Source organism: Hemiscyllium ocellatum, chromosome 13 (assembly GCF_020745735.1).
Source record: "Hemiscyllium ocellatum isolate sHemOce1 chromosome 13, sHemOce1.pat.X.cur, whole genome shotgun sequence".
NCBI lineage: Eukaryota > Metazoa > Chordata > Chondrichthyes > Orectolobiformes > Hemiscylliidae > Hemiscyllium > Hemiscyllium ocellatum.
Window position 1 is genome coordinate 66,300,838 of NC_083413.1, and position 144,179 is coordinate 66,445,016.

General features: G+C 41.5%; 3 protein-coding genes across 8 annotated transcripts; all 3 read left to right on the forward strand.

Moving 5' to 3' along the window:
* Positions 1 to 5,726: 5,726 nt before the first annotated feature.
* On the forward strand, positions 5,727 to 13,425 carry LOC132821351 (hepatic and glial cell adhesion molecule-like). The gene is made up of 5 exons (XM_060833935.1): positions 5,727 to 5,745; positions 5,834 to 6,184; positions 6,737 to 7,003; positions 9,396 to 9,503; positions 13,334 to 13,425. Exons 1-5 carry the CDS (start codon positions 5,727 to 5,729, stop codon positions 13,423 to 13,425), a joined length of 837 nt encoding a protein of 278 aa, XP_060689918.1.
* A 59,553-nt stretch (positions 13,426 to 72,978) lies between these two features.
* On the forward strand, positions 72,979 to 85,460 carry LOC132821597 (hepatic and glial cell adhesion molecule-like). Its single transcript, XM_060834270.1, has 7 exons — positions 72,979 to 73,130; positions 77,167 to 77,269; positions 78,430 to 78,792; positions 79,047 to 79,406; positions 80,405 to 80,686; positions 81,450 to 81,545; positions 84,062 to 85,460. Exons 2-6 carry the CDS (start codon positions 77,182 to 77,184, stop codon positions 81,539 to 81,541), a joined length of 1,185 nt encoding a protein of 394 aa, XP_060690253.1. The 5' UTR covers positions 72,979 to 73,130; positions 77,167 to 77,181; the 3' UTR covers positions 81,542 to 81,545; positions 84,062 to 85,460.
* Positions 85,461 to 101,241: 15,781 nt separating this feature from the next.
* LOC132821923 (SLAM family member 5-like) lies at positions 101,242 to 119,625 on the forward strand. Of its 6 annotated transcripts, none has more exons than XM_060834896.1 (7): positions 101,242 to 101,526; positions 103,687 to 104,326; positions 105,233 to 105,322; positions 106,026 to 106,382; positions 109,872 to 110,153; positions 112,829 to 112,924; positions 116,916 to 119,625. In XM_060834896.1, exons 2-7 carry the CDS (start codon positions 104,308 to 104,310, stop codon positions 116,951 to 116,953), a joined length of 882 nt encoding a protein of 293 aa, XP_060690879.1. In that variant the 5' UTR covers positions 101,242 to 101,526; positions 103,687 to 104,307; the 3' UTR covers positions 116,954 to 119,625. The 6 variants fall into 6 exon arrangements, 5 of the variants coding, with proteins under 5 accessions (XP_060690879.1, XP_060690881.1, XP_060690877.1 ...); XM_060834898.1 differs by having other exon boundaries at positions 103,687 to 104,305; XM_060834897.1 differs by lacking the exon at positions 101,242 to 101,526 and adding an exon at positions 102,921 to 103,089.
* Positions 119,626 to 144,179: the final 24,554 nt, after the last annotated feature.

Sequence of the window (144,179 nt, forward strand, 5' to 3'; positions counted from 1 at the left end):
GTGCCACATAATCAAAGCTGAAGCTCATTGAATAAAGTTAAAAATCACACAACACCAGGTTATAGTCGAACAGGTTTATTTGGAAGCATTAGCTTTCAGATCACTGCTGGATGGAGGAGCAATGTTCCAAAAGCTAGTGCTTTCAAATAAACCTGTTGGACTATAACCTGGTGTTGTGTGATTTTTTTATTTACTTTGTACACCCCAGTTCAACACTGGTAAATCATTGAATTAAAAAATTGTTGGCAGAAAGCAGAAAGCATTGGTAAGCTTTCTCATAGGTTTTGTGGAAGGCATACAATTGAATTCCCTAGGGGTCTGTATTAGTATTGCTGCCTTTCTTAATACATGTCAATGATCCATACTTATACATGCAGAACAAAGTTTGCAAGTTAGCCAAAACTTGGAGGTGTAGTGAATTGTGAGGAGAACTGTGATAGAGGACAGACTGGTGGAATAGGTGGCCATGTGGCAGATAAAATTTAATGCAGAGAAACAGAAAGGGACACACTTTGGTAGGAAAAGCAAGGAGGGGCAGTATTAACAAAATAGCACAATTATTTCGTGGGCTCAGACCTGGAGGTATATATGCACAATTGTTTGAAGATGACCGTGCTGGTTGAGAAAAATATGAAAAGGCATAAGGGTTTCTGGGCTTTATATATAGGGCATGAAGGACAAAAGTGAGGAAGTGCTGATGAATTTTTATAATGTACTAATTTAGCCTCAACTTGAGTACTGTGTCCAATTCTGACATTGCATGTTAAGAATGTTTTTGAAGGTTTAAGAGAAGGTACAGAAAAGATTTATGCGAATGGGTCAGGAAAGAGAGACTTCAGTTAAATGGCTAGATTGGAGACTATGGAGTGGTTCTGTTTAAAGAAGAGAATGTTAAGAAGATCACTGATCGACATTCAAAATTATGAGAGATCTAGACAAGTTGATAGAAATTGTACACATTCGCAAAAGAGTGAAAACCAGAGGGCACATAGGAAAGTGATTAGCAAAAGAACAGGCAGCATAGGAACTTTATTTTTCTTTTAGTCTGCCAGGAATGCACTGAGAGTGTGATAGATGCAGATTCAATGGTACCTTTCAAAAGAGAAGTGAGAAAACACCAGAGGAAATTGGTTTGCAAGTTTATGTGGTGGATGGCACATATCTTAAAGGGCTGAATGGTCTTTTTCTGTGCTGGAAATCTTTCATGATTCTAGAAAGTGGAACTGAGGATTATTGGTTCAGCCACGATCTCATTAAATGGTGATCAGACTCGATGGGCTGAATGGCCTTCTTTGCTCCTATATCTGTGGCTGTTTTCACCGATGAATTTAAAGATTTCAATATGAAATGGATACATCAAGTGTCAAATCTCACTGTCAGTTAGCAAGAGATGAACAAAGATCGTACAAGATAACAACAAAAAGATGAGCTCAGTTCTACCCAGTCGTTCATTCAATTTAAGGTGAAGAGCCTCCTGCTGTATCATTAACCAAGGGTCCACACACAGGCAAACATGCCTTCATGGGTTTCCATGGTGCCCCTTTACTGCTAAACTAATACTGAAATCACTTGCAGATAATGTTGTGCGTGAGCAGCCAGATTCTAGATTAGAGTGGTGCTGGAAAAGTACAGCAGTTCAGGCTTTTCCAGCACCATTCTAATCTAGAATCTGATTTCCAGCATCTACAGTCTTTGTTTTTTTTTACCTTGTGAGCAGCCAGAGTCCAGCGTACGTACACCAATCAGCCGGCCCTTACTGTGAGCTATACTTCCAGTTTCTGCCCCGGAGTCAGGGCAGTGCGGACAGATGGAGAGGAGGCGCTTGAACAGAGTAACAGCAAGTCAAGGAGCAGTGTGTGTAAGTGAGTGAATCTCCGAGAGAGAGAGAGAGACCCGGGGACTGAGTAAATAATCAAGGATTGCAGACAGAATACGGGGGGGGTGACTGTAAAATTAATATAATTGAATAGAGACTGCATTTTAAAACAATAGCTGGTGAAAATGGCCTGGACCCAGGAGTTACGACAAGTCAGTAGTCGTTCTGAGGTTAATAAGAAATGGAATCATAATTAAAACAGTGAGTGGTACTGTTCCGTTCTCGTTCAGATTAAAACAAAACACTTTCACAGATTTTTTGTTTAAAAAGATCTTTCTTCTGTTTGGAATAAAATCAAGTTTACCAACAAGTTTTTGTCCTGGAATAAAAATGTTTTACAGGATTCTAGTAACCAAGTCGATCCAGTTTGTCAGTTCAGTGTTTTGTGAGATATTTTTCGCTCTCCATTGTATATCACGGAGGTGGGTTATAGACTGATCTATTAGCGCACTGTCAGATGAGCGGGTTTATTCAACCACCAACGCGTGTGTGAAGCCGAACTGGGACAATCTTCAAACCTAGATGAAATATTAAAGAATTGAACAGAATTAGAAACCGAACATTGATCGGACACACTCTCTCTCTCCTCCTCCTTCCACACAGGACAAATTAACCTGTTGGGCTAGAAATTGGTGTCGTGTGATTCTTGACCGTGTCCCAATAGCGGCACCTCTACATTATCCCTCTATCCCTCCACACAGGCTGCCTGAGCTGCTGAGTTTTGCCAGCATTTTCTGTCCGTGTTTGAGGAATTGAATTGTTCAGTACCGGCGCCGGGTTGTTGTAGCACAACACACTGCCTGGGTTTGCACCGTCATCCCAGCTGCTCTTTCCTCCGACGCTGCCTTCCCGTGTATTTTGGAAAGAGGAATGTTATCACAGCAGTCGGGACGTTAACGCTGCGCTCCTGCGCAAAACAAAAACTGGGGAAGCGGCGTTCACTTTTGGGATTGGAGATTGGGAATTAGCGGCAAGGCTGTGTGAATTGTGGCTCCAGCAAAGCTGCGTGGGCACCGTTCCCTGCATTAAAGGCGCTATATAAATGCAAATTGATGTGTAGTTGTATTGAAACTTGGAATGCTCTGTCGTGGAGTTAAAAAAAATAAAAAGTACTTTCATTAAGGGACAATAGCTGTTTTGTTGCAAACAGGTGAGTCTTTAACTTCAATTTGAGAGTTACTTCTGGAAAGAATTTACAAAGTTTAATCCGAAAAGGGAATAGAACTTTTCGTTTTAAATCGAGTCTTTTATTTAGTTTTTATATAAATTTTAACTCCAACAAGTTCGCTTTATGGCTCACATTATAGTTTTGTTAATAAATAATCTATAGATAATAATATCAGAAACAAAAAGCCGGAAATTGCTGGAAAAGCTCAGCAGGTCTAGCAGCATCGGGACAAATCAGAGTTAACGTTTCACTCTTCCCCAGAATTGATAATGATATCACACCATCAAAGCGAAGCATTAGTACAATAAATTATTTCAATATTCGATGTGCAGTTTCTTCGATTTCGCCGAATGGTTTTTAAACTGAATCCTATGCTCATTTACTTTTTTTTTACTCCCGTTGAATTTACTTCAATGGGTGAAGATTAGCAGCAGTAAAATCCGTACAAACACCTTTCTCATGTTTAAACCCTCTCACTCAGGGCTGAGTGGTTAGCACTGCTGCCTCACCGCGCCAGGGATCCAGATTTGATTTCTGCCTCAGGCAACTGGCTGTGTGGAGTTTGCACATTCTCCCCGCGTCTGTGTGGGTTTCCTCCGGGTGCTCCAGTTTCCTCCCACAGTCCAAAAATGTGCAGGGGTTAGGTGAATTGTGGCCATGCTAAATTCTTCAGGTATGTGCCGGTTAGGTACATTAGTCAGGGGAATGGGTCTGGGTGGATTACTCTTCGGAGTGTCGGTGTGGACTTGTTGGGCCAAATGGCCTGTCTCCACACTGCAGGGATGCAGTGACTACAGATACAGTCTAAGTGAAGATATTTCATAATGTTGCAGCAACCTTGTGCGATAAATCCTTCATTCTGACGCTGGTGAACTCAATCCAAGGGCAATAATATTGGTGTCTCGGTGAGCTTTGTGATTGGCAAAGGCGCTCGTTTCCCGTAAACATAACTTTAAAGAACAAGTAAAACAAATTCAATACCGATGCAATAAAAATCAGCTCAACCTCCTTGTCTTTCTCAATCTCGTGCCCCATCCTGGGAGATACTTGGGATAGATTTTCATTACAAATAAATCAATGCTATAAACGCCTTCACTAAAGAGCTAGATCGCTAGGAGTTACAATATCTTTCAAATACTGTGCGTACGTACTTTCCTGGGGTCATGAGAATGAAGTGTAACTGGTTGGGGTTAAGTTACAGAGTATTGACATCCCGAATCTTTTCCAGTTCCTGTGACTTATGATTGAAATGTGCAATTTATTCAGATCGCCTGTTCTTTCATAACCTTTTTGCCAATTTATCATCGGATAATATCTGCTAGCTCATTTTACTTTTTTTTCGCATTCCCTTAATCATTTTGTGCGTGACAAGGTCAAATTAAGTCAAAAATGGAATCGAACTTGTCTGACATTTGCCAGGACAGACACAAGCATAAAGACTCAATCAGAGGGGTTTAATAATCTTAATTACGCATTTGGCTTACACGCATTTGAAAGCATTTGCATTTTCCCAGAGTTAAACTCTGAAAGGTTATGACGCTGAGTTTCATTGAACATTTGAAATGATCATTTTATGAGTACATTGCGTGAGGAAGTTAGTAAGGGTAAATGGATTTAAAAAAAAGAACCTGTTGCATTTGTTGGCGCTGCACAAAACCTGCACATCGCCCAATTCATCTGTAGTTCTCTGCGGTCTCAACCACATTCTTCTCAACTACAGGCAATGCCTTTTTAATGGGTCAGTAGGAGGTATGATGTTGACAGCATGAAACAGATGAACTGAATTCATTCTCTCCTGTGGTTTAATGCTTTACTGTTGCAAATTCATTTCCCAAGCCGAGCGCTGGTGAGACGCAAGGCTGAGAAATTGTCATGATAACATGTATTCCCTTCTTGGGGGAAAAAAAAAGGCGTATGATTCCTGAATAATCCCATCGCGTTTCTTCATGGTATTAATCATCATACATGAAGAATCTTGTAAAGTTTTCCACGCATTTTCCTAGATTTGTTGTAGTCATCAATCACTCGCTGTTGAGTCTGATTGTCGACCGAGGAAATTCCATGGCAATGGTCATGGGTTCTCGGTGTCCCTGTGTGACTGATGAGTCTGCTCCCACAGCCGCGTCTCCTTTTGGCAGATGTTAGCAAGAGATGAAATAAGATATAAGGTAATGGTTGTGACATGATACAACTTTGTCACACTTTTTCTTGCCTATCTTAATTTTGTAAATAACATACTGACGATTGGTATTCTAAGCTATCTGCTCCTGCTCCTTGGAAGACTCCTCTTCATTGTCTATCCTCTTTAACTGCAGTGTTCTTTCTCATTTTCCTCCGATCTGTACATCTCTGCTTCTTTCCAATTGTCACATCCTCCTGAAGTTGTTAGTCTTAAAGTCCATGCTTGGTAAAAATTGATTACTCCTTCTCAAATTCTCAGACTCTTACTTCTCTTAATCTTAGTGGTATCGCACAATGACTTGTACTCATCACTGATGGTTTTAATTTAAAAACAAAATATCTTAACAGACTTCAATTGAGTGAAAGTTAGATTCAAATTGAAATTTTGTGCAATTAATCAATAAATTTATTTTGTACTCCTTCAGATGAAATTCTTTCATGATAAACCATGGAAAACAAATGGTGTACTGCACCATAAATAAATGTCTCTTCAATATGAAAATGCTCACACTGCTTTCAGGTAAATGGTTTATATAATTATTAAATTAACGGCCGTTCAGTAAGATAGGCATTCATCAATTTAATGTAGTTTTATTTTTCTATTCCAGTGTTTAATTTGCTTATACTGTATGGAACAGAGAGCTCAGCCATATCCACAATCATCATTAATGCAACTGTGGGTGACCAGGTTCTGTTTCCTTTGCCTATCCATTGTGGATCTCAGTATGAAGTAGAATTTCTATTAAAATTACCAATTAATGCTAAACTTGCTTCATGGAGTAATGGTACATCTCACAAACATGCATTGTATGAAAAAAGACTGCAAATACACCAAAATGGCTCTCTGGCACTGCAGAAAGTACAGATTAATGACACAGGACTGTATGAAATACATATCAATTACTGTGATACACCAATGATGGAAACAACTATAACAAAGTTTGATTTGCAAGTGTTTGGTAAGTTACTTGATTATATAACTTTAAAATAAATGTTTTAAACTCAATGTGAATCTGTGACAATTACTGGAAAGTGTAATAGCATGTTCACTGAATGAGAAGGTTCTCAGCCTTGATTCAGGATCTCAGCTGAGATTAGGAATACAGTAGAGAGACAGTGAAAGACAGAATTTTCACTCAGCGGGCCTTTTTCTCATCATTCCAGATATTTTACTTTTATAGGACATTCACCAGCATGTGGAAATAGATTACTTGGATTAACATTTTGCAAGTCAGGGCCTGTTGTACATTTCTGGCCTTTGTAATAACCCATTAAACTGTTGAGATTTATGGAATTAATGAGAGGTGTAATACAGACTGTATTGACAACATTGGCTATTGTTTGTGTGGGTGATTGACCAAATATTTCCAGTAATCCATTTGTACATATTTCTGATTTGTATACTTTGTTCAAACATAGCCAATCATTTATTTTCCACAATATGTAAATGGCAAAATTCATCCAATGCTATCATCTTGCCATTCACATCTTAATTGTTGTCTCTATTTTAGAGCCAGTTTCCAAGCCTTTAATAACAATAAATTGTTCAACTGAAAATGCCAGCCTGGGCTGCTCTGTCTCCAAGGGAACAAATGTCGCATTATACTGGGAAATACAACCCAAGTCTGGACCCAGCAATAGAATCGATGGTGAAGCTGAACTGGTGATAAGTCATGGTCATGAGCAGGACAAATACACGTGTGTAGTACAAAATCCAATCAGCAATGCAACCAGCGACCAACAGACATTAGAGATGTGTAATGACCAAAGTTCTAAAGGTAAGAGATTGTAAAATCTATTCTTAACACAGTACTTGACTATTCTCCAATCCAGCTTCTCCCTTTCCAACCTCTGCAGAATGCAATCCCATTCAAACTCTGCAACTGGCATTGTAATTTTCAGCATGTTCCATTCATCCATCATCCCTGTGCTCACAGAACATTGTTCAACATCACCTCAAATTTGAATTATTTTCCTTGCTTTTAAGATGCCCCAAGGTCTCACCTACTTATGAAACCTTAAATCACATCATACCAGGTTATAGTCCATTAGGTTTATTTGAAATCACTTCAGAGTTTTGAACTTGACCGAACACGACGTAACTAATAGTTCAGTGATGCAGTTACTTGACTCTAACAACTTTCAACTCAGATTATTTTAAAATGAGTTCTAGAAAATGTTACGTTAGTTAAGGAAAAATACATGTCATTCTTGGCTTAGTTATACCTTTCATACCTCTAAATTAAATTGTTGTGCTTTCAAACTTCATTCAATTGGAGTGAAAGCATTCAATAAGATATTTAATCTGCTCAGTTGGGTACGAAAGATCAGGAATTGATGAAGGTCAGGAATTGAGTTTTCCCAGAGTTCCAACGAGCATTAGTCCTTCATCCTTTGTTACAGAAATAGATTTTTTGGTTGCCTCTCTTTTTGCTGTTTGTAGTTGTTATTCAGTGCAAAGTGGTTGTTTTCCAACACTGCAATGGTAGCAATCCTTCAGAAGTAATTCATTGAGAGTCATTTTGGGGATTCACAAGCTTTGGCTCTCTTGCGGTGCAGTGGTAGTGTTCCTACCTGTGTACCCGTTCAAATCCCACCTTCTCCAGAGTATATAATAACATCTCAAAACAGGTTGATTAGAAAAAATGAGTTACATTTAAAAAATCATGAACTTCTCTATGTGATGAATAAATGCAAGTTATTTTCTCTTTCCTTACACTGTTTGTTCAACCTTAGGACATTATACCTTCGATATTTTCAAGTTATCATTCGTGAAAACTCTTTGTCCTGTCAATAAGGATGTGGTTATTGATTAGCCAGAATCCATAGGCACTAATTTTTCCTTAACAATATTTTTGAAGTCACGTCTTCATTGGTTGTTGACAAAATAAAATCAAGTTATGAAACACATTTGGTGATGAAACTTTAAATGTTTATTATTAATTATTCATGTGTTTTCAAAAATATCCTACAATTTTCTGCTTTGGAAAGTATCCACAGAAAGGTATTAAAAAAGGCATAGATCTCATAGATTCATAGTGTTGTACAGCATGGAAACAGACCTTTAGGTCCATGCTGATCAGATATCCGAACCTAATCTAGTCCCATTCGCCAGCACTTGGCCCATATCCCTCTAAACCCTTCCTATTTATAAAACCATCCAAATGCCTTTTAAGTGTTGCAATTGTACCAGTCCCCACCACTTCCTCTGGCAGCTCATTCCATACGCACATCACCCTCTGCGTGAATAAATTGCCCCTTAAGTCCTTTGATATCTTTCCCCTCTCACCCTAAACTTATGTCTTCTAGTTCTGGACTCCCCAAACCAAAGAAAAAACCTTGAATAGTTACCTTATCCAATGCCCTCATGATTTTATAAACCTTGTAAAGGTCAGCCCTCAGCCTCTCTCTATAGCTCAAGGTCCGCTTGTAAAAAATGTGAATGAAAAATTGCAAAGTAAACCAAATAGAACTCTGTCATTGTTTTGCAGCAAGCATCATAAGGGGCTGTAGGGGTATCAATATAATCAAGTGCAAACACTATCGAGGGATTCCACTGGAAGCAAAGTATCATTTGAAGGATGTGCAGCGACATTTCAATGATTTGAAAATATAAATAAAAAAGGAAGAAAAGTAGTAATATTCTGTGTATTCTTTTTTAAAGCTCAATGTTGTTGTCTCATTTCCAAAGGTTTATTGATTCAAAGAACATCCCCCAGCAATTAGCCTTTGTTTGAGCCAGCTGGGTTTATATTTGAATCCGTTTTGCATCCAGAACCTGAGCAACAGCGTTATGAAAAGATAAACCCAATTCAAGCAATGTCACTGTAAAATGTAATCATCATCATTATGCTCCAACTGAAATGGATATTAGCTTTCTTTTAAAACAAACAATAACATATAGTTGTAGAGTTAATCTCTTGTTTTATTTTCCCTGGACTTGGAATCTATATATGGAAACAACGGAAGTAAATTACTGATGTAACAAGTGCACAATATTAGTTTCTGAAATATTCACTTTACTGGCCTCTATCTATTGCTACTTATACTTAGTGTATGAATAACCTATACTTAATTTACACTAATTTTATCACTTCATAGATTAGTTAAACTGCCAATTTAAGTCATTAAATGCGAGACAAACTTTAATGCATTTCTGATTTATTTCAGGTTTGGTACTTTTCACCTATATAAGTACTGCAACTATATTGCTTTTTGGTTTGGCTATAATTATATTTATCTACATAGCAAAACTAACAACCCGTGATAAAGGAAACAGTAAGTACAAACTAGTATTTGACAAAACTATAAGGATTCAGCAGAAGTTCAGGGATATTTATTTGTCATTCCATGCAATGAAGTAATAACTGGATAGATGGAAAACTCCAGAGAAATTTGAGAGATATACAGTTAGGCAAATTAATTATTTCATATTAATATTGGTGTTGAAGTACATTCTAAATCATTGAAATAATACATTTCAAAAATCCAGAAATCAGAGTTATTTATTTGTATTTTTAATGATAATTATTAAGTCATGATAACCTAAACTTTGTATTCAGTTGTGGGTAAAGTGGTGGAAAAGATTATAAGAGTTAGGATTTATAATCATCTAGAAGGGAATAGGTTGATTGATAGTCAACACAGTTTTGTGAAGGGTAGGTCATGCCTCACAAACCTTATTGAGTTCTTTGAGAAGGTGACCAAACAGGTGGACTAGGATAAACTGGTTGATGTGGCGTATATTGATTTCAGAAAAGCATTTAATAAAGTTGCCCATGGAGGCATGGGTTTGAAGGTGATTTAGAGATTTGGATCAGAAATTGGCGAGCTGAAAGAATTCTGAGGGTGGTGGTTGGTGGGAAATGTTCATCCTGGAGTTCAGTTACTACTGGTGTACCCCAAGGATCTGTTTTGGGGCCACTGCTGTTTGTCATCTTTATAAATGACTTGAATGAGGGTGTAGAAGGATGGGTTAGTAAATTTGCGGATGATACTAAGGTTGGTTGATTTGTGGATAATGCCAAAGGATGCTGCAGGTTACAGAGGGACATAGATAAGCTGCAGAGCTGGGCTGAGAGGTAAAGTGGAGTTTAATGAGGAAAAGTGTGAGGTGATTCACTTTGGAAGGAGCAACAGGAATAAAGTTTACTGAGCTAATGATAAGATTCTTGGTAGTGTAGATGTGCAGAGAGATTTCGGTGTCCATATACATAGATCCTTGAAAGTTGCCACCCAGGTTGACAGGGTTGTTAAGAAAGCACACATTGTGTTAGCTTTTATTGGTAGAGGCATTGAATTTCAGAGCCATGAGGTCATGTTGCAGCTGTACAAAACTCTGGTGCAGCCGCACTTGGAGTATTGTATACAGTTGTGGTCACTGCATTATAGAAAGGATGCGGAATCTTTGGAAAGGGTCCAGAGGTGATTTACTAGGATGTTGCCTGGTATGGAGGGAAGGTCTTATGAGGAAAGGCTGAGGGACTTGAGGCTGTTTTCGTTAGAGAGAAGAAGGTTAAGAGGTGACTTATTTGCGACATTTAAGACAATCAGAGAGTTCGATAGGGTGAACAGTGAGAGCCTTTTTCCTTGGATAGTAATGGCTAGCACGAGGGGACATAGCTTTAAATTGAAGGGTGATAGATATAGGACAGAGGTCAGAGGTAGTGTCTTTCTTCAGGGAGTAGTAGGGACATGGAACACACAGCCTGCAACAGCAATAGACTCGCCAACTTTACAAGCATTTAATTGGTCATTGGATAGGCATATGGACAAGAATGGAATAGTGTAGGTTGCATGGGCTTCAGATTGGTTCCACAGGTCGGTGCAACATTGGGGGCCGAAGGGCCTGGACTGTGCTGTAATGTTCTATGTTCTATTCTTGCAGATTAAGAACATGAAGTGCATGACCGGCAGTATTAAAATTAATATTGTTCAAATGCTCATACACTTAAATATTTATAAATGCTGTTTAAAAGGTTCCCAAATTGTGGGCCTGGACTATCCACTTCTCACATTGAATAGGTTTTTGCCATTTTGATCCAGGAATATAGAGCCAGAATTTATAGTCTACTGTGGTGTGTTTGCCTTTAGCCAATTCATGTCATGTTCCAGCATAATGTGGCTGTGGGACAGCAGACGTTTTGTAGAGGTTGGAGAACATAGCTCCCATCAAAATTTAGACCACAGGATAATGCATGGGAGACATTCAGGCCTTCAAGCTTGCCATACTGTTCAGTTTGATCAAGGATGATCTGTACTTCATTTCAAGTTATTTCCTTAGATGCTCTGTAGGAAGGAATCCTGGCCTAACTAAATTTCACTGTAGACCCACAGAAATACAGATGACTCAGAGCTGCTAAGCTGCTCTGTTGTATCAAACTGCTTCAAAGTTTAAAAAAAATCAATGAGACGGGATGGACCACTGGTCATTGATCTAGGCACTGGAGAAGAAATAGGGAATGAACCTTGTTGATTCCACAAAGTACTCCTTTGTAAGATCAGGTGGCTCCAAATTTGGAGCACTGCCCCACAGAATGGTGAAGCAACAGCCTGAAATCATCTTAACCACAGAACCATACAAACTCACAAACAATGTCCCAATCATCGCCATCACTATCCTTAGATATATCCTATTCCACTGCAGGACAAACCCACCAGAGGTGTTAAGCACAGTTATACAGTCAGGAGAGAGTTGCCCAGAGAGTACTCATAGTGACAGCAGACCTCAGGAACTCTCATAGCTTCAAGTCAAAAATGGGATAAGGAGACATCATGCTGATTAGTACCTATCCTGCGCCCCTCCCACACCACCTCAGCACACCTCAATGTTGAACACCAATTTTAGAAACACAGAGAGTGGCAAAGGCAATGAATATACTTCAATTGGGCAAGGTCAACATCCATCACCCAGTGTGGGTCATCAGAACCACTACTGACCAAGGTGATCGAGTCCTATAGGACAGAATAGCTTTACAGCAGATGTTGAAGGAACCAACAAGAGGGAGAAACCTACCTGACTTGATCATCACCATTCTACCTTTCACAATTGCATCTGCCTGTGGCAGGATTGGCAGTAAAACCATCACACAACCCTAGTGAAATGAAGTCCCTTTTTTACATTGGATACCTTCCTTCATGTTGTGTGGCATTATTAATATGTTAAATGGGGCAGACCTTGATACTGGAAGTTCTCCTCCTAGGCATGCTATCTTGGAACTATATTGCTGATCTTTGCTGTTGCTGGGTCAACATACTGGAACATCCTTCCTAATGGCACTGCGGGGGTTCCTGCACTGCAAGGACTGCAGCAGTTCAATGAGGTAGTTCATCACCACCTTCTCCCGTGCAATTTGGGATGGGCAACAAACGTTGGCCTAGCTTGTGACTTCCAGATTCCATGATCAAATAGCATAAAATGGTGAAATAAAATCGATACCGCTACATAATAAAAAAAAGCTTTAGTTATCCCTTTAACTAGCACATTTCAGATTTCTTCTATTATTTGCATGAATAAATGTTCTGGGTTTCCCTGATAAGTGGTCTAACTCAAATTTTAATAATGATAGTCTCTCATTTTTGATATTGTAACAAGGGAAAAGCATTTCTCTTTATCTGGCTTAATTCTTTTTAGCTTGTAATTCTTTGAGTATAGAAAATAAATTTACAGAGAATACCCAGATTGCATTGCACATAAAGCACAGGAACCCATGATCAGGGTAATCCGCATACCTGCATACTAGTATTAATGCTCCACATGAGGCCTCCCTGCATCTAACCTTGTTGTCATAATGTTATACTCCTTCTCCCCTCATTTCTTTATCTAGCTCTGGTAAAACTTAACTTAAACACTTCTATGCTATTCTCTTCAAATACTATTTGTGGAATCAAGTTTCACATTGTAACTATGCTACTGTTAAAATTTTATGCAATTCTTCTCCCCCACTAACCAAATAGAGAGGAATGTATTAGAGAACTGTAATGCCTGATCTTTTGTACATTGAATGGCCAGAGTTGTAAGCCTGCATTTTATCAGCTTGTATAATTATGTGTTTCTGACTAGTTTTCAAAAACTAATGAGCTGATGTGAATTTTATGTACTTTCTCAGACACAGCAATTGAAAAATGGAATGAAGAAACATGCTACCTGAGTGATGGAGCTATTGAAGCCACATATATTACTAGGATTCGTTCAAGCTAAATGCTGTTCATTATCTGCTCAGTGCTACTGAATATAGTAATTAAAAAGGAAGAAATTGAGTTTAACTGAGCTCCAGAATAAGGGTCATTGTTGTGGGGATTTTGTACATTGTCAGAGAATGTAATAGTATTTTTTATTTGTCACACACACTGACAAAATTGCAGCTTCTACAATAACCTGACCTACTATCTATACAGATATAACATCAACTACTTCTGCTTATTGGACCCTGGCAATTTATTCTACTGTTCGCTGTCGATAACACTGATGCAAATTGCAACACATTGTTCCTCCAGCAGTGATCAGCTTGTTCATTTTGGTGATTGTTGCTGCATTTGTCAGATGAGACCCTTGTTTGGCTTTGCTACATTGCATCCCGGGATATTAAAGATGGAAATCCTTTCAGCTCTGTTGAGATACTTAACTTTTCAGAGACATATATCTCGACTGCGAATCTTGTTTTACGGTGAACTTAAAATAAACTAGCTTTGTATCAGTGATAATATCTACGAATAAATGATTCACAATGTCAAAAATCCCAGTCACCAGGTTATAATCCAACAGTTAAATTAAAACCTGGTGGTGTGTGATTTTTGATCTTGTTCAATCGAGTCCAACACAGGCACCTTCACATCCTGATTCACAATGCCGTTAGAGGACAAATTGTAAATCTGTGAGATAATATTGACTGCTGAAAACAGGAACAATGATATATTGTAGATTTACAACATGCATGTAATACCATTTAGTAATAAAACAAGTCATCCCTTAGTTTGTTGGCGTGATCAGCCAGTGTGACCAGCTGGTTATTGCCCCACTCCTGTTGTTCTCTAGTTCCAGCAGGAGGATGTGCCTATATGATATTCTAGTGAGTTTTGAGAAGATTTATAGCTCAGGTTGAGGTTCTAGATGTAGATTTAGCCACTGAGCTGGAAGGTTCATTTCCAGACATTTCATCACCCTGCTAGGTAACATCTTCAGTGGGCCTCAGGTGAAGCACTGTACATGATTCCTGCTTTCTATTTAGATGTTTGGGTTTCTTTGGGTTGGTGATGTCATTTCCTGTGGTGACGTCATTTCCTGTTCGTTTTCTCCAGGGGGTGGTTGATGTGTTTGTTGATAGAGTTCCAGTTGGAAAGCCATGCTTCTAGGAATTCTCGTGTGTGTCCCTGTTTGGCTTGTCCTCAGAAGGATGTGTTGGCACAGTCGAAGTGGTGTCCTTCCTTTTCTGTATGTAAGGATACTAGTGAGAGTGTCACACACATCCACAAACGAAGCTGCATCAGAGCATTATTTCAATGAGCCAACATACACTTAGCACAGAGGAACTATGCAGAGCAGGGGAAAATCACTTATACTGCGTATTCAAAAAGAATGGGTACCCAATGAACACAGTCCGCTGATTTCTCAGCAACAAACCCAAACAAGCAGACAAAACACATCCAGAAACCCTAATCACTCTCCCCTACATCAAAGACATCTTGAAAATGACTGCCAGACTACTCATACCCCTTGGCATCATGGTAGACCACAAACCTACCAACACACCAAAACAGTAGCTAATGAATGTAAAAGACCCTATACAGACAACAAGCAAAATTAATGTCATTTACAAAATACTGTGCAAGGACTGTAAAAAACACTACATTGGATGAACAGGCAGAAAACTAGCCACCAGGATACATGAACATCAACTAACCACAAAACGAAATAATGATCTGATGCAGCTTCGTTTGTGGATGTGTGTGACACTCTCACTAGTATCCCTACATACAGATAAGGAAGGACACCTTTTCGACTGGGACCACACACCCATCCTAGGACAAGCCAAACAGAGACACACACAAGAATTCCTAGAAGCATGGCATTCCAACTGGAACTCTATCAACAAAAACATCGATTTAGACCCCAGCTACCACCCGTTGAGAAAACAAACAGGAAATTACATCACCACAGGCAATGACATCACCAACCCAAAGAATCCCAAACATATAAATAGAAAGCAGGAATCATCATCAGTGCTTCGCCCAGAAGTCCACTGAAGATGTTACCGAGCAGGGTGACAAAACGTCTGGAAATAAACCTTCCAGCTCAGCGAGCAAACCTACGTCCACTATATTTTTTTTAAATTTGATAACATTTGATCTTTTTTCCTTGGAGCATAGGAGACTAAGGCATGACATAATAGACATCAACAAAATCATGAGAGACATATATATAGTAGATAGCCAACAGCTCTTCACCATGTTATGGGAGTCTAAACTAATCGGCATAGGTTTAAGGTGAGAAGATAGGATTACAGAAAGGTCCAGAAGGATGATTTGTTTTCACACTGTGGCCAGTATCTGGAATGGGCTGCCAGAGGTAGTGACGGAAGCAAATACAATTTTAACATTTAAGAAACATTTCAACAGATACACAGATGGGATTGGTGTAGAGGGATATGGATCAAATGCAAGCAAGTGGGGGTCATTTAATTGTGAAAACTGGGTGGAATGGGTAAGTTAAGCTGAAGGGCCTGTTTCCGTGCTGTAGGCCTCTATGATTCTATGACACTAATTGGCTAGGATTAGCAACTCAAAGCCAAATCACTTCACTTTCTGAATGAATATTCAGTTCAGGTATCAGGGCGAACCATTGATTGTACAGCTATACCCAGAAAAGAAAATATCAATTGGAGAAAGTTTTGCAGGAAAAATTTAGAAGTAACCACCAAACCACACAACCTGCTGTAAATGACGAATAGAAGGATACGGTATATAGATTGACTTGCACCACTTAATGTGCATTAGTTTATTCCAACTTTCAAAGGTGAGGTTGGTAAATATGAAAAATGCAACACTCATGAGAGTGTGCCCACCCCTACTATTTTAGATATTGTGCTGGCAGCATTGGTACACAAGCTGGAACAGAGAGGAGGAGAACTCTTACCTTCAGAAGATGAGGTGAACCAGTGGTTATGGTAGATCTAAAGCTTCAAGATATTAATGGGAAAGGAACATGAAGTGGAGAGCAAACATTTCTACTCACTGGGAACCTTAGGACAAGGAGACATTGTGAAAAAAGTCATGATTTGGAGATTCCCGTGTTGGACTGGGATGTACAAAGTTAAAAATCACACAACACCAGGTTATAGAACATTGAACATAGAACATAGAACAATACAGCACAGAACAGGCCCTTCGGCCCACGATGCTGTGCCGAACACCTATCCTCGATTAAGCATCCATCCATGTACCTATCCAATTGCCGCTTAAAGGTCGCCAATGATTCTGACTCTACCACTCCCACGGGCAGCGCATTCCATGCCCCCACCACTCTCTGGGTAAAGAACCCACCCCTGACATCTCCCCTATACCTTCCACCCTTCACCTTAAATTTATGTCCCCTTGTAATACTCTGTTGTACCCAGGGAAAAAGTTTCTGACTGTCAACTCTATCTATTCCTCTGATCATCTTATAAACCTCTATCAAGTCACCCCTCATCCTTCGCCATTCCAACGAGAAAAGACCGAGAACTCTCAACCTATCCTCGTACGACCTATTCTCCATTCCAGGCAACATCCTGGTAAATCTTCTCTGCACCCTCTCCAAAGCTTCCACATCTTTCCTAAAGTGAGGCGATCAGAACTGCACACAGTACACCAAATGTGGCCTAACCAAAGTCCTGTACAGCTGCAACATCACCTCACGACTCTTGAATTCAATCCCTCTGCTAATGAACGCTAATACACCATAGGCCTTCTTACAAGCTCTATCCACCTGAGTGACAACTTTCAAAGATCTATCTACATAGACCCCAAGATCCCTCTGTTCCTCCACCTGACTGAGAACCCTACCGTTAACCCTGTATTCCGCATTCTTATTTGTTCTTCCAAAATGGACAACCTCACACTTGGCAGGGTTGAACTCCATCTGCCACTCCTCAGCCCAGCTCTGCATCATATCTAAGTCCCTTTGCAAACGACAACAGCCCTCCTCACTGTCCACAACTCCACCAATTTTCGTATCATCTGCAAATTTACTGACCCACCCTTCGACTCCCTCATCCAAGTCATTAATAAAAATTACAAACAGCAGAGGACCCAGAACTGATCCCTGCGGAACTCCACTTGTAACTGGGCTCCAGGCTGAATATTTACCATCTACCACCACTCTCTGACTTCGACCGGTTAGCCAGTTTTCAATCCAATTGGCCAAGTTTCCCTCTATCCCATGCCTCCTGACTTTCCGCATAAGCCTACCATGGGGAACCTTATCAAGTGCCTTACTAAAATCCATGTACACTACATCCATTGCTCTACCCTCATCCACATGCTTGGTCACCTCCTCAAAGAATTCAATAAGACTTGTAAGGCAAGACCTACCCTTCACAAATCCATGCTGGCTGTCCCTAATCAAGCAGTGTCTTTCCAGATAATCATAAATCCTATCCCTCAGTACCCTTTCCATTACTTTGCCTACCACAGAAGTAAGACTAACTGGCCTGTAATTCCCGGGGTTATCACTATTCCCTTTTTTGAACAGGGGCACAACATTCGCTACTCAACAGTCCCCAGGTGCCACCCCCGTTGACAGTGAAGACGAGAAAATCATTGCCAACGGTACTGCAATTTCCTCTCTTGCTTCCCACATAATCCTAGGATATATCCCGTCAGGCCCAGGGAACTTGTCTATCCTCAAGTTGTTCAAAATGTCCAACACATCTTCCTTCCTAACAAGTATCTCTTCCAGCTTACCAGTCCGTTTCACACTCTCCTCTTCAACAATACGGTCCCTCTCATTCGTAAATACTGAAGAAAAGTACTTGTTCAAGACCTCTCCTAACTCTTCCGACTCAATACACAATCTCCCACTACTGTCCTTGATCGGACCTACCCTCGTTCTCGTCATTCTCATGTTTCTCACATACGCATAAAATGCCTTGGAGTTATCCTTGATCCTGTCCGCCAAGGATTTTTCATGCCCTCTCTTAGCTCTCCTAATCCCTTTCTTCAGGTCCCTTCTGGCTATCCTGTATCCCTCCACTGCTCTGTCTGAACCCTGTTTCCTCAACCTTATGTAAGTCTCCTTCTTCCTCTTTACTAGACATTCAACCTCCCTCGTCAACCAAGGCTCCCTCACACGACCATTTCTTTCCTGCCTGATAGGTACATACATATCAAGGACACGTCGTATCTGCTCCTTGAAAAAGTTCCACATTTCCACCACATCCTTCCCTGACAGCCTATGCTCCCAACTTATGCTCCTCAAATCCTGTCTTACAGCATCGTAATTTCCCTTCCCCCAACTGTAAAATCTACCCTGTTGTGCGCACCTATCTCTCTCCATAACCAAGGTGAAAGTCACAGAATTGTGGTCACCATCACCAAAATGTTCACCCACTAACAAGCCCATCACTTGTCCAGGTTCATTACCGAGTACCAAATCCAATATGGCCTCCCCTCTGGTTGGACAATCTACATACTGAGTTAGAAAAGCTTCCTGGACACACTGCACAAACACCGCCCCATCCAATCTACTTGATCTAAAGAGCTTCCAATCAATATTTGGGAAGTTGAAGTCGCCCATGACCACGACCCTGTGGCTTCTGCACCTTTCCAAAATCTGTTTCCCAATCTGTTTCTCCACATCTCTGCTGCTATTGGGGGGCCTATAGTTATAGTCCAACAGGTTTATTTGGAAGCACTAGCTTTCGGAGCAACGCTCCTTCATCAGGTGATAGTGGAGGGCTCGATCGTAACACAGAATTTATAGCAAAAATTTGCAGTGTGGTGTAACTGAAATTATACATTGAAAAATTGATTGTCTTTAAGCCTTTCATCTGTTAGAATACAGTGATAGTTTCACTTCTTTCATGTGTAAATGACAAAACCTTTTTTTAAAAAAGTTGCATTCTCGGGTTAGCTGTTAACAATGATGATAGCTAGACAATATGTTGAAGGTGTTAGCCCCCTGTGTTCTCTGTCGATGCCATGATGTTTAGATTGATTCTAATCTAAAAAGTGAGATAACGGAGTTTTACATAAATTCATGCAGTTTTTGAGCTCAGAGTTCTACATGAATCATGCAGTTTTTGATCAAAGTGCAATGTAACCCTGCAAGTACAAATTCATCCCACAAAATATATGTGTGCATGTGGGTCTTTGTCTGTCTGTGTGTGTCTGTCTGGGCTGGAGGTTGTGAGTTTAAGAAAGTGTGTGCGTGTATGTATGTAGTGAGTGCAGAGTGTTTTAAGCCTGTGAGGGAGTGCATGTGTGAGTGTGGGAGTGTGTGTGTCTGTAAGGGTGTGTATGGGTGTCTGTGTGCAAGTCTGTGTGTGTGTGTGTCCGTGTGTATGTGAGAGTGTGTGTGTGTGTGTGTGTGCGTGTGTGCGTGTGTGTGCGTGTGTGCGTGTGTGTGTGTGTCTGTGTGTATGTGAGGGTGTGTGTGTGTAGGAGTATCTGTGTGTGTGTGTATAGTGCAATGGTGGTCACCTGTAATATGAGGTGTCGGTTGAGGCCGTCCCTGTGGGTACCGAACTTAGCTATCAGCCTCTGCTCGGCCACTTTCCTCTGCTGCCTGTCCCGAAGTCCACCTTGGAAGATGGTCACCCAAAGGTCCGAGGCTGAATGTCCTGGACCACTGAAGTGTTCCCCAGCTGGGAGGGAACCCTCCTGTCTGTTGATTGTTGTGCGGTGCCCATTCATCTGTTCTCGTAGCCTTTGCTCGGTTTCCTCAATGTACCATGCCTCCGGGCATCCTTGCCTGCAACGTATAAGATAGACAACGTTGGCTGAGTTACATGAGTACCTGCCATGTACAAGGTGGGAGGTGTCCCCACACATAATGGTGATATCTATGTCCACAATCTGACACATCTTGCAGCGTCTACCGTGACAGGGTTGTATGGAGTTGTCCTGAGAGCCGGGCAGTTTACTACAAACAATGATCTGTTTGAGGTTTGGCGGTTGTTTAAAGGCATGTAGTGGAGATGTGGGGAAGGTCTTGGTGAGGTGCTCATCCCCATTGATAATGTGTTGCAGGTCACGAAGAACATGACGTAATATTTCAGCTCCTGGGAAGTACTGAATAACGAAGGGTACCCTGTCAGTTGCAGCACGTGTCTGTTTCCTGAGGAGGTCATTACGGTTCCTTGCTGTGGCACGTCTTAACTGGCAGTCGATGAGTTGAGCATCGTACCCCGTTCTTGTGATGGCATCCTTGAGTACTTCCAGGTGTCCGTCATGTTCCTCCTCATCTGAGCAGATCCGGTGTATGCATAGGGCTTGTCTGGATGAAGAACTGGTTGTCAAAGGTGAAGAAGTTATGATCGAGGATAAAGCAGATGAGTTGTAGGATGGTGTTTGGAGACGGGCAGTTGTTGGTGTTGAGTACTGAGGCTGTTGTCGCGATGCCATCCTTGTGGGGGATGCGGGTGTAGAGAGCAGAAACATCCAGTGTGATGAGGAATGTTCCCGGTTCGACTGGTCCGTGGGTGCTGAGTTTCTGTAAGAAATCCGTAGTGTCGCGACAGAAGCTAGAGATCCCCTGTACAATAGATTTCAAGATGCCTTCCACATAGCCAGACCAGTTCTTCATCCAGATACACGGAACAGCCATGGGGACCAGATTTGCACCCCAATATGCAAACATGTTTATGTACAGCTTCAAACAAGACTTCTCCTCTGTGCAGGATCTCCAACCAACATTGTACACCAGGTACATTGACGACATTTTCTTCCTCTGGACCCATGATGAGGAGTCACTGATAAAACTATACAGTGACATCAACAAGTTTCATCCCACCATCAAACTCACCCGTGGACTACTCTCGACTATCTGTCTCATTCTTGGACACATGCGTCTCCATCAACGATGGACACCTCAGCACCACACTCTACCGCAACCCCACAGACAACCTCACAATGCTACACTTCTCCAGCTTCCACCCAAAACATATTAAAACAGCCACCCCCTATGGACAAGCCCTACACATAGAACAGATCTACTCAGATGAGGAGGAACGTGACAGACACCTGGAAGTACTCAAGGATGCCCTCACAACAACGGGGTATGATGTTCAGCTCATCGACCGCCAGATTATTGCCTGTTGTCTGCCTCAACAACAGCACGGCATATCTCATTAATACACAGCTTCCTATCTTACCACCCATCAGAAACAAATCGGATGCTGAGAATTGACCTGCCTTTCTGACTGGGTACCTTATGACTCCAGCTTGCTATTTGCTCCTCCAGAACTTAGTCTCTGACATCTGGCATCAATGCCTTTGGGGGCATTCTCAGCATGAGCCACACGAACCATGTGTGTTCCATTGACACCTGTTGGCCTAGCGTGGTACTTCTGTGATTCACTTACCTGAAGATTATGCACTTTGGAACTACACTCTTGAAATGTTGCTACAAGAACACTTTGCACAAAGCGGCAGGCACCCACATTATGGACTGGACTAGGGAGCATCTCAGGACTGCTCACTTGCTCTTTTAGTGCACATTTATTAAGCGCCTACCCAGATGTTTGCAGTATTCCTCCCTTTAGCATGTTGGAACCTCAGCCAGAGCGTAAAGGGTCACAGTACTGCTGTAGTAACGTGCTGTTTAGCACTGATATAGAGCCAGGCTGCTTGCCAGAAGCAATCAGTCCAGTGGGAGTGGACAACCTGCTGTAAGGCACAGTACAGAAAACACACTGTACAAGGTTTCAACTAAATGTGTCTGAAAGTACATGGAAGTAGTCCTCCACTGAGTCGAGGGGTGCAGTCGCTCAGAGGATCCTGGTACAGTCAGCAGTCCGGAGAATGGGCCCCAGTGAGTTGTGTAGAGCAGGCTGGGGATATCATAGAATCCCTACAAGGTGGAAACAGGCCATTTAGCCCAATAAGTCCACACCCACCCTCCAAAGAGTAACCCACCTACACCCATTCCTCTATCCTATTATTCTACATTTACTCCTGACTAATGTACCTAACCTACACATCCCTGAACACTATGGGCAATTTAGCATGGCCAATTCACCTACCCTGCACATCTTTGGATGGTGGGAGGAAACCGGAACAAACCCATGCAGACATGGGGAGAACGTGCAAACTCCACACAGACTGAGGCTGGATTCAAACCTGGTCCCTGGCACTGTGCGGCAGCAGTGCTAACCACTGAGCCACATGTGTCGCCATGACCAGACATTAACTGGTACTGTGTGTCAAGGTTGATCAGGGAGCTGGGGAACAGCTTGTCCTGGAAATCCATACATTGAGCATTAGGGGTGGGTTTGTTAAAAGAGGTTGGTGGGAGAACGGGATGCTCTGTAGCAAAAGAAGATGGAGCCATTCAACGTGGTGAAGAGAGGCAGAGTAATGGGTTGAGGAAGCGACAAGGATGGTGAGGGGAAGGACACAAAATAAAGGGGGAAGCCAGTTAAGAATGGAAGGGCATGAAAGACCATACAAGAGAGGATTCCGTTGTGGGGGGATGGGTTTGGAGTACAACGTCATGATGGCCACCATCAAACTGAAATGTTGAGGCCCAGGGAGTGAGGAGGAAAGTTGGAGGCAGAATTCAATTTGATGGGCACCCATGTTGCCGTACCAGTTGATATGGCTGTCTAGGTAGAGCAAGGTGAAAGGGTTTTAGGGATATCTGGTGACCAGATCAAGCTTATTGTTTGTTGTTTGCCAACCATAGTGTTGTGTCCCATGCCATCACTTTCCTCTTGCTAGTAATAACCTCCAACTAGAAAATACCCTCACCCAGGCTGAGCACAGTCAGTGTCAGTTTGATGAGCAAAAACATGAGTTTCACTTTTTCTTCAACGGGAGGCGTTGACAGGGCAGTTACACCAATAATGCTCTTATAGAATACTGCTTCCAGTCATTTGCAATCGTATCCTCATGTGTGTGTGAAATGCATGCAGTGTCTAATTATTTGGGGGGGGGGGGGGGCAAACACTGGTCACGAGCAATGTCTGAAATGTCATGTCTCTTTGCAAACTGAACACAAATAGCTCAGTGAAACAGAAATGATTCCAATTGGCTGTATAAGAGGCAGTTACTGGCCACAACCAACACAGTACATGCATGACTTCCAAAGGTCTCTTTCCAGCTGCACTGTAAGTTTTATGATAACTTTCATCATTGCTGTGAGGTTGGAATGGAAAGAGTTCAAAGCACATAGAATATTTTCAAATTACTGCCATGTATTTGACACTCAGCCAGTGAAACACATTTCCAAATAGATGCCTCTCCCAAACTGTCATGATAACACAATGCGCGGCCTTCCTTGTTAGGGTGCTGCACATCTCATTGTTTGGACGAGTTTATGCAGTCAACATCTGCAGGGTGTGCCAATAATGACTCTTTTCACATCTAGGAACCTATTCTGTTCGTTAAGTTAGCAACACAGGTTCATTGCCAGTCAGAATGAGAGATCTATATGTCCCAGGACACTGTGCGTGAACTGGACGAGATGTTGGATCTGGAGCTGTGACCTGCAGGAGTGAACTGCCACCCTCTCCTGATGGCTGAGAAGGTGTACAGATGTGTTGAATTTCTAAACAACTGGGTCCTTCCAGGGAGCAATGGGGGAGGTCTGTGGGATCTTTCAGTCTTGTACTGACAGTTGTATCAGGTACAGTGACCGATGGCTAATAGTGTAAGATCACACTGGTTCATCTTGCTTCACTGTAATGAGGTCAGTGCTGCAACTGGGGCAGGATTCAGGAGCATAGCTAACATCCCCAAGGTGCTATCACAATCGACTACATACATGTCGTGCTGAGAGGGCCACATTACGATGTCACAGAGTTCATAACTAAAAAGAGCTTCCGTTCCAGTGAAATGCAAGTGAGAGTGGTCATCAGTTCCACTCCTTGGAAATTTATGCCAAGGGACTCCAACATCTTGGAACACTCTCATTAGCTTGCTGCATTCGAGGGTCCTGATTCCTTATATGGCTGTGTATTGGGGAATGACAGCAGTTTTCTGAGGAGGATGAGGAAGCTCTTCTTGTCCACGACAGAGCTCAGCTGCACTGGGTGCTACAGGATAGATATGACCTGTTTGAAGCCCACTTCCAGTAGAGGAGAGCTGGGTGCAGCAGGTAATGCTGGATTGTAAAATAATTGTCAGTCACCATTATGTTGCCATCCAGGTTTGGTGATTATAAATAAAGGATTACCTTTGGAATTTTCAGAATGCCTCCCTATACATCATGGTCCCACCAGAAAATGATAAGAGGTTGGGCTGCAGTAAAGTAGCTGTGACTTAGAGAAGGTGGTAATATGGAGGCATGTGGCTAAGGTCAGATAAGCAGTATAACTTGGTAGTCAAACAGTAACTGGGGGAAAGCAAGCAGGGTATGTTTGTATGAGGAAGCGTCAGCTACGTCCATCTGCAGTGTGGGTTTGGGACTGCTGTGCCTTACGTTGTCAGTGTCGAGCAAGTCTGGTGTACCCACTCTAGGCCCTACACTTCAGCCAGGGTTTAAAGGTATCATTGGTGCCAGGGATACCGAACTATTCTGGATTATCCAGGCAGAGCGAATTCTTCTGGCCGCGGAGAGGAATTGCATAGAGCAAGAATTGGATGAGAGGGGCCTCATAAGGCGAGAAAGGTCATTCATGAGGTGAGTTTGAGAAGGTAGCTTGAGAAAACTTGCCAGGCCCCGTAGAGAAAAACCCACTCTGAAATTTTATGAAAGTGGCACTTAGCCAAAACAAACATGAGACTCAGCCAAGTACGTTTGTGTTCTGAATTTTGTTGAACAAATGTGAATGCTGGAAAATTTGGCTCCATCAGGCCATTGGTGTAGGCATTATGGAGGCTCAGTGACCTGCAAACCTCTGTAGGTCTGCTTATACTGTCAAACCATGCTGGAAAAGGGGCTAGCACAGAAAGAATCCAGCGTGAGGCAGGTCTCAAAATTTGAGATGGCTTACTGTGTTCTCTAATAGTTACAGGCTCTCATGAGGGCCCAGTCTTTGTCACCAGTGATTTGCTAAGACCTCAGGAAAAGGAGCCGGAAGAGGAAGAGGATAAGGAGAAGAAAGGAAAAGGCACCAGGGATCTCCTCAATTAAGACAGGCTGCGCAGGAATGGCTAATCAGATGGTAGTTCCTATAAATTTGAATTCCTCCATTTCTACTTCTCTGTACTTCATGGTCTGTCTATCACTCTGCTACTGATCAATACTGCTTCTTCTTGATCAAACCCCTGCAACAAAATACACTACAAAAAAGTTTCATCATAACTTCTAACATTATATTCAAAACTGAACTATTTGCTGTCCTTCATTTCTTTAGTACATATCCTGTTGGTGAAAATGTGTTGCTGGTTAAAGCACAGCAGGTTAGGCAGCATCCAAGGAATAGGAAATTCGACGTTTCGGGCATAAGCCATTCCTGATGAAGGGCTTATGCCCGAAACGTCGAATTTCCTATTCCTTGGATGCTGCCTAACCTGCTGCGCTTTAACCAGCAACACATATTCAGCTGTGATCTCCAGCATCTGCAGACCTCATTTTTTACCTATATCCTGTTGGTGCCTTTTTCTGGTGTTCATATAAAGTGTTTATCCCAAAGGCTGCAGTATAGTGGTGGAGAACTGCTGACTTTCACTGGAGAGACTGTGGATGGCCTGTTGGATGACTGCAAGCGACAGTGAGCCCTGAGGGTCTGGTTTGAGACTCTAACACTTTGGTTGGCTGGCTGGTTAACATTCACACAGAAGACCAATTCTGTTAGCCCAGTGGAGAAAAGGAGTTAAATGCAGTACTGAACCACAGCAGATCCTTCAAGCCAGTGTCTTCGCAAACCTAGTAATTTGCTCAAGTACAGATTGCTAGACTGCTGTATAAGCCCACATTTATCATTGAGCACTGGCCTTTATACCCATGATGAATGCATGAAATCAAGTGTGAACTTTAGGATCTCATGCTGAGTTTGCAATGCAATGGTGTTGAAGATTTTGGAAGGGTCTTTCCAGAAGCAGAGACCTTGTCCACGAGGCACTGCATGATGGCTGGATTTACAAGGCACTGTCAGAGAGGTTTTCACCACCCCCACGCTGGATGAGCTCTAAGGTCTGTACAAAATCTCTGCCAAATTGAAGTCCGAAGCCTCCATGATCTTTAGCAGGAAGAGTAGCTTCAGTGGCTGTTTCTGAGCTGGTGGTTGCAAGTATCAGATCATTATCAATGTTTTTCTTCAGGTTAAGAGCTCCAACATCACATCCTCTAAAATATGCATTCTATGCCTCATACTAGGATAAGGGTCTGAAAGGATTTATGAAGAGACTTAAGGCAGGAACATTCCATCATCTTGAATGTTCTTGGACTCGATGCTCATAACAATCTCAGTCATTAGCAGCTTAGTAATTCAAAGCACTTTCTTCCAGAGAGCAGCAGCCCTAATTGTCTTTTGCTATTTCTTTGATGCCGTCACTCATTAAAAGTGAGACACTGCTTTGCAAGACAGGGCAATAGATGTCAGTTATGGGCTACAATGTGTTGGGTAATGTGCTATCGAGCTGGGTAGCTGGAAACTATGAGCTGTGAGTGTGAGACTTGCAGAGTTAGTAAGTGTGTGAAAATGTGGTGAAGCATCTGAATGTTGGCATGACTCTTGTTTGCTGATTGTATGATGGAGGTGTAAAACATTGAGCAGGGTGTGAGGTTGGTGCTATGGTGTGCAGGATATGTCACAGAGAAGCATTCATTGACATTGATCACTTATGGAAGGTCACTAAACATTTTTTGCTACACTACAGGTGGGACTTTGGGACCAGATTCCTTGAATTGACTTCTATGGCTACCTCCCCCTCTTCTCAATACACAGATTCAGCCCCTGGACCACTCTAGAAATGTGACTCCTCCTCTTTCCACTTCAGTGAATAGGATATTCAACCACCATGTTGGACAACCAGGGAACCCTTCTTCTTGCCTGATACTTGTCTCCCCATCTTATTTCTCCCTGAAAGACTTTCTGCAGCTAAAATATGTTCCCATTCATGAAAGGGCTTGAGCTATAGAAAGAAGTGGATAGGCTGGGGCTGTTTTCCCTGGAGCATCAGTGGCTAATGTTTATAAAACCATGAGGGGCATGAATAGGGTAAATAGACAAGGTATTTTCTCTGGGGTGGGAGAGTCTAGAACTTAGAGGTCAAAGGTTTAGAGTGAGAAGGGAAAGATTTAAAAGGGATCCAAGGGTCAACTTTTTCTCACAGGGAATGGTGCATGTATGAAATGAGCTGACAGAGGAAGTGGTGGAGGCTGGTACAATTACAACATTTAAAACACATCTGGATGGGTATATGAATAGGAAGGGTTTAGAGGGAAATGGGCCAAGTGCTGGCAAATGTGACTAGATTAGTTTAGGATATCTGGTTGGCATGGACAAGTTGGACTGAAGGGTCTGTTTCCATGCTGTACATCACTATGACTATGATTCTAAGTTCAGGTGGACTTTATGAAAGGCAGGATATTTGTAATGAATTACTGGCCACACATTCACCAGAATCCCTATGGAGAGTGCAGCCATCACATAAGCAGTGACCACCTCAGCCAAGCATATTGTGTATTGTGCATACTTAAAAAGGGTCTAAGGTCACCACTAACAGGCCTGAAAGATGCCCATTAGATCGCCTAGAAGGGTAAAGAGTCAAATTGCTCAACAATTTGAGCAACAGTTGAAGCTAGCCATTTCATACTGTTACAATGCAATCGCAGCATGTATGTTGTTTTTCACTAAGAGGATGCTGCTGTTAAGCTGAAATGATGTCATGCCAACTGTCATGACAATAGGTCCTTATCCCAGATTACTTATGGATGTATTGAACTTTTAAGATGAAATGCTACTAAAACATTAACTGCAGATGTAAAATCAGTGAGTGCTTGGCAAAGCCCTTGGGGGAACAATGGAATGTCACACCACAAAAATGCCAAGGGAACTTCAAACAGCAACCCTTCAAATGCAGTTCAAAACAAACTAGACTCTGAACTTGTATAGCTACAGAAATAATGAATAGAAACGATAAGTAGGAAAAAAAGAACACCTCACAGCAAAAAGCCATTTCCTGTGGATTATGTACCAAACTGCAACCATTTTTGGGCTTTACCCTTGCAAGATATATAGAGAGAAAAGGATTAAAAACTCAAATGTAGCTCCTCTCTTGGTGGTTTTATATTTTGATGTGGACTCGTGCTGTGAAAGCCATAACTTGAGGGTAGCGATTTGATGCTCCTACAATTCAGGACGAGAAAGATTTTCTCTCACATTGATTGCTGGAACCAGACCAGTCAAGTCATGAAATCATTGTTGAAAAGCAACATGAGACAAAAGCCTACCTCTTAACTTGGAATGCCAAGAATCTCAAAATCATCTGGTTTACTATGGATGTTAACATTTAGTAGTTAATAATTTTATCCTTCTTTTAACTCTTGCAGGTTCCGGGGTTGAGATATTTCAGTAAGAACAGAGAAGATAGTAAAAGAAGGGGTGGTGTGACATTGTTAGTCAAGGACAGTATTACGGAGGCAGAAAGGATATTTGATGAGGACTCGTCTAGTGAGATAATATGGGCAGAGGTTATAAACAGGAAAGGAGAGGTCACCTGTTTGGAGTTTTCTATAGGCCTCCGAATAGTTCCAGAAATGTAGAAGAAAGAATTGCACAGATGATTCATGATGTGAGCGAAAGTAATGGGGTAGTTTTTATGGAGGATTTTAACTTTGCAAATATTGACTGGAAATGCTATAGTCTGAGTACTTTAGATGGGATCAGTTTTGGTACTGGGTAATGAACAAGGCCAGGTGTTAGATTTGGAGGTAGGTGATCACTTTGATGATAGTGGCCACAATTTGGTTACGTTTACGTTAGCGATAGAAAGGGATAGTATATACTGCAGGGCAAGAGTTATAGCTGGGGGAAAGGAAATTATGATGCAATTAGGCAATATTTAGAATGCACAGGATGGGGAAGGAAAATTCAGGGGATGGGCACAATAGAAATGTGGAGCCTGTTCAAGGAACAGCTAATGTATGTCCTTGATAAGTACGTACCCGTCAGGCAGGGAGGAAATGGTCGAGTGAAGGAACCGTGGTTTACTAAAGAAGTTGAATCATTTGTCAAGAGGAAGCAGGAGGCTTATTATGTAAAGATGAGATACAAAGGCTCAGTTAGGGCACTTGAGAGTTACAAGCTAGCCAGGAAGGACCTAAAGAGAGACCTAAGAAAATCCAAAAGGGGACATGAGAAGTCATTGACAGATAAGATCAAGAAGAACCCTAAAGCTTTCTATCGGTATGTCAGAAAGAAAAGAATGATTAGAGTAAGGTTAGGGTCAGTCAAGAACAGTAGTGAGAAGTTGTGTGTGGAGTCAGAGGAGATCGGACAGGTGCTAAATGGATATTTTTTGTCAGTATTCACACAGGAAAAAGGCAATGTTATCGAGGAGAATACTGAGATACAGACTATTAGACTAGATGGGATTGAGATTCATAAGGAGGAGGTGTCAGCAGTTCAGGAAAGTGTGAAAATAGATGGGTTCCCCTGAGCCAGATCGGATTCATCCTAGGATTCTCTGGGAAGCTAGGGAGGAGATTGCAGAGCCTTTGGCTTTGATCGTTATGTTGTCATTGTCTACAGGATTAATGCCAGAAGATGACAGGATAGCAAATGTTGTTCCCTTGTTAGTAAATTTGCGTATGACACTAAAGTCAGTAGAGTTGTGGATGCTGCGGAAGGATGTTACAGGTTGCACAGGGACATAAATAAGCTGCAGAGCTGGGCTGAGAGGTGGCAAATGGAGTTTAATGTGGAAAAGTGTGAGGTGATTCACTTTGGAAGGAATAACAGAGTACTGGGCTAATGGTAAGATTCTTGGCAGTGTGGATGAGTAGAGAGATCTCGGTGTCCATGTTCATGTTGTCACCCAGGTTGGTATGGTTGTTAATAAGCCGGACGGTGTGTTAGCTTTTATTGGTAGAGGAATTGAGCTTTGGAGGCGTGAGGTCATGTTGCAGCTGTACAAACATCTGGTACGGCCACACTTGGAGTATTGTGTACTGTTCTGGTCACCGCATATGGGAAAGATGTGGAAGCACTGAAAAGGGTGCAGAGGAGATTTTCCAGGATGTTCCCTGGTTTGGAGGGAAGGTCTTTAAGGCCAAATTTGAGGGCATTTAAATGGTCATTGGATAAACATATGAATGATAATGGAATATTGTAAGTTGGATGGGCTTCAGATTGGTTTCACAGGTCGGCGTAACATTAAGGGCCAAAGGGCCTGTACTGTGCAGTAATGTTCCATGTTCTATGTTCAATTTGGCCACTTTAAAAAAATAAATATCTTGGGAAAAGACAACCATAAGGACAAGCTTTTTTTTTCAATGAACCTTGTCACAACCAGTCTAGAGAGGTGTTAAATTAAAAACAGGAATCAACTCCTCCTTCCTCGTGTAGGAGCATAACCATTTGGGAATATCATATCTGGTATCATAATGAATTAAAGGGTCCTTGTCCACAGACCAATTTTAGTATGACCATAGAAAAGAGCAATGTGATATATTTACTCCAGTGTTACTGTGATGCCAGACACTTAAGCTGTATGTTCCATAGACTGATGAATCACTTCAAACAACATATATTCACCTGTCCATAATCGGCACAATACTGACCAGTCTGTGTTTGCAAAACTCAGAACATAGTATCTAACATTAGATTGTGGGATTAGGCCACTCTGGTTGAGCAGTCCTGAGGATGCCAAGAATCCCACTGGCAACTAATTGATTATCATCTGTATTTTATTTGCATTATTAGTTTATGAACTTTGTTGCACCCTTTCAATGCTCAGTGTATCTTTCTATAGGTAAGGAGACCAAATATACACACAGTTCTCCAGGCGTGGTCCCTAACCAAGGTTCTGTATAATTGCACAAGCCATCTTTACTCCTATGCTAATACTCTATGAATAAAAAAAGTTAATATTTCCCTTCTAAACTGCTTGCTGTGCCTGCAAGCTAACTTTCAGGTTTTTTTGTGTGAATGAAGAGTTGTCATTTCCCAGCCTCTCACCATTTATTAAATACTCTGTAATGCTCTTTCTTCCTACCAAAATCAATAACCTCGCATTTTCTTACTTGTATTCAATTTGCTAATTTTTTGTTCACTCACATAACTTCTCCAAATGTCTTTTGTGTTCTCCTCACAATGCACACTTCCTCCTAGTTTTGCGTGATTCTGTATGTATGGCCCAAAGGAACATGTAGGTCCTCAAACCTGGTATTCTATTCAGTTTAGATGATTTATACATGAAGATTGATATTTGCCTTTCCTCCATACTGTGACAATATTGTCCAAAATAACACTGTCAATCTCAGTTGTGTTAATGTGATTTCATTCAACATTCACAACATGTTGTGGGATTAGGATTCTAGAAAACCAATGTTATTCAAGTAACCTAGTTCTAATTCTAAGAACACATTTTATTGATCTGGATTATCCCGATAAGGAAAATCATTTCCCTGTTCTGTTCTATTAAATCCTTTAATCGGTTAAGTATCTCAATTTGAGCACTTCTCAATTTTCTAAAGTTGAGCGAAAACTTTCATTGGTGTAACTTTACTTTTTAGATTAGATTCCCTACAGTGTGGAAACAGGCCCTTCAGCCCAAACCGCCCCTCCAAAGGGTAACCCACCAAGACCCATTTCCCTTTGACCAACACAACTAAACAATGGGCAATCCAGCATGACCAACTCACCTGCACATCTTTGGACTGTGGGAGGAAACTCACACAGACAGAGGAGAATGTGCAAAATCCACACAGACAGTCACCTGAGACTTTAATCGAACCTGGGACCATAAGGCAGCAGTGCTAACCGCTGAGCCACCACGCCACCCTTAATACTAAGCATTTTTATATAGATATTGAACTAGTTAACCTGTGTTAACTGCTTTCAATAAGTTCATTATTATCCTTCTTGATGTGTAGTTTTTGAAAATTGAGCTCATCACACCAAAGAATTACCAACATTTACGGCACAGATAAAGGTTAGAGTGGTGCTGGAAAAGCACAGCAGGTCAGGCAGCATCCAAGGAGCAGGAAAATCGACGTTTCTTTCCTGATGAAGGACTTTGGACCAAAACATTGATTTTCCTGCTCCTTGGATGCTGCCTGACCTGCTGTGCTTTTCCAGCACCACTCTAGTCTTGACTCTAATCTCTCGCATCTGCAGTACCCACCTCCGCCCAGCACAGATAAAGGCTATTGTAACTGCAATTTCTCTGGATTTTCTTCAAAACTTGGAAAGTGTATAAATATTTGTTTTTTTTTGTAGACTATAATATTCTTCCTCTTTAAAAAAAACTTTTCCCGAACTCTGTAATTTCTTTGTTTTGTCTCGCTTAACTGGGTGTACCAGAGGTAGTGAACCTGAGAGGGAGCAGCTTCAATCACGACAATCCAAACTGGGAATGAGGCTTAAGGACTACAGGAATTGCCTGGGAGTCGAAGAGGCAGCAGACTGCCAAGGGAGCAGATCAGAGTAAGAGCAAATTGTGGCTGAGACCTGAGCCTGTATCACATACCTGGGAGTCAAAGAGGCACATTATTCAGCTGCCTGGACAAGGCCCATGCTGAGTTTCAGAGTTTTGAAGATGAGTCATAATGGACTGGAAACCTTAACTCTCTCCACAGATGCTGCCAAAACCACTGGGCTTTACAAAAATGGCATGCTCTGCGTGAGGAGGAACTTATGTATGATTTGGGATATTATTTCTAAATGCTTACAGCTCCTGTTTCATGCACCAATTGCCCATCTCAAAGGGAGAGATGAATGCAACCACCTGGATCTTTCTAATTAATCTACATGTGTCAGTGTGAATAATATATCCCCCCCGGTCTCCTAAGCAATCTAGCTAATAAGCTATTCTTTAAATGTTTATTTTGTCCTATAACATTTGGAAATGTTGCACCTTTCAGGATTATATTTTTTTGGAAGGTTTAATGTTCTGCATGAGGGCTGGGTTCGGTGAAATTGACATGACTAGCACAATAAATGCTAACTTTTATAGCTTCAGGCATTTCTGAAAGAAGTCGTTTCTCCACCCCACCTCTGACCCAACCTCATATTTTCCCTTCTTTCTTTACCTCAAATTTCTCCCCCCCCCCCAACCCTTAAAGTTTCTCAGAAATGTTTCCACACTGACCAGTGCATACATATACAATGTGAACAAATGGTAAATAATGAGCCGCTGCTGAATAGAGGCTGAGGGGAGCAGTCCCTACAGAGACTGGGGGAATCTAGGTCTGTTAGTGACTGAGGGAGTCAACCCCCAAAAAACCAAGAAGTCCAGTTCTTACAGAAACTGAAGAGATCCGGTCCTTGAATGAATTTCTATCCTATCTCCAAAGAGGCTGATCAATTTGATGCAGGGGCAGGGACATTAGATGCCCACAGAGGCTTAAAGATGAAATTCCACGGTCAGATTGTACAGAAGTTAGCAATTACAAAACACTTCCTGTTTTCTCACTCCACCTAAACCCTGAGTGACAATGTCAGCACCTTATTGAAATCCCCTCTTGGTCTTCTTGCCTCTGCACACAGGGGCTTTGCAATTGACTTGGCATGATGCTCATGTAGGAGAAAATAAGGACTACAGATGCTGGAGATCAAAGTCGAGACTGTGGTGCTGGAAAAGCACAGCCGGTCAGGCAGCATCGAGGAGCAGGATAATCAACACTTCGGGCATTAGCCCTTCACCAGGAATGAGGAGCTACTGAAATTGTAGGGCTGCTGCTCGGCTCAATCTGAGACAAAATCTGGCACCAGGTCTAGGTAAGCACTCACATTTTGGCCCTTCCCTCCTTCACTGCAACTTTATATCTGCAGGTCCATCCAGCCCACATTCTAACTGGTCAACAGCACCCTCTGCTGCTCAATGATCAGCAACTGCACCTGCCTTGTGCTTAGAGCTTAACATTTCTCTGATGCATGAATGAATTCATTTCACCTTGAACTTGGATATAGCTGCACCAAACCATGTGGATACAATCAGAATGAAACTTAAAAATAATTGGGGAAACCAAGTATTGGATAAAGCTGGCATATAAATATTTTTCTGAATTTAACTAGAAACACTGTAGTATAGTATAGTACAAACTATAGTACATTGGACATGTATAATTTCTCGATTTTCACCTCATTTATGATTGTAATTGCAGTTTGAGCGTGCATATGTTCTGATGACAAAGTAATGTCCAGAATTGTGTCCACACAGAAGGATGTCAAAATATTTAAGCCTCAGTCCCACACTCCCAGCGGGATCTACAGGGCTTGATAGATCCAGATGAGCTTTGACAAGAGAGATAAAAGCACTACCTTAGTGGAAAACGAAGCAATGGTCACACCAGTTTGAAACAGTTTGGAGCCATAAATAGTAGATGCATGGGAGAAATAAGAAGAAAGCTTTGTCAAAGAATAAAAAAATCAGAAGGCTTACCCTAGTGAAAGGTACACTGAGAATCAGCAGTGATGTCAGTATTGGTTGAACAGTGACTGCTCTATTTGTAACCACTTGAAAATGTCAAAGATCTACAGAAAGGAGAGTTGTGAGCTGTGGGGGAAAAAAAAACAATTCCAAGAGTATTGAACTGCAAAGGTTTGCACGCCAAGTATTTGAAGTACCAGGTCAGTATATTCCTGTATGCAGCAGGGTCCTTTGCTAATAATGTCCTCATGCAAAAGAGGTAGGATAAGGTCTCTACAGACAGTGAAACTGCTCTGTAAGCATTTAAAGCATACTTCAGTTCAAAATGAAATCTTGTAACTGAGCAATTGTGATTCAATCAAACATTTCTGAGATGTGGGGAATCCCTCAAATTGTTCCTTACTGACCCTTTACAGCCATTCCTTTGATGATGATATGATAGATTTAAAGATGAACCAAAAAAACACATAGAAGGAAAGATTGCCAAGCATTGAGCACATGAAGTTGACAATGCATTTAAAGCAATTCAATAAATCTAAGTATGAAATTAAAGAAAGAATGCAAGTCTCTGGAAAGCAGACAATACAGGAAACTGGGAGTAATAAAAACAATGAAAATACAGAATTCCTAACAGAAGTAAGTGACCAAGAGCAAACATTTTGGAAATTAAAGGCTCAAACTTCATACAGGAGACAGTGTTACAATACTGATTGAGCTGAAGAGCTTTGTTCGATGGGGCAGGAGCAGGCTCCCTGCTGAAAGGTTTATGCCTGATACATCGATTCTCCTGCTCCTTGGAGGCTGCATAACCTGCTGTGCTTTTCCAGCACCACACTCTAGAATACTGAGTGGATATTTGGAATAGCTCAAAGCAGTGGATGTTCAGTTATCAAGGAGCAATCTACAAGGAGCAGGTGGTACAGATCTCCAACTGAAGAAACAGTGAGAATAACAAACATCTCCATGTCTTATAGAGTCAAAAGATATCTTTAATGAGCAGACATTAGTTTACAACTAGGTCTTCTAGAAAACTTAGAAATGACTCAGTGCCATGGTGTAAGCGTATATATCATACCGAACAGCTCCTAAGAAACAAACAAGAAACCAGAAAAGCATAAATGGAAAATGAGGAATGTTATCCATATTAGAAAATGCTATAAAATACCTTGGTCAGAATAGTGTTCCAACTATCAGGTCTTTGGCAGTACCACAATTATAGTGCAAACAGGTGATGATAGTCAGCAACCTTTGAGTATTTAACAATCAACTTGTAAAACCCAAAGCAATATGAGAGGAGATTCTGTATAGGATCCATTGTGGTCACTTTCGAATAACCAAGTACAGAACCTGTTCCTTTAGGTTCTCATGGCACAGTAGTATTGTCTCTACCTCTTAGCCTGGAGACCTGGTTTAAGTCCCACCTGTTCCGAAGGTGTGTCATAACATCCTCTGAACAAGTTGATTAGAAACTGCCTAAAGAGGAGGATTGATAGCAGCACCCTATACCAACTATTAGACAGCAGTGCTAAATGTAGGGCTCTCACGGCACAGTGGTGGTGTCCCTACGTCTGATCCAAGAGTCCCAGATTGAAGTCCCACCTGCTCTAGAGCTGTGTCATAACACGTCTCAACAGGTTGATTAGAAATTACCTGGAACTTGTTCCATCCATCCACCATCTCAAGGCACTTTCTGAAGTATGGTGGAGTACACCCCACTTGTCTGGATGAGTGCAGACCCAACAACACACAAGAAACTTGACACCAACCTGCTTGATTGGCACCACATCCACAACTGATGCTTAGTAGTCCATACTGCTGCTAAGGGGTGCGGGGGGTTGGTGGTAGAGTATCATGGTATTACAGGGATAGTTTCTCCAAGTCATTCTACCTTGTCTGTTCAGGATTTTTTAGTCGCTTGCCATTTCTGTGGGTGCAGTGTGCAAAATGGAGAGATGATGGCACCTCCATACAATTTTTTGCATATTGGTTATCCTGTCTCTGAATCTGTACTGCACATAATCTGGATAATAACAAAGGTTCCTGTTGGTACTCAAGTGTAAATTCATTCTTAGTTGTTCACTCAGCTAAATATCAGCTCACTCTATGTCTGATGTATTGTTCAGCCTCTGCCTGATTATATAGCTCGGGTGGACAATTTGCGGATTCTGGTACCTGTCTGAACTCTTGATCACCAACTGGACTTGCATGCCTGAACTACAGTGCTGATACAGCCATAGAGTCACAGAGATGTGCAGCATGGAAACAGGCACTTCGGTCCAACCTGTCCATGCTGACTAGATACCCTAAACTGATCGTGTCCCATTCACCAACATTTGGCCGATATCCCTCTAAATCCTTCTTCTTCATATACCCATCCAGATACATTTTAAATGTTGTAATTGTACCAGTCTCCCCCACCGCCTCTGGCAGCTCATTCCATACATGCACCAGCCTCTGTATGAAAAGTTGCCCCTTAGGTCTCCTTTAAATCTTTCCCGTCTCCCCCTAAACCTCTAGTTTTGGACTCCCCCACCCTATGAAAAAGACGTTGGCCATTCACCCTATCCATGCCCTTCAGGATTTATAAACTTCTAAAAGGTCACCCCCTCAGCCTCCAACGTTCCGGGAAAACAGCCTCACCTTATAGCTCAAACCCTTCTATACTGGCAACATCCTTGTAAATCTTTTCTGAACTCTTTCAAGTTTCACAACAGCATTCCTTTTGCAGGGAAACCAGAATTGCAGATTATACCCAAAATGTCAACTTCTCCACCTCCTGATGCTGCCAGGCATCTTTCAGTCTCCTTCCTGTATATTTTGAATAATTTGGCAAGGCAATATGTGAAGCAGTTGTCAAACTGACTGTATTTAGATACACCATGCAGTTGGTGTAGGAAATATACGTAACACAGTTGAGCTTTCTCTTGTTTGTGCTAATGACTTGCTGGCCCATCCCTTACCCTTGATCCTATCCCCCTCTCTGATCCCGTTTACTGTTTCCTGTCCTGACAGGCAGCAATTGAAAGGTGGGTGGCAGATGCCCTAGAATGGCCAGAGGTGCATCTTAAAACTTTTTATTTTGATCTTCATGTAGGCAAGGCTAGTTGTGGGAACTGGACCAAAACCTTTACCTAAGTCATGAGTTTGAGGTGTGTCTTCCACCTCCAAATGTTTCCAACACCAAATGATCAGACCTTTCCTAACAGTGTGAGTGACTAACTGAAGAGAGAATATGGCTTGTAAATGATCCTCATTTGCAAGCTCCTCCCTCTATCACTGCTGTGGATCTGTGAAACCATCAGCTGTGAAATGGGTAGGATCAGATATGAGAAATAGTTAAAGAGATAGATAGCTATAGGAGTTTAACAAAGTTTGGCAAATGATTATCAGTCATCATTAGCTGAGGGTGCATTTCCAAGACAACAATTTAAGCAATTAAATTAACTTTCCAACTCCCTCGTCCAGTGTAACTGTTGTTTTCCCTTTACCTTGGCATTCCTTGCAAATTGACCTGACGAGAATAAGGCAAAATACTTTGATAAAATATGACTTTGCTTTTCAGTAAACAGGTATTTGAAAAGATGATTGTCTTTGAAGTTGCTCAGACTGCATGGGATACTGAGGGATATAAGGAAGGAAACTACAAAGTCACTCCCCATAATCATACAATCCTCCTTAGATAGGGGTTGGTGCTGCAGAACTTGACTCTCAAAGTCTGTTCAATTGACTAATTTTACAATATAAATTCATTTTGTCTAGGAGAAAGGTATCTACAAGGTAAGTTTTCCATTTTTAAAATTAATCTTATTCTGACCAAAGAAGAGAGTCAGTGGATGAAGAAAGGGAACCAGCAGATTTCTCCTGACCTGTGATGTTGGAGGTTCCATTGTGACCCATAATAAATTGGGGACCCCCACCTGGGGACTGATCATAACATGAACAAGGTAGCCATTATCCTAACTCTCTCAGAAGGTGACAGAAGCAATGAAAACCAATTGGAACCTTCACTGCATTTGGTCAGAAATGATTTATTGCTTCCTAATGATTTTATTAACAAATCTGACTCCATATCCGTGTAGAGCTTGACCATCATTATGCAAACAATAATTCTGTTCACTTTGGCCTGGAACATTTGAAATGTTTATCTCTGAAATAACATTGCTCAATGGGGATTGTCTCGTCAGTCACACACTGCTGTTGTGGGCCCTCAGAAAGTGCAAACAGCAGGTTCAGAAGTGCTCATTAAATGTAAGGCATATTGGATGGGTTGGTTAGTTCCAATGATTATAGGATGGTGTTTAACATCAAGTGTGAGGTTCAGTCCGTGCCCCAGTTGAGATAGTTCTGTATTAGTCTCTTCTATTTGCCCCATTCTGATATGGCAAAGAGATGAGTTTACAGCCATGGTTACCAGCCCTTGAACACCACCTGGCACTGTAGGTTTGGCAGGTTATTGACGCTGCTATATAAGTGTGGGTGTTCTATTCATTGTCCTTAGCGAGATAATGCCTGTATCAATAGCCTGATGAGCATTTTCCTTTTTGCTATTGTTTCCCCCACGTCCCCAACCCCCTCTTCCTTATTTTGGACGAACCAGCCTTCATGAAGAAAAGGAGAAGAGAACATGGGGCAGAATATCTACAATGGAATTCTCAGGGCCATTAAATGTTCAGGTCTTTCAATGTGTCTCAGGTAATTCATGTTAATGATGGCAACCAAACCAGCAAAATATGTCCCAGATTGTGTTCCAGTAATGACCGAAATCAGTGTGTGGCAAAAATGGCCTCTTTTATTCAGCAACCTGAAGTAGCACAAGTTTGAGGTGGCAATAGAATCCCAAAATACAGTTCTTACAAGACCTCCTTTATACATGGTACTAACACATATTAAAATTCCATTACTATGGTGTTATATTGTTTTATCTACAGTATACAAAGGTTTGAGGGGTTTCTATCATTGTGCTAAGTGCTGCTGCTACTCCTGAAAGGATTAAGAGTCTCTGTCCCGTCTGCTTGCATAATTAAGAGGTGTGTTAGTCTATTTGTCTTTTGAGTTAGTAAAAATATTAGGCCTATATGCTCCAAATAAGTTAGAATTAAGTACCTGTACTTAATAAAGAAATAAAGGATATTAACCTGTTGACCACAGCTGGGTTGTGAGATTTGTTCACTATTTGCTGATGAGAGTTTCATTCATTCATGCAATTTCACTTCAGCGCTGTTTTGACAGTTAGTTCTTAAAGAGGCGATGGGACCAGTCAAAGGTATTTAACAAGTACATACTAACTGGGGAAAGTTATAAAAAAATCACACAACACCAGGTTATAGTCCAACAGGTTTAATTGGAAGCACACTAGCTTTTGGAGCGACGATCCTTCATCAGGTGGTTGTCTAATTGGGGAAACTGTTTGATGTTCTACAAACCCTATTCATGCCCAAGAGACAGTTGGTAAGGGCTGATTAATAAAGCCTGACCTGCTGTGCTTTTCCAGCACCACACTCTCAATTCAGATCTCCAGCATCTGCAGTCCTCACTTTCTCCTAGCTGATTAATATTGTAATTTTTCGTGGAGACTTGATGGGGGTGATATTGTTTACCATAATGACACCTATTCAAAGGTAGCTTTTGATGTAGAAATAGGCCTGATAAGGATTAATGGTGAAAGGGGTGTTTTAATTTTAGTCTGCACTGTAATAGTAAGATATATTACAAAACATGGTTTTGTAAATGAACGAATGAAACAGAGTTATAGGAAACAATGGGTTAGTAAAGAGTTATGAATGAGTGAACAGGAATCCAGTACTAATGAATATAGCGAGCTGTTGACTGAGTTTGTAAAGATAACCTAAAATACAATACTTCACAGAGCCCCCTTTCGATTTTACTAAGACTTTTCAAAGAGAGTCACATAGCTCTTGTCCTCGCTCAAATAGACCACTTGTGTCTCTTAGATATTGGAGGGTCTTGCAAGGACATGGGTCACAGTTGGGGATAGTATATACTTTTAACAGTTTGTTTGCAACTGTACTTTACAAAAAGAAAACATGCTCTGTTAGAATAACAATAATTGTGGTGATCAGTCAGTCTCTGGTCCCACTGTTCCGCTTAACAACAGATACAATTACTGTAGTAAACCACAGTTCCCTTATCTAATCACTTCCTCCCTGCCTGACAGGGACATATCTATCAAAGACATGCAATAACTGTTCCTTAAACCAGCTCCACATTTTGATTGTCCCCATCCTCTGCATTTTGCTACCCTATTTTATGCCTCCTAAGTCTTGTTGAACCACATTATAAGTGCCCTTTCCCCACCTATCACTTTTTCCCTGTGGCATGTACCTATCCCTTTCCATCACTAAACTAAATTAAATGTAACCAAATTATGGCCATTCTCTCCAAAATGCTAACCTACCACTAAATCAAACACCTGGCCTGGTTTATTACCAAGCACCAGATCCAATGTGGTCTCCCCTCTTGTCAGCCCTTCGACACACTGTGTCAGGAAACCTTCCTATACACATTGGACAAAAACTGATCTATCCAACGTATTAGAGTTATAGTATTTCCAGTCAATGTTGGGGAAGTTAAAGTCCCCCATAATGACCACCCTGTTCCTTTCACTCCTACCCAGAATTGTTTTGCCAATCCTCTCCACCACATCCCTGGAACACTGCGGAGGCCTATAAAAAACTTCCAGCAGTGTGACCTCTCCTCTCCCGTTTCCAACCTCAGCCCATACCATCACAGTAGACAAGCCCTCGTCAAAAGTTCTTTCAGCCACCATTATACCATCCTAGACTAACAAAGCCACACCTCCCCCTCTTTAACCACCTTCCCTGATCTTAATGAAAGATCTAAACCCTGGAACCTGCAACATCTATTCCTGACCCTGCTCTCTCCATGTCTCCGAAATGGCCACAACATTGAAGTCCCAGGTATCTATCCCTGCTGCAAGCCCACCTACCTTATTTTGGATACTTCTGGCATTGAAGTGCACACACTTCAAAGTTGTTTGCTGCCTGCCGGCACACTCCTGTGACCATAAAATCCTGTCCATGCCCTCCCTACTCTCATCCTCCTGTGCACTGCAACTACACCTCAGGTTCCCATCCCCCTGCTGAGCTAGTTTAAACGCTCCCAAATTGCACTAGCAAATTTCCCACCCATATTTCCCTCTGGCTCAAGTGAAGACTGTCCTGTTTGTAGAGGTCCCACCTTCCCTAGAATGAGCCCCAATTATCCAAGTACCTGAAACCCTGCCTTCTGCACCATCTTTGCAGCCACATGTTCAGCTGATATCTCTCCCTGCTCCTCGCCTCGCTATCACGTGGAACGGGTAACAAACCAGAGATGATAACTCTGTTTGTTCTAGCTCTCAGCTTCCACCATAACTCCCTGAAATCCTACCTTACATCCCTATCCCTCTTTCTACCTAAGTCATTGGTACTTATGTGGGACTGGTCACCATCTCCCTTCAAGAATCCAAAGACACGATCTAAGACATCACGGACCTGGGAAGCAAAACACTAACTGTAAATCTCTTTCATTCCCAACAAACATTCTATATGTCCCTCTAACTATTGAGTCCCTAACGACCAACACTCTCCCCCTTTCACCCCATTCCGTTCTGTACAACAGGGACAGCCTCTGTGCCAGAGACCTGCACCCCAATGCATGCCCCTGGTAAGTCATTCCCCCCCTCTCCCCCACCCTCCACAACAGTATCCAAAACAGTTCACTCATTTTTCAGGGGAATGACCACAGGGGATCCCTGCACTGACTATTTTCTCTCCCTTTGAACAGTTACACAGCTTTCTTCATGCCTAGGAGTAACTACTTCCCTGTAACTCTCATCTATCACAGACTCTGCCTCCCAAATGATCCGAAGTTCATCCAGCTCCCACTCCAGTTCTCTCACGCAGTGTTGGAGGAACAAGAATAGGATGTACTTCCTGTAGATGTTTTTGGATGGGACACTAATGGCGTCCCTCACCTCAAATATCATGCAGGAGGAACATTCCTCTCCCTGCACTGTCATCCCTGCTAGTCCCCTTATCAGAAAGCAAACAACAAGAGAAGCTTATGTGATGTGTTCCTGGTGTTTAAGGTTAGAGGAGGTGGGTGGGTGGGAGGCGCTGCAAGGGTAGGTTCTCGGGTTTAGAAAACACTCACTTAAATAGCTGACGGGAAAATAAAATGTCCTTCCTTTCCCAGAAACCTCTGTTCCCCGATGTCAGATAGAAGATTTAGGTCAGTGACTCACCTTTCCCGGCAGGCCCCTGCTCCAAGCACTTGCTCTTCCTGCTGCTGAAAACAGAAAAGGAGGACTCCAACACTCAAGGTAAGGTTTAAAGATTTAAGTTAGTGAATCACACTTCCAGGTAGGCCCTGACAGGCATTGAGATGCTTCAGATGAGGCAATGGAGAGTTACAGATTAGCTAGGAAAGATTCAAAGATAGAGTTAAGAAGAGCATGGAGGGGGCATGAGCAGTCTTTAGTAGGTAGGATAAAAGAGAATCCTAATGCTTTCTATAGGTATGTGAGGAATAAAAGGTTGACTAGCGTAGGAATAGGGCCAGTCAAAGACAGAAGTGGGAAGTTGTGTGCATACCCTGTGGGGATCGGAGAGGGGCTAAATGAATATTTCTTACCTGTTTTCACTCAGGAAAAGGAGAACATTGTAGAGGAGAAGATTGAGATACAGGCTATCAGATTGGAAAGGATTGAAGTTAGTAAGGTGGAGGTGTTATCAATTCTAGAAGGTGTGAAAGTAGATCAGTCCCCTGAGCCAGATGGGATTTATCCGAGGATTCTCAGGGAAACTAAGGAGGAGATGGTGGAGACTTTGGCCTTGATCTTTGAGTCATCATTGTCTACAGGTTTAGTACCAGTAGGTTGGAGGATTACAGTAGAGATAATCTAAGTAATTATAGACCAATAAGCCTTACATCTGTTGTAGGAAAGATTTTAAAAACAGATTCTAAGAGATAGGATTTATAATCATCTGGCAAACAAGAATTTAATTTGAAATAGTCAACATGATTTTGTCAAGGGCAGGTCGTGTCTCACACACTTCACTGAGCTTTTTGAGAAGGTGACCAAGCATGTGGATGAGGGCAGACTACGTTACCTGATCTGAGGTCTACATGTGGGCTATTCAAAAAATTGGTCAACTCATGAAAGGTTCAGGATCATGTTCAGGGCCTAGATCACGACTCTAAGAAGGAATCTTCTTATCCTCGAAGAACTGTCAGTGACTAGTCAATTTGGACAGTGTCGCCAACGATCCTGTCGACTATGCCAAGCTGCGGGATCATGTCCAAATAAGGAACAGAATCAGGGAGTGGTGATAATTGCCTCCTTTATTCAGCAACTGCAGTAGCACAGGCTTGATGCGGCAATAGAATCCCAAAATACGGCTCTTACAACAGCCCCTTGACACACAGTTCTTACAAATATTAAAATTCCATTACTATCCCATTTCCTACTCCAAATGAAATGATAAACTTTGAGGAAACTCACCTGAATGTTTTCCTGAAGTTTTGTCTTTCTACTAGTGGTTTTCTGTCAGCTCCTCGTGAAATGTGCATCAAGTCTGTGAGTGGCAATGACTGAGCAGGAACTCAGAGACCTTTGCAGCTAATTTCAATCATCCATTGACAAAAGTGTCAAGGCTGTTACTGATGCCATTTGTGCCAGATCACATTATTTTAGCTTGTTTCCCTGGGACAAGGTCAGTGCTGCAGCTCATCGAGTTGATTTTGGCAGCACAGGTGGCTTTGCCCAGGTTTAGGTGCACACACATTGCATGGAGAGAGCCATATCATAACACAGCTAAGTTTATCAAACAAAAAAGGGACCAGTGTGAAAATCATTTATGATTAGGAAGTCTGCGCCAGTCACCACGGAGTTGCCATGAGAACACTCATGTTCCAGCTACATTTGAGGGGCCAGATGCCTTGCATGGACAGTTACTAATGGACAGGGGATTTCCTCTGTGACCATGTCGATGACTCTGTTATGCTACTCCCTGACTGAGGCTGAGAATCAATACATTGCAGCCCATTCTTGGTCCAGAGCCATGGTGAAGCCATGATAGGTATCCTGAAGATCAGTTTCTGATACTTGGATATTTCTGAGTTGGGGGGGTGGGTGTTGCTTACAGTACATTCCTGATAGAATATGCCAAGTAATCCTTGCATACTATGCACACGAGAACAGACAGAGAATGGATGAGACGGAGGTTCATGAGCTGGGACAGTGGGAGCAGTTAGAGTCCAAGGAGTTAGATGAGGACATTGAAAAGGGGGAGGGACATCAGCTTTGGCAAATAGAGTGCAGCAGCATCAAGCATTACAAGCCAGACTGGATTTCATTATCATCAGGTTCTAGTAGATGAGAGCTGGGTGCAGTGATCATTCATCAACTATAAAATTGTGGTGTTCAATAGGCACACAATTCCTTTCTGTTCCAATAGGCAAATGCAGATTCCTTTTTTCCCTCTGTTAGCTTTGGCTAATAATAGTGACTGCTTTGTAGTGGTTGAAAGCTTTCCTATATGTGATTGTCCCACATTAAAAAACAGTAAGATGCTGGGCTACACTTGGCATTGGGGAAAGAGTAGCAGTGATTTAGAAAGGGTTATAAGATGGGATACAGCCAGCTAAGGTTAGGTAAGCTGTGTGCCTTGGCGATTAGTGTGATGTATGTGGGAAGGTGCTGTGCTAGGTGTAATGATGTGTCAATCGTGCTATATGTGTGCTCTGAGAAGTTTTGGTTGCTATCCCACCATGTGAGCAATGGTTGGCAACTCCACACTGCCAATCATTGATCATGAGCATGGCTGGCTTTCAAAGATGGCACCAGCCTCAAGCTTCCCAGGATATGATGGGAATGGCGAGTACCAGCCTATGACAAGTGAGAGAATATAATGAGTGGGATGCCATAATAAGGTGAGTTTGGGACAAAAGTTTAGGAAAACCCACTACGCCTCACACAGGCCTTGAAACTCACCAAAAGTTACATTGAGTTGATTTCTGGACCATAATCCAAGTTTGATTAGGTGATACTGAATTAATGCTCCCATTAAAAAATTATTTCCTTTGAGCTAATTGGCCTTTAGTAACATCAATGCTCAATGCCACTCCCTATGGAACAACTGTAGATTCATTCTGCTTCTTTGTTAAATTAATGGGAACTTGATCAAGGGTGATGTGGATTGACACCCTCCAACCGCAAGGGATGAACTCAGATTTCTCCAGTTTCCTCATTTCCCCTCCCCCCCACCTTGTCTCAGTCGATTCCCTCGAACTCAGCACCGCCCTCCTAACCTGCAATTTTCTTCCTGACCTCTCCGCCCCCACCCCACTCCAGCCTATCACCCTCACCTTGACCTCCTTCCACCTATCACATCTCCATCGCCCCTCCCCCAAGTCCCTCATCCCTACCTTTTATCTTAGCTGCTGGACACACTTTCCTCATTCCTGATGAAGGGCTTATGCCAGAAACGTCGAATTTCCTGTTCCTTGGATGCTGCCTGACCTGCTGCGCTTTAACCAGCAACACATTTTCAGCTCTGATGTGGATTGACCACTGAAACATGAAGGTTTTGTTTCACAGACAGAATTCAATTGTTCTTTGTGAAATAACAATCACTACGCTTCATGGTTCTGTAGTTTGCGCCAAATGTTGGTAGAATAAGCTGGAATCCTGCTGAACCTGTCTGTATGAAATAGGATATATCAAGGATTCACAATAGCATATTAATGAAACTACTGCTTTTAAGTTTGTGGCAAATGATTAGTTGATTCAAAATGAACATATTTCACTATTGTTATTATGTGCAGCTTTTGATTCATTTCTTTAATTAATAAAGGAATAGATTTTTAAACATCAGTACAGTTTACATCATGAACCCTTTAAGGTTTCAATGAAAAGATTACATTAAAAATTATCAAATTTAGCAGACAATCAAGTATTAAACTAGGGGTGGCACGGTGGCTCAGTGGTTAGCACTGCTGCCTCACAGCACCAGGGTCCCAGCTTTGATTCCAGCCTCGGGCAATTGTGTGTGTGGACTTTGCACATTCTCCCTGTGTCTGTGTGGGTTTCCGTCGGGTGCTCTGGTTTCCTCCCAAAGACGTATAGGTCAGGTGAATTCGCCATGGTACGTTGCCCATAGTGTGAGGTGCATTAGTCAGAAGGGGATTGACCCTGGGTGGGTTACTCTTCGGAGAGTCAGTGTGGACCGGTTGGGCCAAATGGCCTGTTTTCACACCGTAGGGAATCTAATCTAATCTAAACGCTTACCAAATACTTGGATCCTGAAAGTACTTTGATCACGGTTTTTCAGTTCTGTTCCAAAGTAGTCAATGTGTATTTCATACTCACCAGTGTCATTAACTTCTAAGTTACAAAGGATCACGAAACCTGCGTGGATTTTAACTCTGTACCTGTACAGTGGGTGCACAATGTGCAATTTCTCTGGTGAAAATTTAAAAACTTGGTGGAAATCTCAAACTGAACATTACACCGTACTGATCACTGCCTTGGTACTGCAGAGGCAACAGGACCTTTTCTCCTGCAGTGGCATTGGTGACTGTATTAGGTACGGTGAGCAATGATTCACACAGAGCAAATAAATGAACCACTGTAAAGCATAAACATAGATTGTGCAAATCAGTTTTTGCTGTTAATCAAAGAATGATAAAATGCATTATCAAATCCTGGCAAGAGAGGGTGGAGGAACAGGTTTTTTTAAGCTTGATTTTATTTAAAGATAGAATACCAAGATAGGAGATGGGTATAAACTAACTCCCTGGATGGAAGATGCAATAATTTAGTGACGAAACCATGGGGATGTTAAATGAGAGCTGAAGGGTTAATGGATTCTAAATGTAGTTCCTGTACTGGTGAGCTCCAACATGGGAGCAGCTTTGACTCCAGCTGCAATGCTATGGATATTTGTTAAAAACCACACAACACCAAGTTATAGCTCAACAGGTTTATTTGGAAGCACTAGCACTAGGCAGCTACCTGATGAAGGAGGCGCCGCTCCGAAAGCTAGTCCTTCCAAATAAACCTGTTGGACTATAACCTGGTGTTGTGTGATTTTTAACTTGGTCCATCACAGTCCAACACCGGCTCCTCCACATCGTGGATATTTGTGGAATAAGTGGAGAGGAAGTGAGCAGGATGGGTGTGTTCTTATTTTTCCATTCAGCAGCCACATTTTTTTGGTTCATTTAAATGTGTAAGTTCCTGTTGACCAATTACCAGAGTAAACCTCCCTCGATATATGCATAGTAAATTGTAGGATGGATTATCACCATTAAAATTATATCGACATGTGTTACCTGTGGAAGTTTGAAGTTGTGAAGGTTCAACAAATTTGAAGATTTCATTTTCCATTTCTTGTCCCTTTCTTTATCCACAACCAACTAACCCAACCACCCCGTGGCTCAACACTTCAATTCCCCTTCCCACTCCACCAAGGACATGCAGGTCCTTGGATTCCTCCATCGCCAGACCATAGCAACACGATGGTTGGAGGAAGAGCACCTCATCTTCCACCTAAGAACCCTCCAACCACAAGGGATGAACCTAGATTTCTCCAGTTTCGTCATTTCCACTCCCCCCACCTTGTCTCAGTCAAATCCCTCGAACTCAGCACCGCCTACCTAACCTGCAATCTTCTTCCTGACCTCTCCAGCCCCACCCCACTCCGGCCTATCACCCTCACCTTGACCTCCTTCCACCTATTGCATCTCCAACGCCCCTCCCCCAAGTCCCTCCTCCCTACCTTTTATCTTAGCCTGCTGGACACACTTTCCTCATTCCTGAAGAAGGGCTTATGCCCGAAACGTCGATTCTCCTGTTCCTTGGATGCTGCCTGACCTGCTGCGCTTTTTCAGTAACATATTTTCAGCTCTGATCTCCAGCATCTGCAGTCTTCACTTTCTCCTCTTTTCTTCATCTAGGAAAGCTGATCCTATAAAAAGAGAAAATATGATAATAGTGCCTCATTCTGCTCCACCAGCAATGACTATTCAATTGTAACACCAATTCCCCATCCTCCAGTCTCAAATCTCTCAATCCGCCTTTGTGTTCAAATATCTAACGATCTCATAATTGAATATACTCAATAGCTGAGCAAAGAACCGTCAGAGTTTGAAAATTTTAAACATTCGCAACAATTGACAAAATCTCTCATTATCTCAGCCTCAATGGCGAATTCCCCATGTTGAGACTATTATGCTTCTCATCCATAATAAGATTATTATCCCTAACCTCTATGCCTAGACCATTCTCCCTCACCCCTGTGCTGAGACCATTCCCCTCACCCCTATGCCTATGCTATTCCCCTCACCCCTGTGCTGGGACCATTCCCCCTCATTCCTGATAAAGGTCCTTTGCCCAAAACATCGATCTCAGTTATCTGTAAAAACAATAGAGTGGTTATGGTAGGGGATTTTAACTTTCCAAACATAGACTGAGACTGCCACATTGTTAAAGGTTTAGATAGAGAGGAAGTTGTTAAGAGTGTGCAATAAAATTTTCTGATTCAGTACCTACTAGTGAAAGTGCAAAACTTGACCTACTCTTAGGAAATAAGGCAGGGAAGGTGACCAAGGTATCAATGGGTGAGCACTTTGGGGCCAGCGACATTAATTCTATTCGTTTTAAAATAGCGATGGAAAATGATAGACCAGGTCTAAAGGTTGTAGTTCTAAATTGGAGAAAGGCCAATTTTGATGGTAGTCGGCAAGGACTGTCAAAAGCTGATTGGGGGGCAGATGTTCGCAGGTAAAGAGACAGCTGGAAAATGGGAAGCCGTCAGAAATGAGATAATGAGAATCCAAAGAAAGAATATTCCTGTCAGAGTGAAAAGGAAGGCTGCTAGGTATAGGGAATGCTGGATGACTAAAGAAATTGACGGTTTGGTTAAGAAAAAGAAGGAAGTATATGCAAGGTAGAGACAGGATAGATCGAGTGAATCCTTAAAAGATATAAAGGCAGTAGGAGCATACCTAAGAGGGAAATCAGGAGGGCTAAAAGGGGACATGAGATGGTTTTGGCAAATAGAGTTAAGGAGAATCCACTGTTTAAGAAGGGTGCTAAGGACAAGCCAGGAACTATAGACCAGTGAGCCTGACCTCGGTGGTGGGCAAGTTGTTGAAGGGAATCCTGAGGGACAGTATGTACACGTAATTGGAAAGGCAAGGATTGATTAAGGATGGTTAACATGGCTTTGTGTGTGGGAAATCATGTCTCACAAATTTGATTGAGTTCTTTGAAGAAGTAACAGAGAAGATTGATGAGGGGAGAGCAGTAGATGTGATCTCTGTGGACTTCAGTAAGGCGTTCAACAAGGTTCCCCATGGGAGACTGGTTAGCAAGGTTAGATCTCATGGAATACAGGGAGAACTAGCCATTTGGATACAGGACTGGCTCAAAGGTAGAAGACAGAGGGTGGTGGTGGAGGGTTGTTTTTCAGACTGGAAGCCTGTGACCAGTGTAGTGCCACAAGGATCGGTACTGGATTCACTTCTTTTTGTCATTTACATAAATGATTTGGATGTGAGCATAAGAGGTATAGTTAGTAAGTTTGCAGATGACACCAAAATTGGAGGTGTAGTGGACAGCAAAGAGGGTTACCTCAGACTACAATGGGATCTTGTTCAGATGGGCCATTGGGCTGAGAAGTGTCAGATGGAGTTTAATTCAGGTAAATGTGAGGTGCTGCATTTTGGAAAAGCAAATCTTAGCAGGATTATACAAGTAATGGTAAGGTTCTCGGGAGTGTTGCTGAACAAAGAGACCTCGGAGTGCAGGTTCATAGCTCCTTGAAAGTGGAGTCACAGGTAGATAGGATAGTGAAGAAGGCATTTGGTATGCTTTCCTTTTTGATCAGAGAATTGAGTATAAGAGTTGGGAAGTCATGTTGCAGTTGTACAGGACATTGGTTAGGCCACTTTGAGAATATTGCATACAATTCTGGTCTCCTTCCTATCGGAAAGATGTTGTGAAACTTGAAAGGGTTCAGAAAAGATTTACAAGGATGTTGCCAGGGTTGGAGGATTTGAGCTACAGGGAGGGGCTGTTTTCCCTGGAGCATCAGAGGCTGAGGGGTGACCTTATATGGGTTTACAAAATCATGAAGGGCATAACTAGGAAAAATAGACAAAGTCTTTTCCCCGGGGTCGGGGAGTCCAGAACTAGAGGGCATAGGTTTAGGGTGAGAGGGGCAAGATACAAATGGGACCTAAGGGGCAACGTTTTCACACAGAGAATGGTCTGTGTATGGAATGAGCTGCCAGAGGATGTGGTGAAGGTTTGTACAATTGCGACATTTAAAAGGCATTTGGATGGATCTGTGAATAGGAAGGGTTTGGGGGGATATGGGTCAGGTGCTGGCAGGTGGGACTAGATTGGGTTGGGATATCTGGTCGGCATGGACAAGTTGGACCGAAGGGTCCGTTTCCGTGCTGTACATCTCTGTGACTCTGTGGTCACTCCAAAAGCCACTTTGAGCTAGATTTAATTACTCGCAAATGCCAAACCACCTTCAAGACAGGACAACATACCATTTTATTTCTTCTTTGTTCACAACACAATGCGCTAACTTCATGTGAGTTCCAGAACTTGCGAGCAGTTTAAGAGATGTCATGGGCGAATGCAATTGCTTTACTGCCACGTGTAATATTCATCTTTGAAGATGGTGTAGTTTCTTCCACGTGACATGTTGCCACATAGAAAACTGAATAGATCACCACATTTGTGTTGAACGGGCATTTGAAATCACTTCAAACTTTGGTGTGTGAATCATTGACAAAGAAAAACAGGAAATATTGCTGATTTTTATCCCTTCACCAGAAAGGCTACATCTTGGAACCATGGATCAGTCACTAACACTCACTTTACAATCACAAGGTTCTGGTCTCAATGGCTGGAGGACAATAATCAAGGTTTACACATTCACACACAGTCATATCGCAATCACTCACACTCTCAGAGTCTCATACACAATGTTACATAAATGGTCACTCTCACTCTGTCGTGTGCTTTCTCTCTCTCTCACACACACAGACAAAAGCAAGGGGTATGTGGTTGATCACTCGAGAAAATGGGTTTTGGCTCACATTCGTTATGTGGACACAAATCATAAATTATTGGCAAATAAATTGGTTATTTGTTTGATTATATCCAGTTTATTGAATAATGCTCCACACACTACAAACAAATAGTACACTAAGACACAAGTCCAGATTGCGCACAAACGCACGCACACACACGCAAACACACACACACTCAAATGATTAACACACAGCCAATAAAGTACACTTGCAATCTCTCAAGCAGACAATCACTTGCATTCTCTAGTATACACACACACACAGACTGAAACTCATGCACAATACACTCCCTCACTCTCAAACACTCTCTGAGTCATGATCTTCCTGACAAGATGTTAAACTGACATTCCATCTGCCCATTCAGGCGAATGTAATCTCTTATGACACCATTTCAAAGAGGAGCAGGGTGGATTGGTGCATTTGTCAGTATTTACACTCAACAGACATTATTTTTTAAAAATCTATTTAGTAATCACAATGCCATTTGCTCAATACAAGTTATCTGCTTCATTTCCTACATTACAAAGTTGTCTATGCTTCAAGAAGTACCTAACGGGTTGTAAATTGCTTTGAGATGCCCAAGGCTCATGAAAAAAATGAATTGAATTGATTTTCTTGTCATATGTACTGAGGCACAGTGAAAAGCTTTGTCTTGCAAATAATACAGGCAGATCACTTTGTTTAGTAGCATAGATAGTAAATAGTAGGTAAACTGCAGCAAAAACAAAAACACATGTACAGGCGAATATTAAAAGTTTGTGAGTCCATTCAGTATTCTAACAACAGTAGGGTAGAAACTGTTATGAAACTGGCTGGTGCGGGTGTTCAGGCTTCTGTACCTTCTCCCCAATGGTAGAGGTTGTAGAAAAACATTGCCAGGGTGGGAGGGATCTTTGAGAATGCTGGCGGCCTTTCCTTAACAAGGGGCCTGATAGATGGATTCTATAGATGGGAGGTTGGCCTTTGTGATTGTCCGGGCTGAGTTCACCACTCTCTGTAACTGTCTCTGATCTTGAATGGTACAGTTGCCATACCAAGCAGTGATACATCCTGACAGAATGCTCTCGATGGCACACCTATAAAAGTTGGCAAGGGTATTTGCCATCATGCCATATTTCCTCAGCTGCTTGAGGAAGAAGAGATGTTGTTGGGCCTTTGTAACCAGTGTGTCCAGATGAAGAGTCCAGGAAAGCTTGTTGTGGATGACCACTCCCAGGAGCTTGACACTCTCCACTTGTTCCACCTCTGTGCTTTAATGTGTAGGGGGGCATGAGTAACATCAATTATTTCTTGCTCCACAATCAGTTAATGTCTGTACGATACTGCCCACAGAGTAGAAGTAGCTGAGCCTCTCTTCCCTTCTCCGTCTCTCCCCGTTTCTCTTTCCCCCATTTCCTCCTCCAAATGAAATAATAAACATTGTGGAAACTCACCTGAATGGTTTCCTGACATTTGTCTTTCTACTAGTGGTTTTCTGGCAGCTCCTTTGTGAAATGTGTAACAAGTCTGTGAGTGGCAATGACTGAGCAATAACTCTAACTCAGACTCACACTCATTTCTGTCTGTTCACACCCACCAGCTCATGTCCAGGGACTGCTCCCAAGGTCCACATGCTGACCAACTCTCCCATTTGCAGTATATCCAATTGTAAACTGGTCTGCAACTTAACAATCTGCAGCTCCCTTTTCAACTTATTTTCAGTAAATAATCGTCTCAAGTATTCAGTTAGGGTGTAACTTGACATTGTTTCCAAATTTATTCTGAGCTGAGCTTCCTGTCAATACCTGTCTGGAATTGGTCAACTCACTGTAAAAGACTGAAAAATGAACAATTATTTGATAGGACTTGTCCTTTCCAATGTTAAATATGGAATCAGAATTCTTTTTTACAGAAATGGATTGTTTAGCGTTTGCTTCATTATATCTGGAATGAGTGTAGTACCAGAATTAATACCTTAAGGTTCATGGGCTGCATTTTTCCAAAAATTGGTTAGATGTCATTTTTGTTGAATTTCATGGAAGGTTTCTCTCTGCAAGGCCTAATGGGTTTGCTCACACTATTGTCCCAAACTCACTTCATTACCTATCCACCATCCCCCTTTACCATCCAGCTTGTTGCATTTTTTTAATCACCATAGCACTGTAAACGGAAGTATTCCCAACTGCCAGAATATTTTGGATCTTTGGTATCAACACCATACAGCCATGCACCTGGTCAAGGCCTGGCAGTCTAGAGTTACTAATCAATGTGCAAGTAGTGAGTGAGCAACCAATGCTTCTTTGGGTGCATGGGTGTCACAGCTGATCATTCATTGCACATAGGAGTGCACGTTCTCACATCTATTTAAAGGTTCAAGCCCTGCAGCTTAGCTGTCCCTTAGTCACATCTCATCTTACAATGCTGTTGAAGTCAGTGCTGCTGTTTCCCCAAAGCCCACTATAGCACAGCTCCTTCTCATTGTACAATGTGGGACCATCACATACAGGAAAGCTTTCAAACAGTGCCAAAGATTCATTTTTATTCAGCCTCAAAAGTGAACTGAAAACACATTTCCACTGCATTTGCCTCCTGGAGAAGAAACTAATAAATTTATAATCAAAGAGTGATCATTGAACCAAGCCTTCATTTTCTGCAACTAGTTCTCAGTTAAGGTTTATCTGGATTGTTACAACTGAAGCTGCAGAGCTTTATCATACAGAAAGCGATATTTTTCTTCTTCAATATCCTCATCTTCTTCCTCTGAAGACTGCTGCCACTTTACCAGTTCTTCAGCGTCCATCATATCTTCTCTTTGTCTGTCCCAGTTATGCGAGGCACAACATGCAAGGATTATGTGGTGGACTCAGTCCAGAGAGTAATGTAAGGTACTCCACCCAGACCAATCCAAGCATTGAACTTCATCTATATGCTACTGAACATCTGCTCCACAATGACCCTGGTTGAAGAATAGGCTGCGTTGTATCTACACTCTAACTCAGGCAGCGAAGTTGCGCAATGGAGTCATCGACCGTGCTTGAAGAGGGTTGAGCTTTTCTCTCAGTAACTATCTGTGTAAGGCATCAGGCTCTTGTAAAGAATCTGGTATATAAGAATTCTCAAGGATATTGACATCATGGCAGCTCTCACTTTATTTGGTGCAGACTTCTAAGATGTATTACTGATGATCACAGATGACTTGTACATTGGTGGACTGAAACCTCTTTCTCTTGGTGAACACTGTTGGTTATGATACAGCTGTTTCTAAGCAATGTGTATGCAACCTTTAGGACCCTGTACCTGGGAAAGCTAGCAGTATTGGCAAAGCCTATAGCCCTGGTTGCAGCACTGGCCTTGTCATAGGGAAATGTATTAAAACAGTGAGATCTGACCCTGATTACATTGGTAACAGTATGATATATTTGTGGGTTAAGAATTGAGAAATCCCACACAGGTTTCCTTGGAAACAACCAGTTTCATCAATATTTAGCATAGCTGTCACTTTGCCAGCCACCAGAAATAGTATAGCCAACTTGAGAGGGCACAGGTCCTGTTCCACAGGTTGGCACAGTTCTGGGATGATATCCCACAACATCTGCAGTCTGTGCTTCACAGATCCAGAGGAAACAGAATTTAGGATGATACACTCTGGGTCCCTTCCATATCCTGAGGGAATCTTCAACTCCTTCTATTGGAGGTTGTTCAGCACCAGCTGGAGCCTGTTGCTGTTCCTGTGCTTCTTGGTACATCTGTTCCTCCTCCATTTCTGTGCACCTTTATTGGGTTACAGCAACAGCAATGATAAACCGTGCCGTAGATTGAAACATAGCAAGCTGCCTGCAAGGAGACTGTACGTGGAACTTTAGAAACAGAGCAGCTCCTTTGTAACATGAGCTATCAGGATTTACATCACTCACTAATAACTGTTAAACATTTTCCTCCATAGAGTGGGACATGGAGTATTCCAAAAAGCGAGCCATAGAATGTCTCTGTTTGGAAAGTTGACGTAGTGATCTTATTCTGATGGAAACAGAAGCAGTTATATCATAGAGACAGTTTGAGATTGTGCATGCTGTGTCAGTCGTGACACCTTGACCTCCCAGCCAACAGCACCCAACAATGTGTGTAAGAACATCCTGCTAAATAGTTATAGTTCAAGTGAAGGGGAATCAGTTCTCTGTCTTGTGCAACGTTATAGAGGTTTATAAAATCCTGAGGGGTATGGATACAATGAATAGCCAAGGTCTTTTTCCTAGAGTGGGGGAGTCCAAAACTGAGAGGGTAAAGATTTCAAAGGACCTAAGGGATAACTTTTTCACATAAAGGGTGGTGCATGTATGGAATGACCTGCCAGAGAAAGCGATAAAGGCGAATACAATTACAACATTTAAAAGGCATCTGGATAAGTACATGAATAAAAGGGTTTGGAAGGATATGGGCCAAATGCTGGCAAATGGAACTCGGTCAGACTGGGATGTGCGGCTGGCGTTGATGATTTGGACCAAAGGGATTGTTTCTGTGTTGTATGACTCTATGATCACTGTGGCCTGAGATCACTCATGCTGAAACATTCATGTCCTGATCACAAAGAAAGAATCATTGTCTGTTGTTGTGCTACTGTCCCATCAGATGAGGAGGAACTTCTTCAAGCAAAGAGTTGTAAATCTACAGAATTCCCTGCCGGTGAAGTAGATGAGATTCCCTACAGTGTGGAAACAGGCCATTCAAACAGCCAACAACTCTACACCGACCCTCCAAACAGCAAGCCATCCCCCTCTGACTAATGCATCTAACACTATGGGCAATTTAGCATGGCCAATCCAGATGACCTACACATCCTTGGATTGTGGGAGGAAAAAAGAGCACCCAGAGGAAACCCACACAGACAAGGGGAAGAAAGTACAAACTCCACACAGACGGTTGCCTGAGGCTGGAATTGAGTAAAAAATGAGGTCTGCAGATGCTGGAGATCACAGCTGCAAATGTGTTGCTGGTCAAAGCACAGCAGGTTAGGCAGCATCTCAGGAATAGAGAATTCGACGTTTCGAGCATAAGCCCTTCATCAGGAATAAGAGAGAGAGAGCCAAGCCGGCTGAGATAAAAGGTAGGGAGGAGGGACTAGGGGGAGGGGCGATGGAGGTGGGATAGGTGGAAGGAGGTCAAGGTGAGGGTGATAGGCCGGAGTGGGGTGGGGGCGGAGAGGTCAGGAAGAGGATTGCAAGTTAGGAGGGCGGTGCTGAGTTGAGGGAACCGACTGAGACAAGGTGGGGGGAGGGGAAATGAGGAAGCTGGAGAAATCTGAATTCATACCTTGTGGTTGGAGGGTTCCCAGGCGGAAGATGAGGCGCTCCTCCTCCAGCCGTCGTGTAGTTGTGTTCTGCCGGTGGAGGAGTCCAAGGACCTGCATGTCCTCGGTGGAGTGGGAGGGGGAGTTAAAGTGTTGAGCCACGGGGTGATTGGGTTGGTTGGTTCGGGCGGCCCAGAGGTGTTCTCTGAAGCGTTCCGCAAGTAAGCGGCCTGTCTCACCAATATAGAGGTGGCCTCCTCTATATTGGTGAGACAGGCCGCTTACTTGCGGAACGCTTCAGAGAACACCTCTGGGCCGCCCGAACCAACCAACCCAATCACCCCGTGGCTCAACACTTTAACTCCCCCTCCCACTCCACCGAGGACATGCAGGTCCTTGGACTCCTCCACCGGCAGAACACAACTACACGACGGCTGGAGGAGGAGCGCCTCATCTTCCGCCTGGGAACCCTCCAACCACAAGGTATGAATTCAGATTTCTCCAGCTTCCTCATTTCCCCTCCCCCCACCTTGTCTCAGTCGGTTCCCTCAACTCAGCACCGCCCTCCTAACTTGCAATCCTCTTCCTGACCTCTCCGCCCCCACCCCACTCCGGCCTATCACCCTCACCTTGACCTCCTTCCACCTATCCCACCTCCATCGCCCCTCCCCCTAGTCCCTCCTCCCTACCTTTTATCTCAGCCGGCTTGGCTCTCTCTCTCTTATTCCTGATGAAGGGCTTATGCTCGAAACGTCGAATTCTCTATTCCTGAGATGCTGCCTAACCTGCTGTGCTTTGACCAGCAACACATTTGCAGCTGAGGCTGGAATTGAACCAGGGTTACCCAGCACTGTGAGACTGCAGTGCTAACCAGTGAGCCATATGTGGCTGAAGCTACCTCCTTAAATATTTTAAAGGCAAGGTTAGACAGATTTTTGAACAGTTAAGGAATTAAGGGTGATGGTGAATGAGTGGGTAACTATAGCTGAGTCCACAAAAAAATTCAGCCATGATCTTATTGAATAGCAGAGCAGGCTTGATGGGCCAGATGGCCTACTCCTGTGCTTCTTTCTTACATTCTTATAGCCCGAGAGATGTCGGGGGAGCCTGTGCATAGCTCTTCCTCTGGCTGGGTACACTCTGTGCCGAAGGACTTGGACAGGTTAGGTCAATGGGCAAAGAAGTGGCTGATGGAATACAATGTGGGAAAGTGTGAAGTTATATACTTTGATTGGAAGAAAAGAGATGTAAACTATTTTCTAAATTGGGAAAGGCTTTGGAAATCTGAAGCACTAAGGGACTCAGGACTCCTAGTTCAGATTTCTTTTAAGGTTGACAGTTAGGAATGCAAATACAATTAAAAGGGCTAAAATACAAGAGCAGGGTTATACTGCTGAGGCAGTATAAAGTTCTGGTCAGATCCCATCTGGAATATTGTGAGCAGTTTTGACCGCTGTATCAAAGGAAAGATGTGCTGGCTTTGGAGGGGGTCTGGAGGTCCCAAGGATGAAGTGCTTTTTATATGAGGAGTGATTGAAGATTCTGGCTCTGTACTCAATGGAGCTTTGTAGGATGAGAGGAGATCTCACTAAAACTTACAGAATACTGAGAGGCCAGGATAGAGGGGATGTAGGGAAGATATTTTGTCGAGCAGAAGAGACTAGAACCAAAGGTGTACAATCTCAGAATGAAAAAATGACCCGTTAGAACTGAGATGAGGAGGACTTTTTCAGCCAGAGAGTACTGAATCTGTGGAACTCATTGTTGCAGCCGGCTGTGGAGGCCAAGTCACTGAGAGAATTTAAGGCAGAGATTGATAGGTTCTTGATTAGTGAGGGGTTCAAAGGTTATGAGGAGGCAGGGGAATGGGGTTGAGAAACATACCATCCATGATAAAATGGCTAAATTCTTCTCCTATATCTTATGGCATTATGATTATTCCTGATTTGATTTAAGTTTCAATTCCACCATGGTGTGATTCAAACCTAGGTTGGTGGATTAATAGTCTAGCAATAACACAACCAGGCCATAACCTTCCCATTTGGATACAACAATTTATGATAAAAACCAGGACTGATGTTGAAGATGCTGATTGGTGATTGCCAGGACGGGTGCAGCTACCATGTTTGCTACCACCAAGTGAAGCATATTGAGTGGAGGAACTTATCTTATTACAATGAAGTTTAATGTAATCAGGTACAAGTTATAAATATTGTTACTGTGATTGAGGGCACCTACAGTATAGATTTTCACTCTGTTAGATCCGAGCTGTTCTGCCTTATCACCACCCCCTCCCCATGCCAGCATGGCATCAGAAAATTGGGTGGAGCCTAATGTAGTTTCTAACATTAACTCTTTCAGAAAGTATTATCTTATGTAATAACTCTCCATTTTTCTCCCCAATAGGAGTGAACAATGTAGTATACCTGGATTTCCAGAAGGTATTTGATTATGTGCCATATGGCAATATACTCATGACTTTTTTGTACTTTTCATCTTCAGCTTTCAGAAGGCCTAGATTTGTCACAGGAAATGTCTACTGAAAATGAAAGGAATGATGTAGCATCCAAAAATCGGGAGATAAATGCATCTACTGTTTCTAACAATATTTATGCTGCTAAGTACTGTGAAATAAGCTGGATCAACATTGTATAAAGTATTTTTGTGACTTTTGGTAATAAGATTACTTAGATTACTTACAGTGTGGAAACAGGCCCTTCGGCCCAACAAGTCCACATCGACCCGCCGAAGCGCAACCCACCCATACCCCTACATATACCCCTTACTTAACACTATGGGCAATTTAGCATGGCCAATTCACCTGAATTATGAATTATGAGCACTGGAAAATGGGCATTACTGGAACTGAAACTGATAACTTGGAACTGAAAAGGCATTGGTTCAAGGAGACTATGATCTATTTTCTATTTACTGTACAAAAAAAGTGACTTTGGAAAGTACTGTGATTATATTATTGTCAATAAGGAATTTTGCATATTTTCACTTCTTTTATTATGCAATTGCTTGCTTAACAGTTTTCTAAAGTCTGTGTCTGCTACTATTTGGAATACTTGATCTACACTTAAATTCTCTTTTGAAAGAAATTTATTGAGTGAATCATATTAGAGACAAATCAGAATTTTGTCACGAATGAACTCTTGTTATATATTTTCATGGCTACCAAGTTCAGATAAGAAAGGGATCAAATGACATTATTGCAAAATAACTTGCAGAGCAATATTTAATGGCATACAGTTGTGAGCTGCTAGCTGTGGATAAACTGGTAAGGACACAAATAATATATGGAACTGTTTGTTCTAGGAGCCAAATTATCTGCAAGGTAGCAAAGGAATACTAATGTTAATGTTCACAGCTATACAAAGAGGTTGTGGTTTTATTGAATCTCTGAGCCTTGAAAGAAATCATTAAAACACAAGAGACATCTGACAATGGAGGACAATTGATACAAGTCAAACATTAACCGTTATGTTAAAAACAAATTATAACCAATAGTGCAATCAGATTTGAGAATATGATCTTATATTACAAATAGACAGTTGTACCTATGTAGTGACAGGTTTATTGTACTCTTATTCTATGCATGATGTAAACCTAATCAATAGCAATGATTTATACAACTGTACACTTTATTGTATATGCTAATTTCTTGTGAGCAAATCCAAGAGCATAACTGTTTCTATAATTCTTTGTTTGGTATCTCCAGTGTGCCATTTTTAGATATTCTGGAGTTTCTTGCTATAACTCGTAATAAAGGCCAACACGACCAGCTATCCTCAGTAGCCACACGCAGATGACAAGCAACATGAATTCGACTGGAACAACACTACTATTATAGGACAAGTCAAACAGAGAATAGCCAGGGAATTCCTAGAGGCATGGCACTCATGCACAGATTCAATCAATAAGCACATCGACCTGGACCCAATATACCGACCACTGCAACGGACAACTGGAACTGACAACCGGAAGCGGCAGATTCAAACCACTACAAATGCCAGAGGAAAGATCACAGAAGCGCTTCACAGGAGGCTCCCAAGCACTGAGGATGTCACCTAGACAGGGGACGAAACGTCTGCAACACAAATTACCAGTTTGGCGAACAGAACCACAACAGGCCAATCTCTGTCTGGTCACTCTGTGTGAGTAAGGGTCAGGGAGAGTAGGGCAACTATGAGACCCTGGAAATGCCCACAACAAAATGGCGCATTCAACATAAGTTTCAGTTTTCTTTTACCAATATGACTTCATCAGAGATGAGTTAAAGACATTCCCTTTCCGTGAAGGATTTCCCAATGATCTGTGGCTATAGACTTCCTCAAACTGGTTTTACTCCATAAAATTCAATAACATTTTGACTGTCTTAATGTTGTCTAACATGACATTGTTGGTGCCGATGCTTTTGCATCCACGGTATTTTCAGGTCAAATTCAAGAGCAGATGGTCAGAGACTTAAATTTTTTAATTTTAAGTTTTTTAAAAATATATTTTAATGGATAACATCAATAGAACTACTTCATTGTTCAACAAAAAGGTGCAATTGCCATTCAAAACATTTAGAACAAAGAACAAAGAAAATTACAGTTCAGGAGCAGGCCCTTTGGCCCTCCAAGCCTGCCACCGATCCAGATCCTCTATCTAAACTGTTGCCTATTTTCTAAGGATCTGAATTCCTCTGCTCCCTGCCCATTCATTTATCTGTTTAGATACATCTTAAATGATGCTATTGTGCCTGCTTCTACCACCTCCGCTGGCAACACGTTCCAGGCACCCACCACCCTCTGCGTAAAGAACTTTGCACACATATCTCCCTTAAACATTTCCCCTCTCATCTTGAACTTGTGACGCCTACTAATTGAGTCCCTCATGCTGAGAAAAAGCTTTTTGCTATCCACCCTGTCGATACCTCTTATGATTTTGTAGACCTTAATCAGGTCTCCCCCAACCTTCATTGTTTTAATGAAAATAATACCAATCTACCCAACCTCTCCTCATAGCTAGCACCCTCCATAGCAGGCAACATCCTGGTGAATCTCCTTGGCACCCTCTCCAAAGCATCCACATCCTTTTGGGAACGTGGTGACCAGAACTGTACACAGTATTCCAAATGGGGCCGAACCAAAGTCCTATACAATTGTAAATTACCTGCCAAGTTTTCTATTCAATTCCCCATCTGATGAAGGAAAGCATGTCATATGCCATCTTGACCACTCTATCAATCTGCATTGCCACCTTCAGAGTACAATGGATCTGAACACCCAGATCTCTCTGTGCATCAATTTTCCCCAGGGCTTTTCCATTTACCGTCTAGTTTGCTCATGAATTGGATCTTCCAAAATGTATCACCCCGCATTTGCTTGGATTGAACTCAATGTGCCATTTCTCTGCCCAACTCTCCAATTTATCTATTTTCTGCTGCATTCTCTGACAGTCCCCTTCACTATCTGCTCCTCCACCAATCTCAACGTCAACTGCAAACTTGTTTATGAGACCACCTATACCTTCCTCCAGGTCATTTATGTATATCACAAACTACAGTGGATCCAACACAGATCCTGTGGAACACCACTGCTCACAAATCTCCTTTTGAGAAACTCCCTTTCACTCCTACTCTCTGTCTCCTGCTGCAAGACGGTTCTCTATCCACCTAGCATGTACACCCTGGACCCCCATGTGACTTCACTTTCTCCATCAGCCTACCATGGGGAACCTTATCAAATACCTTACTAATCAGAAATAATTTCCCTAAATTCATTGTTAGGCTCCTATATTTAGAATTGCAATAACAACTTTTACTTCCCCATTTCTTGTTTTCTTTTTTCCAATCACTTTTCTTTAAACCTGTACCTAAAGAATGAATTGAACAAACTGTTGTAATTGTTTTTTGGGGGAAAAGACCTTTTTCTTTGCTTCTTCCCTTGGGTCAAGACTCAGACTTCAAAGTAACGCATTATTACACATTTAATACTATATACTGCTCTACCTGGCAATCATGGATACACCAGGACTTGATTTATAATTGGAATGTACCAATGATCCCTTGTACGCTCATATACAAATCTTCTAATCAGTCTTCCAGTCTGCATTCCTGCAATCTAGTAGTCTTCTTCTAGGGAATGCAGTCTTCCAGAGTGTAGAGTGTTCTAATTCTACCTAACCCTGTCTGTGTCTCAAAATAGTACAATGATTAATTTCAACTGAGCATACTCATCTCTGCTTTTTATCGAGTACGCATACACATGTACAATACACAAGTCAGTTTTTTTAAAATACTGAATAAAAATCGACATTTTAAAAGATCATTTTTCCATTTAATAACACTTTTTTTGTGTGTTTTTAATGTTTTTACCACTTACTTAAAATTTAATTCTGCAATTTTGTACTCAATGCCAAGTCTCATGACATCATGGTAGTGTTACAACAAAGTCCTTACTCAACACTCTTAAATACTCATATGTTGCAGTTCCACAACCAGCATAAAAAAATGCCAATTAATGTCTCACAATTCAATATTTTTGTCAGAAAAGCAATAGTCAGCATAAGATAAAGGTAGGTATCCAATCTATATACAATTCATTTACAGTGGTTAAATTATGAGGCAAAAATGATATACTGGAATACATAAATGAGTAGAAATCATATGCAAAATGTTCATTTAAATTTTTCAAACATTGAGCTTTCTCTACGTAAAATAAATTCAGTTCCAGCAAAAAATTCTTAAATGCAAGTTTTCAAAGTTTTTTTGAGTGGAAAACCCAAACCTCTTTAAATCCATTGTTAGTGAAAGTTTCTACAGATTATGCATTTCAACCAACTCCAAAAACTTAAAGTATAATCCATTAAGCTTAAAAGTCTTTGAATTATGTGGTTTTAATTTCATTAATGACTCGGCATCAATTGATTGCTTTCCAAGTGCCATTAAGGCAATGGCGTGCAAAATGAAATTTTGTGCGAAACCTTAACTCTTTTTCACATTGACGTGGCAGGTGGGTAGACAAGTGCCAAATGGAATTCAACGCAAAGGTGTGTGAGGTTTTGCAACTGGAGAGGTCATAAGAAAACAAAGGAATATACAATTATGGGGATAATGAGGAGTAGAGCAAGTGAGGGACCTTGGGCTGAATGTTCACAAACTCCTAAAGGTAACTGGATAGATTGATTAGGTGATTGGGGAGACATATTAAGGAGAATTCTTTCCTTGTTAGCCAAGGCATAAAAATATAAGAATCTGAAGGATATACTGAAAAGGCATTAGTCACTAGTTAGGGCAAAGTTTGAGCACTGTGCATAGTTCAGATCATAGGAAGATATCACTGCAGTCTTTGACAAAAGAATAGATTTTAAGTAGTGCCTTAAAAATGAAAGCAAGGTAGAGATGTTTAGTGAGGGATTTCCAGAGCTTCAGGCTTTCACTGCTGAAGCAATTGAAGAAGAAGATACCTTGTCAATGAGGAACATGCCTCAATGTCTCATTCACCCACCACTCTTGTGGGAAGAAATACACTGGCCCTTGGGAAAGAGAGTGCTCTTGGCATGAAATGAGATCCATTTATACTCTAACAGTTTGAGAAAGAGATAGACATTTAATATATTTAAGTTCTCTGACTATATAGAAAGGAAAACAGCATTGTAAACATATGTGTACACTGATGGGTTAATGATGGTGATAATGAGATTGTAAGATGCATCATGATGTAACAGTACATTAACAGTCACATTGCATGAGACTAAGAGGAAAGTTGAAATAGTTTGTATCAGAGACAGAAGTAATTACGATGGGATTTAGAATATAGAACAGTTTCAATAAAGGAGTTTTAAAAAGGCATACCGATGTTGTCACTTCAAGGGAAATGGAAATCTTCTCAATCCAGTGATTGGTAGAAAAGAGACCTGAACAAACTACAGTGTCTCTGATGATGGCTCCAATTTAAAACATTTTGCTGCTGTTTATACAACACCATGGGGAGAAATTGGAAGAAGACTTCCAAAGCAAAAAAAAACTTCCATTGGTGAAGTGCCCACTGAGAATCAGTAGTGCTGTTGGTATAGTTCCATCCCGAGATGTTCAACAACATTGACAGTTCACAGAGTGGGCCAGAGGTGGGAGCTTTGAAAAAGGTCATTCCAGAGGTGTTGGGACTGAGTGGGGAAAAACTGAATTGTTAAGTTTTCATTCTTGTTTGCAAATTGCTTCATGGCCATGCCACTCTCTCTATCTCTGTAATCATTTCCAGAATACAAGCCATTGAGATACTTCTGCCACAGAAATTCTGCTCCATGATTCAATATTATCTGGGTTGCTCATCCAATTCAATACCCCATACCTACTTTCTCCCCATGCCCTCCGAGCCCTTTAGCCGTATGTGTTGTACTTATCAGCTTCTTGAAAACCTTCAATGTTTTGGTCTGAAACAGTTTCTTGGCAGAGAATTCCATCAGCTCACCACTTTGTTGATGAAGAAATTTCTCCTCAGCTGTCCTAAATGGCCTACCTGCTATCCTTAGACTGTGACCCCTGGTTCTGGACTCCATAGGTATTGTGGCTATCCTTCCTCTGTTTACCCTGTGTACTCCTGTTAAAATTGTATTTGTTCCTATGAAATCCCCCTCAATTTTCTAAATTCCAGTGAATATAGTCCTAACTGATCCTATCTCTCATATTCCATGAGTCCTGACATCCCAAGCATCAGTCGAGTTAACCTCTTTCTATGAAAGCTAACATGTTGCTTGCCTTCTTCAGTGCCCACCCTATCTGCCTGCTTACAGTCAGTGACAAATGTAAGAGGACACCCAGGTCTCATTGCACCTCCCCGTTTCCTAATCTCCAGCGATTCAGGTAATGGTCTGCCTTCCTGTTTTTGCAACCAAAGTGCACAACCTTTCAATTTTCTCCAATTATTCTTCATCTGTCGTGCATTTGCCCACACACTCAACTTGTCCAAATCACACTCAAACATTTCTGCAACCTTCGCGTAATTCACCCTCCCATCCAACTTTGAGTCTGAAATCTTGGAGCTACTCTATTTAGTTTCCTCATCTAAATCATTCACAGATACTGTGAATAGCAGGGTCCAAGCACTGATCCCTGCAGTATCCTCCCAGTTTTAGTGACTTGAAATTTCAAATTTAAACTGGAACTGTGATAGTTTCTTCTGGAGCTTAAATAACCACAATGGGGATCTGTAAACACAGAGTCTCCAATGGTGGTTGTTGTGACCTCTGGTCCGCATCATTCTCTTGATCGCACCATGCACAGGTCCTTGCATCCCAATAGGGAGGAGACGCTGGAAGAACAGGTTTGGATCCTTCAGGAACAAATCGATAATCTGGAAAATAAAAATAGAAGAAAACAACTTATGGATCGTGAGCCTCCCGGAATGTGAAGAAGGCGAAGATCTCGCTGACTTCCTGTGGGGATGGCTCCCAAAGTTTTTGCTGCTAGAGCTGGAGTCGGGTTTGGTAGGTGTTGCTGAAAAAGCGCAGCAGGTCAGGCAGCATCCAAGGGGCAGGAGAATCGACATTTCGGGCATGAGCCCTTCTTCAGGAATGAAGGCTCATGCCTGAAACGTCGATTCTCCTGCTCCTTGGATGCTGCCTGACCTGCTGCGCTTTTCCAGCAACACATTTTCAGCTCTGATCTCCAGTATCTGCAGTCCTCACTTTCTCCTCTGGTAGATGTTGAGCAGGCCAACACAGCATGCAGGTCCAGGCTGGAACAGCGCCCCCGTGTGGTCAGAGTGCAGCCCCTGTATTATAAAGAAAAACAGTTAATAGTGGAAGCAGCAAGAAGATTGGGAAATCATTCACAAGTCTTAATGTATAAAGGTTCAAAGAAGATGTTGTTTCAAGATTTCTCAGGAGCCCTGGTCAAGAGGAGAAGAACATTTGATGATGTTTAAAAAAATAAGGAACTTAATCATCCAATACTCCATGAGCGACCCAGCCATTTCACACCTCACCCATGGAGGAACGGTATATAACTTTGACTCTGCTGAAAAGGCCTAGGACTTTGTGAAATCTCTGAAATGAAGGACCTGAGTTGGGACGGGAGGGGACAGGCCATTATTGTGAACATTGATTTGGGGGGGAAGGTTTCAAATTACTCCCCCTTTCTATTTCCCTTTTCCCCTCTCTCTCTTCCCCTTTTTTTTGATTGTTGGTTGTACATGTGTGGTTTTTTTTAGATTAAATTCCCTACAGTGTGGAAACAGGCCCTTCGGCCCAACGAGTCCACACCATCCCTCCGAAGTGCAACCCACCCAAACCCATTCCCCCACATTTACCCCTGACTAATGCACCGAACACTACAGGCAATTTAGCATGGCCAATTCACCCAACATGCACATCTTTGGACTGTGAGAGGAAACTGGAGCACCGGGAGGAAGCCCACACAGACACGGGGAGAATATGCAAACTCCACACAGACAGTCACCCGAGGCGGGAATTGAACACTCGTCCTTGTCACTGTGAGGCAGCAGTGCTAACCACTAAGCCACCATGCCGCCCTACGTTGTAAATTTGTTAAAATGAAACTATTTTATATATCGGCCGGCTGGGTAATATGTCGATTTTTTTTAATGCTGTTGCTTTGATTTTGCATTTGGGGTGACTATATTTGTGACTAAGACATGTAGGGGGTGGGGGGGGGGGGGGGGGGGGTAATGGGAATCCACTGTTTCAGAATGTAAACAATAAGTCTGTTATTTGTGAATTGCCTGGGGCTAGGCCACAGCCTCAGCTAGAGGGAGTTAAGATGGTAGTCAGGATTGGGAAGGGTGCCCTCTACAGGCAGGGGGGGAAGATCCTGAGCGAATGGGGGATTATTCGCGTATTTGTTTCAAATAAATGTAGTGTTTATTTTCTTAGATATAGTTGCTTCTGTACGAATAGTTCTTAGATTTTATAGTTAGTACCTTTGTAACTCGTCATGCCTCAGATAAGTTCCTTCCTCCTGGGAAACCACGGGCTGTCCTAGATGATGGGCTAGTGATTTGTTCAGGTGGTGCACCTGGAATATAAAAGGGAGTCATTCTCCTGTTACAAGAAAGAAGGTCTTGTCGAGCCTCAGGAAAGAAAGGTTGGATATTGCTCTGCTGCAAGAGAAGCAACTCACGGACTAGGAACATTTGAAACTACAGCAGGGGGGATATGACAAGGTGTTTTTCTCATCCTTTATTTCTAAGAGTAGAGGGGTAGCTATACTGATAAGAAGTAACCTCCCCTTCCAAGTAATGGAGCAGATTAAGGATGATCATGGAAGGTTAATGATTTTGAAAGCCCTAATACATGGAGACGAATACGGTTTCTGAATGTGTATTGTCCCCCAGCGCACCTGCTTAAATTTCTAATCGATGCAGTGGTTAAATTAATGAATCTTGGGGTTTATTGTATGATTATTGGAGGAGATTTCAATCCCCATATAGATCCAAAGATCCAGAGGGCCTGGCAGGTATGCCCGCACAGTTTCAACAGTTGGTGAGTGTGTGTGATGAGTTGAGATTAGTGGATGTGTGGAGGTACCTCCACACTAACAGAAGAGATTTCACGTTCTATTCCAACCCACACAAATGTCATACGCGAATTGATTTGTTTTTTTATGCCATCTGACGATCTGGACAGAATATTTGCATGTAAAATAGGGAATATATAGCTGTTTTGGATCATGCGCCAGTATACTTAGATATTAAAGTCAAGAAAGCAAATGCATGTCACTGGGGCGTGGATTCATTTTTGTTAGGAGATAGTAAATTTATTGAATATATAACAAGGGAATTCAGGACCTTTTGTGATATTAGCTCAGGAACAGCTAATAATCCGGCAATACTTTGGGAGACCACTAAGGCATATTTACAAGGTCTGATTATTTCATATTCAGCCTACTAGAAAAGGGCAGAGGGAGGAGCAACAGGAGTTACCAGAGGCCCGACTGAAGGTAGCTGAGAAAACATATTATAATAAACCGTCATTGGTTAAACTTCAGCGAGTCACAGCTCTCCAGGCTGCCCTCGACTCAGTACACACGCAAGTGGCTAAAAACGAGGTCTCATTTGCCAAACAAAGACTGTTTGAATTCAGCGATAAGCCTGGTAAATATCTGGCTTATTTAGCTCAGAGGAAAAAAGCCTCCCAATCTATTACCTCTGTTAGGGAGAAGATTGGTATGATTACCCGTGATTCAAAAAAGATCAATGCTAGGTTTAGGGAATACTTTTGAAGAGCTATATCGGAGGGGAGTGAACACAGTACAATGGGAACTTTTCTTCTTTGAAAATATGACCTCCCCAATGTGAGTAAAGAGCAGGCTTCCCTTTTGAATGCAGCTCTAACAGTACAGGAAGTGCAGGAAGCAATAAGACATTTCCACGGTGGCAAAGCACTGGGACCAGTCGGATTCCCAATTGAAGTTTATAAGGAATTCATAAATATATTAGTGGACCCACTTCTGGGGATGTACAAATAATCTTATACACAGGATTGTCTGCCGTCTACTCTTAGGGGAGCTAATATCACCCTTATTTTAAAGAACGGGATGGAGCCAGAAGAATGTACTTCATATAGACCAATCTCACTACTGAATGTAGATTTCAAAATTTTATTGAAGATGTTGTCTCTGAGGTTGTAGAAGATTCTGCCCCATATTACAAAAGAAGGCCAAACAGGTATAATTAAGGGCTGCAGTTCCTCTAACAAAATTAGGAGAGTACTTGAATACAGTGCAGGTATGACAGCAAAGATTGATTCCAGGATTGGTGGTCTCCTTAGATGCAGAAAAAGCCTTTGATCGGATAGAATGCCCATATCAATTTGAGGTTCTAAAGTGTTTTAGTTTTGGGGGGATACTCTGCCAGATGGGTAGCAGTACTGTAAAAGGATCCTAAGGTGGTGATTAAGTCAAATAATTTTAATATTAGAAGAGGTAGTCGACAGGGATGCCCTTTATCACCCCTGCTATTTACCTTGGTGATTGAACCATTAGCCAAAACTATTAGAAGAGAATTTGAAATACAGTAGTAGAGTCAAAGGTGGGAAAAGGGGAACATAATATTACCTTATATGCTGATGACTTCCTTTTATTCTTGGACGATCCGGAGAAGTCTATTCCCCCCTCCGATCCAAACAATTAATTAATATGGTAGTTTTTCGGGTTATCGGATCAATTTCACAAAATTGGAAGCCATGCCGGTAGGGGGCTTGTAGGGAGTTTAGTGGAGATGCCTAACTTGAAGGATAAAATGCAATTCCCATTTAGGTGGTCACCAAAAGATCCATATGATTAGATTCCCTACAGTATGGAAACAGGCCCTTCAGCCCAACAAGTCCACACCAACCCTTCGAAGAGTAACCCACCCAGACCCATTCTCCTACCCTATTTTTACCCCTGACTAATGCACCTAACACTATGGACAATTTAGCATGGTAAATCCACCTAACCTCCACATCTTAACCTGGACTGTGGGAGGAAACCAGAGCACCCGGAGGAAACCCATGCAGACACAGGGAGAATGTGCAAACTCCACTCTGGCAGTCACCCGAGGCTGGAATCAAACCCAGGTGCTTGGTGCTGTGAGGGAGCAGTGCTAACCACTGAGCCACCCCGCTGCCCCATTCTGTATTTGGGAATTTTTATTACCCCTTCCTTCCACTTGCTATATAAGGCTAACTTTGTACAAATACTAGAGAGGATAAAACAGGACTTGCAGCAATGGGAGGGATCACTGTTACCATGGCTCGGCTGAATAGCTCTGATCAAAATGAATGTCCTTCCTCGACTGCTAGATCCCATGAGAATGCTCCTATTACTGTTATCTAGACAAGTACTATGGAGAATTAATGGTTGGCTCGGGTCCTTTATTTGGTGCCATGGGCATCCTCTAATTAAATTACCTAAATTACAGTATTCACAAACTGAGGGAGGGGTGGATCTTCCAGATTTGAAGAAATATCAAATAAGTGCTTTGTTAACATGTGTTGGTGACTGGGTACGGTGGAGTTTAGAATTGATATGGCTTTATATTGAAGCTTCACAGTTGAAATGTCCTCTAATTAATTTATTATTTATGGACAAGATGAAATCTATGACCCAGCATGCAATAGTCCAATTATCTTGAATACAGTGAACGCTTAGAGGATAATGAGGCAAGACAAGGGCAATTGGTTTAAGACTTCACCATTTACCCCATTGGTAAGAGCCCAAGGATTTAAACTGGGGCAATGGACTCTAGCTTTAAAACATGGGAGAACAAAGGAATTCTATGTTCGGGAGATTTGTTCGAGGGAGAGGACCTGACGTCATTCAGTCAGTTATGTCAGAAATATGGATTATTCAATAAGGACCTTTCCCAATAATTCCAGATAAGGGACTATATACAGAGGAAGACCACACTCCTGGCCCAATGTTATAAGTCAGATGTGGAGGAAAGAGTACTCCGGTGTACAGATAATCTTTCACTTAGTACTTTATATCATTTACAGAAAGGCTGTGCTCTGTGGGATAGGGAAGGACTCTGTAAGTCATGGAACCAAAAGTTAGGATAGGACATTTCACTGGAGAAAAGAGAAGATTTTAAAGAGCTTTCCAATAAAAATATTTATAAAAAAAGAAAAAGGACTTCTCTCAGCTGATTGAACACTGTAAAGTGACATTTTTGGGATGGGTGGGATTGTATTTTACAACGTTTCAAAATATTTAACAATGTGTTATGTGTAAATTCTTTAGTTTATTCATTTTATCTTCAATTCATTTGCATTATAAACTTATGTTTAATGGTAAAAGTGAATCTGCAGCATTGCATACTTAGATTTTGGAGAAAGATCACCTTATTAAAACTGCATAAATAAATATGATCCATCAAGGCAGAGTTTAGCCTGGGATCTGACTTGTTCTATAATGACATCAGCTGGGATTGTAAGATTACTGAGTGAGTCCGAGATGCAGAGGGCAGGGATGGTTAGCCGTTGTAGGGGATGAGGGAGGTGTGGAAAGAATGTTGCATGTGATACTGAGGGTTGTAGACCATGAGACTTGGTGAGTTACATTTGCTGTGGCAGAGTAGGATTATCTGTTGGCCCTGTAGGTGTGATGGAGAGAGGAGGTAATGTCACATACCACTGAGGAATGGAGGAGATCATTATCTTCTTTGCAGCACTGCTGACCATCCCTTTTGACATGAGTGTCAGCACGGACAGGTGCAGTGTATCTGTCCAGACTGGCTGGGTCTGGTGGTGTGCTCCCCATCCCCTGTAGTCAGGAGGACTGACCTCCTCTCCATCACCCTGGCCAGCAGAACCTCGAGATCCTGACCCGGGAAGCAGGGAGGCAGTTTGGCTTTAATCTGCACCAGTTGTTCGCAATGTTGCCCCTGGCTCACAGAATCTGTGTTGTCCATCATAAGCTTGGTATTGCAGCATTGTGGGCTGGAGGGTGATGGCAGGAACAGGAACATCCGTTTTATTTCACCAGGTAATGAGCCTAACATCTTGTCTGCATAACTAATGAGTTAGTTCGGTCAATTTCACCCAACAGCAAGTCCCGGAATGACGTGTAACCATAATCGAAACTTGAAATATTATTGCACCTTATGTTTTACCACGTGGGTTCAACTATGTTTTTTGAAAAAAGGCGGTAAATCCATGAATATTTTTGGCAACAGTTTCAGTAGGAGAGAGCTAATTCCTTGAAAGAACAGTTGATGGATTTGCAGAAACACGGGCGGAATTGAGAGAGTTCAGGCTGTCACAGACTTTCCGCAAAGGGGCTGAATCAGAACAATTATTAGAAAAATACAGAATTTCAGGAAAGAGTTCAGGTAACTTTCCACAATCCAGTTTACTTTTACTGGCGGGGGCGGGAAAGGAGAGATGGGTTTATGCGAGTTCGTCAGCGAGGAATGCAAAGGGGGGAATGGACCACTTTCACTGTCCCTCTCACTCAGTCTCTGTGGACGCGTGTGCCTGTGCTGTATATCTAAGCGCCTTTCTCTGTTTCTGTCCATGAGTCACTGTGTGTGATGTGTCTGTTTCTCAGTGGGTCAGTCTCCCCACCTCCTGCCGATTGTCTGAGTTCCGCTGTTTTATTTTACTGGGCAAATCACCTCCACATTATTTTACTGGGACTCAGCAGCCATTCACTGAATGAATGAATTAGTAATTAAAAGACTAAGTGCAGGAAGTACAGAATCTACCAGTGGGCAGAAGTGAACGAGCAAACCGAACGTTTGAACATTTATCCTTTATTTCCGAAGAAAGTGAAGATGCTGGCTGCTTTAAATCGTAAATGGGATATATCACAATATATTAACACGAAAGGTTGAATTTTAATTAAATTGGTATCAACAATCTATTAATATTTCAATGAAACAAGCAAGAGATGCGAGGTTTCAGTAGAATCTGTATTCTACCATCAATATCTTTAAAAAGACTATTCATTATTAAATACTTCAACAAAGTAGTCTCACTGAGTTTGAATCTAATTCAAACCCGGAATTCACGAACATTGGCACTGTGCCCAGGCCAACGGTTTTTTAAGCTAATTTCCGGTCTAAATTGCAGAGGTTTCCCGCCACTGTTCGAGTGGGTGGATGCAAAATTTCCGATCTGATATAAATGTTCTCCTTTTCTCAAATATTGTTTCGTCAAATGCTGTGTTCCATAGACGTTCACATTTGGGGATGAGGACCAGAGTGCGGTGGCTGGAGTGTACCTTCTGCCTCATCACTTTCAGATTTCCTGTCCCTTGGTCTCATCGGGCTTCTCACAATCCCCATCCCTCTCTCACTTTTCACTGGCGTGTCTGGACAATTTCCAAACCTTGAAATGTGGTCACAAATGGGTCGCGGAAGAATTGAGAAATACTGGTATGGATTCATAGATTCTTCATCAACATACTGCTGATTATTTAAAGTGTGATCAAAATTGTATTTCAAAAAATAAATATTTCATTGACTTTTAATGAATAATATTGTGGTTTTTGTATTACAAACGGGCTATTTAAAACTAATAAAGTCGAGAGTATGATATAAACTACACTAACCAAGTCATTGCACCCACCCAATACAGTCTGTATTATATGTGGAGGAATGCGAAGGGTTAAGGGCAAGATTTGTGTTCAGTTATAAAATCACCTGCCAAATTTGAAAATAATAGATTGTGATGACCCCACATTACATAGCAGGGAGGAAAGTTAAATGGAGAAGAAATGCAAGCCATTGTGTAGTACAAGAAACCTATTATTGGTGAATAAAAATATCCCTAGAAAATTTTAAAATATTCAGCACAATAGTTGTTTCCTTGAATGTTACATGTTGCTTCACATTTGTACAATCAACTGGAAAGTGAGGTTCAAATTGCTGTCATACAGACGGGACATTTATTGCTGTGTCTACTGGATACAAATCAAGTTTGGCTTCACAAACATCACTCTAGAATTAACACATTTGACAACACCTAATCACTAAGCTCCACACGGTGAAGATCAATGATGACACTAGCAAGACCACAGACCAGCTCAACTACTGAACTGGATACAGGAATGATCAAAACCGTAAGGCAACTGGAGACAATTTGGGTAAACTGTTGAATAATTTGGCAGAGCAATATGTGAAGCAATTGTTAAACTGATAATATTTGGGTACACCATGCAGTTTGTGTAGGAAATGTCTACAACGCAGTTGAGCTTTCTCTTGTTTGTGTTAATGACTTGCTGGCCAATCCCTCACCCTGTCCCTTAACCCTGATCCTATCCCCTTCCCCATTCCAGTCTCCTGTCCTGGCATGCAGCCAGGAAAGGGTGGGTTGCAGATGGCCCTGGAAAGGGTTGAGGATGGCCATGGAAAGGCCAGGGATGGCACTGAAAGCTTTTTATTTTTGATCTTCGTCTAAGCAAGATGAGCTGTGGGAACTGGACTAAAGCCCGTTCCTTAACTTGTGAGAACTTCCAAATATTTCCACTGACATGAAATGAACAGACCTTTCCTAACAATGTGAGTGACTAAGGGAAGAGAGAATCTGAGATTAGCAAATTCCTCCTCTATCACTGCTGTGGATCTGGGTGTCCAGTTCCAAAGCAACCATCAGCAGGAATATGAGGAGTATTAGGAGTTTAACTCAATAGCTATAGGAGTTTAAGAAAGCTTGGCATTTGATTGTCAGTCATCATTAGCTGTGGGTGCATTCTCCAATACAACAATTCAAACAATTAAGTCAACTTTTCAACTGAAACAGCATTCTCCCCTCACACAGTGGATCTGTTATTTTCCCTTTGTCTTGGTATTTGTTGCAAATTGACCTGATGAGTACAAGAAAAAAAGCTTTGACAAAATGTGACATTGTTTTTCAGCAAACAGATATTTGAAAAGCTGGTTGAAGCCACTTGGCCGGAATGGGATACTGAGAGATATAAGGAAAGAAACTAGAAAGTCAATCCACATAATCTTATAATCCTCCTTAGAAACGGGTTAATGCTGCAGAACTTGACGCTCAAAGTCTGTTAAATTGACTCATTTTACAATATAAATTAATTTTGTCTAGAAGAAAGGCATCTACAAGATAAGGTTTCCATTTTTAAAATTAACCTTATTGTGGCAAAGACTTTTCCCTGGGGTCGGGGAGTCCAGAACTAGAGGGTATAGGTTTAGGGTGAGAGGGGAAAGATATAAAAGAGACCTAAGGGGCAACTTTTTCATGCAGAGGATGGTACGTGTATGGAATGAGCTGCCAGAGGAAGTGGTGGAGGCTGGTACAATTGCAACATTTAAGAGGCATTTGGATGGGTATCTGAATAGGAAGGGTTTGGAGGGATATGGGCTGGGTGCTGGCAGCTGGGATTAGATTGGGTTGGGATATCTGGACGGGTTGGACAGAAGGGTCTGTTTCCATGCTGTATGTCTCTGACTCTATGACAAAACAAGAGAGTCGGTGAATGAAGAAGGGGAACCAACAGATCCCTCCTTCCCTGTGATTTTGGAGGTTCTATGTGACCCATTATAATTTGGGGACCCCTAACTGGGGACTGATCATAAAATGAACAAGGTGGCAATTATGCTCAACTCTCTCAGAAGGATCAGGTGACAGGAATGATAAAAATCAATGGGAACCTTTACTGCATTTGGTCAGAAATATTTATTGCTTCCTAATGATTTTATTAACAAATCTGACTCAATATCCGTGTAGAGCTTGACCATCATTATGCAAACAATAATTCTGTTCACTTTGGCCAGGAACATTTGAAATGTTTATCTCTGAAATAACATTGCTCAATGGGGATTGTCTCGTCAGTCGCACATTGCTGTTGTGGGCGCTCAGAAAGTGCAAACAGCAGGTTCAGAAGTGCTCATTAAATGTAAGGCATATTGGATGGGTTGGTTAGTTCCAATGATTTTAGGATGCCATTTAATTGATCTTAGGTAAAACCAATGACTGCAGATGGTGGAAAACAGAGTCTAGATTAGAGTAGTGCTGGAAAAGCACAGCAGGTCAGACAGCATCCGAGGAGCAGGAAAATCGATGTTTTCGGCAAAAGCCTTTCATCAGGAAGCCCTTCATTCCTGATGAAGGGCTTTTGCCCGAAACGTCAATTTTCCTGCTCCTCGGATGCTGCCTGACCTGCTGTGCTTTTCCAGCACCAATTTAATAGCTATTAGTCTCTTCTATTTGCCCCATTCTGATATGAGCTTAGAGCCATGGTTAACAGCCCTTGAACACTACCTTACATTGTACATTGGGAAATTATGGAAGCTGCTATATAAATGTGGGTCTTCTTTTCATTGTGCTTAGCTAGCTGATGCCTTTAACAATAATCTGATGAGCATCTTCCTTTTTGCTCATTTTTCCCCTCTCCATATTTAGGATCAACCAGTCTTCATGAAGAAAAGGAGTAAAGGACATCGTGGAGTATCCACAATGAAATTCTCAGCGTTATTAAATGTTCAGGTCTTCCAACTTGTTTCAGGTAATTCATATTAATGATGGCAACCAAACCAAAAAAAAAGTGACAACTTTTCTCCTCCCATGTCCATGTAACATTGACCTCTAAAGAGTGTAACCTCTCTGACAAAGGAACATAATACATTACTGAAGTCTGAAAATTGGATGTACTGAATGCAGAGACATAGGTTGGAATCTTTTTTTTGGTTAAGTGTGAATTATGACAAGTTTAATGGAGGGATTCTAGCCGCAAGCCCTTCAAGATTTCTCAATGTATCTACTCACATGCGTTTCATTAACTACGTGTCCTACTTCTGATTCATGCTCCATTTAATACTTCCCACTTCCAGAACAATTTGTCAGTCAGCAGATATTGCTGAGAAACCAGCATCCTCAAGGGCCAACAGGCATGGCAAGGTAAGGTGTGGATGGTGTAAGTATGCAGGTAATTAAGCACTAGGACAGCAAGTGAGCATCCTGAAACACAGCCTGGACCAATCGCTGATCTGGATCCCTGTCCATGCCTGCCACGGCTCCTAACTGCAACCCCAGTGTCTAGCTGCTGGTGTGCTTTGTAATACAAGTCTGGGCTTTCTAAACAGCCTGCAAGAAGGTGGAAGAGGTATCATGGTGGTCATGAGGAGTTGGATGAACATTGATGAGGGGTGCACACAGTTAGTGGATCATGCCCTGAGATGCTCTTTGATCCTAAGAAACATGGAGGTCTTTTAGAGCAAGTAACTAGCTGAAGTCACCAGGTACCAGCTCTGATTTCTGTGTGGGATTTTTTCAAGTCAGGCTTCTTTGGGGTGTTTGATGAAATAGGAAGCTGTATATTAATGAGGGGTTTAAGCTTTTAACAAGCTATGATCCCTCCCACTGCCGAGGGAGAAAGTCACCACACCCCTTGTCAAAAGTAAAAAGCCATTCCTGACTTCTCTTCCAAGTCTGCCACAATGCTCACTGAGACTCCTATGTGATTCCCCTCAAAGGTGAGAAACCTTCCCCACTCACAATCATGTTGCTATGAGCGCAGGGAGAATTTCAGAGAATGACCTATGAATCATTTGGTGTAGTGACAGATTACAGTCTGCCTCAAAGGAGTAGTACCATTTTAATTTCCTCTTAGTATTTTATCATCTCACATTATTTTAAGTTAATGTATCCAATCGTTGTGTTTTCCAGTGTTCCATCTGTGTGTGGTGTGGGGAGGAGAACTATTCGCCAGACCTTTTACTATCACTAATGCTCCAGCAGGAGAACGGGTGCTGTTCCCGATTCAGTCCCAAGGCAGAGAAGATCAGTGTAATGTCACATTCATATCAAAATTTCCACGGACCTTTGAGATTTTAGAATGGAAGTCAAATAATCCAGAGAAGTTACACATTGTGTACCCACTGTATCGACACAGAATTGGAATCGACAGAAAGTCTGTCATTTTGTACAATGTACAGGTTAATGACACTGGGGAATATGAAATGCATATTGATGGCTGTGGAACGAAGTTGAAAAGACATGACAGAAGTGGTTCCGAGATGAAAGTTTTGGGTAAGTGTCAATATTGCTGTTAGAGTGAAACTGCTCAATTCCTATGAGCATAGGGAGAAATTCAGCCTTCAGTAACTTTCCAGTTCTCACCAAATGCCCAGGGCTTAGTGGACAGATGGCTAATTCTGACATCCTAACCTCACATTTTGAACTGTAAAATAGACAATCTCCACGCACCTTTCCCTTCAAACTCACTTATGACAACAACCGATGAGTTAAAATTAATGTGTCCAATCCATGTTTATGTTTTCCAGTATTTCACTTGTTTGTGGTGTGTCGAGATGCACTCCTAGCCAGACCTGATACCACCACAAACGCTAAAGCAGGGGAACAGGTCCAATTCCCGGCGCACCACCAGAGCAATGATTCATACGATGTAACGTTTGGATTGAAATTTCCACGGGCCTTTAAGATCTTAACATGGAAATCCAATCATCCAGAGAAACTGTACATTGTGCACCCACTGTACCGGCACAGAGTTGGATTTCAGAGAGATTATGTGGTGCTGAATGGTGTACAAGTGAATGACACAGGGGAATATGAAATACATATTGACTACTATGGAACAGAACTGAGAAACCGTGGTCACAGTATTTTCATGATGCATGTAATTGGTAAGTGTTTAACACTGGAACCTCTGTTAACTTTGTTGATTGTAGCAACAATGTATCAGTACAAAATCTGTTGCTTTCAGTAAAGCGTACAAGGACTCATTTCCTAAATAGTTTTAATCATTTTTAAATAGTATCTGTGTTAAGTAATGTATCAAACTTTCATTGAATATGCTATTGTGCCAACTGATCATTTGCACATTTGTAAAAGAATTAGTGCCACCAAGTGAAGCTGAATACCATGTGGAAATGATGACTATTTTTCAACTAACAGTTTACTCTAATTAATAATTACTCTAGTGATCATAATGAGGCATTATTGAGCCAAAACAGGTAGTCAATCTCGACAATACATGTAACCACATGAGTCAGCTGCAAATAAAACTAGTGCAACTGAAGGCATTATTCTATACCTTTAGGCGTAGGTAAAGCAAGTTTGTTATGGAAAATAATGCAAAGCCACTTCAACTACCCCCTAATCAAACATAGGCTAGGTAACCACAATATCATTTTGTGTCACTGCTTTCGGACAACTTAAATTGGGTTATTGTTTGTACATCTTGGGACATTCAAAACTTCACACAAGTTGCATTGCTCATTTGTTGATGTACAACATTGCTGTTGTAGAATATACCATCAGAACATGGCTAATGAAAGGAAAATAGAAAAGCAATTTGGATTGCTATTCTTCTTTTTCAGGAACACAAAAATGCCTGATGCATATGACAATCCTAAAAGAATGCTACCAAAAGCACCAGTGTTTTCTTGCATAATCCTTAAATTGAGTGCATTTGTGAAGCAGAAATCAATGCACAGGTTAATATCAGAATTTGTGTCACACTTGAAATTCAGGCTTTAACATTAAGCTGTGTAAACCGAACAAAAAATGGAAAGGATTGCATTTGTGTTCTGTTAATTATGAATATCAGAAATGTCTTTCAGAACAACATATAAAATGAACTGCTCTGAAGTGCATTGACTACATCATCTGTGTTTTTCAGAACCGGTTTCCCAGCCTATGACAGCAATTAATGGTAACTGTGTGAATTCACCAAATATCAGTTTGAGCTGCTCTGTCTCCAAAGGATCAAATATCACGATTCACTGGGAGAAGGTGTCCATGTCTGGAGTTCTCAATGAGACATATGATGGGAGTGTGCTTGCAATAGACTGTGCGCATGAAGAGGAGCAACATGAATATAGATGTATTGTTAAAAATCCAGTCAGTAATGCAACCAGCAACGGAGTGACTATTGGCCCATATCACAGGACCAATGCAAAAGGTGAAAAAGGGGAGGTGGTGTAGTGATAAAGTCACAGGACTAGTGAGAACTTCAGGCTCATGTTCTGGGGTCATGCCTTTGAATCCACCGTGGCATAATTTGAATTCTGTTTTAAAAGAAAACTGAAATAAAAATCTAACTTGCTGGTGATCATGCACTTACAATTGATTGTCACCAAACCGAACCAGTTTTGCTGTTGTTTAGCGAAGGAAATCTGCTGCCCTACCAGTGACTCCACAGTAATGTGTTTGAGTCTTAACTGCCCTCCAAGAGACAAGGGATGGGACTGTAATTGCTGCCCTAGCCAGCAATGTCCATTTACTATCAATGAATTTTTAAAAATCTGCACTCTTACAGGAACCTTTGCTATTTACAGTTTTCCTTCATAGGAATGCAACTGAGTGTATGTCGTGATGATGGCTCAATTAATGTGTTTTTCTAAACCCAAGGCTAATACAGCTTCTAAATCTGTCAATTCCTGCAAATGGGATGGATCTTTATTATAACACTATGAGTAGATATGTGGAGAGGTTAGAAGTTTTGTTTGGATATGGCAAACCTCATTGGAAGCTCCAGCAGAAGCTGAATCAAGACTTGCTTTTCAAAGACTGATGGATGGATGTTGGATAAGTAAATATTTATTAGTGATTGCAGAAAGGATAGGAGAATGGAATAAGTGGGTCATCTTCTCTGAAAGCTAGGATGAGTCTGATCAGTTAGATGGTCCTCTCCAGTCTCATAAACTGTGACATATCTGTTTTAGATCAAAGAACATGTCTGATGGTCCTAGTCCCTCTGGCGATAGTCATTGTGGTTTCTGCCAGTGTGCACCTCTGGAATAATCACCGCTCATAAAATGGTAAGTATCTCAGTTCAAATTAGTAGAAACTGCAGAAAATTGGTGAAGTACTATCCAAAGATGTTCTGCTCCATTGTGAGCCTGGTTTCTAGCAAAACAATGCGATTTATTGTCAAAAATATTTATTAATTAAAGGAGTGATTATTAACTGATTTTTTAAAAAAAATACCAAAAGGTTAAACTATTAGTATTTTTGTTTTCTTCCAGCAGTGGTCTGGAATTGAATTCCTAATCACCCAGAGCTTTAGGAGACAACATTGAATTCCTACAACCTTTGAAAAAGAATCTTAGCATTGATTCACAAAATAAAATGGTTGAGTTTTTTTATAAACGAGAACCATATCCCCAGTGAGCACTTCCACAACATGCTGTCTGATGAACATAGTAAAACAATTTTTATGCCCGAAACGTCAACTCTCCTGCTCCTCAGATGCTGCCTAACCTGCTGTGGCTTTTCCAGTGCTGTACATTTTGACTCTATTTACAGTGAGTTGTGTTCTGTAATTACAGAGCAGTGTCTAATGATTTGAAAGATGTAAAATTTCACATGACAAAAAAAAAGCTTTGAATGAGAAAAGGAAACAACTCATTCAATTTATAAAAACCAAAGAAATTAACAAGCAAATCTCAATGAAATACAAACTTTGATTTGGTAGTAATGATCTAATACAAATAATGTTTTCAAAATATTAATTTTTGTCCATTTATTACACAATGACAATCAGCAACAAGAGCGTTCAACTTTTTAAAGCATCCTATATATTCTCGATTAAATATAAATTAAAAATTTATTTTAATAATTTAAAAGTTAATTTAATATAAATTAAAGGTTAATTTTCAGTGATTTATCATTACTAAATAACAATTTCATACAAATAAATCAAAGAACTGCCAATTCTGGAAAACTGAAACAAACATAAAACAAATTTCTGCAGAAACCCAGCTGATCTGGCATCACCTATCGTGAGAAATTAGAGAAAACAAAGTTAATGTTTCCACTCTCTGGTCTCCTTCCTATCGGAAAGATGTTGTGAAACTTGAAAGGGTTCAGAAAAGATTTACAAGGATGTTGCCAAGGTTGGAGGACTTGAGCTATAGGGAGAGGCTGAACAGGCTGGGGCAGTATTCCCTGGAGCACAGAGGCTGAGGGGTGACCTTATAAATGTTTACAAAATTATGAGGGGCATGGATAGGATAAATAGACAAAGTCTTTTCCCTGGGGTCGGGGAGTCCAGAACTAGAGGACATAGGTTTATGGTGAGAGGGGCAAGATATAAAAGAAACCTAAGGGGCAATGTTTTCACACAGAGGGTGGTACGTGTATGGAATGAGCTGTCAGAGGAAGTGGTGGAGGCTGGTGCAGTTGCAACATTTAAGAGGCATTTGGATGGGTAAATGAATAGGAAGAGTTTGGAGGGATATGGGCCGGGTGCTGGTAGGTGGGACTAGATTGGGTCGGGATAACTGGTCGGCATGGACGGGTTGGACCAAAGGGTCTGTTTCCGTGCTGTACATCTCTATGACTATGACTCCATTTACCTGAAGAAACGTTTACTCTTCTCTGTCTACAGATGCTGCCAGACCTGCTGGGTTTCTCCAGCAATCTCTGCTTTTGTTTGTTTCACAATTCCATCATTAGTCAAATTCAATTCTTCAGGGTCTTGGGAAAGTTGAAAGAGTTGTGAAGCAACTGCTCAATGAGTAGTTCAGCACTGCTGACAGTGGGCATAAAAAAAGCAGTATTTGCTTGGTGCAATTGAGCAAGATTGGAGTTCAAGAAGGAGAAATCCAGGAGCTGCACTGGCTTGGTGAAGCTCACTGTCAGTGAAAAGCTGGAGCCTGCAAGAAAGTGTAGTTTCAGAGGCGAGCAGAGCATTGAGCCAGATAGGAAGGTGATCACTGAGAATTGGTGCAGTCCTTGACAGGGAGTTTCAGAGCCAGATCAGCAAATAATGAATTCCTCATGAATTTTAATGAGATTCAATGGAGGATGGAGGTGAATGGCATAGTTTGAGGGAGGGGGAGTAGTTTGACGATGATAGTGATTGGGTACAGTTACTGCAAAATCCATGCATTCTATCCTGGTTGGCTTTGCTATTTGATGTGCTCAGTGCGTTAGGAATGGGGAACAGCAGTGCCTGTGTTTGCGAAGTGTACCAATAAAGGTTTCTTCATACTTAAGGATACAATGTGTAAATCTAGAGTCAATACCATCCACTGCAGGTTAAAATTTGTAACCCTTAATATTGCTGCATAGGGTTATTTGTGTCAGAGTAAGTATTCAATTCTATTTAATTTTTGCTAAATTGTGCAATCCATGTGAATGTTCACTACAGGATTACTGCTTGAGTAATCTGTTCAGTGCTTGTAGCCTGAACAAAGTAGCTACTAAATACCAGTAAGTATGCACAAAAAAGTGGGCTCTCTATATAAGAACTGCACAACCAGAATTACTGATTCAATTGTAACATTTAAATTAAAATGAGTTGTTTTGATTTTTTTATTTGATCTTTCAGAAAGCCCAGATTTCAACTGGAAATATCCATTGGAAATTACAAAAGGTTGATTGTGTGTCTCATCATTTGCAGGATACCTCTATCAAAATAATGCGGGGCATTTGCGGGATACTATCTACCTAATAGTCTTGCTTAAACATGGTGTGCATTACTTCCACACATTGAATAAATCACCTGGGATTTTGATTGTTAAGGATGCATTTTCTGTTTTTGTAAAAATGAATGTAAAGCAAGAATTTAAAATCTTGCAAGAATGAAACATTTTTTCTGAACTTTTCCTTAAAGTGTACAATAATTGTTGTCAATGAGGAATGTTGCAAATTAATGTGTCTACATAAATTCCTAGGTTGAAGACCATCTTTAAAACCACTGCCATTTTTATATTTGAATATTGTTGAACACTGAAATATGTGTATTGGGTGCATCCTTTTTTTACTTGTACAAACTAAGATATTTTACTTTTTTATGATCCATAATTTAACAAAGTGAATTTGTTTTCAATTCAAAAGAATGAATGTTGGTCATTTAGTTTGATTTCTTAAGTAATTTATGGTCATTTGATACCACCTTTCCAAATGAAGACATTAGTTTTTCCTGTGACTGTGACTGAATAGACTGGTGGAATACTAATTAAATCAGACTACTACATCCTCAGATTTAAATCTGTGCAGAATCAGACTGGCGGTAATGGAGTGACTAACTGTTCAGAAAGGAGACCTAAATTCTACTGAAGCCATGATGGAATAGACCAGGGGTGGGGAACCTGCGGCCTTGAGGCCTCATGTGTGTGGCCTTTTGAATGAACCCAAATTTTGCAGAAAAAAATCTTTTATTTTTTTATCGATTTTTTTTTTCATCCTTTATTATTTTATGTTAATCTTAAAATGAATGTTTTTAAAATACCAGAGAGTAAAAGAAAATTCATTGAAATAATTCCCACTTATTGCTGCGAATCTACATTCTCCTACTTAACCAAAATCAAGAAGCCCTTAAGGTCACAGATGATGGATACCCATTTAGAGGATCAGCTAAAACTGCAGACCTCCATGCTGCAACCAAATATTCAAATGCTTTCCTACAAAAAGCAGGCACAAAGTAATTAAAAGGTTAGTTAACTTTAGAATTAATTTTTTTTTCTTTGTTTTAGTTAGTACATAGTAGTTAGAATTTTCCAAAATAATGTGAATTTTGAAGAATATATAATTGAAGTTTCTTGGATGTAGCCTTATTAGATTACAACTAACATAATGCGACCTTCCAACACGAGAAGGTTCCCCACCTCTGTAACAGACAATTTAATACTTTCATGCACTACCTGCAAATTTTAAATCAAAATCTTTTGTAATGTAATTTTACATTTTTATAAATTAATAGTTTTGTGAAAATATGTCTTGGAATTCTGGATTTTATTAATTTTGTTAGTCATTAACACTCTCAGACTATAAAGTGGTGGACAACTGTTCTATCTTAGTGTGAGAGAAGAAGAGTATCAGGGAGGGAGAGTATCAGGGAGGAAGAAGAGACAGAATACAAGGGAAATATGAAGAGAGTAATGTGACGGGGAGAACGTGAGTATGTGAGGGAGGGGGAGAGAGTATAATGAGTGAAAATGTATGGAATTACATTCTTAATTACATTTCAATTTTTCTCATGGTCAGCAAATGTCAGAAAGGTTTAAGAAAAGGCGAGTTTAAGAATGCATAAACAATTCCAATCAATATATCAATTATTTAAATGTCTAATTAATGCAAATGGCCATTTGTGAGTGAATCCTGAGACTGAGCCCTAAATACTTCTCCCTTAGTTCAGCTTTGGTTTCCTCCCTTTCCCTGATGACCAGGACTTTGTGCCTCTTCTTTGTCTCTCTAGCTCTGGTTCTTAAGAGAAAGGCAAAACAATTCTGGGTTAATATCTGAAACGTTGACTTCTCCACCTCCTGATGCTGCCTGGCTTGCTACGTTCTTCCAGCTTACTGCTTGTCTACTAGGTTACTCTGCTGCTCAGCACTCTTAAGTGCCCATTTGTATTAATTACTCATTTACATGATTGATTGGAATTGTTTATGCATTCTCAAACTCCCCTTTTCAGTTATCTCAAACCTTTCTGAAATTTGCTCAAGAGCAAGAGAAGGATTGGAATGTGGCCTTTCATGCAAAAAAAAAGTTTGATAATTCTTAATTTAGAACTAGTGCCAAACCAGATAGGGAACCCAGACTTTAAACATATCACCCACAACTCATTCTCAGATTTGAATTTCAAATAATGTGAGTGATTTCTCCTTTCAATTGGTTTGAAGCTGGAGTGAAAGAGCTGATGTTTAAAAAGTTTTTAATTTCTTTTGGATGAAGATGGAAAAGTAGGTGAGTATGTGAGTGTGGGGAGCAGTTCCTGGCCACCAGTTTTGGGGGGTGGGTTAGAACAGATAGTGGTGAATGGGAGTGAATTCACTGAGGCACTGCTCAGTCATTACCTTTCACACTCAGACTTTCCACAAAACGCCTGTCACAGAACAACTATTAGAAGGACAGGATTTCAGGAAATGTTTCAATGTCAATAGTTTGCAGAGACTTACTGACTATGTAGATCAGAACAGAAATGCATTCTTTCAAAAGAGGGGACAAAAGTTAACTGATTTGTCAATATTTACTTTGGTAGTGGTCGATATGAGATCTAACGATAACACCTCTGCCCTCCACTGCATCATCACTCTGTTTCTGGATTTTGTTCCTGTTCATGATCAGTTAAAAAGCAGAAATAAAAATGAATTGCTGGAGAAACTCAGCAGGTCTGGCAGCATCTGTGAAGAGAGAAAAATAATTAATGTTTTAAATCCAATAGAACTCTTCTTCAGAACTGTAGGTAAGGTGCTGCTAATAAAAATGGTCACAGCAGTGTGGTTGGTATGATCAGTAAGTTTCAAATGACGTGAAAATTGACATTGTGCTAAATATTGAGCAGGAAAGTCATAGAAAATTGAGAGGTGATGTATTTTTAAGAGGACAAACTAGGCAAAGGAGTACATAATGAATGGAGTCACCCATGGAAGTACAGAGGGTGAGAGGGACCTTGTTTATGAATCGTGAAGGCAGCAGAACAAATAGTTGGGAAGGACCCAGGATATTTGCCTTTTTAGTCAGGGTATTGAATATAAGAGCTGGGAGGTTATGGTGGGGCTATATAGTAAAGTAGTCAGACCACAGCTGGCTGTACTGCATGTAGTTCTGATTGCCACACTATCAAAAGCAAGTGATTGTACTGCAGAAGATATAGCAGAGATTCACCAGGAGGTTACCTTGCAGAAGTGATTGAATTTTGAAGCGAGGCTAAATAGGTTGTGGTTGTTTTCCTTTGAACAGAGAAGGCTGAAGGCAATTTTAGTGAGTACTGAGGTGCATAGCTAGGGAGAAATACTTCCCCTTAATATAGAGGCCAATTACTAGGCAGAGCAGTTTAAAGAAAAGTGGCAGGAGTATGAGTGGGGATTAGACAAAAGCATTTTTCTCACAGAGAGGATGCTCAATATCTGGAACTTGCTACTTGAAAGGGTGGTAGAAGTGGGAACCTTCAAGACATTTTAAGAATTACTTATAGACTTATACAGCATAGAAACATACCCTTTAGTCCAATTAGTCCATGCCAATCATAATCCCAAATTAACCTAGTCCCATCTGCCTATCCTTGGCCCATTTGCCTCCAAATATTTCTTATTCAGCACAGTGGCTCAGTGGTTAGCACTGCTGCCTCACAGTACCAGGGATCTGGGTTCGCTTCCAGCCTCTAGTGACTATCTGTATGGAGTTTGTACATTCTCCCTGTGTCTGCATGGGTTTCCTCTCACAGTCCAAAGATCTGCAGGTTATGTGAATTGGCCATGCTAAATTGCCCATCGTATTCAGGGCTGTGTAAGTTAAGAGCATAAGTCAGGGGTTAATACAAGATAGGGGATTGATTCTGGGTGGGATACACTTTGGAGGGTCAGTGTGGATTTGTTGGGCTGGAAGGCCTGTTTCCACACTGTAGGGATTCTATTCTGTTCATGTACTTAGCCAAAGGTCTTTTCAATGTAAAAATGTTAGCTCCTGTGTCTTTTTTAAACCTTCCTCCTCTCACCTTAAAAATGTGTCCCCTAGTTTTGAAATCCCCCACTGTAGGAAAAAGACACCTGTCATTCACCTTATCTTTACCACTCATGATGTTAAAAACCTCTGTAAGGTTATCCCCTCCACCTCCTACGTTCCAGTTAAAAAAGTTCCAACCTATCCGGGTTCCCCCTACAACACAAACCTTCTCCAGCTTGATAATATCCTTCCTATAAGAGGGTAACCAGAAGTGGACACAGTACCCCAGAAGAGGCCTCACCAACCTTCTGTACAACCTCAACATGATGTTCCAACTCTTGCACTCAGTTGTCTGACCAATGAAAACACGCGTACAAAATGCCTTCTTAACTACCATGTCCATATGTGACACAAACTTACAGATTAAGTACCCAAACCCCTAGGTCCCTCTGTTTTGCAACACTATCCAAGGCCTTACTTTTAATTGGAAACATCCTGCCCTTGTTTTTTTAAGAAAATGCGTTACGTCGATGAACAATTGATACCGATGCCATACAAGGTGACAGGTAAAGTGCTGAGAAATGGGATAAAACAGATAGATGTTTGATGTTCAAAGCAAACATGTTCATGCTGTACAAACTCTTTATGATTCTGTGATCAAGTTGTATATCCGACAATGCAGTTTCAACAAAAAGCAATAGGAAGTGGAAGCATTTTGGCAGATGTTCTGGATGCTTATATCTTATACTGCATTATGTAAATAGAAATTTGAGTCAAATGGCTGTGGCTTTCAGAGCTGCTATTCTTCCCCATAATACTGGACAATATTTATGTTTTACTGAAATGGTTTGTGTAGAATAAAGGCTTAATTCTAGATATGTAGATAGTCAGCCTCCATCAGTGATGATACAAGATATCACATGATAGCAGATTCTAGAGACATCATTCTGTATAAAACCTCATCTCAAGCCTACTATTCTAAATAATTAGCAGAATGCGAACTAAAAAAAAGTAATCCTACCAAAAGTTTAGACATGGCAGCATCTTCAGACCCTTACCCAGGAAGTAACCTCTTCTCAAACCCACAACCATGATATTAGAGTTTATTTGTGATTGTTTCAATCTAGGGGGAATAACTGACCGTGTTAATGAATTATTCATAAAGTAATATTCATGTGAATAAATCCCTCTCCTATTTTCGACACATGTACCACAATCAGCCATTCACCTAACATGGAATGTCAAATCATATCTGTACATTTCACTATTTATGGTAATTAGTTTAAATGAAGACATAGTGGGTGAGGGATTGATTACCATGTACTGTGGACTGAATAAAAAGGAAGACCCAAGAGCACACTGATGGAGTTTCTGAGGGTAATGAACCCAGCCCAATCAGCAGTTGAGTCAATGACCTTTCTCCCATGAAAATGTCAGAAGAGGGAATCCTGACTGCAGGACTGCAAAATTTTGATGTGACCCTTTGGTTGTTTCATTGCAGTGCTCTGTGTCACACATTTTGACTCAGTTGTTTATGTTGTAATTTAACCAGTCTGGCATCACATTTTGAAATATGCCTGCTACTGAGATGTGGTATGGTTTCCTGCACTCTTCATTGAACCAGCCTGTTTTGATCCTAATGGTCAAGTGGGGCATATGCTGAATCATTGGGTTCCTGTTCATATAAAAATGTAAAACTGCAAATGCTGGTAATCTGAAATAACAACATAAAAGTGCTGAAGAAACTGAGCAGCATCTGTAGAGAGAGAAACAGGATTAAGATTTGACTACAGTATGATTCATCTCCAGAGCTCTGAATTTAAATCTGAGGAGTTGGGGGAATCCAATGAAATTAAATAAAATAGTTACTCGGGAAAGTTAAACGATTAAATACAACTCTGCAGCTTTGATGCCCAAACTCCTTCAGGGTCACATTCCTAACCTTCAGATGTTGACCAAATCAATCATCTAGCTGCCTGTCATGTCATTCATGGTTTTATTCTTGTCGGGTTATTCTCAGGATGCTGTCTCTTTCTCTCACTTTGTTTTTTGCTCTGTCTCTTTCCTGGTGTGCTTTTGGGCCTTCCATTCCTCTTGCAGCACATTCTTTCTCCATCACTACCTTTATCCTCACCCTGTCCTCTAGCTTCCGGATGTTTCCACAGGGTTCACTGTCTCCCAGCAACTGATAGCAACACTTCGGAGTAAAATTTGAATGAACTATTCCTGATGATCTGATGAACAATATAAATGATATTGAGACAATGTAATGTAACTGTTGGCACAGTGGTTCGCACTGCTGCCTCACAGCGCCAGAGACCCGGGTTCAGTTCCCGCCTCAGGTGACTGACTGTGTGGAGTTTGCATGTTCTCCTTGTGTCTGCGTGGGTTTCCTCCGGGTGCTCTGGTTTCCTCCCACAGTCCAAAAAATGTGTGGGACAGGTGAATTGGCCATGCTAAATTGCCCATAGTGTTAGATAAGGGGTAAATGTAGGGGTATGGGTGGGTTGAGTTTCGGTGGGTGTGTGGACTTATTGGGCCGAAGGGCCTGTTTCCACACTGTAAGTAATCTAATCTAACTGCCTATAACTTGATCTACTATTGACTCTAGCTCATTTATAAAATTGTAATCCCTGTAACTTCACATTTTCCTGTCATCCCTGCTACACCGACCTGCTCGTCACCTGTTGTGAGAGATGTCGACAGCTGGCACCTTGTTGGAAGGGGAAACCTTACTGGATATTCATCCTAAAGGTGTGTGAAGATCTTGAGTTGGAAACTGTCACCAATGCCTCTTCAAGTATGAATCAAAAGATTTAAAAATAGCAAGTGGTGAAGAATGACCATGTGACCAAAACAAAACCAATTCATGCTCAGGTAACAAGAGGTAGTTTGTTACACAGTAGAGAGTTGGAAGCTTACAGTTGGAAGACTAGAGAGTAATAGCAACACTGACTAAGAAACATTGTTGTCTCCAATGAGATATTAGGTAGGCATCAGCTATCTGATTACAGGCCGCAGAGCAAACAGACTGACTAATTCCACCAAAAGGCAGTCAGATATATGTGTGTCTGCGTGTGTGGGTGTGTGTATGTCAGTTAGCTTTTCAGACCAATGCTTTGATACAACAATCTTATACATCAGCTGATGATCTGCAGTTCTGTGTCTCCAGCACTTCACTCAAATCATCTGTCTGTATGCTGTCAAACTGCATTTTCAAAGTTAATATGGACACATTGCTTCAGTTCAATGTAAAGAAACCAAAATACTTTTCTTTCAACACTATGATAATCTCAGTTTCCTCACCACTGACCCCATTTTCTTCCCCCACCAATTACTGTACTGAACTCAAGCTTGTCCTTGCTGTTTTACATTATTGTGAGCCTGTCTTGCTGTTCATCTTCAAGACACTATTGTGCTTTTCTGGCTGATTGCATGAGAGAGAGAGAGAGATAGGTGTGTCTTCTTTGAGGTTAGTGAGCAATAGCACATAAGACAATGTGGCTTTGATAGTAAGTTTTGCCACTTTGATTAGTCTACAAATGATCAATCCAGTCAAACACTCCCTTGTTAGATTTAAGTCTATTGTCACATGTACTCGTTAAAAGTTTACAAGTCACTACTTGTAGTGCCATATCAGATACAAATGTTCTTAAGTACAGAATCTTCCCTATGGTGTGAGGAGTGTACCTGTTTTTGGAGTGAATGAAGGGCTTTTGCCCGAAACGTCGATTTCGCTGCTCGTTGGATGCTGCCTGAACTGCTGTGCTCTTCCAGCACCACTGATCCAGAAATCTGGTTTCCAGCATCTGCAGTCATTGTTTTTACCTGGACAATATTTTGTGTCAAGTTAAAATGTTTTTTGTATGGAAATTCACGTTTGTTTCTTGAGTTTTTAATTAAATTTCTTTGAAATGATGTCATGAAGAAAGAATGGCTTAAGCCTGTTTTTAGTTTTTTTGAAGACGTGAATAAATAAATAAAGTTAAATGAATGCTGTGCAGATTGAGTGTGGAATACATCCCAAGATGAGAGAATGAGTAATAAATATTGTGTGTGGATGATGTCTGGTTTAAATTTTTGTATTCTGGAAGTGTGATGTTTGCAGTAGTTAATGATCATACTTTTGAGTTTAAATGAAATTTTATAATCAAAATTCTAGATTAAGTTGTAATTGAAACAGAATAAGTATTTTGAACTATAAATTCAAGTTGAAATTTCTTTTCAAAACTGCAATTCAAATGAAATTTTGTTGCATTAGACATAAGAGGACTTTAATCTGAATATAAATTCACACATAGAGTTAGTTTTCAGTTCAGATGCTGCTAAATGGCACTTTGAAACATCCAGTCTGTTTTTAAGCTTCAGATGAAAGAAAGAAAAGGATAATGGGAGTGGAAAGAATTTAAACGTTAGTACATAAAAGATCATTCAATTTCCTTTTTAAAAAACGCTCGTGATTTGGAAAAGCTGCTTTCTTTGTTTGAGAGCAAACCATGTGCTTTCTTTGTCTCAACTGAATAGCTCCACCTACCTTTCAACTGAACAAAACTGATTCCGTTTTGAGCCAAGTGAATTTTGTTTGTTTTAATAGTGAGAATATGCTACCACAGCGCAACAACTAATGCCTAAACAGATTTAAGGGTTATAGAACTTTATTTCAGTATAATAGTTTGGACTGAAAACTTTGCCTTCCAAGCAATGTTCTTTGTTGCGGGGTTTCAGATGCTTTACTCATTATCTTTTGAGATTTGAAGTGTTTATAAATTGGTTGTAGTTCAATTTCCTACAACTATAGACATTTCCATCTTTGACAAGTTGAAAATGAACAAAAAGTCTGATCATTGTTTCTGATATTTAAATTGATAATTGATTTTAACTGCTTTCACTAAAAAGAAAGAAATTATGCGTTTTAAAGCAATAAATGGAATGCTTAATTATGGGTTTCTGAGTATCAAGATATAATTCTTTGTTTTGAGGAGAAATAAATTGAACTAATGACAGGCAATAATACTATTACTTAAAGTTGGGATAATTTATATGGAAGCATTGTTAGAATGATTTTCTAGGCTAACACATAAAATGTTACAGTTATAAAGGCAAAGAACAAATAGACATAACATTTGCTTTAAGTAAAAAATTAGGTCTGCAGATGCTGGAGATCACAGCTGAAAATGTGTTGCTGGTTAAAGCACAGCAGGTTAGGCAGCATCTCAGGAATAGGGAATTTGACGTTTCGAGCATAAGCCCTTCATCAGGAATGAGAGAGAGTAGCCAAGCAGGCTAAGATAAAAGGTAGGGAGGAGGGACTTGGGGGAGGGGCGATGGAGGTGGGATAGGTGGAAGGAGGTCAAGGTGAGGGTGATAGGCCGGAGTGGGGTGGGGGCGGAGAGGTCAGTAAGGAGATTGCAGGTTAGGAGGGCGGTGCTGAGTTGAGGGAACCGACTGAGACAAGGTGGGGGGAGGGGAAATGAGGAAACTGGAGAAATCTGAATTCATACCTTGTGGTTGGAGGGTTCCCAGGCGGAAGATGAGGCGCTCCTCCTCCAGCCGTCGTGTTGTTATGTTCTGCCGGTGGAGGAGTCCAAGGAGCTGCATGTCCTCGGTGGAGTGGGAGGGAGAGTTAAAGTGTTGAGCCACGGGGTGGTTGGGTTGGTTGGTCCGGGCGGCCCAGAGGTGTTCTCTGAAGCGTTCCGCAAGTAAGCTGCCTGTCTCCCCAATATAGAGGAGGCCACATCGGGTGCAACGGATGCAATAGATGATGTGTGTGGAGGTACAGGTGAACTTGTGGCGGATATGGAAGGATCCCTTGGGGCCTTGGAGGGAAGTGAGTGTGGAGGTGTGGGCGCAAGTTTTACATTTCCTGCGGTTGCAGGGGAAGGTGCCGGGGGTGGAGGTTGGGTTGGTGGGGGGTGTGGATCTGACGAGGGAGTCACGAAGGGAGTGGTCCTTGCGGAATGCTGATAGGGGAGGGGAGGGAAATATATCCTTGGTGGTGGGGTCCGTTTGGAGGTGGCGGAAATGACGGCGGATGATACGTTGTATGCGGAGGTTGGTGGGGTGGTGCTTTAGTTGAATCTGCTTGCATGTTCATGGCTTGAGAATTGACAGTGTTCTGGTCACGGATAAAGGATTTGCTTGACTCAGGTGGCTTGCAATAAAGTTGTAATGAAGAATAACAATGGGTTTTTATTATTTTTAATTATGCATTGGACGTTGAGATTTTAAGTGCAAAGTTTGTGCAGATCACACCACTCAGGAACAAAGGAATTCATGAACTTGAGAGAAAAAAACCGTGTCAACAAAAATGAGGAGTTGATGGAGGACGAAGATACTGTCTGATGGGAAAATAAAGGCTCTAAGAATGGTTTAGATAATGTTCAAAAGCATTTGTTGAAAGACTGAATGTTTAAAAGTGAACTAAAAATGCATGAAGATATAAAAAAACACTAGCTTCTGTTTCAAGCTGGTCTGGATCCACACAGGAATTCCAAAGACAAAAGAGTGATTGTTTCTCAATAGGTTAATAATTAAAGGAATAATGGGAGGAATCCTCATTCCAGTTAGTTCACTTGCATTAATTAGGTCCTTTCACAATACAGGGTGAAGTCTTTGATGTGAAGGGCACTGCTTGTCATAGGCCACTTGGGTGTTTCCTTTCTTCCTGATGGTGGAAATTAAAAAAAAAGGGTGAAGTCATTTGTAATCAATGCCTGTAATAGAAATAAAAATCTGTTTTTTTTTATAGTGGACAGGACATGTCCGTCAATGCTTTTGCGCGAGATTGGACAATAAGATTGCTATGTAAACTGTATAAGGAAAGAATGAAGGGAAAACCTAAAACAACAAAGTGAGATTAAATGTTATGGGTAAGATCTACTATCTTGTAAGTTTAGTGAGGGTCAGAAAAGTGTTGGTTGGATCAGTACACGAATATATTTCTCTTAGCAATGTTTGTCTGAAGTATTTTTAAGAGGCTGCACTAGACAAAGAACTGATTCCCGTTCACCTTGAACTCTAAATATTTAGCAACCTGTTCTTAAATTCATTGATGGGTGATGTTGGCTGGGAGCACAAGGTCTCATGACTCATATAGCGTGTACAGTCTCAAACTGTCTATGTGAAATGATTGCAGCTGCTAAGATCCCAATATGAAATTTCTATACAGAGGCATTCCATAGCTCACTTGTTGGAGAGATCCATCTCCCACTCTATGGAGGACAATATTAGACTATTATTAGTGAGTGGTGCAAATCCTGACAGCTCATAACTAATGAGCTGCTCTGTTTCTTAAGTTCCACATACAGGCTCCTTGCAGGCAGCTTGCTATGTTTCAATCTACAGCACAGATTATCGTTGCTGTTGCTGTAACCCAATAAAGGTGCACAGAAATGGAGGAGGAACAGATGTACCAAGAAGCCCAGGAACAGCAGCAGGCTCCAGTTGGTGCTGCACAACCTCCACAAGAAGGAGTTGAAGATCCCCTCAGGATATGGAGGAGACACAGAGTCTATCATCCTCAATTCCGTTTCCTCTGGATGTGCAAACCACAGACTGAGCATGTTCTGGGACACCATTCCAGAACTGTGCCAACCTGTGGAACAGGACCTGTGCCCTCTCAGATTGGTAATCCTATTCCTGATCTCACTGAATCAATTGATTTCCCTGTGATTAGGCCAGTAAGGTAGCCTGGGCTGTAGGCTTTGCCAATATTGCTGACTTCCCCAGATATAACGTTTTATAGGTGAGATATGCATTGATTGGAGATGGCCATACCATAATCAAACAGTATTCATCAAGAGAAAGGTGTTTCATTCCACCAATGAACAAGGCATCTGTGATCATCAGTAACACATCTTTAGAAGTCTGCACCAGGTAAAGTACATCAATACACTTGAGAATTCTTATGTACCAGATTCATTACAAGAGCTGATTGCCTTACACAGATAGTTACTGAGAAAAAAGCTCTACCCTCTACAAGTATAGCTGGTGACTCCATTACACAACCCCGCTGACTGAGTTGGACTGTAGATACAATGTAGCCCATCCTTCAACCAGTGTCATAGTGGAGGCAAAAGTGAGGACTACAGATGCTGGAAACCAGAGTTTAGATCAGAGTGGTGCTGGAAAAGCACAGCAGATCAGGCAGCATCCAAGGAGCAGGAAAATCGAAGTTTTGGGCAAAAGCCCTTCACCAGGAATAGAAGCAGGAAGCCTCCAGGGTGGAGAGATAAGTGGGGGGAGGGGCTAGGGAGAAGGTAGCAAAGAGTACAATAGGTGAGTGGGGATGAAGGTGAGAGGGGAGTGTGGAGCAGATCGGTGGGAGGGGAGATTGGCAGGTTGGACAGGTCATGAGGATGGTGCTGGGCTGGAAGTTTGGAACGGGGGTAAGGTGGAGGGAGGAGAAATGAGGAAACTGATGAAGTCCACATTGATGCCCTGGGGTTGAAGTGTTCCGAGGCGGAAGATGAGGTGTTCTTCCTCCGGGCGTCGGGTGGTGAGGGAACGGCGGTGAAGGAGGACCAGGACCTGCATGTCCTCTGCAAAGTGGGAGGGGGAGTTGAGATGTCAGGTCACGGGGTGGTGGGGTTGATTGGTGTGAGTGTCCCACAGATGAACCCTGAAGCGCTCTGCGAGGAGGTGTCCAGTCTCCGCATCGGGAGCAACGGATAGAATAAATGACATTGGTGGATGTGCAGGTGAAACTTTTGATGGATGTGGAAGGCTCCTTTGGGGCCTTGGATGGTGGTGAGGGAGGAGGCGTGGGCGCAGGTTTGCAAATTCCTGCAATGGCAGGGGCGGGTGCAACAACAGGAGGGTGGTTTGTTGGGGGACATGGACCTGACCAGGTAGTCATGGAGGGAACGGTCTTTGCAGAAAGGGGTGGGAAAAGAAATATATCTCTGGTGGTGAGGTCCAATTGGGGGTGGCAGAAATGTTGGCGGATGATGCGATTAATGCGAAGGTTGATGGGGTAGAAAGTGAGGACCGGGGGTTTCTGTCCTTGTTACGGTTGGAGGGATGGGGTTTGAGGACAGAGGTGTGGGATGTGGACGAGATGCGTGGGAGGGCATCTTCAACTACATGAGAAGGGAAAGTGCGATCTTTAAAGAAGGAGCCAGCTGGTGTGTTCTGTGGTGGAACTGGTCCTCCTGGGAGCAGATACGGCAGAGGCAGGGGGATTGGGAATACGGGATGGCATTTTTGCAGGAGGTAGGGTGGAAAGAGGTGTAATCCAGGTAGCTGTGGGAGTCGGTGGGTTTGTAAAAAAAATGTCAGTGTCAAGTCAGTCATCATTAATGGAGATGGAGAGTTCCATCAAAGAGAGGGAGGTGTCAGAGATGGTCCAGGTGAATTTAAGGTCAGGGTGGAATGTGTTGGTGAAGTTGATGAACTGCTCAACTTCCTCGCTGGAGCACAAGGTGGCGCCAATGCAGTCATCAATGTAGTGGAGGAAGAGGTGGGGAGTGGTTCCGGTGTAATTACGGAAGATGGACTGTTCAACATAGCCAACAAAGAGACAGGCGTAGCTGGGACCTATACCGGTGCCCATGGCTACCTCTTTGGTCTGGAGGAAGTGGGGACGTCGGGAGAGGAAGAAATGGAGGGCTTGGAGGCCCTGATTATGGAGGATGGAAGTGTGGAGGGATTGGATATCCATGGTGAAGATGAGGTGTTGGGGGCCGTGGAAACTGAAGTCTTGGAGGAGGTGGAGGGCGTGAGTGGTGTCTCGAACGTATGTGGGGAGTTCCTGGACAGGTGGAGGAGGGGGGTGGGGAGGGAGGGATAGGACAGTATCGAGGTAGGTGGAGATAAGTTCGGTGGGGCAGGAACAGGCTGAGACAATGAGTCGGTGGGGGTGGTCAGCCTTGTGTATCTTGGGAAGGAGATAGAATTGGACTGTGTGGGGATCCCGGACTACGAGGTTTGAAGCTGTGGCTGGGAGGTCTCCTGAGGTGATAAGGTTCTGTATAGTCTGGGAGATGATGGTTTGGTGATGGGGGGTGGGGTCATGGTTGAGGGGGCGGTAGGAAGAGGTGTCCTCGAGTTGGCGTTTGGCTTCAGCGGTGTAGAGGTCAGTGCGCCAAACTACCACTGCACCCCCTTTATCTGCTGGTTTGATGGTGAAGTCGGGATTGGAGCAGAGGGAGTGGATGGCCGCGCATTGTGAGGGTGAGAGGTTGGAGTGGGGGAGGCGGTAGACAGTTTGAGGCGGTCAGTGTCTCGGCAGTTGGGAATGAAGAGATCGAGAGCGGGTAATAGACCAGCGTGGGGTGTCCAGGTGGATGGAGTGTGTTGGAGGCGAGTGAAGGGGTCCTCAGAAAGTGGGCAGGAGTTCTGATTGTAAAAGTAAGCTCAAAGGTGGAGGCAGGGGAAGAAGTGTTTGACGTCACAATGTGTACTAAATTCATTGATGCGTGGACAGAGGGGGATAAAGGTAAGGCCTTTGCTGAGGACTGATTGTTCATCCTCAGTGAGGGGGGGGTCTGGAGGGATGGTGAAAACTTGGCAGAGCTGGGAGCTAGGACCTGGTGTGGGTGTGGAGCTGGGTGAGGAGGCGGAGCCTGTAACTGGAGTGAGTGTGGTGGTGAGGGGAATGGGAGTGGAGTCATGAGCAGGGGTGGTGTTCCCCAGGGTCATAGTGGAGCAGATGTTCAGTAACACATAGATGAAGTTCAATGCTTGGATTGGTCTGGGTGGAGTGTCTTCCCGTACACTCTGGACTACTTCCGCCACTTAATCCTTGCATGTTGTACACTGTATAACTGGGGCAGGCAAAGAGAGGATATGATAGACGCTGAAAAACTGATAAAGTGGCAGCAGTCTTCTGAGGCAGTTTGTCTAACAACCAGGGATAGGACTTACACAACTAATGGTAGGTCATGTGCTGTGTTGTAGAGCAGAGAGACCTAGGGGTTCAGGTACATAACTCTTTAAAATTTACATTACATACAGACTGGGTAATTAAAAGGCATCTAACATGCTTGCCTGCATTGCTCAGTCCTTTGAGGTTAGGATTTGGGAAATCATGTTGAAGTTATAGATGACATTGGTGAGGCCTCTTCTGGAATACTGTGTCCAGTTCTGGTCGCTGAGTTATAGGAAGGATATTATTAAGCTAGAGAGGGTTCAGAAGAGATCTACCAGGATGTTGCCAAAGTTTGAGTGATGAAGAAAGATTAGATAGGCTCTGACTTTGTTTTACTGAAGTATAGGAGGTTGAAAGGTGACTTTATAGAAGTTTATTAAATGTAGAGACAAGGTTAATTAGTTACAGGTAGGTGGGGGATTTCAAAACTAGGTGGCACATTTTCAAAGTAAAAGGAGAGATATTTAATAAAAGATATGAGGGGAAAATTTTATTACACAGGGCGATTCGTGAGTGGAATGAACTTCCTGAGGAAGTGGTGGATGAGGACACGATTACAATTGGATCAGTACATGACTAGGAAAGTTTTGGCAGGATATGGCCAGAAGCAGATAGGTGGGACCTGTTTAGATTGGGATTTTGACTTCCCAAGTCCTAACTTCAAAGCACTCAGCAATGAAGGCAAGCATGTTAAATGCCTTTTTAATCATCCTGTCTATGTGTGATGCACTCTTCAAAGAATTATGTACCTGATCCCCTCAATCCCTCTGTTCCAGCTTCAGTCATAACAATCGAGACAGAACTTAACTGAGACTGAGTTGCAGAAAATAAAAGCTTGGTTCAATGATCACTCTTTGACTATAAATCATATGGGACTTGAAAGTCAAACAATCCATTTCTTTTCTGAACTGCTGCTGTCTGTTTTCAGTCTCTTTTGAGGCTGAATAAAAATGAATGTTTTGCACAGTTTGAAAGCTTTCCTGTATATGGTGGTCCCACAGTGAACAATGAGAAGCAGCTGTGCTAAAGTGGGCTTTGGGGAAAGAGTTAACACTGACTTCAACAGCATTGCAAAACAGGATGTGGCTAAGGGACGGTTAAACTGCAGGGCTTGGACCTTTAAATAGCTATAGATCAGATTTCCTACAGTGTGGAAACAGGCCCTTCGGCCCAACCGCCCTCTGAAGAGTAACCCACCCAGACCCATTCCCCCTCTGACTAGTGCACCTAATTTAACACAGCCAATTCACCTGGCATGCACATCCAGGTGACTGTGGGAGGAAACCAACGTAGACACGGGGAGAATGTGCAAACTCCACACGGTCGCCCGAGGCTGGAATCAAACCTGAAACCGTGGTGCTGTGAGGCAGCAGTGTTAGCCACTGAGCCACTGTGCCATGCCCTTATCAATGTAAGAACGTGCACTTCTATGTGCAGTAAATGGTCAGCTGGGACATCCATGTGCCAGAAGCTTTGGTTGTTCATTCACTACTTGCACATTGATTAGCAACTGCCAGGCCTTGGCCAGGTGCATGGCTACATCTTAAAGATGGTGTTGATACCAAAGATCCAAAATATTCTGGCAGTTGGGAATACTTCAGTCTACAGTGCTATGGTGAGTAAGAAAATGCAACAGGCTGGATGCAAAGGTAATGAGAGCAGGCTAGGCAGCATCTGAGGAGCAGGCAAATTGACGTTTCAGGCAGAAGCCTATCATCAGGATTCCTGCTCCTCGGATGCTGCCTGACCTGCTGTGCATTCCAGCAGCACTTTAATCTTGACTCTAATCTCCAGCATCTGCAGTCCTCACTTTCACCCTGCATAGGCAACGAGGTGAGTTTGAGACAATAGTGTGAGCAAACCCATTAGGCCTCACAGAGAGAAACCTCCCTGAAACATGACAAAAACGAGGAGGCACACCTTCCTCATTCCTGAAGAAGGGCTTATGCCCAAAATGTCGATTCTCCTGTTCCTTTGATGCTGCCTGACCTGCTGCGCTTTTCCAGCAACACATTTTCAGCTCATCAACCACATTGCCATTGCTTGTGTGTGTGTGTGTGTGTGAGAGAGAGAGAAAGAACATCAGAATGAAAGCGGCCGTTTGTTTCACAGTGTATATGAGACTCTGAGGCAGTGAGATATGAATGATTATTTACTCAGTCTTTTACAGTGAATTGACCAATCCCAGCTAGGTATTGACAGGAAGCTCGACTCAGAATAAATTTGGAAACAATGCCAGGTTACACCCTAACTGAATATTTATTGACTGTAAATAAGTTGAAAAGGGAGCTGCAGATTATTAAAGTGCAGACCGGTTTACCTGATGTTCAATTGGATTTACTGCAAATGGAAGAGTTGGTCAACACGTGGACCTTGGGAGCAGCCCCTGAACTTGAGCTGGTGGGCGTGAACAGACAGAAATGAGTGTGAGTCTGAGTTAGAGCTCAGTCATTGCCACTCACGGACTTGTTACACATTTCACAAAGGAGCTGACAGAAGACCACTAATAGAAAGACAAATGTCAGGAAACCATTCAGGTGAGTTTCCACAATGTTTCTCGTTGCGCTTGGAGGAGGAAATGGGGGAAAGAGAAACGGGAAGAGACGGAAAAGGGAAGAGAGGCTCAGCTATTTCTACTCTGTGGGCAGTATCGTACAGACATTAACTGATTGTGGTACAAGACATAATTGTACTTATTTTTTTCATGAGCCTGGGATATCTCGAAGCAATTTATAACCAAAAGAGAAAATGCTGGAAAATCTCAGCAGGTCTGGCAGCATCTGTAAGGAGAGAAAAGAGCTGACGTTTCTACTCGAACTGACCCTTTGTCAAAGCTAAAACAAAGGGAGAAATGGAGAGGTATGATACTAGGCTGAGAGAAGGGGAGTCATGGCTCCAGAAGCAAAGGCAGCGATAAAGAGGTGATAATGACACTGCATAGAGAGATTATAGGGAGATCAGGAGCTGTGAATGACCAAGGCTGAAGCCAGTACAATGTGACAAAATATGTGGGGGCTGGGTGAAGCAGAGGCAAAATGGAAAACCGGGGAGAAGGGCAGCAAATGGGGAAGAGGAGAGGAAAAAGGTGATGAGAGAGTGGGGAGCGAGGGAAAGAGAGAGACAATCAAGAAATAAGAGGTACAGAACAGTGGAAAAATATATTAAAAATAATTTAAAATTGTGTAATTGTGCGTGAGTTTCAGTCTGTGTACACCAGAGAATGCAAGTGCTTGTCAGTCTGAGAGATTGCAGAGTACTTTATTGGCTGTGTTAATGGTTTGAGTTTGTCTGTGTCTCTCTGTGTCTGTGTTTGTGCACAATCTGGGCTTGTGTTTTAGTGTTCTATCTGTTTGCGGTGTGTGGAGCATTATTCAATAACCGGATACAATCAAACAAGTAGTAATTTAAAAAAAACAATAATGTATAGTTTGTGTCAACATAACGAATTGTCTGTGAGCCAAAACCCGTTTTCTCGGGTCATCAACTTGGCACACTTTCCTCATTCCTGAAGAAGGGCTCATGCCCGAAACGTCGATTCTCCTGCTCCTTGAATGCTGCCTGACCTGCTGCGCTTTTCCAGCAACACATTTTCAGCTCATCAACCACGTTCCCATTGCTTGTGTTTGTGTGTGTGTGTGTGAGAGAGAGAGAGAGAGAGCACATCAGAATGAAAGCGGCCGTTTGTATCACATTGTATATGAGACTCTGAGTGAGTGCGATATGAATGTGTAAACCCTGATTATTGTCCTCTAACCATTCAGACCAGAACCTTGTGATTGGAAAGTGAGTGTTAGCGACTGACCCAAAATGTAACCTTTCTGGTGAAGGGGTAAAAATCAGCAATATTTTCCTGTTTTTCTTTGTCAGTGATTCACGCCCCAAAGTTTGAAGTGATTTCAAATTTCCGCTCAACACAAATGTGGTGATCTATTAATTTTTCTGTGACAACATGTCACGTGGGAGAAACTACACCATCTTCAAAGATGAATATTACACGTGGCAGCAAAGTAACTGCATTCGCCCATGACGACTCTTAAACTGTTGTGGTTCTGTTCGCCGAGCTGGGAATTTGTGTTGCAGACGTTTCGTCCCCTATCTAGGTAACATCCTCAGTGCTTGGGAGCCTCCTGTGAATCGCTTCTGTGATGTTTCCTCTGGCATTTATAGTGATTTTTATCTGCCGCTTCCGGTTGTCAGTTCCAGCTGTCCGCTGCAGTGGCTGCTATTTTGGGTACAGGTCGATGTGCTTATTGATTGAATTTGTGGATGAGTGCCATGCCTCTAGGAATTCCCTGGCTGTTCTCTGTTTGGCTTTCTATAACAGTAGTGTTGTCCCAGTCGAACTCACGTTGCTTGTCATCTGAGTGTGTGGCTACTAAGGATATTTGGTCGTGTCATTTCGTGGCTAGTTGGTGTTCATGGATGTGGATCGTTAGCTGTCTTCCTGTTTGTCCTATGTAGTGTTTTGTGCAGTCCTTGCATGGGATTTTGTACACTACATTGGTTTTGCTCATGCTGGGTATCGGGTCCTTCGTCCTGGTGAGTTGTTATCTGAGAGTGGCTGTTGGTTTGTGTGCGGTTATGAGTCCTAGTGGTCACAGTAGTCTGGCTGTCAGTTCAGAAATGTTTTTGATGTATGGTAGTGTGGCTAGTCCTTTGGGTTGTGGCATGTCCTCATTCCTTTGTCTTTCCCTTAGGCATCTGTTGATGAAATTGCGGGGGTATCCGTTTTGGCAAATACGTTGTATAGGTGTTCTATGTAGTGTACAAAATCCCATGCAAGGACTGCACAAAACACTACATAGGGCAAACAGGAAGACAGCTAACGATCTGCATCCATGAACACCAACTAGCCATGAAACGACATGACCAGCTATCCTTAGTAGCCACACACACTGATGACAAGCAACATGAATTCGACTGGGACAACACTACTATTATAGGACAAACCAAACAGACAACAGCCAGGGAATTCCTAGAGGCATGGCACTCATCCACAAATTCAATCAATAAGCACATCGACCTGGACCCAATATAGCAGCCACTGCAGTGGACAGCTGAAACTGACAACCAGAAACAGCAGATACAAATCACTATAAATGCCAGAGGAAACATCACAGAAGCGATTCACAGGAGGCTCCCAAGCACTGAGGATGTCACCTAGATAGGGGACGAAATGCCTGCAATACAAATTCCCAGCTCGGCGAACAGAACCACAACAACGAGCACCCGAGCTACAAATCTTCTCACAAACTTGAACTCTTAAACTGCTCGCAAGTTCTGGAACTCGCAGGAAGTTAAAGAAGAAAGAAAATGGTATGCCATCCTGTCTTAAAGGTGGGTTGGGGTTTGCGAGTAATAAAATCCAGTTCTAAGTGGTTTTTGGTGTGACCAGTTCTGGAGTTGTCTGTGTAATTTTTGTTTCATTCTCAGTTGGAACGGAAGGTTCACTAGATTGATTCCTGTGTTAATGGGGCTTCCTGTGAATAAAATTTAGTTGAATTGGATTCTTTTTCCTGGAATTTCAAAAGGCGAGAGTTTTTTTTTTTGAAGATGCAAAATTCGGAAAGGATTTGACATGCCCCTCCGTCCTGAAGAGTATGAAGACAAGGGACATAGCCTCAGTACTGGGGTGAGGGGGAATGGTCCCAGCACAGGGGTGAGGGGGGGAATGGTCCCAGCACAGGGGTGAGGGGGGAATGGTCCCAGCATAAGGGTGAGGGGGGAATGGTCCCAACACAGGGGTGACAGGGGAATGGTCCCAACACAGGGGTGACAGGGGAATGGTCCCAGCATAAGGGTGAGGGGGGAATGGTCCCAGCATAAGGGTGAGGGGGGAATGGTCCCAGCACAGGGGTGAGGGGGGAATGGTCCCAGCATAAGGGTGAAGGGGATTGGTCCCAGCACAGGGATGAGGAAGAATATGCATAGGGGTTAGGGATAATAATCTTATTATTGAGGATAAGCGTAATAGTCTCAGCATGAGGAATTCGCCATTGAGGTTGAGATAGTGAGAGATTTTGTCAATGGTTGTGAATGTTTAAAATTCTCAAACTCTGACTGTATTTTGTTCAGCTATTGAGTATATTCAATTATGAGATCATTAGATATTTGGACACAAAGGCAGATTGAGAGATCTGAGACTGGAGGATAGGGAATTGGTGTTACAGTTGAACAGTCATCGAGATCTTATTGCTGGTGGAGCAGAATGAGGCACTATTGTTATATTTTCTCTTTTTAAAGTATCAGCCTTCCTAGATGAAGAAAAGGACAAGAAATGGAAAATGAAATCTTCAACTTTGTTGAACCTTCAGAACTTCAAACTTCCCACAGGTAACATGTCAATATAATGTTAATGGTGGCAATCCATCCTACAATTTAGACTGCATATATAGAGGGAAGGTTAATCGGTCAACAGCAACATATACATTTAACTGAACCAGTAAAATGTAGTTGCTGAATGGAAAAATAAGAACACACCCATCCTGCTCACTTCCTCTCCACTTATTCCACAAATATCCATGATGTGGAGGAACCGGTATTGGACTGTGTTGGACAAAGTTAAAAATCACACAACACCAGGTTATAGTCCAACAGGTTTATTTGGAAGCACTAGGTTTTGGAGCGCTGTTCCTTCATCAGGTAGCTGCCTGGTGGCTAGTGCTTCCAAATAAACCTGTTGAGCTATAACTTGGTGTTATGTGATTTTTAACAAATATCCATAGCATTGCAGCTGGAGTCAAAGCTGCTCCCATGTTGGAGCTCACCAGTACAGGAACTACATTCAGAATCCATTAACCAGTGAATCCCTTCAGCTCTCATTTAACATCCCATGGTTTTGTCACTAAATTATTGCATCTTCCATCAGAGATTTAGCATATACCCATCTCCTATCTTGGTATTCTATCTTTAAAAAAAAATAAGCTTAAAAAAACCTGTTCCTCCACCCTCTCTTACCAGGATTTGATCATGCATTTTATCATTCTTTGATTAACAGCAAAAACTGATTTGCACAATCTATGTTTATGTTTTACAGTGGTTCATTTATTTGCTCTGTGTGAATCATTGCTCACCATACCTAATACAGTCACCAATGCCACTGCAGGAGAAAAGGTCTCATTTCCTTTGCAGTACCAAGGCAGCGATCAGTACGATGTAACGTTTAGTTTAAGATTTCCACTAAGTTTTAAAATTTTCACATGGAAGTCCAGCAATCCAGAGAAATTGCACATTGTGCACCCACTGTACAGGTACAGAGTTAAATTCCACGCAGGTTTGGTGGTGCTTTATAATGTACAAGTTAATGACACTGGTGAATATGAAATATACATTGACTACTTTGGAACAGAACTGAAAAACCGTGATCAAAGTATTTTCAGGATCCAAGTATTTGGTAAGTGTTTAAAACTTGATTGTCTGCTAAATTTGATAATTTTAGTAATGTCAACCTTTCATTGAAACCTTAAAGGGTTCATGATGTAAACTGTACTGATGTTTAAAAATCTATTTCTTCATTAATTAAAGAAATGAATCAAAAGCTGCACATAATAACAGTAGTGAAATATGTATATTTTGAATCAATGAATCATTTGCCACAAACTTAAAAGCAGTAGTTTCATTAATATGCCAGTGGGTATCTTTGATATATCCTATTTCATACAGATGGGTTCGGCGAGATTCCAGCTTATTCATGCAAAGCTTCCGACATTTGGCACAAACTACAGAACCATGAAGCATAGTGATTGTTTTTTCACAAAGAGCTATTGAATTCTTTCTGTGAAGCAAAACCTTCATGCTTCAGTGGTCAATCCATATAGCCCTTGATCAAGTTCCCATTTATTTAACAAAGAAGCAGGATGAATCTATTGTTGTTCCATAGGGAGTGGCATTGAGCATTGGTGTTACTAAAGACATATTAGCTGAAAGGAAAGAATATTTTAATGCAATCATTTAATTCAGTATTCCCTAATCAAACTTGGATTATGGTCTGAAACTTACCAGAAATCAACTAATGTAACTTTTGGTGAGTTTTAAGGCCTGTGTGAGGCATGGTGGGTTTTCCTAAACTTTTGTCCCAAATTTATTTTATTATGACATCCCACTCATTATATTCTCTCACTTGTCATAGGCTGACGTACTCGCCATTCCCATCGTACCCTGGGAAGCTTACGGCTGTTGCCATCTTTGAAAGCCAGCCATGCACATGATCAATTATTGGCAGTGTGGAGTTGCCAAACATTGCTCACATGGTGGGATAGCAACCAAAACTCAACGTTTCTCAGAGCACACATACAGCACGATTGACACATCATTACACCTAGCACAGCACCTTCCCACATACATCACACTAATCGCCAAGGCACACATCTTACCTAACCTTAGCTGGCTGTATCCCATCTTATAACCCTTTCTAAATCACTGCTACTCTTTCCCCAATGCCAAGTGTAGTCCAGCATCTTACTGTTTTTCAATGTGGGAGAATCACATAGAGGAAAGCTTTCAACCACTTCAAAACTGTCACCATTATTCACCGATAGCTAAGGCTAACAGGGAAAAAAAAAAGAATCTGTATTTGCCTTTTGGAACAGAAAGGAATTGTGTGCCTATTGACAAATTCATTAACAATTTTATAGTTAATGAATGATCACTGCACCCAGCTCTCATCTACTAGAACCTGATGATAATGAAATCCAGTCTGGCTTGTAATGCTTGATGCTGCTGCATTCTATTTGCAGAAGCTGATGTCCCTCCTCCTCTTCAACGTCTTTATCTAACTCCTCGGCCACTAACTGCTCCCGCTGTCCCAGCTCATGAACCTCCATCACACCCACTCTTTGTCTGTTCTAGTTGTGCACAATACACAAGGATTACTTGGCATATTCTGTCAGGAATGTACTGTAAGCAACATTAGCCCCCACACCACCACCCCCCAACCACCCCCCCCACCCCACCACCAAACACATCCAAGTATCAGAAACTGATCTTCAGGATACCTATCATGGCTTCACCATGGCTCTGGACCAAGAATGGGCTGCAATGTATTGATTCTCAGCCTCAGTCAGGGAGTAGCATAACAGAGTCATCGACATGGTCACAGAGGAAATCCCCTGTCCATTAGTAACTGTCCATGCAAGGCATCTGGCCCCTCAAATGCAACTGGGACACAAGCGTTCTCAAGAATATGTATCATGGCAACTCCGTGGTGACTGGCGCAGACTTCCTAATCATAAATGATTTTCACATTGGTCCTTTTTTTGTTTGATAAACTCAGCTGTGTTATGATATGACTCTCTCCATGCAATGTGTGTGCACCCAAACCTGGGCAAAGCCACCTGTGTTGCCAAAATCAACTCGATGAGCTGCAGCACTGACCTTGTCCCAGGGAAACAAGCTAAAATAATGTGATCTGGCACAAATGGCATCAGTAACAGTCTTGACACTTTTGTCAATGGATGATTGAAATTAGCTACAAAGGTCTCCAGTAGGCTGGCAGAAGGAGCCCATTTCATAAAAGTTCAATGCAGCTGGCCACCAGGATAAGATGGACACCCAATCCATGTTGCACATCCTGCTCCAGCAATTAGTATAGGTCTGTGATAGTGCCATGGAGCAGTGCTCAGTTTGAATCAGTACTTTGCCTCATTTGTCTGTGGGAAATGACACTGAGAGTGATAAGGCCTCCTGTACCTCTAGTGTGACATCTGTATGTGGTAACTCTTCAGCACTTGAGATTACACAGCACTGTGCCATGCAACAGCATAGTTACCCATCCCTCCAATGATCACCACTGGCAAGTATTAAAAGCAGCCAGACTCTATATTTGCATGAAAAGAAAGTTAATATGGTGGTACTGAGAGCCTTTAAGCTCTGGCTGTGGAGATAGCATGCTAAAGGGCAAAACAGGGCAGGAATATTGAGAGTATCCTGGTAGGTGCTCATAGGGCAAGTGAGCAGCCTGGGATGCACCTTGGTCTGTCCCAGGATCCAAACTATACTTCTAGCAGCTTTGTTATGATGCTGTCTGACCTGCTGCACTTTTTCAGCCTCACATCTATTAACTCAACTTTGTTATGATGATGGCCACTGCCCCAAAGTGCATTTCTAAGGTGTAGACAGTGTTCTGTAAGTGCTATGGAGATGGACCATGATACAAAGAGACCGGCAGATGACAGATGCCAGCATCCAAGGACATGAGCCGCGGCCAGTCACTGCGATTGTTGGTGTGTGTGTCCAAGATAGATGCCAAGGCATACAAGGCTACGAGGCAAGTGCTGGAAAAATGGAAGTATAATAGGTGGTCATTTTTGACTGGGGCCCACTTGATGATCCAAAGAGCTTTCTTCTGTGCTGTAGACCCCTGTGACTCTGAGTCAATGGAGGCCTATAGAAGCATGTGGCAAGCTGGAAGCTAGAGGTACCTGCTTTGATTTTCATATCAATAATTCTAAGTGGATTGTTTCTGTGAAGTGGAAAGTAGAATAGGAAATTGCATCCTTAATGAGGAAAGGTTTGGTCCTCCTGAGGCTGATAAAGAGCAATAATCCCTGTTAATAGACAACTCTCTGTTCCTGAGTGAGAGATCAAGGTCTCACTTGACTTCTTATGCAATTCTCCCTAATTTTTCCCCAAAGCCCATGTTATTTAGAGACTTATAAGATTCAGCCCAATATCTCCCACTTAGTGCATCTTCTGACCTCCTATTATATTTGACCATCAGTCTTTAATGTTAATTCATTCAAGACACTGAATGAAAAGGAAAGGCATACATTTGGATTCTGGGAAATCACAGCTCTCAGGAATGTCCCATAAGACAATGTATTCAATCAATTTCTGAAGTGTGATGACTATGTTGTGTAAGTTAATTATCATCTGTGTATTGCAGAACCAGTTTCCCAGCCCCTGATAAAGATTCATGACAACTGTGTGAATTCGCCAAATATCACTTTGAGCTGCTCTGTCTCCAAAGGAACTAATGTCACAATTTACTGGGAAAAGATGTCCTTGTCTGGGGTTTGCAGCAAAATACATGCTAGAGAAGTACTTATGATCGACTGTGTGAGTGAAAAGGAACAACATGAGTACAGATGTATAGCAGAAAACCCAGTCAGTAATGCAACCAGCAACCAAGTCACTTTCGATCCACGAGAAGAAATCAATCTCAAGGGTGAGAAATTAGAACAATGACCAATACTAAAATGACTCTTTATTTATATAAAAATAACAGAAAATGCATCTCTGCATGTGTATAGAGAGGGAAATATATAGTTAATGTTTTTGGTCTGTGATCATCCACCAAAACTGGGTATGTTGGAGATATGATAGATTTTGAGCAAAGGGTGGGAAAAAGTCAGAAGGGAGGTTTGTGACAGGGTGGGAGGGTGGTATAAAAGACAGATTAGAATGATGGAAAGGTTATTATTCCAACACCAAGTAGGTCACTCATCTAAACAACTTATGTAACATACAAAGGACACAAAGGTTATATTTTTTCAGAAATTCAAAATCTTCCACTGCATCCAGAACCCAGCTTTTGGACTGAAAATTGCTTCTTTCCTTGGCATGAAACAGCTTATGTTTTCATGCTAACAAATGTACCTGATGAAAGCCATTTGAAAACTGCTAAAAATCAGACAGAAGTCCCTGACTAATTGTCCCCATTTGTAGATCGATCTAAACCCAACCTAGTACAAGATCACAGTTGCCATCAGGATACACACAGTACTCAAAACATGGCACTTGGAACTCAACCCAACTTGGTTAAAAATTGTTCTGAAAACTCAATTTGTTAATTGCCTGTTAACCTCTGATGAAAGTTCACTCAACCTGAAACATGCTTTCTCAGATCCTCCCAGACCTGCTGAGTTCCTGCAGCAATTTATATTTCTGTTTCAGATTTCCAGCATCTGTAGTTCTTGGTTTTATATTATTGCTAACTGTCTAATTTAACTGGTCTTTCTATGCCTTCAAGGTGACCACATCAGACAATTGTGTGTCTGTGTATTTAAGACACAAGGACAGTTTTAGCTGATAAGATTCTGGGTGCAGCTTGCCACTCCCATTCTCACACACTGTTTGTCAGAATGTAATTAAAATCCACTTTAAAATAATTACTAAAACTAATTTGTATAAATTAATAAAAATATATCGAATATTCACCAACGATTAATAAAACTAGTATCATTGAAGTTGCTTTGCTGCTGGCTGTTATTCAATTTATTTTGTCACTATTTTGGAATTGTTAATTGTGGCTGTGTGCCAGCACAGGATTTCTTCTTTATTTTGTTAGACCAACAAAGTCGATGAATGTGTAAAAGATCACCTAATCTATCAAGATAATTGAGCAAAATCTTAAAACTAAAATCTAAATCTCAAGATTACTTACAGGCGGGAGTTCATCCCAGAAGTTCATGGATTGTTGACCCCAACTCCTGCATTTTAAAGACACCAGATATAGTATGTTGTGGTCAATTAATGGCCACCCTATAGGAAGGTGTCCAACAGCAGAGTGCAATAAAGTGAAGAACTGTGATTGCTGGAAATTTGAAGCCAAACTAAACACTGCTGGAGAAACTCAGCAGTCTGGCAACATCTGTGCAGAGAAAATAGAATGAACGTTTCGGGTCCAGTAAGTGCAATGTGCATTTAATGAAGGCAGAATATTCAGGAGCAGAGGGAACAAGACATAAACCAGAAATGATTGATCATGGCCTCCCATTTAAAGGAACTCTGGTATAGGGTTGTGGCTGCAATAGTAGAGTTGGTGTTCTAGAGGCTGAAGATAGAAGACTGAAACTTTTAACTTTCAAATCTCTTAACTTATTGGAGTTGCAGCAGCAGGTAAGAGCTTATTTTTAAATGTTGATGACTATTGTTCTTGTAGTGCATTATACAGGACTCTTGCCTGTACCATTCCCCTTATGAATAGCAAGCATTTAGAAACTCACTTTCTTTGGACTCAGAGTTCAACAATTTCAACATGTAAATTATGCCCCACTGCAGCCTCATAGCGCCAGAGATCCGGATTTGATTCCAGCCTCGGGTGACTGTCTGTGTGGAGTTTGCACATTCTCCCCCGTCACCATGGATTTCCTCTGAGTGCTCTGGTTTCCTCCCAAAATCCAAAGATGTGCAGGTCAGGTGAATTGGCCATGCTAAATTGCCCAGTGTTAGGTATATTAGTCAGGCGTAAATATAGGGTAGGGGAATGCGGCTGAATTGGGTTACCCTTCAGAGGGTCAGTGTGGACTTGTTGGGCCGAAGAGCCTATTTCCATACTGTAGGGAATTGAATCTGGATATTTACAGCTTATCATTTTTTTGAAACCTAAAGCAAATTCATGTTTTTCAATATTTGTCCAATCATAAAACTCTGATAATGAAAATAAATTTGCATTAACCTTTTTCAGGAAGCGTCTCTTACTAGTTTCAAAAAATTCATGGTTCCAGAAACATTGGCAGTTCAATTGTTAAAACTTCTCATACACGCATACCAAAACCTATTTCCCACTAATTCAAAATTCAAATACTAAAATAAGCAATATTAATCTGTTTATAAATCACACATTTACATTCACATAAGGAATATTTACATTAATCAGTAAAAGATAAAATAAACCTGTCGTGAGAGAGTTAAAAACAGAAGCGTAAGGATATAGAATACTTCACCAGAAAATGGTGCAAGGCAACTTCAGAATGTTTTTAAGAGACGTGGAGAAAGGATTTAAAAGTGTATGGAATGAGGTGGGTGGAAATAAATAAATGAGATCATATCATAGAACTTCCATGAGTCTGAACTGAATAGTCTCCTTCTATTTCATTAAATTCTGTGAATCAATTTTAGGTAAAAGAAATCATTTTGTGGTCCTGATTTCTGTGGTGATGATAGTTCTGGTTTCAACCATTGTTTACTGCTGGACTGTTTTCCATTGTAAAACTGGTGAGTGCAACATTACAAATTAATCACTGTGATTTTTTGGGATTGATAATTGACTTTAAGGGGCTCCTTTAATATTCTCACTAACATTTTGGTAATGCAGTCGCACAGTAAGATTACCATTTGTATTTATGTTTGCATATGAGCGATTTAGAGTCACACAGAAGCAGAATTGCACGGATTCAACAATGTCCTCAAGCTTCAATATTACACCATTAAGTTTGAAACTATAACACTCAAAGACAGCATTAATTTCCTGGTCCTCACTGTATTTAAAGTGGCACAAAACAATATTTATACCTTCAAACAAAAGATTTTTTAGAAAACAATGCAGACAAACTATGATGCACTAAAAGTCATCAGGCTAAACATAACGATGGCACAGTGGCTCAGTTGTTATTATTGCTGCCTCACAGTGCCAGGGACCCGGGTTCAATTCCAGCCTCAGGCCACTGTCTGTGTGGAGTTTGCACATTCTTCCCATGTCTGTGTGGGTTTGCAGTCCAAAGCTGTGCAGATTAGGGTGAACTAGCCTTGCTAAATTGCCCATAGTGTTCAGGGGTATACAGTTATGTGCATTAGTCAGGGGGAATGTAGAGTAATAGGGGAGTGGATCTGGGTGGGATATTCTTTGCAGGGTCAGTGTGAAGTTGTTGGGCCAAATGGCCTGTTTCCACGCTGTAGGGATTCTATGGTAACATTCTGCCAGCTGGTGAGGTCACAGCTAAATGGTTGCAGGTTTATTCCTAACAGAGTCACTACACCTCAGATAATTCACTGTACGCAAGGCCATTTGAGATGTGACAGAGCAGAAATGCAAATTGCTTTGGAATAAACCTGTTCAGTGTTAAATTATTCAATTGACACAGTGTTCATTACAATCACATCCACTACTGCTTTGTTAAAAGGTTTAAAACCTCTCACTTACTCCTGCAACTCCTCTTCCCCCACCTCCCCACCAAGGCCCTTGCAAACCCTTTTGCAACGCCCAGTCCCTGCACCTGGTCACCCCTCTTTGCAACCTAATTTCTTCACAGGAATTGTTTCCCAAGTCTCAATCTCTTCACTTCCTATCTCATCCAATCCCATCCCCTGAGCTTTGGCTTCACTATTTCCAGCCTTGATAGTTCAGCTTCCTCCATTCCCACTCGCTCTAGCGTCACTGGCTCCTTGCCTCAGCTCCTTTTGCCCCAATCACATCTCACATTCCTGCTCCTCCTTCAATCCCAGGCAGCTCCTCTTCCATGTTTGCTGCTAATGGGTTTACTATACCCAATCATTACAGATTACCGGATTGAACCAGCCTGTGATTTGAGGAGCAGTTATTCCCAATTCTGTCCAAGCTATATCCAGGAGAGGCTTTTTGCTGTGACTGAATTTTCTGGAGTTTTTTTGGGGAATCTAGGGAGGAATTCTTCCAATGCCCCTGTGTATTCTGAACATCAGTGTGAATACGTATAGCTTCTAGCACATACATATGAATCACACTGCAAGCCCGACTTGGTTATCTTAAATTAGTTTCCAAGTCATTCTTAGCACAGTCCAGATTATTTAGTAGGTGCTATTCAATATTTGAATAACATATAATGTTCAACACTGTATTCTGGTTTTCGTACAAAGTGGCTGGTTGAGGTGTTTTGAGAGACCATCACCCCAGCTGCAGAGGCTAGGACTATTGCTAAGACATAGAGATGGCAAAAGGAAGATGATGACTTTCTGAGTGCACAGTGGTGACTTTTTCAGTTGACTTTTCCTTTTAAATATCTGTTCACGTTTCCTCATCAGTTGTGTGACTGAATAATATCTTAGCTGCAACAACAAGAATGAAAGTGCAGAGACTGGCCATCCTTGTGATGTTCTATGACCCAAGATGTGAAGTAAGCTGTGAATGCACCATGTGCAGGCAATGGGAACTTAGACGATGATTGTTAGTTAGGCAACTGGAGCGAATTTCTGCAGACTGCAGTGCACTGCTTGTGCATCACATCCATGAAAAGGCTTGATTCTTGATTCGTGTGATACGTTCAAGGCAGCTTTGGAGCATGATTGTGTTTAGTCCACATAGTAAGTCAATGTATACAGTGAACACAGGAGTGTTTCACCTATACTCTGTCTAAAACTATTGTTCCTTGAAAGGTCCCATATCACATAAAAATGGAGTCCGCTCCCTCACAGAATGAAACCCATACTCCACCCACTCTTGGGTAAGATGGTAGCCATTTCATTCTTGCTGTTTGGGCAAGAGGCTTCATGATTAAATCACAGACTGAGCCTCTCAATCGAGTTAACTCCCACCATGTCAACTCAGTTAGCTTTGATCTTGCCACACGCCCACCCAATCTGTTTATTTAACAGTTCATCTCCTCACTTTACTCCCGAGTCCTAGACATACTGATCCCACCCTTGTGGATTATCCCCATGCTCTATCATCTCCAGCCTTATACGGTGAGTTGCTCCCTTTACAATTCATATCTGAGTTCACCAGTTGCCCTACCATAGGAGTGGCCCCTTTCACTTTCACTGGGCAAGCATTCAGGACTGACATTGGTCCACATCTCAGCTGACTTGGAGAGAGGTCCTGACTGTTGAGTGAGTAGACCCCTGACTGATCTACTCCTACTTCCTGTGATTCCATGGATTGGATTTATGCTTTAAAAGGAGCCATTTTAACCAGGCTTTCTTGATTTAATAAAAATGAGTAAATTAGTTACTGAACAGGAGAAGAAATAATGAGGAACACACACACACATTCTGATGAAGAATGAATGTCATTCCAAATAAGGGTATAAGTTAAATAAGTATGAATTATTTTTGAGTTATTCATGAAAAGTAGATGGTACAATGTCGCAGCTATTACCTGGGATAGCACGAGTACTATTGACATTGATAGCTGGACAGTTGATTTTGAGATCCTCGTCTTATTTGTAGGTTGAATGAAGTTCTCTTTGTGGTTCCTTTCGACTGTGAATGGCCAGCAGCATTCTAATGAAAAGAGCATCTTTTTCCTCTTTTACTTGCAGTGCAGGGCTGCTTTATGGCCATTCTCAAACTGTTTGAAGCTTCACGTTTGGTATAGGTGTGACATTCCATGGATCCATAGAGGATGCTGCCAGACAGTAAATGAATTTATATCACAGTTATCTTTTAACTGTAGTAGTTCTTTTTAAAATAAAAGCAAATGTTGGAATTTAAAATTCAATAAGTCCATAACTATTTCGAGGTTCTGATCAATTGTCACGGCAGGTTCTGTCTTGAGCCTGTCACTACTACAAAGCTAACAGGGTTGCTATTACTAAGGAGGTATTTTTCCAATGTCTAGAAATGACCTGATGTGATTCCTGCCTGAAAGGGGAAAATCCAACCCATGGTTTGTGAGACTAGATTGGGTTGGGATATCTGGTCGACATGGATGGGTTGCACCGAAGGGTCTGTTTCCATGCTGTACATCTCTATGACTCTATAATCAAGTAACCAATGCCTGCTGTAATTAAATACAGTGTATAATCAATTTTAGAGTCAAACAGAAAGGGTTGTAACTAGTAATGCCACCACCTTCAGTGAGAACAGAAACAACTGGATACTTCCTCTGGCCATTGTGACTAGCATCACTGAAAATATTCTCTACCTGATTTGACATCAAACTCTTCCATTCTAATCTATACTTCCTTCTCAAGCCCATTGTCTGAATGGTTAAGGTTGCATACTTGCTCACTGAGGACCGAGGTTTCTTGTTTCTCCTGTTTGTGACAGTCAGTTCACACTTGCAGTATGCTGCCAGGCAAAACCATTAAAAATCTAATAATGGAAAATAATGCTAAATTCCCTCATGCAGTAAATTGTGGCTCAATCAAACTAATTACATGATGACTCCAGAGGACATGATTTCATAACCGTTGCAAATTTTTGTATTGTTTTATTAATATGTGAAGAAAAATTTGGATTAAAAAAAAACTACTGAATTATGTTAATAATGTAAATAAATTAATTTTTTTAGGGTCAAGTAACAGATCAGCAAGTGATGACCTCATGTAAAATGGTCATTTCCAACAGTTTTCAGTGTGATGTAATAAGATTCACATAAATCATGATGATGTAACTTATCAACAGACGATCTAACGGTAATATGGAAGATACCGGTCTAGAAAAAGCATGTGGACTGAAAGGTCTTAGACACTATACTAGTGAACTATATTCAAGAACTTACTACGTACAGAGATAAGTAAAGGAGTGACAAAAGAATTTGAAGACCCTTATTTAGTGTTCAAGGAACAAGAAGCCTCAGATGTGCAGACACCTATAACTCAAGCTACTCCAGACCACTATCTCAATGTGCAGATGGCAGTATTGCCTTAAAGCAGGAACAAAGCACTAAGTAGAACTTATTCATCTGAAGTTGGAAATCCCCCTGGGAAACTAACTCTGCAAAAATTAGAATGTTGCTAAGTAGTATGTCAAATTAAACTTCTGGTTTGTTATTTCCTGAAATGCACTCCCAGAATATGTTCATTATATTTAAAAAAAAATTGCAGCTCACTTCAAAAAATGTCAAACATTCTTACGCACAGTATCTGATAAGCATTTTAAAGTTGCTATGACATTCATAACTTTATTTGCATTATTGTAATATAAGTATCTACTTTTCAGTTGATACTGCAGTTTATATAATAGGCAACAAAAGTAATATGTAAAGTGGTTCAACACTGCCATTCAAGAGAAATAATAGCACACTGAAATAGGTCAATTGTTCAAACTTGTCTGTGTAAGTATTTATGCTGAAATCCACATGAAATCTCACCCAGTCAACACATTTCTATTCCTTTCTCCCTTGTGTTCCTCTTAAGTGCTACTCACATAAACCTCACAACTCTTAACAGGTTTCTCATTCTCACCACACCGAGGAATGAAGCTAAATAAATCAAACTATCTTCTTCATATAGAGCTGCCTTAATATTATTTTCCTTTACTTCACACATTTGTTATAAGGTATTATCTACAAGCTTGGGTCCACCTTCAATACCTTTGTGGTTTCAGTAGCAGCTATATAAGATGTCCAATTATTTGACTTCTTATGAGAAATGAATCATACTGCCATCCATCTATTTGCGTAATGGAGCAATGCAAATGGAATAATAACATTCTTTTGTGATCTGGGTTATATATTTGTGCCTGTAACTCACAAGCTTCTTCAATTTATCCAAAATTGGACTAAACAAGCACTTAAGTTCAAATATTTTGCAGATTCATCTCTCAGAAAGTCAAAACTTGAAACAAAGGCAACTTTTTAAAAACTGTATGTCCTAACATTAGCACCATAAAAATGTATTTCTTATTTTGAACTTTCAACGAAGTTTGTTTCATTATCATTTATATTGTTTGTATTTTCAGGTTTGTAATGTGTTAATATTGTAATGTTACTTTGCACCATTTTGGCTTTCACATGGAGTTGCTTATAATTCAGAAGGTATTATTTTATAATAATGAGTGCAGTGCACAGTGTTTTAATCTACTGCTAAGACAGCTATATGGTTACACCTGTCCCTTTAAAGGAGCAAAGCTGAAATGTTATAAAGAAGGGTTATTTCAGATAACAGTTCATAAAATTTCATTGTCTAAAGCGCTGCCAATTTTATTGAAAACCACATTTTTAATTCTTTAATTCTTTGTGCGAAAGAAATGTATTGGCTGCACCACCTTTTACTCGTATTGATGAATTCAATTTTGAGGTATGTTATTTAATCTATATGACCTATTGTTTTACAACCTTAAACTTTCATTTTAAACAAAATAAAATATTGGTCACTATTTTCTTCTTAACTACATTATGTATTTGTAAGCAAATTTATTGCTTTGCCTCTGATTTTTTTTTAGATTAGTTATAGTGTGGAAACAGGCCCTTTGGCCCAACAAGTCCACACCGACCCGCCAAAGCGCAACCCAGCCAGACCCATTCCCCTACATTTATCCCTTCACCTAACACTACGGGCAATTTAGCATGGCCAATTCACCTAACCTGCACATCTTTGGATTGTGGGAGGAAACCGGAGCACCCGGAGTAAACCCACGCAGACACGGGGAGAATGTGCAAACTCTACACAGTCAGTTGCCTGAGGCAGGAATTAAACCCGGGTCTCTGGCACTGTGAGTCTGTATAAAGTGACTGAACAACTGTTAATATTTTAACTCTGGCTTGGTTTGGCCAGTTTCCTTATTAAAGTAGAAAGAGTGGTGTAAAAATCACAACCTAAAAGACAATACCCAAAAATAAATCTAAACAAAGAGAATTTTACAATCAAGACATTGCTTGACCAGGAACCAGTGTAGATCAGTGAGTACAAGTGATTGTTGACAAGGCCTTAGGGGTTTAGCATGTTAAGACATGGCAAAAGGGTGTTGGATGAACCTAGCTTTACAGGCAGTAGAATGTGGGAGACCAGCCAGGAGTATATTGGACTAGTCAAGTCTGGACGGAATAAAAGTTTCAGCGATGAACTGAGACAGGAATGAAGTTAAGCAATCTTATGGAAGGCGGTAAAGGAGTATATTAGCAAAGGTGCAACAATGCAGTAGGAAGCCAGTCTCAAAGTCAAATATAACACCATAATTATGATGAGGAGGTGCTGGTGTTGGCCTGAGGGGGACAAAGTTAAAAATCACACAACACCAGGTTTATTTGGAACTACTAGCATTCAGAGCACTGCTCTTTCATCAGGTAGCTGTGGAGCAGGATCATAAGACACAGAATTTATAGCACAAGATCATTGTGTCATGCAACTGATACAATGATCTTGTGCTATAAACTCTGTGTTTTATTTTCCTGCTCCACAGTTACCTGATGAAGGAGCAGCACTCTGAAAGCTAGTTCTTCCAAATAAACCTGTTGGACTATAACCTGGTGTTGTGTGATTTTTAACTTTGACCATAATTATGATCAGACTGCTGCCAGTGGGTGGCAGAGAAACAGAAAATGGAGCAAGGAATGAAAAAGGTGGTGTCATCTTCCCAGTGTTTAATTGGAAGAAATATTTGCTCATTCAGTATTGGATGTCAGATCAGCAGTTTTAGCTTAACAACAGTGCAGATGTCAAAACAGGTAGAGCTGGGTGTTATCACTGGACGTGGAAACCACTGCAGCTATTTCAGACAATGCAGCCCTGGGGGAATAATCCATTAGGAATAGCTAGGTCAAAATCCTGGAACGTTTCCCCCCCCCCCCCGCCCCCCGGAAGCATTGTGGCTGTATATACACCACATGGACTGCAGCAGTTCAAGAAGGTGGTTCATCACTACCTTCACAAAAGCAGTTAGAGATGGGAAATAAATGGTGGTCTAACCAGCAGTGTCCACATCCCATGGATGAATTAATACCTTAAAAAAAGAAAATGATTCAAATAGAGGAAGACTGCAGAATGCTGCACTGTTGAGGAATCTAGTTATCTTCCTGCATGACTCACAAAATGCTAGCACGCAGGTCAGGAAATTAGTCAAAAACAAGTGGCATATTGACTTGTTATGCAAGGCCAATGGAATATAAATTAAGCAAGTTTTGCTGCTACTGCCCTACAGATAATGCACTTGGGCATTGTGAATGGTTTGGGTCTCCTTACCAAAGGTAAAGAAGGGATGTATTTACATTGGAAGTAGTTCAGAGGAGATTCACTGAGCTGATTCCTAGGATGAAGGCATTGTCTTCTGAGGAAATGTTAAGCAGGTTTGGCCCATAATTGTTGGAATTTGGAAAAGTGAGGGATCATTTCTACTGGTGCATAAGATTTGGTTTGGTAAAGAGAGATTATAGGGGAGTCTAGAACCAGGAAGTATAATTTGAAAATACTGGAGTTCTCATTTGCGATTTACATGAGTTCTTCTCTCAGAAGGTCGCGACTCCCAGAAATGTCTTCCTCAATAAGCAGCGGAAAATCTCACTGAATAATTCAAGGCTATGTCAGGCAAAACTTTGACTGACAAGGCAGTTAAGGGTCACAGGTGAACTGCAGTTGGAACCACAATCTGATCAGCCATGACCTTATCAAAAAGCAGATCAAAAGATCTACTTCCTCTCCTATTTTGTATATTCTTATATTTGTACGGACTTTTAGTCCTATTTGTGTTCCTATTAATTTTGTTAATCCAGTAATAGATTTAACTAGCTCTCCATGTTGCCCATTGATTTTCAAATATTTTAATTTTTTTTGTATTGTCTATCACGTGGATAGATACAAAATGCTTATTCAACTACTCAGCCATTTCATTGTTTTCCATTATTAATTCCTCATACCCATCTCTGAGGGACCAACATTCTTTTGAATGTTTCTCTTCTCAATGGAACATGCCTTATTGAAAGTTGATATATTTGAAGCTATGTACAATGCATTGGGTTGGATCCCTGTCATGAAATGTGTAGCATGAATGTCAAAGCTGTTGAAAATGCACCAAGGCACCTCAGATTAGAACACACTGGAGAAAAATTGATTTCCACTGCATTTTCTGGAATAATAAACTTGAATTTTTTTTTTTGCAAATGTTATGAATAAAGTCAATACATATATTTTGCATTCACGCTGTCTGTCTTTTTATAGACTCCATTGCCTTTTATTTATGGGACTTGGAAGCAAAATTTTAAGGAATGGAATTTTGATTATGTGCATCAGCAAAAGCCTAAAAAGGTGAAGGTTTTAAATAACTATTCATTTTTAAGGTTTAAATAAAAATATCTTCTGTAGAAGCTGCAGGTAGAAAGGAGAAGCAACTTAATGGGATAAATTTAGGAATACAGAGAAATGCATTAAAAGTAATTATAGAGACAGCGATATTTGGAAAGAAAAACAGCTACCAGTGAGCAAAATATAAAATGTTCTCAGTATAACAACAGGTTCAAGACTATCAGAAACATTAAAATTCCACGCCTTTGGAACTGAGAAAAGGCTTAAAATCATAACTGTCCTGAATGGTCGCTCAACCTAAATGCTTACAAAGTGAAATAAGAGCAATGTATTCTCACCAATGTTCTCCCAGGTGAAACCAAGCTCAATAAAGACTAAATATATTTTAAAAAAGAATTTTTAGGGACTAATTTAGAAGGTATGTGGGTATGCACCTGAACTTCTATAACTTCCAGTGATAGGGACCAAGTGCAGGACAATGGGAGTGGACTGAGTAGTTGATTTCATAATAGCACAGACATGATGGCTGAGTGGTCACCTACAATAGTTTAACTTTTCTTCTATATTTTCTAGTTATTCTATATACCTGAAAAAGAGGAATGTACAAGCATGTGGTGAAAGGGTCGGAGAGTGGTAGTACATGATTGGTTCCTTCAGAGAAGCTGTACAGACATGCACACAGTGGTTTTCTTCTGTACAGTATAGTAATAGCTCTACAATAATTATAACAGAATGCTATGAAATACTTGGCAGATTACTGACTGATTCACAATGAGGGAGTTATGTGAAGAGTGGGTTGAAATATATAAGTGAGAACAATAATCATTCCCAAAAAGTAGTTCCCATTAATTATCACTCTTGTTTGTGTGAGCTTGCTGGGTTTGAGCTTGTTAGGTGCTACTTTTCATCTACTACTGCAGCAACTATATTTAAAAGTAGTTCATTGACTGAAGAACTTTCACATGTGCTGATACATATTCAATAAATTTGAGTACTTTTTCTCAAGATGGAAACAAATTGGATACTGCATGGGGAAGGGGAGGATTAGGATTTCTGGAGAAAAGGATTAAAATGCTTTCAATGACATGTTTTTAATTTAAAGATCAGGATATGTTTGAAATAGGAATAGTACACAATGTATCAGTGATCTCTTTCCCATGAGAATTAAGAATCTGCCCCTCACATTCTTACTGGAATAGATCTTGGACCCTGAAGTTGATTGAAAAAGTTTCAGTCATAGTGTGGAATTCAAGAAAATAGATCATGCAACTCCAAGTAGACATTTGTTTCTTCATTGTTAATCAAGGTGTCAGCAAACTAGAAATAACCTGTCCTTCTAATTCATCTTGTGGGTCTGTAAAATCCTGTCATGGTATCTTATATCAGGGTACCAGAAATCCATGTCTCGTGGTTCTGTTAGACTATTCAAGGAAAATTGATTCTGCCCTGAATGACCTCAAATCCCTGGATACTTGTAGACTGTTGTGGCCTGTTTTTCACTTTATGCACTTCTGAAATTATTTTGAAATCGCCTCTTTCATGTGCTTTCAGACCGTGGGGTTGTCTAATAGTGGTTGCTGTCTTCCTTTTCTTCCAATGCTTCCTGCTGAGAGACTGAGTGCTGTTTGTTTCCTATCTCCATGTGCATCTTGTATTAGTTTTCTACCAGTCACCTAGTACTTGCTGTTTCCTACTTCGGCAGAGTCCCCTCACGAGGGGCATTTTTGGTGAAGCTGGGCACAGGCAAGCCTGCCAGAAACATGGGGCAGTGTGAAAAGAAAGGAAGGCTTGAGCAGAACAATGATTGCTTGTGAAGATATGAGCAGTTGTTTGCAATCTCACATTCCAGGACTTGCAATGACAGTACTGAGCCATCCTCTTCCTTCAGGATATTGATCCAAGAGTCCTCTCTGCTCATCGATTTCAAAAAAGAAATAGCAGCATATACCACCTGCTTCACAGAGTGGCCCTGGATTGGAGGATGATTTTGGGAGGTTTCCACAATAAAGAGTAAGGCCTGCTGGTGCTTCACCATTTGGGGAACCCCATGACATCAACCATCATCAACTACACCAGGGAAGATTCATTTTTTTTTGAGTTGGGATATATTCCTTTGATTGTCTCTGAACACCTTTGCAGATGAAGTTGATGTTTCCTTTAGTTGTTCCTTACCAGTGTCTTGGGCCTCATGGAGGGGCTCCACAGTTCTCTGATCTTTGTAATTCTCTGAGTGTCACTCAATGTCATCTGGGGTCAACAGGTTAACATTGAGCTTCCATAACTCGTGCCAATATTCTGGTCTTCCTGTAGGTGCCAGGAGGAGACATTGGTCACAGTGCGAGGATGTAACCAGAGTGGCTTTGGCCTGAAGGAGGGCAACAATGTGAAAGATGCAACCAGAGGATCCCAAATACTACAACTTGGAGTTTGTCATTGAGTATATAGAGTCATAGAATCATAGAAACGTACAGCATGGAAACAAACCCTTCGGTCTAACTCGTCCATGCTGACCAGATATCCTGACCTAACCTAATCCCATTTGCCAGCATTTGGCCCATCTCCCTCTAAACCCTTTCTGTTCATATTCCTCTTAAGTGTTATAATTGTACCAGCCTCTACTACTTACTCTGGCAGCTCATTTCACACACGCACCATCCTCTGCATGAAAAGGTTACTCCTTAAGTCTCTTTTAACTCTTTCCCCTCTCACCCTAAACCATTACCCTCTAGTTCTGGACTCCCCAAACCAGGGAAATGACCATGTCTATTTACCCCATCCATGCACCTCATAATTTTATAAATCTCTATAAAGTTGCCCCTCAGCCTCCAACACTCCAGGGAAAACAGCCCCAGCCTATTCAGCTCTCCCTTTAACTCAAACCCTCCAACTCTGGCAACATCCTTGTAAATCCTTTCTGAACCCTTTCAAGTTTCACAACATCCTTCCTATAGGAAGGAGACTAGAATTGCACACAATATTCCAAATGGCAATAACAAATCTAGCCCCTTTATAATGCACCTCCCTAACCAGTGGCTGCCATTGAAAAAGAACTTTTTTTTCCAAACTTTAGTTGGATCCATGAGAACTCTATTCAATTCCATGGCGTTCCTGCTGGGTACACCACACTAACCATCTGAAAGAGAAATTGGAGTTAATATCCTGGATAAGGCATGGTTAGGAAAAGCTTTGAAATATCCAGAAGTTTCTTGGCCCTGTCACAAAACTACAAGAGGCTTAATTTGACTTACAGTTATTACATTCAATGAGATTCCTAGTCAGCTTCTCTATATAGATACAAACTGACCATAAGTCAGGACAAAAATGTAACTTATCAGGGGTGAGTTTAAAATGTCATCAATTGAACCAGGTTTCCACAACTCTTGAGAGCTACATTGGCAACATATTTCTGGATATGGCGCCCTACAGGTTAAGGGCATGCAAACAGCGAGGAAATGGGTAGCTGTTCTCCAGTCAAGGAAGTATTTCCAGTTTCTCAGCCTCCAGCCTATACTCAGCTCTAGATATTAGTGAGAGGGCTGTTTCACCCGGGGAGTGTAGTGAGGACCATGGACAAAGAAAGGGAATTAGGACTAGCCAAATGGCTCTTCCATAGGCTAACAGTTAATACAAAAAAACAAAATTGCTCAATTATGCGTGGAGATACATTTAAACTTCAATAAACTGAAATCAGCTTCCTGTTGCTTCTTCAATTAGAACCAGTCTTTCTTTGATTGCTGCTGCACAATGGTATATTATTGCAATTAATTTTCTTCAGACATCCTATACTTCATCACCATCTTCCCTACAAGTGAAGTTGTGCAACAATAGTTGTATGCATTGCAATCTGTCATTGAACTGGGTGGGAACACTCCTGGTGACTTCAGTTATGCAGTCCATAGTTCGTGGGCGGCATGGTGACATAGTGGTTAGCACTGCTGTCTCACAGCGCCTGAGACCCGGGTTCAATTCCCGACTCAGGCGGCTGACTGTGTGGAGTTTGCACGTTCTCCCCATGTCTGCATGGGTTTCCTCCGGGTGCTCCAGTTTCCTCCCACAGTCCAAAGATGTGTGGGCCAGGTGAATTGGCTATGCTAAATTGCCCGTAGTGTTAGGTAAGGGTAAATGTAGGGGTATGGGTGGGTTGTGCTTCGGCGGGTCGGTGTGGACTTGTTGGGCCGAAGGGCCTGTTTCCACACTGTAAGTAATCTAATCTAATCTAATAGCGCAGTAGGATCAGATTGCAGGAATGCTTCTATTGACACTATGTAGGCATTGGGGATTCAAAATACAAAATGGATATCATATTTTAGACTTGAACTTAGTGAATCATAAAGGAAAAGAAATATACAATGTATTAGGTGAACATTGTTCTGCAAGTCTCTCTACGTTTATATTGAGTTAGGTGCAGGAGCAGGTCTGCTGACCATATTGTATTTCTCAGAACACTTTTTCTCCTTTTTTTTGGATCTTCATGAAGTAAAGGAAACAAAGGCTCCCAGTGCAAAAGATAAAAGATAGCTGATGTAAAACTACAGAATGAATATCTCAGATTCACTAGAAGTTTACATCTTCAAACTCACCTCAGGTAATACACGTTCATCATAATAATCCATCCTTGTGTTTAAAAGGAAAAATATCACTGGGTAACTTGCATGTGTAGATGTAACATTGATCTCATAATGAGTGTAACCTCCGCATCTAGGGGAAGATATCCACTTATCTATGCCTGTAGTTGCTGATGGGAAAGACAAAGGATCAGAAAATCTCCCCAGTCACAATTGTCTGTAGTGTTATTATTGGGAGCTGAAATTACTCAAAACAGAGTCATTGACAAACCAAAAGAGAATTTCAGACTCCTCTAACCCGTGATTTAGTTGATAGGCTCATTCTCATGTAGCAGACTCATCATGACTTGCTATTTTGTCTTGAAACAAACTCAACCATGAAAATATCTTGGTTATCTACCTTTAGCTCCAACCTCACTCACCATGAGTTGATATATCTTATTGTCTTTGAACCAGCAAATTGTCGTGTACAAACACAGTTGTGTTTCCCAGTATTCCATTTGTTTGCAGTGGTTGGAGAAACTTTGCTCACCCGATCAGATACCATCACTGATGGCACTGCAGGGGGACAGGTCCAGTTCCATGGACAGCATCAAGGTACAGATCAGAATGATGTATCATTTAATTTGATATTTCCACAGACGTTTAATATTCTTAGTTGGAAATCCAGTAACCCAGAAATGCTGCAGATTGTGCATCTGCTGCATAAACACAGAATTGGAATTGACAATAATTTTGTGGTGCTGAATCATGTGCTTGTTAATGATACTGGAAACTATGTGTGCACATTGACTACTATGGGAGTGAACTGAGGAACTATGATTGAAGTACTTTCAGGAAGCAAGTATTTGGTAGGTGTTGCAGTGCAGCAACTTCTGTTAACTTTCAGAATTGTACTAATGTTGTAACTTTCCAAATAGGGTTTTCATTGAAATTTGACTCATTATGTGAATTGTATTTCATAATTTTGGAAGAGTTTCTGTATTATGCAAAAAGCTGAGTCAAAAGCTTCATTTGCTGTCAAGTGTTCAATATACATATTAGCCATTTGCCATTTTTAATCCACTTGAAAGAACTGGCTTGATTATTAGGTTAATTTAATCACTAGTTTTATTTAATTAGGTTCATCCACTAGCAGCTTCTGTGTGATTTCAGAGACAAAAAAAAACTGCTGATGCTGGAATTCAAAATAGACTGGCAGGAGGCTGGAAGGACACAGTAAGCAAGGCAGCATCAGGAGGTAGAGAAGTCAACGTTTTGGGTGTAACCTTTCTTCAGGAGGGTCCCTGAAGAAGGGTTAAACCTGAAATGTCGACTTCTCTACCTCCTGTAGCTGCTTGGCTTGCTGTGTTCTTTCAGTCTCCTGTCTGTATAATTTCAACTCTCTCAAGTGAAACTAAACCAAAAGGTTAACATAACTACCAACCAGCTTTGAATGAAGTCAATAGAATGTGAAAGCAAATGGTGATTGATTTTCCACCAACAACTTGTTCAAAGTTACAGTTGGATTGACGCTCCCCTGAGTATAATGAGCTGATGCTGAGGCAAAACCTGTAATTGTGAAAAACAACCTACATGGCTTTCAGTCACATAACCATTAGGTTTAGTCAATGAGCAGATTGAAAACATACCTTGTATAAGAAGAAGTAGAAAGTTAAATGTAGGTGAAAATATTATAGGCTATTGTTTTGTTCAACGAATATTTTCTAATTCCTTCCCAAATATGAAATCAGTAAAATATCAACTTTGGGAATGCTCAATGTTATGTTTTATTATTTGGGCCCTTTCTCATGCATAGGGTCAATTTAATCACTGGCAATTTTCCCTGGGGTTCTCAGATTGGCTGCAAAAGCTTTATTAGAATTTCCAGTGAGACCCTGTGATCCCATGTATAGATAGAGCTTTTAATAAACCTCTTCCATGGAATGCTGCAAAGTGAAAGAAGCTCCAAGCTGTGACAGCATGCTCTCAAGAAATCTAATGTCTGTTGCACAATGCATCAACTGGATGTATTTCAGAAGAGCAGGAATAATGCATTAGTTGTGTTATATTTGAACTTCAAGCTTTAACGTTAGTCTACTTAAAGGTTATATGCAGAGGCTGGATAGTCTGGGACTTTTTTCACTGGGGCGTATGAGGTTAAGAGGTGACTATATAGAAGTTTATAAGATCATGAGAGGTATAATTAAGATGAATGGCAGGTGGTTTTTCACTAGGGTGGGGATTTCAAAACTGGGGGCATATTTTTAAGGTTTAAAAATAAGAAAGATTTAAAAAAACATGAGAGGCAATTCTTTTATATATGAGAGTGGTTCGTGTGTGGAATGACTCTTGAATGCTAAAACACAAAACACAAAAGTAAAAGACTTGCAGCATTGCTTTGTTTATTATGTGTCTTTATGACAGTATAGGGAAATGACTGTGTTATGTCCATTAATTACTACCTCTGTGTTGTAGAATCATTTCCCAATCTTTGATAAGAGTTCATGACAACTGTGTGGGTTCACTCAATATCACTTTGAACTGCTTGGTGTCCAGAGGTACTAATATCACAGTTCACTGGCAGAAGGCATCCGTGTCTGGAGTTTCCACTGAGACATCTCACGGAAGTGTGTTTCTTCTAGACTGTGTGAATGAAGGGAAGCAATATTTATACAGATACATTGCAGAAAACCCAGTCAGACATCCAACCAGTTAACAAATGACTGTTAATCAATATAGCAGAAACAGTTCCAATGGTGAGAACTAAGATTGCAAATCTACTTAGTTTTCTTTCAGGGCAATTGAGCTGAGAATGTAAAATTATGATATCCTCATATATACATGGTTGGTTCAGCTGCAAAATCTTCCAAACCTAACAAGTATTTACATAGAACCTTTAACTTTAATAACACTGCTGTGGACATTCGGGAAATGTTGTAGCATTTTTAAAATGGCATTGCAAAGCCATTGTGTGTATGGCATGTAGATGGAGCTGTGTTTAAGATTCCACATGTATAGATACTGCTCGGGGAAACTCACCAGGTCTGGCAGCATCAGTGCAGAATTAATAGAGAAGTGTTCTGAAAAACGGGCACTGGATTTGGCATGTTCATGCTGATTCTCTCTCCACAGATGCTGCCAGAGATGCTCAGTTTCTCCAGCAACTTCTGTTTTTGTACCACCACCATTCCTGGATCGGTGCTGCCTCTCCAGCAGGATAGATCCAGCAAAGGTAGTGGCATAGTGGTACACAGTCAGAAGGGAGTTGCCCTGGGAATCCTCAACATTGACTCAGGATCCCATGAAGTCTCATGGCATCAGGTCAAATATGTGTACGGAAATTTTATGTTGATTATAGCATATTGTCCTCCTTCAGCAGATGAATCAGTACTCCTCCATGTTGAAAAACACTTGGAGGAAGCACTGAAGGCGGTAAGGGCACAAAAGGTACTGTGGGAGGGGGATTTCAATGTTGATCGCCCATCAGTACTACTCAGCAAGCTGGTTGGGTGCTAAAGGGCATAACTGCTCGATTGGGTCTGCAGCTGGTAGTGAGGGAAGCAGCAAGAGGGAAAAACATACTTGACCTCATTCTTAGCAATTTGCCTGCTACCGACGCATCTGCCCATGACAATGTTGGTAAGATCAACGACCGTACAGCCCTTGTGGAGATGAAATCCTGCCTTCACATTGAGAATACCCTCCATCATGTTATGTGACACTATCACCATTCACCGCATTATAAGAAGGATGTGGAAGCTTTGGAAAGGGTGCAGAGGAGATTTACTAGGATGTTGCCTGGTATAGAGGGAAGGTCTTAAGAGGAAAGGCTGAGGGACTTGAGGCTGTTTTTGTTAGAGAGAAGAAGGTTGAGAGGTGACTTAATAGAGACAGATAAGATAATCAGAGGTTTAGATAGGGTGGACAGGGAGAGGCTTTTTCCAAGTATGGTGATGGAGAGCACAAGGGGGCACAGCTTTAAATTGAGGGGTGATAGATATAGGACAGATGTCAGAGGTAGTTTCTTTACTCAGAGAGTAGTAAGGGTATGGAATGCTTTGCCTGCAACGATAGTAGATTCGCCAACTTTAAGTACATTTAAGTTGTCATTGGACAAGCATATAGACGTACATGGAATAGTGTAGGTTAGATGGGCTTCAGATTGGTATGACAGGTCAGTGCAACATCGAGGGCCGAAGGGCCTGTACTGTACTGTAATATTCTATGTTGTATGCTAAATGAGACAGACTTTCAACAGATGCAATAAATTAAAATGGTTCATGCATGATGTGCTGTGGGCCATCAAAAGCAATATAGTTGTAATCCAGTACACAGAATTTGTGGGTGGCATGGTGGCACAGCAGTTAGCACTGCTGCCTCACAGCGCCAGAGACCCGGGTTCAATTCCTGACTCAAGCGACTGACTGTGTGGAGTTTGCACATTCTCCCCGTGTCTGCTTGGTTTTCCTCTGGGTTGCTCCATTTGCCTCCCACAGTCCAAAGATGTGCAGGTTAGGTGAATTGGCCATGCTAAATTGCCTGTAGTGTAAAGGGGTAAATGTAGGGGAATGGGTGGGTTGCACTTCGGTGGGTCGGTGTGGACTTGTTGGGCTGAAGGGCCTGTTTCCACACTCTAAGTAATCTAATCTAATCTGCAACCTTATGGCCCAGTGTATTCCCAATCAACCATTACCATTAAGAAAAGGGATTAACCTTGGTTCAAAGGAGAGTGCAGGAGGGCATGCTAGGAGCAGCACCAGGCAAACCTGAAGATGAGGTGTCCACCTGGTGAAGTCACCAAAGAGGACTACTTGCATGTCAAACAGCATAAGCAGCAAGTGTGAGATAGAGCTAACCGATCCCACAACCAATGGATCAGATCTAGGTTCTTTAGTCCTGCCACAGCCAGTTGTGAATTATGGTGGACAATCAAATGGAGGAGAAGGCTCCACAAATATCCCTATCCTCAATGATGGAAAAGTCCAGCACATCAGTATAAAGGATAAGGCTGAAGCACTTGTTAACAAGCTTCAGGGAGAAGTGCCATGTGGATGATCCATCCAAGCCTTCTTCAGAGGTCCCTGGCATTACAGTTGCCGGTCTTCAACCATTTAAATTCACTCCAGGTGATATCAAGAACAGGTTGGCAGCACTGCATACTGCAAAAGACCATGAAGCCTGGCAACCGTCTGGCAACTTCTACCTCCTCTATCCAACAATGGGAAATTTGCCCAGGTTTGTCCTGTACAGAAAAAGCAGAAGAGCCAATTACCAATCAGTCTACTCTTGATTGTCATTAAAGCGATGGAAAGTGTCATCAATACTGCTATCAAGCAGTACCTGCTCAGCAATAACCTGCTCAGTGATGCCCAGTTTGTGTTCCGCCAGGACCACTCAGCTGCTGACTTCATTACAACCTCGGTTCAAGCATGGACAAAAAAAGCTGAATTCCAGAGGTGAGATGAGAGTGACAATCCTTGACATCAAGACTGTATTCGACCGAGTGTGGTATCAAGGAGCCCTGGCAAAACTGGACTCAATGGCAATCAGGGGAAAATTCTTTGATGGTTGGAATCGAACCTGGCATATAAGAAGATGGTTGTGGTTGCTGGAGGTTGTCATCTCAGCTCGAGGACATCTCTGCAAGAGTTTCTCAGGGTAGTGCTCCAGGCCCAACCATCTTCAGCTGCTTCATCAATGACATTCCCTCCATCATAAGGTCAGAAATGGGAATGTTTACCAATGTATGCACAGTGTTCAGCACTATTAATGACTCCTCAGATACCTAAGCAGTCCATGTCCAAACGCAATAAGACCTTGACAATATCCAGGCTTGTGCTGAAATGTAGCAAGTAACATTTGCACCACATAAATGCCAGACAATGGCCATCCCCAACAAAAGACAATCTAACCACCATTCCTTGACATTCAATCTTGTTACCATCACTGAAGCCCCAACACCAACATCCTGAGGGTTACCATTGACCTGAAACTAAACTGGATTTGCTATTTAAATACAATGGCTACAAGACCAGGCCAGAGGTTAGGAATACTGCAGCAGGTAATTCATCTCCTGACTCCCCAAAGCCTCTCCACCATTTTGAAGACACAAATAGGAGCATGACGGAATACTCCCTATTTACTTGGATAAATGCAGCTGTAACAACATTCAAGAAGCTTGACACCATCCAGGAAAAAGCACTCCACTTGATTGGCACCACAGACACATTCATTCTCTCCATCCCCCCATAAATGTTCAGTAGCAGCAGTGTACAATACACAAGATGCACTGGAGAAATTTGCCAAAGGTCCTCAGACAGCACCTTCCAACCCCACAACTCCTTCCATCACCCACTTGTAGGTTCTCCTCTAAGACATTCACCATCCTGACTTGGAAATTTATTGTCGTTCCTTCACACAAAATCCTGAAATTCCTTCACTAATGGCATCGTGAGTCAACCCACAGCACATGGGCTGCAATGGTTCAAGAAGGCAGCTCACCACCACCTTCACAAGGGCAACTAGAGACAGGCAATAAATGCAGGTCCAGCCAAAGACACCCAGCCCCACAAGTGAATTAAGAATCATGAGAGACTCTAGACAATCAAGAGCTGTCTTCTTTAGAAAGGGCAGAAGAGAATTTGAGAGTAAAGTTTGAAATGATTGTGAATGTTAAGAAACTGGACATGACCATTTCTTTACATTTGTTATGGTATACATTTAACATGAGAAATGGGTGGATTTTGAACAATAAACTTATGTAAGGATATGGGGAAAGGACATGGAATGGACTCAGTCAAGGTCATAGGATCTATGATGATGGGCTGAATGGTCTCTTCCTGTTTTGTAAATTTTTATAAAATCTGTTTTTAGTAAAAGGAACTATTTAATACTCCTGATCCCTTTGGTGGTATCACTTCTGGCTGCTTTGTGTACCTCTTGAACTCCCTCTGGTAAAAGTGGTATGCATTACATTTCAAGTTAGCATGGATGACACTGCCCAGTGATGATCTATTATTTTATTTTGTGGAGATATTTGTAGAGAAACTGGATGTGTAATTGCTAAATGTGGCAGTTAGAACATTTGACTCATAACAAGATTTTCATGTTGGTGATGTTTACCTGCCTTCCAGCAAATAGCCCAGAACTGAATGCCCGTGAGACAGATGATTAGGTCACATTATTGAATTTTGACAATACTTTTTTTAAGAAGCTACCAAGGTGCAAGTTTTATATTTTACACTTTTGGCTAAAATGATCAGATGGCTGACACTCTTAAGCATGAATCACATATCGGAAAAACAAATGTTTGTATTTTGCTCTCCAACCATCATCATTAAACATAGCCCTGGTCTGTTTACAGTGGGTTGTTGAATAATGGAGGATACCTGCTACATCTATAACTTTTTTCAGATAAAGAAATGTCACATTACAGAAATCTTTGACTAAGACAAACTGAGTTACATGATTTATTTACAACACTGAAATTATCGCTGAATAGATTAAGTAGTGGGAGGTGATGGTCTGGTGGTATTATTGCTGTCCTGTTAATCCAGAGACCCAGGTCATGTTCTGGGCACCTGGGTTTGAATCTCACCACAGCAAATGACAGACTGAGAATTGAATAAAAAAAGGTGAAATCTGGAAAATAGTTTAATAATGACCACAAATCCATTGTCAATTGTTGGGAAAACCCATCAGGTTCATTAATGTCCTTTAGGGAAGGAGACTGTCAGCTTTATCTGGTTTGGCCTATATGTGACTCCAGACCCACAGAATTGTGGTTGACCCTCAGTTACCCTCAGCAATAAATGCTGACTAGCCAGTGAAACCCTCATGCCATGAATGAATAAAAAAAAATATAAATTATCGACGAGGTAAATTCAAACTTTTCAAACATCAAAATTCCTCCGGTTAAAATGAAATCAGTACAAACAAATACTTTTTAAATGTTAATATTCAGATTTTCTTCAGTGTTAAAATTTCAATTTCACAAAGGCTATTGCTAGTCAAATACTTCAGCAGTGTTTACATTTGGACAAAGTCCAAAAGGCAAAACACAAATCCAAAAGGTTCAGAGAATGTCTTGCCTTCTACTATTAACTGCATGGATGATACAACATCAATTAGTTCTCAAAATGCATTACGACAATTAAAACAATGGGATGCAAATTGAAATTTGTGTGGAAACTTACTTCTCTTCACATTGAATGCGGGCCATACTATGTACTAATTTAGTGCACTTTCACATAGACAGCTCTCATCAAGACAAAATAAATGGGGAATACATGTCAGACAACTGTCAGAGTTTATATAATCAAGGAGCTGAATCATACATTTCTTTGGCTGTCAGTTTTGTCAGGTTTTATTGAGGATCTCTCCATTAGAGCTAACAAGATCCCTTGGCACATCTACCAAACATTTTTCATCTACTACCTGCCCTGCCTTTAAAACACTCCTCTCACCCACCTCTAGCCCCATTCTAAATACAATATGCTGTTTCCAGGAAACCCTGTCACTCTCATGGTCTCAAAGACATTTAAGTACAGAAATAGGCCATTGTTTCTGTGCTGGTCAACAAAAGTATTGCTATAATAATCATATATTCCAGCTTTTGGCCCATAGTCCTAGAGTGATAATGCAAGTGAATATCTAAATACTATTTAAATGTTATGAGAGTTTCTGTTTTGACCACTCTTTCAGGTAAAATTCTAGACGCCACTATTGAGTGAAAATAAATTTTCCTCAATTTTTTTCTTAGTCTCCTACCTCTTGCCTTAAATGTATGTCGCTGTCACTGGATGTCCATCAAAAGACTGGCATCCCTGGTGCCCATGTTATCTTTAAAAGGTTGTAGTGCACCCAGACAAGCACTGGTGATCAGCATTGCCTTTTACATGCAAGATAATGGACAGCAGCCAGAAAGACACACTGTTCACAGCACATAGACACCACAACTGACACTCCCTTCCACTTACAAGAATCTTACAAGTTTCAATTAAATTGCTTCTCATTCTTCTAAACTCCGTGACTATAAGTCCAACCGACACAACCTTCCCTTATAAGAAAATACCTCCATATCTGGAATAAACCTAAACAGTCTTCACTGGACTGTCTCCGATATCTTTCCGAGATAAGGAGACCAAAACTGCTCACATTATTCCAGTGTGGTCTGATTAGTAGCACATATCTTTTTTTTAACAAGACCTCCCTATATTTAAACTCCATCTGCTTTGAAATAAAGGTTATAAATTATAGAGTCACAGAGGCATACACTTACACAGCATGGATACAAACCCTTCAGTCTAACTCATCCACGCTGACCAGACATTCCATTCTAATCTAGTCCCATTTGCCAACATTTGGCCCACATCTATCTAAATCCTTGCTGTTCATATGCTCATCCAGAAATCTTTTAAATGTTGTAATTGTTCCAACCTCCATAATTTCCTCTGACATACACACACACACCACCTTTTGCATACCCCTCAGATCCTTTTTAAACCCATTTACATGCTGATCTCTGAAGAATACGCTTGCATTGATTGGAAGGTCAATGCTGGCAGCCGGGTTTTTTTCCATGCTCGGTGCTTCTCTCTCAGTTCTCTTGACGCCATCTTAAAAGCCTGGTTTGGCCTCATGTGATAGCATCAGCAGCTGTCCAGTTCTGTAACACCACTCTGTGGTTAATGCAGCCATCCTTTCTGATGCTTGGTGTCCTGCTTGGACTATGGCCAATACTTGATACTTGAGGCTGTCAGGAAGAGTAGGTTGCTTCACCTCTCTCTCTCACACCTTGCTAAGAAACAAGTGATTGAGCACTCCATCCTCCTCCCTGATCCTCTTCTATCACTTTACCTGTTTCTGTGCCTGACTGGACTCCCTCATCAGCTTGCGTTGGGTTGTGGATTTTGGGTCTTCCAGTAATATGGTGGAGTTGACTGATACCCAGCTCAATTAGCTGAAGCTGTTGGAGGTTCTCTTTTGAGATAGTAGAGCCAGGTGTGGTTTCACTTTTACTCTCCCCTCTGGATCTGGTTTGGCTCTTACACAAGTGCAGCAGTGACATTCTACTGAATCTTAGTCCGAATGTAAAAGGGAACCGGGGTAGAAGGTGGACTTTGACTTGGCCATAAGCGTAGCTTCAGCCACAGCACTGTCAAACCTGGCAGGGGTGAGTTCCCTCCCTGCCGACTGAGGGCATCAGTATTTGCTTCATATTTCCATCACCTGTCCTGGATTTGGATTTGAAACCGAGTGGATTTGAAGGTCCACTGGGTTTGGTAGACATTTGAACATAGCAGGGTGCGTTTTTGTCAGTGAACACTTTGAACTCGTGCACCAATCACAATATCTCCGAAGCTCTGGCAAATAGTCTACCTCAGAGCCAGCAGTTATGTGCTTCGGACTGGAATTATTCTCCATGTTCCTCACATTTGGCTGGAGACTCTGATTAACGTAAATGATTGCCACTCCTGTCTGCCCTTGAACCTGTGAGAGCACTGCTCCTCACTCAAGGAACCCAGCATCGGTTTCCAGCATGCCAGCAAGATGGAAATTTGGATAGCCAAGGACAGATGATGAGAGGAGCTTGTCGTTGGGGATGAGAAACAAACTTTCACAGGCTGCGGTCCAACTCCCTGTGAGGCTCCATTAAGTATCATACCTTGTACGTTCTTTTATGAACAGAATCTGGCTGTCTCTCCCTTTTCTCTCTCTCACTGTCCCCAGTTGACTGTAAATTGAACTATTGTTCAGTGATTCTTGATACCAAAACCCTTGTTCCTGGATAGGTTTACATATCATTAATACAGTACTTTGGAACAGTCAAATGCAGCAACCCCTTAAGTCGCTCTTTTCCCTAAGTGTTCCAATTTTCACAGATTGATGGCTTACATGATAAGCATGGGTGTAAAAACAATGCATTTCATCAATGTTTTAAATACACCTTTATTTTCCACTGTATCCCTGCACCTGCAACTCAGGCTGTGTTGTTCCACTTCAAATATAAGTCAATTTATCAAGATTAAGTCAAGGCTAACATCATAACTTCTTCAACTTTAGGAAGTGTGTCAGGATCATTCTTGTATTAATTCAACACTTTCATCCCATTTCAAACACGCTGCAGTTCGTGGCTTCAAATGTTATTCCAATACAAAAAAACAGAAGCTCCTGGGAAAATGCAGCAGGTCTGTGGAGACAAAGTAGTTTGCCCAGTTTGGGTCCAGTGACCCCTCTTCCAAACTTTTCTGTTCCAATGCAATTTCATAGCAGCCCTTCTGTCAAATGCCATCTCTCTTCTTCCGGCTTTACTTCTTAGTCCCTCCTTGGCCTCATGACCAATTGCATCTGTGTTTCAATTTGGGGCCAATATCTCATTCAGTCCATGTTTCAATTCAGCTCAATCTCAGTCATAGCTCATTTCCCAATTCACCCTGAGGCTTGCGCCTGCCTTTCACATGCCTCAGATGTTATATTTTATTCTTGCTTCAGCTTGAGCCTCATTCCTTGTTTTGTAGCTGCTTTGAACACAAGCCTCCTATCCCAGTACAACCTGGTTCAATTCATGCTTCTTCCTTCTTAGTCCTCGGGTGGTAATGCAGATTTACCACTACTTCAATTCAGACCTTGCCCCACTCTATCCTGTTTAACCCCAGGTTGCCCTCTAAGCTTACTTCAAAATCAGGCCTTGTGCCCACAAAAGCAATGCTCAGGAAGGTCAAACATTGCCAGAGGAGTTGACCTTGAAGTTCAGCAGAGTGGTTCACTTCAAATAAAGGTTGTGATAAATAAATCCAAATGTGACAGTGCCTGTATTTACAGATCTGACCAGCAGAGGGACCTATAGTAGCAGAAAAATGAATCAAACACTTGAGTGGAACTTACTCCCCAGCACTGCCATTGTTACACAGAACTTGTACTTAATATACAGTAATAATAGAGCTATCTGCACTTCCATATGGGAAGGTAGGTCATATGTTTTGCAGTGATGATTTCCCATATAGTGGGCTGCAATTTCAGAATTTTCAAGGAATGCAAGAGGCCCCGACAATGCTGCGGTCAGCCTGACAGGTTTCCCAATGTCAGCCACGGGTGGGGAGATGGAGGAACAAGAACATCATGGTTCTGCTTTTCTGATGAAGTTCAATCAAGATAGCTGAGGAACATGCTGTTTGAAATTACCAGCAGGTAGCTGTAACAGCTTAAAGAGTACCGAGGCCAAAGACAAACATTGTGCTTGGTGTCACTTGATTATGCAGGAGCTATAACTTTGCCTATTGTCTGCTGTTTGACACTGAATCATATGCCTTTCAGAAGGCCATGTTGACATGGATCATTCCAGACACCCTCAAAATGCTTCAAGAAAGTAGCCAGGATCATAACTTTGATAATTGTCTTAAGCAGGTGCATAGTGGATGCTCCAGATGTGACCCAACCACTCAATTTTAAACAAAACAGTATTTATTTTAAAGATTACCGAATGAAACCCATCAAAAGAGAACAGAATATAGAATAATGTAGCTGATCCGAAAACCCAACAGATTATCCCAACTTAATGATGCTGTTCCAAATAGAACATAGAACATAGAAAAATACAGCGCAGTACAGACCCTTCGGCCCTTGATGTTGCGCCGACCGAAGCCTACCTAACCTACGCTAGACCTATAACCTCCATATGCTTATCCAATGCCCGCTTGAATGACCATAAAGAGGGAGAGTCCACCACTGGCAGGGCATTCCATGAACTCACAACCCGCTGAGTAAAGAATCTACCCCTAACATCTGTCCTATACCAACCCCCCCCTTAATTTAAAGCTGTGTCCCCTAGTAACAGCTGACTCCATACGCGGAAAAAGGTTCTCACTATCTAAATCCCTAATCATCTTGTACACCTCTATCAAATCTCCCCTAAACCTTCTTTTCTCCAATGAGAATAGCCCCAAGTGCCTCAGCCTTTCCTCATACGATCTTCTAACAATTCTTGCAACAATTCCTATAAACACCCCCTGGCAAAAAAGGAAAAGTCAAACACAGGTTCTTACAAGAGAGATGTCAGAGAGATTCCGCATTGGACACCTTCTTCCATGTAGCTGTTTCTTTGACCAGCAACCTCAAAACTGACTGACAACTTGCTCTAAACAGAGTCGAGAGTGTGGTGCTGGAAAAGCACAGCAGGTCAGGCAGCATCCGAGTAGCAAGAAAATCGATATTTCGGGCAAAAGCCCTTCATCAGGAATGAGGCTGTGAGTCGAGGGGAGGGGGTTGGGGCTGGGGTGGAAGGTAGCTGAGAGTGCAATAGGCTAATGGAGGTGGGGGTAACGGTAGTGGGTCAGAGAAGAGGGTGAAGCGGATAGGTGGGAAGGAAGATGGACAGGTAGGACAGGTTATGAGGGAGGTGCTGAGTTGGAAGGTTGGCACTGGGGATAAGGTGGGGGGGAGGGGAAATGAGGAAACTGGTGAAATCCACATTGATGCTGTGCAGTTGGAGTTGGGGAATGGTGCTGATGTAACTGCAGTATAAAGGAAGTCTGATTGGTGTGATTTGAAGTGTCATTGTTAACTCAGTGTTCATGATGACACTGCAGTGACTCACCCAGTCCTCTGTGTAACGTTGTGGCTTCACAATCAGCCACCTCCACATGGTGCCCCTTTTGTGAGTTCAGAGGAGATGGAGTCAGCCAGCTTGCCAGGTTTAGCTTGTAGCTGAGCTGAGTTACCTGGACTGGTTTTCCCTATTGTGCAGGTGCTCATAAAGGGGATCACCAGCAGCTGCTCCATCTGAATCATTGCAGGGGTAACCTCCGTCACTGGGCCATGCTGTACTGATGTTTCTACTGTCTTGGGGAGGCCAACAAGGTGAAATGTAACCAAAAGGGCCCTCTGATAGGTGAAAACTTTGTCCTTCTCCATGACTGCCTCAGGCCCTCCACATGGTTGGGAAAGAATTGGCATCCCATCAAATATCCCTGTGCCACTGAACATTCCAGGGTAGAAATCAGAGCTCAATGTCTAATGCAATCAAAGTGCTTTTGTTCCACAAAGGCAACCACTCTCTTAATGGAGAAGCTCATGTGCTCATAGCCCTGAGGTGAAGATATTTCTCCTCATCTCAGTCCTAAGTAGCCTCCCCTTTTTTTTATACTGTGACCCCTCGTTCTGAACTCTCTGGTTATTGGGAACATCCTGTCTAGTTCTGTGAGAATTGTTATCACCAGGACCTGACACCCAACCCCCACCCCCCCACCCCAAAGTATTGTGGGTGATATTTGAGATTCTCACTTTTATATTTATTTAAAGGTTAATGTAAGGTGACGTGTTCCAGATGCGATTTGATTGGTCCACCACTAGGCTTTAATCAAAGCACACTTTAATCTTACAACCCTGCTAAAATGCAAAAAAAAGATGAATTGGCATAATTTTACCTCTATTAAAACACTTAATAAGATAATGTATTATTTAACCACAAGTTACCAACTGTTGCAGTATACACAGCATTCCACACACACACATCCATTGGCAACAATGCAATTCAATTAAACAGTATGGTTTTTAAGTGCTGTATCTCTCTCCAGTTCAGAATAAAGAAAAAGTCTCACCCTTTTGATCTTTAAGAGGAAGCCTCACTGACTAAGACTTCATCTCACAGAGGCGCACCATGTGGATGTGGCTGATTGTGGACAACACCTCATAGATGACTGAGTGAGTCACTGCAGTGTCCTCATGAACATTGAGTTAACAATGACACTTCAAATCACATCGATGAGATTCCCAGCAGCTGGGAACTCAAACTATTCGATCAGCAGCCAGCAGAAAACTTCTGACTGACTGAAAGCAAAACTGAAATACTTCTTGGGTCTGTGTGAGCTCTGAGACCACCCATCAATGAATCATTTTTTTTTCCTCATTTGAAAACATACTCAGAGGGAGAACTCAAAAGCTGTTTACTCACTGTCTACCTGAAGGAGACATTCTGGCACCACTGTGGCACTACGTCTCTGCAATAGAAACAGCACAGAACACCTCTCATAAAGGGCACCATTTCATCACAGAATTTTGTAAGTTCCTATGAGACCCCCCTCATTCTTCTAACTTCCAATGAAAGTAATCCCAAATGATCCAGTCTCTCTTCATACATCAGTCCTGCCATCCCAGGAATCAGTCTGGCAAATCATTGTTGAACTCTCTTCATAGCCACAACTTACTTCCTCAGATGAGGAGACCAGAGCTGTGCACAATACCCCATACGTAATCTCAACAAGGCCATTTACAATTTCAGCAAGGCATCCTTGCTCTTGGATGCAAATCATCTCGCTTACATTAGCCAACGTACCATTTTCATTCTTCATCACCCTGCATTCAACAGTTGGCCCTGTCAAAATCCAGGACTCAATTCTCTTTCTCATGGATGCAGTTGAGACCAAGTACAGGTGAATCTAACCTCCTGAGTTCTTTAGATTAGTTATTGACATTGCGACGGGGAATTGAGTCGAGGTTAGATAAATTGGTGATGAAGTACTCTTAGTCATTCTTTGTATCCTTGTAACTAGCTATCATGTGCATTGATACAAACCTAGTTGTTAGATTAGTATGGTCAGCCATCTTCTTCAAAAGTAGAATGCCTAGTATCGGGTCTTTTATTTACAAAACACGTCAATAAAAGTTGCTTTTCACACATGAATAAGATGGCCAGTTGTGGTGTTTTAGCTGATCTGGTCAGGACTCTGTTCCTTGTCTGGCACTGGAACAGTTTAAAATCTGTTGGCTTGATCTTTTGATTGGAGAACATGTGTGGACTGAAAGAAAGGAAAATATAATGAAATTGCACGTGTAAAACAAATGTTGCTCGATTCATGGATTTCAAAGTTCTGGTCTTCTCTAAAATTGAATGGTGGAAGAGATCAGCAAGACCATCCTGGGGGAGTCATGACGTCTGCTCACTAATGACGTTTCTAGGCTGACTGTTAGATAAAAGCTAAAGTTCATGAATCAAGAAAGTTCAAGCTTTTAAAATAAAATCAACATGTCATCAAATCCACAGGCTCCCTACTGGCTCAGTAAACAGATACATAAAGACTAAACCTTCATGAGTCCTCGAAGATAGGGTCAAAGCAACAGACTTCATTGGTTGGTTGGGTTAGTTGGTGCTTCATGGATTTGTAGAACATTATTGGAACCAACAAAGTTTTGTAAGATGATTAATACCAGAAAGTTTTAAACTAATACTTGTCACTCTCGTTGATAAATATATCAGAAAAGTTTTTTGGCTATTAATGACATATAAGGCAGTTTTTGTGACACTTCTCAGACCTCAGTCCTTAGTTCTTATAGTATATTTCTAGTAATTTTAATAGTCTTTGTAGTGGAAAGTGAGAACGTTCCATGTCTGCATGTTGGAGGTTGCCTAAAAGAATATGTATAGTGATGTTTCCGAGAGAGAGAGAGAGAGAGAGAGAGAGAGAGAGAGAGAGAGAGAGAGAGAATTATGTAAGTTTAGACTGGTGTTCTTCATTTCTGCTTGCCTGACTGTGAAGGAAGTGACCAAGAGAAAGTGAAGACTGCAGATGCTAGAGATCAGGTTTGAAGAGTGTGGTGCTGGAAACGCACATCCGGTCAGGCAGCATCCGAGCAGCAGGAGAATCCATGTTTTGGGCATGGCCCTTCAACTGTGAAGGACGTTTGCAGCCAGTCAAATGAACAGATCCCTGTGCAGTTGGGCACACAATGTAAATGATTTGATGCTCTTTTTGTGATTTGCATTGAACATTTTGCTTTTCCCCTTCTGTTGCTACTGAACTACTTATTCTTTCCCATATGTACACTGCAATCAGAATTAGCATTTAGCGATTTCCCACTCTTGGCAATACTCCTTCTAAACTACAAATTTAGAAAAACCATTTAATATTTCTCTACACGGTACATTGTGGGTTTGCTATGATTTGCATAAGTGCAGCATTCAGTTATCAGTCTGCATGTATTACAAATATTCAAAGTAATTACCAGACAGAGTGAAAAAACAATATTAGTCTCAACCTTTCTCGGTATTTGAGATTTTCAGCTTCTCTACAGATTTTCTGTTTGGTTCCCCCATTTTTTTGGGATGACTGGGTGAGAGAGAATCATCTTCCCTCTTTTTAAACCCCTCTCAGTTGGCCTCAACAAATTATCATGAATGAATCTGTTTAATTACTTGGAAATTATGACAAGTGATTTCTGCCACTATTCTGTCAAATTTCTTGGAAACTTGGCACTGCTCCACCAAGACAGTCCCTAAAACAGTTAAAGCAATATCTACGGCTCAAAATTAATGTGATCACTAATTTGTGGAATAGTGTTATTTGGGGTGAGCATTGCCACTTACATCATTACAGTCACTTTCATTGGCAGAAGGTATAAAAGTTCTACCTGACGGAAGTGAGGGTGGCACTTGGCTCAGTGGTCAGCATTGCTGTCTCACAGTGCCAGGGACCCAAGTTTGATTCCAACCTCAGGTGACTGTCTATGTTGAGTTTGCACGTTCTCGTCATATCTACGTGGGTTTCCTCCCACAATCCAAAGATGTGCAGGTTAGGTGAATTGGTCATGCTAAGTTGTCCACTGTGTTCAGGGATGTGTTGGTTAGGTGCTTTAGTCAGGGGTAAATATAAGTTAATAGGGTCTCTTCGGAGAGTCAGTGTGGACTTGTTGGGCTGAAGGGTCCGTTTCCACACTGGAGGTATTCTATGAAATTTTGGCATTACATTTTTTTAAATACTCACTACAATTAAAATTAGATTAACTTGATCAAAATTAAGGACCCAAATGACAAGGCTTTCTCAAGGGAAAGAAAATGGAGTTTATTGACGACTTACCTCTGGGAACCATCTCCATCCAGGACTAGACATTGTCAGTGGGCCACTTGCTGTGTTCTGCGGGAGAGCTTCAGTATCACTGCAGTCTGGAGAGCAGCACATGGTCAGTCCTGCAGGTCCTGTGCATCCAGTAATTTTCAGTATGTCAGTCTGTGAGCTGCACAAAGAGCAGTCAGGGGCCTGGTCACTCTTCAATGAGGGC

Bases quoted from the DNA above. Each gene is read 5' to 3' on its own strand.
- LOC132821351 (XM_060833935.1), top strand. The intron at 6,185-6,736 runs GTAAGTTACTTG...TCTCTATTTTAG, and splicing joins GTTTGATTTGCAAGTGTTTG to AGCCAGTTTCCAAGCCTTTA. The intron at 9,504-13,333 runs GTAAGTACAAAC...GTACTTTCTCAG, and splicing joins AACCCGTGATAAAGGAAACA to ACACAGCAATTGAAAAATGG.
- LOC132821597 (XM_060834270.1), top strand. From the start codon at position 77,182: ATGAAGAAAAGGAGTAAAGGACATCGTGGAGTATCCACAATGAAATTC. The intron at 79,407-80,404 runs GTAAGTGTTTAA...TGTGTTTTTCAG, and splicing joins TTTCATGATGCATGTAATTG to AACCGGTTTCCCAGCCTATG. The intron at 80,687-81,449 runs GTGAAAAAGGGG...TATCTGTTTTAG, and splicing joins TCACAGGACCAATGCAAAAG to ATCAAAGAACATGTCTGATG.
- LOC132821923 (XM_060834896.1), top strand. The intron at 106,383-109,871 runs GTAAGTGTTTAA...TGTGTATTGCAG, and splicing joins TTTCAGGATCCAAGTATTTG to AACCAGTTTCCCAGCCCCTG. The intron at 112,925-116,915 runs GTGAGTGCAACA...TAATTTTTTTAG, and splicing joins TGTTTTCCATTGTAAAACTG to GGTCAAGTAACAGATCAGCA.